Source organism: Prionailurus bengalensis, chromosome C2, assembly GCF_016509475.1.
Source record: "Prionailurus bengalensis isolate Pbe53 chromosome C2, Fcat_Pben_1.1_paternal_pri, whole genome shotgun sequence".
NCBI classification, from domain to species: Eukaryota; Metazoa; Chordata; class Mammalia; order Carnivora; family Felidae; genus Prionailurus; species Prionailurus bengalensis.
Window position 1 is genome coordinate 74,330,093 of NC_057350.1, and position 142,771 is coordinate 74,472,863.

General features: G+C 46.4%; 3 protein-coding genes across 5 annotated transcripts; 2 read left to right on the forward strand and 1 right to left on the reverse strand.

The window, feature by feature from the left end:
* Positions 1 to 12,482: 12,482 nt before the first annotated feature.
* On the reverse strand, positions 12,483 to 15,883 carry FAM43A (family with sequence similarity 43 member A). The gene has a single exon (XM_043594551.1). The coding sequence runs from the start codon at positions 14,725 to 14,727 to the stop codon at positions 13,453 to 13,455; it is 1,275 nt and encodes a 424-aa protein (XP_043450486.1). The 5' UTR covers positions 14,728 to 15,883; the 3' UTR covers positions 12,483 to 13,452.
* Positions 15,884 to 29,405: 13,522 nt separating this feature from the next.
* On the forward strand, positions 29,406 to 65,663 carry LSG1 (large 60S subunit nuclear export GTPase 1). The gene is made up of 14 exons (XM_043594552.1): positions 29,406 to 29,560; positions 31,599 to 31,725; positions 38,178 to 38,298; positions 38,475 to 38,561; positions 39,108 to 39,194; positions 46,950 to 47,010; positions 48,056 to 48,232; positions 53,111 to 53,527; positions 56,010 to 56,111; positions 56,249 to 56,392; positions 58,132 to 58,255; positions 60,558 to 60,637; positions 62,172 to 62,345; positions 65,201 to 65,663. Exons 1-14 carry the CDS (start codon positions 29,462 to 29,464, stop codon positions 65,378 to 65,380), a joined length of 1,980 nt encoding a protein of 659 aa, XP_043450487.1. The 5' UTR covers positions 29,406 to 29,461; the 3' UTR covers positions 65,381 to 65,663.
* Positions 65,664 to 77,693: 12,030 nt separating this feature from the next.
* TMEM44 (transmembrane protein 44) lies at positions 77,694 to 114,265 on the forward strand. 3 transcript variants are annotated; one of them, XM_043594554.1, is made up of 11 exons: positions 77,696 to 77,903; positions 80,971 to 81,097; positions 82,819 to 82,912; positions 83,965 to 84,131; positions 84,314 to 84,400; positions 89,006 to 89,176; positions 91,310 to 91,438; positions 93,259 to 93,363; positions 98,400 to 98,558; positions 109,355 to 109,387; positions 112,169 to 114,265. In XM_043594554.1, exons 1-11 carry the CDS (start codon positions 77,767 to 77,769, stop codon positions 112,277 to 112,279), a joined length of 1,320 nt encoding a protein of 439 aa, XP_043450489.1. In that variant the 5' UTR covers positions 77,696 to 77,766; the 3' UTR covers positions 112,280 to 114,265. The 3 variants fall into 3 exon arrangements, with proteins under 3 accessions (XP_043450491.1, XP_043450489.1, XP_043450490.1); XM_043594555.1 differs by lacking the exon at positions 109,355 to 109,387; XM_043594556.1 differs by lacking the exons at positions 89,006 to 89,176; positions 91,310 to 91,438 and having other exon boundaries at positions 77,694 to 77,903.
* Positions 114,266 to 142,771: the final 28,506 nt, after the last annotated feature.

Here is a 142,771-nt window from a genome sequence, read left to right on the forward strand (position 1 = left end):
ACTAGACCCCTAGTATCCCTTGCCCCTAATCCCTCTGTCCTGTGACATTCTGTGTTACAGCACACTCAGAATCTGGACTGCAGTCCCAGATCTGCCCATTACTTACTCCGCCCCCAGGAGATGCCTGCATTTGGAGCGCCCAGCACTTTGCCTTGCATACAGTAGGTACTAAACCCTTGTCAGCAGGCTTCCTTTCTACTCCATTCTCCTCTTTCATCCGCAGATCTCTCATCTAAAAATTGAGTTACCGATGCTTCCCTGCCTGCCTACCTGAGTCGTTATGGGCATCAGGAAAGAAAGTGGCTGAGAACGTCCTCTATAAGTTATGTAAGCACCACCGACACACAAGGGCAGGGGACAGGGTTGGATCGTGGCCAGACACGCCTCCCACGGGGACAGTTCGTGGTGGGGCCACCCCAGGCCAGGGTGTGGCCTGCTGTAGTGCAGATCCTGGGGAAATACTGGGTCTCCATCCTCAAGAAGTTAGAGGGAAACAGCCTCCCTGGAAGGAACTAGAGAAGGCCTGAGAAGACTCAGCCGCCATGTGGCCCGAAGCTGCCTCAGCCACACTCCAACTCTCCTGAGACCCAACCCAAGCCTGCCCTTCAGGTCCCTCCAAGAGGACGGCAATGAAAATTCCTCACGCTTGTATCACACTTTGCCATAAAAAGTGGCTTATAGTCACGGTGTTCTTTGAACTGCACAATACCATAAGGTAGCAGAATGATCCCTGTTTACAAACGAGGGCACTGGACCTCAGAGAATTGAACTTCTTTGTGGTGTGTCACACAGGGAGCCTTACAGAATGGGGCACAAACCCAGGAACAGGGTGCAAACCCCAAAGTGGGGTGCGAACCCAGGCCCCCGAGTTGGAATCCTGCACTTCTCCCTCGTGGTGGTTACCTCCAGAAAAGACACAACTTACTGCCTTTGTTTTCCTCTTTTCTTTTCTTCCTTCCTTCTTTTCTTTCTTCCCTTTTTTTCCCTTGCTGATAGCACATTTATTTTAACTCTTTGCAGGTTTATCCCTAAACTTGTCAAAGAATAAAAACAAAGAAAGTTATGCCATATTCCGTTAACACCTGTAACAGTAAATCTCCAGTAAAAAAAGAAACAGTAAAAATCCTGTTAGGTACCAGGAGCCTTTTTTAAAGTACTGTTTTGAGGGACAGCTGGGTGGCTCGGTCAGTTAAGCCTCCGACTTCGGCTCAAGTCATGATCTCATGGTTCGTGGGTTCGAGCCCCATGAGCTGTCAGCACAGAACCTGGAGCCTGCTTCAGATTCTGTGTCTCCCTCTCTCTCTGCCCATCCCCTGCTCCCACTCTCTCTCCCTCTCTCTCTCAAAAATAAATAAGCATTAAAAAAAAAACAATTTTAAATACCATTTTGAATTAAAATATTTCTAAACTGCATTATACGGTTCTTTATTTAAAAAAAAATTTTTTTAACGTTTATTCATTTTTTTTTGAGACAGAGAGAGACAGAGCATGAATGGGGGAAGGTCAGAGAGAGAGGGAGACACAGAATCTGAAACAGGCTCCAGGCTCTGAGTCATCAGCACAGAGCCTGACGCGGGGCTCAAACTCACAGACCGTGAGATCATGACCTGAGCAGAAGTCAGACGCCCAACCGACTGAGCCACCCAAGCGCCCCTACAGTTCTTTATTTTAAAATTAAATTAGGGTATTGTAAATGTAACATGCTAATAAACCAAATCAACAATCCCACCAGTACAGTGTAGTATAAACTATAAAGTAAAAGTTCCCCTATCCTGCCCACCCTCTGGGCCAGTATGCAGACGTGGCTGGCTGGTAAAGACGTTTCTGACAGGAGACAGTGGGACCTCTATCAGACCTCTGGCTGGGGCTCAGAATTCACTTCGGCCCTTCCCAGGACACACGGCGATCACAAGCAGAGCTGTCCTTCTCCCTGGTGTCTGGGCTCACTTGTGGGAGGAGCTGAGCCCTCGGTGGGAGAGAAGAACACAGACATCTCCCCGCAAGTGGCCAAAAGCAAGCGGAGCAGGACCCTTCTGGCAGGGCTTCTGATCTGCCCCCCTCACACTGTGGAAGACTGAGCTCTGTGCAGCCTGACAGGGCGGTGTTGCCGGGAGAGAAATCATAGAACCTTTCAAGAACCAGAGCTGCCCCTCCACCTGGGCTGTCTCTGGAGAAAGAAAGGTCTGCTCCCAAAGACAGCAGGAATTTGCAGACTCCCGAGGGAGGAGGCAGCCCACCTCAGACGTTTCATTTAGTCTTGCGCGAATGTTTGCAGCATCTGTTTCTAAAAAGTTACTTGAATTCTGGGTCCTGAGCTACGCAAAGTGGCCCTTAGGACCAGGTGCCAACTGAATGATGCATGCCTTCACTAACCCTTACAAATAACGATACCCCCTTAATCCCCCCCAAGGTCTTAGCTCAAATAAACCTGGGCCTATGGTCATAAGATGAAGAATCTGTTGCGGAGACTGTATACACGTCTTGCCCAAGCCCATTTCCCTCTGAGCACACCGCTAGACTGCATTGTCCAGCTGCTTTTGCAGTTACATGGAGCCGTGAGCTGAGCGGTGGCCAATGGAACGTGGTCAGAAGTTGTGTGTGTCACTTCTGGGCCTGCCCGTTAAAATCTCCAAAAGATCATGCACGCTCTTTCTCTATCCATTGGAGGATATTGTCTAGTAGAAGCAGAAGACCCAGAGAGAATTCTGAGGTACTGGGGTAGGGTCAGCAAACGTTTTCTGTAATGGGCCAGAGAGCAAATATTTTAGGTTTGTGGGCTATGTGGTCTTTGTTGCAACTATTCAACTGTGTTGTAATACAAACACGCCATAAACAATATGTAAATGAATGAGCGAGATTGTGTTCCAATGAAACTTCATACACAAAAACAGTCAGCAGGCCCAATTTGGGCCACAACTCCTGCTCTAGAAAATGGTGGAGCCACAATGCAGACAGAGTCTAGGCCCCTGAAAGACTGTTTAACAACCAAGGCTATTCATTCAGAACATTGCATGTGATAAACTCTTACGATGTGAAGCCAGCGAGAGTATGGGATTTGTTAAAGCAGCTAGCATTCTTTACCTTATTCAATTATACCCACCATATTCTATTACTTCTGGTTGCCAAGTTCATGGATCAGGAAATGGACAAATGAGAAAGAAAACCCAAATATTCTTCTGAATTGGCCTTTGAAGTACAGGGCTAGGGGTGCCTGGGTGGCTCAGGCAGTTGAGTGTCCGTCTCTTGATTTCAGCTCAATCAAGTTATGATCCCAGGGTCATGGGATCGAGCCCCATGTCAGGCTCTATGCTGAGCATGGTGCCTGCTTAAAATTCTCTCTCTCCCTCTGACCCTTTCCCCTCTTCCTGTGCATGCTCTCTCTGTCTCTCTGTCTCGCTCTCCCTTTCTCTCTCTAAAATAAAAATTAAAAAAAAAACAGAAGTACAGGGTTGGAGAGAGGTTGCAAGTAGGAGATTTTCAAACATATCCTCCAACCACCTCCCCCCTCCAAAAAAATATTCTAATAAACAATGCTTCTTCTAGAACCTAGATCAGGCAAGGTTTTATGATTCAGTCAGAGCTTTTGAGGAGACCACTTTGATGGTTGAAGAGGATGATCATCTCTTTTGTGAGGCCCTCTATGACTACCTCCCTCCCTTGGATGGATTGAGATGGGTTGGCTACCCCTTCTCTGTGTTTATTATACACATAAACTGTGTACATTTTTATGATGGATAGATACCACATGTTTTGGTCTTTTCCACTGGATTCCAAGCTCCATGAGGGCAAGGACTGCTCTAGTTTCAGTCCTTACTCCCTTCTTGTTTCCCTCCCCCACCCCCCACCTCATACTCCCCCACCACACCCCCACAACCAGCACAGTGCTTGGCACACAGTAGGTGCATTATAAATGCACATGGTAGATACATTATAAATGTTTCTTCAGTGAGGGTGAGAACAGGAATGAATTAATGAAGACATGTGAAGGTTAAGGTCAAAATTACCTAGGTATTAGGTTGGGAAACTATATCATTTATCATCCAAACTAGGACACCTTGAAAGTGAAAGGTGGCTCTGCTATAATTATGTGATGACCTCAGCCATAACTGGGACCATCCTGAGCAAACCAGAATCGACGGCCATCCCGGCAGTAGGCTTCTTTGGATCACGGTCTCCAGCAATATAGAGTATTCTCAAAGGAAATTGGTGATTTCTGCCAGGTTAAGGACCTTTTAAGATTAAAAACAAACAAAAAGCAAAACTCAGAGTACAATGGAAAGGAAAGGGTGATGTGATTTGAAGTTTTTCTTGGCAGAAATCTGGGAGGATCAGCATAGCTCTCTCATTGCGCTATGAGTTTTCACTGATCATTTCACACTAATGCCAACCACAACAACTCGAGTTTACAGTACAGCTCATATTCACCCTTGAGCACAGTCCCAGGCATACCCACAGGAACGAACACACACACACACACACACACACACATACACACACACGCACACACGCACACACACACACCACAGTTCTATTGGGACAAGAGGATCCTAAGTATTCCCGTGTGTACTCTAGCTATATAGAGTGCGTTCAGTAAAAACCTAGAATCTCTACATTTCTACAAAACAGTCTAAAGAATTACTTTCAGAGGACTGTGTCCATTTCAGAAACATCTGTCTGAGAGGTGAATTAAATTACGGTTGCAAATATTTGTGGGAAGGTTTTGGGAAAGGGTATGTGTGTGTGAGTACATGCATGTGCCTGAATATAAAACACTAATCACAGTAGAAATAGTGATCTGGGCTGATAATCACGTGCTGACAAAATGAACCCCATTACAAAGAACAAATACAAATCCTGCCAGAGAACACAAGAGGCTGCCATGCTCTCCTGCCACACCTGATGGAAGAGATTGGGTTGGAGACAGAGCCACATAGTACATGGGGATATCTAGAGCTTCAGACGGAAAGTTAGCCCATAATCTTTCCACATAAAGCATGCCATTTAGCTACCCACCTACTGTTTCCTATTCTTAATAGATTACTTCTCGTTTTTGCCCGTTTTCCCTCCTTGGGTCCTGGAATATGCCTCATGGAAAATGTTCCTGCCCATGACACATTCACACTATGGGGGAGCCCCACTGAGCCTCATTCATCCCAACTGTGTTATTTCAATCTGAATATTCCAGCAGCAACCACTCCTTTCCTGCACTACCCTTGACAAAGCACTCGCTCATCCAATTTTTAGATTTTCAGCCTCAAAAGAGTCGGAGAGAAAGTTTAAATATTACTGTCTCCATTTCACAGAAAGAACTGGCCCCAAAGGAGATTTGCACAAGGTCATAGAGCTACCGTGCAGGAAAACTGGCGCTGGAACTGGATCTCAAGCCCAGTTCTCTCTGAGCCACACCTTACAGCCTCACCCGCAGGAATACTGCCTGCCATCCACCCTAGGCACCCAATCCCACATCCATCAGTTAATACTGGACATTTGCTAAGACCTGGGTCAAAGGAATGGAATGGTGAAAATAACAGCGTAAGACTAAAACCTCTTTTGACTTCGGCAGTGTGAACATGTCCAAACACGTCTGACCAGCCACGGACTCTGCGAGCTTTCCTCATTGGCAACGACTGCAGGAGATATGAGGGGAAGGGCCTCTACACCTTGGCGTGTCTACGCATCTCTTTTGGACAAGCAATGTCGTTTGGTCTAAGCACAAACAGGAGCACCTAATGTTGTGGTGCTCTTTTAAAGAGATGTGCTCCTCTACTGGAAACCAGGTGGTGAACAGTTTTCCCTGGGATTCGGGGGCACTGGGGGCAGATGGGCAGGCAAAGGCTAAGATAAGTTTCTCTGCAGGGGCGCCTGGGTGGCTCAGGATGTTAAGTGGCCGACTCTTGATCTCGGCTCAGGTCACAATCTTACAGTTCATGAGTTGGAGCCCTGCATCAAGTTCCGCGCTGACAATGCAGAGTCTGCTTAGGATTCTCTCTCTGTCCCTCTCTCTCCGCTCCTCCCCCCACCCCCCTGCTTGTACACTCTCTCTCTCTCTCAAAAATAAATAAACATTTTTTTAAAAAGACAAGTTTCTCTACAGAGGATGCCGAGGGGAGGACAGACAACAGTCATAAATAAGGAACCAATGATGGTCTTGTAGATCTGTAAATGGTACCTGGGAATCATTTGCAAGCCTTGAACTGGAACACAGAACTGAGAGTGTGCTGATGCGGGACCCTGTGGCCCTATGCACCCTCCCTCCTTGAACTCACATGACCTTGGAAATACCACTTTCTCTTTCTCTGTGTAAGAGTTCAGCTGCAAGAGTGGAAACTTCAGGAATATGGCTTATGTCAGGAGGACATCTGTAACGTGAGGAGAGGTACTCCCAGCACCACAATATTTCTTCCTGCCTCCTCCCATCATGGTGCCCCAAATACCCTTATTATTTGACGTTTTACTGCTCAAAGTCTTTAAGTGTTCAAGAGTCCCATATCAAAATGTCAATTCCCTCAGAAGACCATTTAGGTAAGAGACATCCACTGTAGGCTGAGGAACAATAGCTTGAGGACGAAATTGCAAACCTTACCACTTGCAGAAGAGAAGGGAACGCTGCACTTCACAGACACACAACTGGCCCATGGTACCAAGGAAGGGGACTCCCCGTATGACTGTTGAGAGTTTCTGAAAGAGGGCAGTGTGGTGTCTTGGAAGGAGACTGGGGGAAAGTAGGAGCCTGAGTTCTAATCCTGGCTCTACTATCAGCTCCCTGTGACACGTGGACAAGTCCCTTCCCTTTCCTGGGCCCCAGTCTCCTCATCTGCAAAAGGAAGGGACTGAGCTGGAGGAGGAGTAGTGTTCTGTCTGGCTCTCAGACTCTCAGGGCTAAGGAGGGGAGGAGATCTTGGAGTGGGCCGGTGACCCCTTGAGTTGATTGTTGGCCAGTCCTGGAACAGAGGGGAGGGAGAATCCCCGAAAGGCAGCTAAGAAGAAATTGTCCTAGGAGAAGGATCTGGAATTGGGGTGGGTCCTGGAGCAGGAAGTAGCCTACCACAAGGGGGAGGTGGGGAAGCACGCCCAGGTTATCAACTCTCTCTTATTCCCAGACTTGCTGCAAGTGGGTCCTATTCTCCATTGTTAGGAGAGCAAACACTGATGCCAGGTGCCCTTATGGCTTTTGATCAGATGCCTGGGCTCTGCCAGGTTTCTCTTGACAGTGGCCGGGTTGCTTCCAAATGAACTTATCTCAACCCGAAAGACACAAGGAAAAGAGTAGAGGACTTGGATTCAGGAGACCTGAATTCTGGCCCCATCTTGCCGAGTGATCGATTTCAGGCAAGTCCTTTTATGATCCGTCACCTGGCCCTACTGGCCTTTAGATTCAATGTCAGTCCCCATTTTAGGACCCACTGTTGCCTCTAAGTTTTGGGGTAGTGAAAGGGCTGCCTCACAAGCAATCCCTGTTCTGCTTTAGCCAAGAAGACCTCCAAGTTAAACTCCAGGGGAGGGTCCAAGCCACAATGTGTCCTAAAGATGAGTCCTGTTTCCCAGAGCTCCAGATCAGGGGTCTCTTCTATTCTGTCTCACTAGGGAATGGAGGAAGGCAGAAACACACTTGATCTTAACCTTTGCTCCTTCTTCAATTCAGGACATTAATGCTGAAAGTCTTGCTATCATATAATCGAACCTATCCACTTTACTCATGAGGATCCTGAGGCTAGTGGGGGGAAGTGACTTGAGTAGGTCAATGAGAAGGGATTCCAAGTCACTTCGAGGCCTGGATCTGAGGCTCATCCTGAAGGCTTTCTGCTGTACCACACTATTTGGGCCTTCATTTGACTCAGATTAGAGGGATTGGGACCATAACCTTGGGGCTGAGATGAGCAGGAATGGGACTCCAATTCCATCCAGAGCCAATTCCAAATAAACCATCCTTCTCCAAACCAGAACCACCCCTCCCTGGGAAGATCAGGGAAGTTCTAAGGAAAATCTTGGGTCAGTTGAACCCCAAACTTCCCTTTTTATAAACATATGTCCTTCAAAGCTTGACTCCTCTATCCAGGTAATAGCGTTGAGCTTTATCAGACCTATTCTCCTAGCCTGAAGTAGAATCACTCCTTTCCTCCTTAGCATTTCCTGAGTACTAACTAGGCACAAGGCTCTGTGCTGAGTTTGGTGAATCAGAGATGCCTAAAAACACATGCCTGTCCTTGGAGTATTCACCCAACCAGGAAGGATACAGATGATTCATAATCATGATGCAATGGGAAGAGCTCCCCCCCCCCGCCCCCACCAAACTAGACCTGCTCTTCTAGGGTGAGATCTTGCCAGACCCGATCTCAGTGTAGAAGCAAGAGGAGACCAGGTTCCTCTGGGGGCCACCACCCCACCCACCAGGAGCATTGTTGCCAGGAAGACATCACCCGCCCTCTCTACCTCCAGCATCATGCAGCTAGTAGATATTCATTCACACTTGGTGGCAGAAGGAGGCATGTTGATGAGTGGCATGGCAAATACTTATCCTCAAGCCTCTACCATGGATGGAATGTAGAGGTACAAAAGAAAGGGGGAATCAAAGAAAAATTCAAAAGCCAGTTTCTGCCACCCCAAAGCCAAGACTCTGGTTATAAGCCATAAACACCAGAGGAGCATGAAAAGAGCACGGGTTTCAGAGTCTGGACCCCTGGTTCTTCATCCCTCCTGTGTAACCTTGGGCATGACTTCACCCCTCTATGGCTCAGTCTGTTCATCTGTAAGTGGGGGACAGGGCCGGAGCACGCCCAAGGACTGCAGGATTGGTGCTGACCGATGACTGTGTGTTTGATTTGTCTGTCCCTTAAAGTTTGGGCTTTCTTCCCTTTTAGCTTTGATTTAAGGTCTGAGCTTGGCTTGCGGGCAGGGGGAGAAATGAAGACAGGATCAGGTGGGGAGCTGGGCGGTAGAAGAAGCCAGAGAGAAGTGATGCATTACAGGAGGAAATGACGCATTACAGGAGAGATGAAGAGGGGAAGCATCAGAGGATGCGTCAGAAGGGCCACCCTCCATGCAGGTCAAAAACACGGACCATTGCTGGTGCCACTGCACAGACCTAGAGAAGGGAAGGAATGGGTGCCAAGCTCCGGGGCCACCCAGTCATTCAAGCCACCAAAACAGTGGTTAGTCAGGGCTGCTCAAATTGGGTCACCTCAGAGCAGATGGGGGAGTGGGGGGGGGGGGCGTTGGGGAGGGTGGCCTGGCTGGCCTCAGGCACACTGTGGCCTGTGAACACTGATGAGCCAGCAGGAGCAGCAAAAGCCCCAGCAGACAATAAAGCCAGATCCAGATGTGGCCACGCGTGGAAAAAACCTGGTGTCCAGAGTACAGAGTGCCCTGGCCCACGTGGCCTCCTGGCCCTCCTGGAGCCCTGAGTAGTCTCCCGAGTGTCAGATGTGGCTCCCAGGTGCCCGGTCCACACACACTCCCAGCTCTGTCATGCATCGCTCGCCAGCAGATGCGAGGACCACTGATGCATACCACATGGAGGAAAGAGTTCTGCTTATTAGATTACTAAATCCTCCTAGAAACGAGGGCAACTTGCTCCTAATAGAATTTTTTACATTTCTCGCGATCCTTGGTGACTCCCGTGAGGTTTTTCCATCTCCAGAGTGGTGCCAGGGGTGGATTCTACCAGCCAGTCCTCTCTCCTTTCAGGAGCAGGGCCCTTGAAAGCAACTCTGTCCCTGGGAGGGAACCGTGCTTTCTTAGTATAACAGGCCCTTCTAATTTGTTTAAAATCTGTCCTGCTGACTGTGGGGGCAGTGGGGGGGAGGTCTGCTTTCGGGGTGGGGGGGGAGGACGCATGTGTGCGTGTGGGTGTTCTCTGAAACTCTAATCGTTGAGAGGGTAGGTAATACTATTGTTTATTTTGCTGGGTCCTACCTCTCCCTCGCTCCCCATCAACACACAAAAGAAACCGTACAGATGAACAGGGGATGATGTTTTTGCAGTTGAATGTCTCCTCTGCGGACGATGCCATCCTGCAACGGAGGCTCTTGCCACCTGGAAGTCACTTTGTTTTTCTCCAGGTCAATGGTGCATTGTTGGACACCGAGGATTACTTAGGCTGGGGAAGAATGTGCCAAGTGTCTTACTGCATTTAAAGTGCCGTCAGGTGACGCAAAGGAGAAAGGCGAGCCTCGCCTTGCCAGGAGGAAAGAGGCTAAATGTGGCAAGTCAACCACACCTCAGGTGCTCCCTGGGACATGCGTTTCATCTAAGTACTTGGTTTTGCTTTGGTCACAACCCTCTTTTCTCTCCGAGTGTCAGGAGCAAATTAGTGCTCAGTTTTTGTTTTCCGCATTCAAACTTCTCTTCTTACACTAGTGATATCATCCCTGGAAGACCGAGATGTAAGAAGAGGTGAATCATGTATCACCTTCGCATCTCTTCTAGAATTACATCAGCCAGAGTGCTGTGGGGTGCAGTGGGGATAAAAGCCAAAAAGTAGAGGGGAGGAAGGAGGGAAGGGGAGGGCACCCAGAGGGAGGGAGGGAGGGAGCCAGTTCTTTTGCAGTTTTCTTATTTTCTCCTTCCTCCTTCCTCAGCCCCTAACCCCCCCTTCCCTATTTATAAATCAGACAAGTGGAAAAATTAGACTTTAAGGAGACAGTTGCCTTATATGTATTGATGGTGTTGGTTTAAAGGTCATTTCTCTGAACTTTCCTACCAGTCGCCATAGCCCCATCAATTGCAGGCAAAAGCCAGCCCTGGCATTGTCACTAGACACATAAATTGGTTAAGAATGAAAACACACAGACCCTGCCCCACCACCAAGTATCAGCCATATGGTCTTCACCCTGTTGAATGTTGCATCTGGTTCAAAGAGCAGAGGGACTTGGCAATGTGTGAAAATAATTTGAAATGTGAAATCTAGTCATGCAGGATAGTGATGGGCCACACAAGCTGCCTGCCAGTCAGGTGAGAGCTGTATGGAAGGCACACTGTGAGCATCTGGGGAGGGTGGGATCTGACTTTCCTGACCTCTCTCCACCTGGGGGTTTTAAATGTCATGCAGTGATGTGCATCTGAGGTTTGTGGGGAGAGGGGTAGGGACTCAAGCGAACAAAAATATAACAGATTCAAAGGCCTGGACCTTATCCTGATGCCCTTAAGAAGTGATTCTGAGTGTCTTTTAGTTATTTCCCATCCACCCACCCCTTTCTTTTCATTTCTAAAGCTAATCTTATGCCTGAACCACTCCTGTTAATTAATAAGAAAGTCGTTCACCCTCCCTTCCTCTATGGTTTCAACAAATTCCACCCTCCTCAGGATCTCTGGGTCTAGCTGCTCAAGACAGAGTTATGATTTGGGGCACCTGGGTGGCTCAGTCGGTTAAGCGTCCGACTTCGGTTCAGGTCATGATCTCGTGGTTCATGAGTTCAAGCCCCATGTCGGGCTCTGCGCTGACAGCATGGAGCCTGGAGCCTGCTTCGGATTCTGGGTCTCCCTCTCTCTCTGCCCCTCCCCCGCTCGTACTCTGTCTCAAAAATGAATAAAACGTTAAAAAAAAAAGAGACATAATTATGACGAAAACAAAGCAGCGGCCTCAGGACAGCAGGGAAGGCCAAGAGTGGGATCCATTTCTGCAACACAGGAAACAGAGCCCAAAGGGGCGAAGGGAAAACATAATTTGAGGAAGGCACAGTTTAGGCAGCTTCTTATTACAACTTCCAGCTGATCGGGTGTAGCCAAGCCAGAGACATCTGTTTGGAGTTTACAACAGAAACAAGCACACAGAAAGCCTGAAAAGCCGGAGACAAACACACACACAGCTCTGACAGTTCTTGTCTGCCTTGACCTCCACACCATTCCCCCTCTGGGTCACGCTGGGTTGTAGAAGGGAAGGAAATAGGTTCTTCCGCCGGCCTCCCCACCAGCCCCACCTGTGCCATGACTCATTCATGCCATGATCGGAACTTACCAACCTCCCTCCCTCTGTCCTTGATTTTCCTCCCAGGAAAAACAGTGACGGTCCCACTCCTCACAGAGCCCCATGGACACTTTCTTCAGGTCTCCAGTCGACCTTTAAAGTCCCTTGAGCTGTTTGTAAAGGAATAGGTGACCCACAGAAGAAGGTGGTAAAACCTCAGAAGACCCCGAAAGTCACTCCTCCCCTAAATAACTTCATAAGTCTGGGAGCGAGGTCCAGAACTCACCCTGCATCTCCAAGAATTAACTCAGAGAGACCAGGAAAGGCCCACGCCCCCACAACTCACTGAGTGAAGAATACGGGAGGATACACTCAAGGAGAAGGCCAGGGCTGTCACCAGCCATGGCACCCCCCATAGTGGAGGGCCACAAAGACCCCAGACTATCAAACAGTGGGTTCCCCTTCTCCAGTCACCTCCAAGCACTGCAAAGGCCAAACCCTGTCCTACCACACCATCCCAGCGATGGACAGACCCTCTATCAGCCCAAGGGCCCAGGCATTTTCAGCAGACGCTCACCTGTTCTGTTAACATTGTCCCCTTTATTCTCTCCCCGCTGGACGTGCAAACAGAACCAGAGCAGGGCTACTCTTAAAAAATAACAAAATGTTTTATACACATTTCTGTATGTACAACTGAACAACATTTTACATGTCCCTTTTGCACAGCAAAAGATATAAACATTTAGCTCTGAGAACACAGTTATGTACAAAAAAAAAATGTCAAAAATACTTCACAACAGTGCAAAATATTTTACACAGTATCATGGAGGGAGATCTTTTGAGCAGGAGTGAAGTGTGTGTTTTGAAAGGAAAACTCCTTTTTCAGGTATTAGATGTCTTTAACTGTAAACAAAATGCAACTTTCTTTCATCCCCACCCACCCCCCCACCACCCCTAAACAGTTATTTGAGGAATTTGGCAGAATTTCAAGGGTCTGAGTCTGAGGTAAACAACCCAAGCTCTCGCACCAAAAAGACTGGGGCAAGGAGGTGGCATTAGAGCCTCAAACATTGTGAGAGCAGATTTTTTTTTTTTAATGACATGTCAAGGACAGCGCTAGGCGGCTCCCAGTTACTGTTATTCCGGCGGGTCGGTGGGGTGGAGAGGAAATTAACCCCTCCTCCTCAGGCCCCAGCTGCCCCACAAACAGGAAACTGGCCGGCAGGCACCTCTTGCCTGTGGGACTGCTAACCAGCGGGCCCTTCCCTCACCCCTGCCTCTCTCTCCTTCCGTGCAGGGTTTGCCCCCTCGCATGTCTCCACCCGCAACCTCAGCCCTCTTCACCTCTTCAAACAGAGCCAAATGTGCCGAAGGAGAGGGGCAGGGTAACTCTGGGCCTCAAGTGTCCCATTTCCCCCGCTTCTGGGGAGGGGGTCGGTGGGATGGGGGAGGGGGGAGGAGAACTGCGGGTAAGGAGGTTGTCGAAAGACCCGTGGGGAGTCACGGTGGGGCGCTAGGGGCACGCGCAGGAGGCTGCTGGGATCTCAGCCCTAGTGGGGCTCCTCTGGGCCCGCGCTGTCGTCAGGGCCCGACCGGTCCCCGGCGGTGGCCGAGGAGGCGTCCAGGCCCCCACCTTCGATGGAGCTCTCGCTGCCGGTGCTCTCGCCGGACAGCAGGCGCGTCACCCGCAAGTCGGCCTGCAGGCTGCGCACGTCGTTGCCGAAGCTGAGCTCGCCAAGGTCGTTAATAAGCTGCGACAGCTCGGCCTTCACGTCAGAGGCGCTGCCCAGCAGCAGAGGCGGCGGCCCAGCCCCGGGGCCCACCGAGTCCCCGCCACCCCCTAGCGCCTCCTCGCGGCCACTCTCCAGCGTGTCCAGCAAGTCCCCGCATTCCAAGTGCATGGCCACCACCAGCGCCCGCTGCTCCTCGGCCTCTTCCGCTGCCGGGTCCTCCTCCCCAACGCGGTCCTCCTCCTCCTCCTCCTCCTCCAGGCAGCCCTCGGTGTGCTCCTCTTCCTCTTCTTCCTGCAGCTCCTGCTCCTGCTGTTCGCCGAGCAAGTCCTCGGTGATGGAGCCCAGCTTGGGCGCGCTGCGGCTGCGTTCCACCGGCGGCTTGTAGCAGCAGGGTCCGTGCAGGAGCAGCTTGCGCAGCGGCACTAGCGGGATGGTGTGCGCGCCCACCAGCTCCTGCTGCTGGTGACGCGCATCGTCCCGCCGCTTGAGCCTTTTAAATTCCGCGAGTGCGTTGGCCGACGTCTGGTAGAGCAGCAGGGCCATGGCCTGCGCTTTCTCGGGCTTGGACACCAGCACCGCGTGGCAGCGCAGCATTACCGCCTTGTGCTTGAGCTCGTGCCGGTATACCCAGGCGAAGACCTTGGGCAGCCGAGCGTCCGCCACGCAATAGGTAACGCGGTGCAGCAGGTAGAGGTGGCCCGGGCGGCGCAGTGCGCGCTCCTCGGCGTGCACCATGCGGATGCCCTGCGCACTCACAGTCAGCTTCATCTTGGTGCCCTGACGGCCCGCCTCGCTCTTGCTCCAGATCTTGCCCACCGCTAGGTCAGTGCAGCCGTCGCCGCGCGCCTGGATGGTGGTGGCATTGCCCAGGTAGAGCACGGTGTAAGTGGGGTCCTCGCTGGTGATGTGCAGTTTCTTGCGCTTGGAGCGGAACATGCTGCCCACCCGGCTGAGCGCGCCTTCGGGGCACGCCCGCGCCAGCGAGCTGAGCGCGGAGTAGTGCAGGCTCACCGCGTAGCCCTTGGGCTTGGACGCCTGCCGTGGCGGCGCCTCGGCCAGCAGCTCGAACTTGTGCTTCTTCCACGGCAGCATCTCCGGAGGGCGCCCCCGCGCAGCTGGGCGGCGGCGGCGGAGCGCCGGGTGCGAGCCCAGCTGAGCCACCCGCCCCGGCCGGGCTCGGCCCGGGCAAGACAGAAAAATAAAACTCTGCTGAGAGTGGCCCAGTGGTAGAGAAGTGGGTAGAGAGTAGAATGCTCGGGGACCCCACCGAAGAAGGTATGGGTAAAAATTTTTAATGGAAAGAAAATATTCAGCTGCGAGGGGCGGCGGGGGGGTGGGGGGGGGAGCGCGCACAGATTTACCCCAGCCCGGGCAAGGACCAGGACTAAGAGTCTTAGGCAAGCAAAAGGAAAGACGGAATGAGAGTAGAACGGGAAAAAGATGCGCGAGTGCAAAGAGAGGGGACCCCGGCCAAAGCAGCCGGGACGGGGCGAGAATATGCAGGAACTCCTGGGCGAACGTGGAACTCCCCCGCTCTCGCTCTCTCTCTCTCTCTCTCTCACACACACACACACACACACACACAATCCCCTGGGCTGAGACTAGAAGCTGCGGAAACTGGATGGCGAGTGTGCCCAGGGGCCAGTGCTCCCCAACCCCAAGGGGTGCGGAAGACCGAGAGTCCCTCGACTGGGCTGGTCCCAGAATCAGCTGCTTGCCCCAAGTGCAGTCAGACGCTGCTCCCGCTGGCCGCGGTGGGCCCGGCGCAGCACTCCGGCTGTAGCTCACTGCATCTTCGCTCCGGCCGGACGCGGGGTACTCGGGCTCGGCCGGCTCACTGTCCCGGCTGGCTCGACCGGGGCAGCACGGGGCGCCGAGGGCGGCGCGCGCGCATGGTCGGCTCTGGGGACGGTCGCTACCTCATTTCTTCCCTCCGGGGGTGTCCGACTCCGCTCCCGAGGTCCCCTCGGACTGCTGTCCGCCCGTGCGGCGTGCCTGTCCCGTGCTGCGAGCGGTGTCCGGCTGGCCAGCCTCACATCCTTGCGGTCCGGGAGGAAGATCTCGGGTAAATATAGGCCGGCGCGAACCATTCGGCGCGCGGGGACAGGGGAGGAGCTGAGAAGAGGATGCGTTTCGGGCTCGGACGCCCGGCGGGTTCCTGGTCTCTTAAAGGGACCTGGCTGCAGCCATTTGCCGAGGGAAAGGGGAAACCGGTCCAATCCCGCAATTACATCTCAAATTTTCCAACATCTCATTTATCTGCAGATATCGCCAAGACCTGGGGTTACCCCTCGGGAAAAGCAACTTGTATTCTGGCACTCCACCCCCAGGCTGAATTGCAACTCACTAAATAAACCTATGTCTACATCGAAACTTCTGGGGGAAGTGGTGGAAGGTGGAATTTAGAGTAATTTACTATGCAAAAAAGTTGGGGAAATAGTGGTTCTTTCCTTGTGTGGTAGCTCTCTGAGAATGACTGGGTGCTGTTTAATATTATATTTTTTTCACAATTTTATTTCGTTAAAGGAAATAGAGGCAAAGAAAACACTGAGACTTTTACTATTTGGAGCTCTTTCTGCACAGGCAAGCAGATAGTGAAAAATAAGATTGAACATAATGGGGTGGCTGGAGTGAACAATATGGTATATAGTGCATAAATAAAGTGCTTCCTGACCCCAATCCCTTGCAGTGGCCCCTCTTGCTCTCAGGCCTCAGAGGAGAGCAGCTTTCTGAGCTCTATACAATTTCTAAGTATGCTTATGTGTGTGGTTAGAACTCACTTTACTTTGGTAGGCCGGTCATTCAGTTTTATTACATCATTGACACAATTTGGATGAGAATTCCTAGTAAAAATTCAAATGACATTTTCTATTTCAGCATCTGATAACCAGGCACCCTCCACAAAGAATGACATTCACATTATTATGCTTTTCTCTTGTGCCACCCAAACAGTGTAGCGTTAATCATCTGACCAGCTTGACCCTTGGCTTGTAACTCATTTCTGGGCCCTCAAGAAAACCTGCTTGCCTCCATGGTCTGCTCAGTCAAAGCCAAAAAAAAACCTTTAGGCTGGAATGTGTGATAAATGTCCAGACTGGTCCTGCATCTAACTCCCAAGTTGGTCCTGGAAGAGGACAGTGGACCCTCTTACCCCACAGGCCCAATCCACTGGGGATCTCGGATGTCTCTGGCTTCCATGTCAACACTGCTGATTTCAGAGCCACTGTAGCCCCTCCTGGAAATAGTCTGGAGCTACCTTTGTTAACTTTTAACTTTTCTTTGAATTCTAACCCAATTTTCTCAGAGTCATTGGTGCTGAGTTTCAATGCAACTTTTCCGAGTACTTTTTGCTGCCAAGCCCTTAGCTGGGAGCAGACCCAGGTCCTGTCTCCAAGAAGCTCCCAGTCCAATAAAGAATGTAAAAATTCCACCCAGCTCTGGGCTTCCACTGAAACTGTGAGAGCACCCTGTATCCCCCAGTGCCTAGTACAAATAGGCACTACTTGATCGTTGACCTAATGAATGAGACATACATGTGAGCCAGAAGGCAGAGCGGGCTAAATGCCCTGAGAAAGACTCAAAGTACTAAGAGAAGCCGGAAGAAGAGAAGGTTTGTTATGAGTAGAAAAATCAGAAAAGGCTCCACAGAAGGTGGTGTTTGAAGAATGAACAGGATTGCTCCAAGCAGGGAAAAGTTGAAGGGCTTTCTGGATATAAAGGACAGTGAAATTACAGAACATGAAAATGCATGCACATGTGCAGATTGGGATGGAGTTTAATGATTATTAACAGTGAGTAAAGAAAGTTTCCTGATCCTGCTTTTGGGGCCCTCCTAGTCTCTGAGGGACGGAATGGTTTTTTCATGGCTGACTTGCCCCAGGGTGTCATTAGACCAGAGCTATGATGCCTTACTCCTCAGCTACACTAATGGGCTAAGGGAGGGATACCAGGCCTGGTGCTGGAATGAACTAGTTAGGACTATAATAAGCCATTTAAGCCAAGGTTAATTCCTCTTCTGCTCAAAGTTCTGGAATATCTTGCAGTGGCAATGAAGTACACTGTATGTGCTCCAAACCAAAAATTCCAGTAAAAACACACCAAATTAACCTGGGTTAAGTGACCTTTAGCTGGTCCATAATCTCGAAGCCTAAACTCTGAAATAGTAGATGTCATGTTCAAGCAGATAATGCTTCCAGGTTGCTCGGAGGTCCAAGGGTCAGATGGGTTTAGGGAGGACAAGGAAGGACCAGCGGTGGGGTCTAAGGCTTGTCTCAGCTCCTGCAAGGGGCCCACTGGGAGTCACATGTTAGCAGGGAGACCAGTGGGGCCCAATGAGGGGAAGGATCCCACTGGCAGGCCAGGCTTTTCAGAGGCAGCTAGAGCATCGGTTCCGGGCAGAGCTGCTCCTGCAGACTGGTCTCTGCCACATCTGGGCCTCCTTCTTAATAAGTTTGTTTTCAGCCTGGAGAGGACAGAAAGGTTCTAGGCAAACGTGAACACTCTGAGGTGTGAGTCACACTCGGTGCTGGTGCTCACAGACCCAGGAGGAGAAGGACCAGGCTGTCTCTTGCCGGTCCGGGCGTGGGCCAGCCTCTGGGGCCCGCCTCACCTTGTGAAGAAGCTGGCTACCCCCTCAGAAAGCACAGGTCACAACGGAGGCTGGGGGCTGGGTTTCTTCAGCGGGGAAAGCTGGTGGCACCATTTATGAGCCCACACCACAGTTCTGAGACACAGGGCAGTTCCAGAAGCAAACATTAGCAGAGTCGGTTGGGAAACAGGTCAGAAACTACATCAGACCACAGACTGTACTGTTTTTGTGTGATGCTGCCCCATCTACTGGTGCCAGGCAGAAGTGCCATTCGGTGGGATGGTTTCTCATAGAACCGGATAAGGCAGTGGTTGAATCAACACACGGCCAAGTCAGAGCTGGAAAGAAACCTGGCCTCTAATTTGACATCTGACAGTCAGACTTTGAGCTCATAGACAGCTTTCAGGCTGGTTTTCTCCCACCTTAATTCTTACGTAATGATCCGCCCTCTCGGTTCTCCTCCCCTAACATCCCCCTAAATGAATGCTGGCTTCAGAGACAGCAAATGACTCATCTGGGAGCCTCCAAGTCATTCAACAAACATTTGTTGACAGTCTATGGTAGATGTGATGTATTTGCTAGGGATATTGCATTAAAGAAGATAAACAAGTCTTTGCCCTTATGGGATTTATATCCTACAGGGAGGCAGATAATAAGCAAACAAATAATAAAATATCAAACAGTGATAAGTCTCAGTGCAAAAAAAAAAAAACAAAAAACAAACAAACAAACAAACAAAAACCAAGAAACCAGCAGTGTTAGGAGCAGACAGTGATTGGTTTCAGACAGCATGGCCAGGGAAGGTGTCTCTGGGCAGAGATCTCAACGAGATGGAGTCAGCTATACAGGAACATTCTAGCCTGTGTTGACCAATAAGGCAGTCCCAAGCCACATGTGGCTACTGAGCACTTGAAATGTAGTCGGTCCAAATTGAAATGTGATGCAGGTATGAAATACACACTGGGTTTTGAAGACTTAGGAAAAAAATAATATAAAATATCTCAATAATTATATAGTAATTATATATTGAATGTTAATATTTTGGCTTGGTTGAGTTAAATACAATATATAATTAAAATTAATTTTGGGGGCACCTGCGTGGCTCCGTCGGTTAAGCGTCTTGACTTCAGCTCAGGTCACGATCTCGTGGTTTGTGAGTTTGGGCCCTGCGCCGGGCTCTGTGCTGACAGCTCAGAGCCTGGAGCCTGCTTCAGATTTGTGTCTCCCTCTCTCTCTCTCTGCCCCTCTCCCGCTCGTACTTCGTCTCTCTCTCTCTCTCTCTTTCTCTCTCTCTCTCTCAAAAATAAATAAAACATCAAAAAATTTTTTAAGAAAATGAAATTAATTTTGCCTGTTTCCTTTTACCTCTTTAATGTGGGTACTAGAACACTTACAACTATATATCTGGATGGCATTGTGCTAAGCTGATGTGCAGGCCTGAAGGCGGGGATGAGCTCAGCAGGTTGAAGGATCCTCCAGTTTCAAAAATCCTACTGTGTGATTACAGCCTCTGACTCTTAAGCCCTCCTCATTTCTGACTCTTATGATATCAATTCTTTAACCTCCTTGAGACCTCCAGGATCTACAAGAGCATTCCTCACATAGTGGACTCACCCATTAGCTGCACCAGAATCCCCTGGGCCAATTTCTGGCTCCCTTAAATCAGAATCTCTGCTTAAACTCCTCTGTGATCGGATGCATACTAAAGTTTGGAGAACCCTGCCCTGGCCCACTTCATTTCTCCCACTATGAGCTCCTTCGTGGCTTCTTATCCTCCCTTTGTCCCCTTCTTTTTTTTTTTTTTTTTTTTTTTTTTTTTTTTTTTTTTTTTTTTTTTTCAACGTTTATTTAATTTTGGGACAGAGAGAGACAGAGCATGAACGGGGGAGGGGCAGAGAGAGAGGGAGACACAGAATCGGAAACAGGCTCCAGGCTCTGAGCCATCAGCCCAGAGCCCGACGCGGGGCTCGAACTCACGGACCGCGAGATCGTGACCTGGCTGAAGTCGGACGCTTAACCAACTGCGCCACCCAGGCGCCCCCCCTTTGTCCCCTTCTAAGGGTCCTTCAAAGTGAAAGCAGGGGCCTCAAAACCTTTATGCTAAGTGAAAGAAGCCAGACAGAAGAGGTGATATATTGAAGGAGTTCACTTATATGAACTATAGGGAATTAGGTGAATCCATAGTGACAGAACCCAGATTGGTGTTTGCCAGAGGCTGGGGAGAGAGAAGAATAGGGAACGACTGTTTAATGGATATGGGGCTTCCTTCTGGGGTGATGAAAATGTTTTGGAACTACATAGAGGTAGTGGTTGCACAACGTTGTGAACGCCCTAAGTATCACTTAATTGTTGACCTTAAAATGGTTAATTTTATGGTATATGCATCTCATCTCCATTTTTCTTTTTTTTTTTTTACAGCAGAGAGAGGATCAGAGTGATGTGTTGTGATGTGAGAAGGACCCACCCCTCCCTTGCTGGCTTTGAAGATGGAGGGAGGGGCCACAAGCCAAAAAGTGCAGGCAGCCTCTAGAAACTGGAAAAGGCCAGGACAAATCCTGCCCTAGAGCTTCCACAAAGGAGAGCCTATGACACCTCGGTTCCAGCCTGTTGAGACCTGCACTGGAGTTCTAGCTTGTAGAATTAGAAGTCCATGTTGATTTACACCAAGTTTATGGTTAATCTGTTACAGCGGCGATACACCTCCCAGCCAGCCATCTCCTCTCTTATCCTGATTCCGTTTCCTCCCCCGGTCTCCTCAGTGGGCACCCTCTGGCCTCACCACTCTTCCAAAGCTGCCCACTCCCCACCAGAGCCAAGCACAGCACGCACAGCTTCCTCAAGAAAACCACGGCAGTCAGGGCGATGTTAACCACGCGCCAGTCCCTACTAACCCACTCACTGAGCGCATCCACACCTTCTCCCACCCCTCTCCCCCAGGCTTGAAAGTCTCTCTTGAGACCTGTCCCCCTCAAACCCACCCTTCACCACTGACACCGAACCACACATCTGACCTGGTGACCCTTCTCATTATAACCATTCAGTGGTCCCACCAACCACACGTTGCGGCCTCAGCTTCGCAGCATAAGATGGGTATTTTCAGGTCTGGCACCTGCCCACCTCATTCGCCACTTCTCCTGGCCTCCTTATTTCTGCTCCAGCCATGGAGGAGGGCCTGTGCTTCTCACCATGCTCACGAAGACAAAACTGTTTCTTGTCTTTGTGTCATTGCTTAAGTGATTCTAACAGGAACGACCTCCTCCTGTCCCCTCCCCTGGCTGATGCCTACTCATTTCTAAAGAGCCAGCTCACCTACCATCTCATCCAGGAGAAGGGCCTGGCCTCCCTAACTCCTTCTTCACGCTCCTTATGTGTATCTCTACCTTTGCACTTGCCTTATCGTAATTTATTGTCTTTAACTCTGCTTCCTGTACTGGACCGTGAGCTCTGGGAAGGCAGCAACTATATTTGATTCATCCTCCTGTCCTCAGTTCCTAGCACAATGCCTGCCTCCAAGTCAGTATGTAGAATGAACAAACATTAACCGCGTGTTTATTTTCACAGCAATCGGACTATCATATGCACAGGCTGTCAGAGCTGGAAGGGCCCTTCAGGACGATCTAGTCAACCCCCTCCCTGGGTTTACAGATGAGGAAACTGAGGTCCTGAGAGTGCATATACATGGCTATGCTGTTATTTAGCGGTGAAGCCAAGATTAGGACCCATGTGGCCTGAATCTCAATTCAGGGCACTTTCCTTCGGCTAAACATAAAGCTGGAGACTTTAAATACACAAGTGTATAGAACACAAGTCCTGCTACTCTCCCCTTCTCTGAAGGGCTACGTTTCGGGGGCTCATGGCTTCATTTGGTAGACTGGGCAGGTGCAGCTCTCACCAACCAAACACTTCTCCCTGTGACTTGACTAAGCTGCTGCTCACTGGACCCCTTAATGGAAAGTCCCCTTGTTACTGGGTGTCACTGCCACCAAAGAGGTTAAAGTCAAGCAAGACTGTCATGGGATCTACACAGTGAGACTTTGGTCTCTCTAGCGGTCAAGATCACGCCCAGGTCCAGGAGAGTCTGGTGGCCCATTGGGCTCCTCCGCTCTGCCCAGTGGCCCTTAATCTCTCTGGGATTTTCACTTGGAAAACAATGAGAATTGTGGCAGTTCTTATTTTACAGAGAACAGCATAAAGAAGTACCGATGAAATTAAACGTGTATGTAAATGCTTGGAGGTTTTCACATTGAGAAAGGTTATTATGCAACCTGTGTTTTCCTTTGTCTCTTGTTTTTGAACTTCTCTCTGGGCATGTGGGCCTGGCACATCTTTAGCTAGGCTATGCAAATCAGCGGGCAAAGTCACAGCTATTCAGTCACAAATGTTAATGCACCGGCCTCTCCCCACTAGGTGCTGTGGAAATGCATACGGTCTCACCTTTAAGGAGCTTCTGAGTCCACTGATTCAGAAAGATACTTTTGGTATGCTGTAGGAGGTGAAACATAGGTGCAAATAAGTGTGATCTGAGCTTTGTCAACACAAAGTACTGGGGGCTCAGAGGAAAAAGTAACTTCTAGTGAAGGGGGAGGGGCGGAATGGGCTCCATGCTCCACTGAAAGACAGACAGGCAGGTTGCTTTGGGCACAGACAGGAGACAGTCCAGAGGGAGAAAATGGCCCATGCAGAGGGTGGCTACTGCTGAGCTCTGAACGACTGGGCCCAAAGCAGGGAACTCAAGCATACTGAGCACCTACTATGTGTCAGACACTGTGCTAAATGCTTTGGATCCATCCAGATGTTTCATCCTCATAAGAGTGTTGTGAGGTCCATGATACACTCTTTACTATACAGAGAAAAAGGACTGAGGCTGGGAGGAGTTAAGAAACTGGCCCAAGATCACCGAAGCCTGTGCTCTTGGTGTTCAACTTGGCTCAGGGCCGGACTCTGGAGGGCCTTGAATGGCACTGTCTCCCAAGCTGTGGTGAGTCACTGGGCAACTGAGCAGGGACTTGCTGTGATGAGAACCAGAGCTTAGACACCCACATCCCAGCCCTGAATCACGGAGGGTCCCAGGTGCTGCCCCTGTCTGGGCCCTGGCCTCCCAGTAGGTAACCTAAGCAAATTCCCTTCCAGTCCAGAGATTGCAGGAGGCTATATTGGTTTCCTAGAGCCGCCATAACAAATCGCCATATACAGGGGGGTGAAAACAACAGAAACTTTTCCTCTCACAGTTTTGGAGGCCAGAAGAAAGGAGCATCGTTCCTTGCCTCTTCTTAGCTTCAGGCAGCCACGATCCGTGCATTCCTTCACTTACAGAATCTCTGCCTCCGTCTCATATGGCGCCCTCCCTCTGTGTTTTCTCTCTATGTGCCCGAATTTGTATCTTCTTATAAAAACACATGTTACTGCATTAGGATGCACCCTAATTCAGTATGACCTCATCTCCACTTAATTACATCCGTAAAGACCCTATTTCCAAATAAGGCCACATCCACAGGTATCTAGGGTTAGGACTATAACCTATCTTTTTTTTTTTTTAATTTTTTTTAACGTTTATTTTTGAGACAGAGAGAGACAGAGCGTGAATAGGGGAGGGGCAGAGAGAGAGGGAGACACAGAATCCGAAACAGGCTCCAGGCTCTGAGCAGTCAGCACAGAGCCCGATGCAGGGCTCGAACTCACGGACCGTGAGATCATGACCTGAGCTGAAGTCGGATGCTTAACCAACCGAGCCACCCAGGCGCCACTGTAATCTATCTTTTTGAGACACACCATTCAACTGAAAACAGAGGCCATGACAGGGCATTTCAGGAGTGAGAGCGAAACAGCAGACAAGTAGATTTCTCTGAACTCTGGAGGTCCCTGTGGCACATGCTTGCCATGAAGCCCCTCCTTTCATGGACTGAGTGCTTACGATGTTCGCCACCCAGACAAAACCCAGGCAGAAAAGCAAAGGCAAGAGAAAGAGATCAAAAGAAGGGAAACCTTGAGCCTTTCTCACTGGTACCACCAGAGACAGGAACCAGATGGGTTTGTCCCCTCTGAAGGTGGAGGGAGGAGAAATCAGTAACCCCTGCATGGTTAGCTTAAAAACAGAAACCTAGGACCCTAACACTTTCCATTGTGATAATAGCATTTGTAACTGACGATGGCTGCTGAATTTAGTTGATGGTTCACAGTACCCTCACACTCACGTGACAAGGAGGGCAGGACAGAGTCTTTTGTCAGAGCTACGTGGTGAAGGCACTGCCCTGCTACTGACAGTCTAGGCACCCTTTCTTTTTTTTTTAAGTTTATGTATTCATTTGTGTGTGCGTGTGTGTGAGAGAGAATGGGGATGGAGCAGAGAGAGAGGGGGAGAGAGAGAATCCCAAGCAGGTTCCATGCCTTTAGCACAGAGCCCGACACAGGGCTCAAACTCACAAACCATGACCTGAGCCGAAATCAAGAGTCAGATGCTTAATTGACTGAGCCACCCAGTCAATTTCTGAGACCATCGCTATTGCTCTGTTATTTCAAATACCGGGGTGACATAGAGTAGTGTGAAGGGGAAGGGAAACTCTCAGGGTAAGAACTCTGTTAAGCACCTTAGTGGTCATCTATTCCAACCCCCGTTTTGAAGCATGAACCTGCTTTAGAACATCCTGACACTTGGTTATCCATCCTGTGCTCGAATACCCCTGGTAGCAGAGAGCTCACTGCCTTATAAAGCTGTCCACTCCATCTTTGAATCACCCCGATTGTCAGAAAGTTCAAACAAATTGAAACTAAAATTGCAACTTTGTATTTTCTACCCATTTGTTCTAGTTCTGCTTGCCTTGTGTCTACTCAGAGCCATCTTCTCTCCCTTCCCGATGACAGTCCTTCCCATAAACAGAAATGGCCCCCACACAGTCTTGGGGGGCCCCTTTCCTGAGGCTAGTAACACTTCCTTCACCTTTTTCTCATTCCCTCACCATCCGAGTCGACATGCCAGCACTTCTTAGTGTACTTATCAAGTGATTTAAGGGGAGCGGTCACATTTAGAAACAAAAGTAAAATCCCAGTGGTCAGAAGGCCATCCTGGTAGAGTAGGGTCTAACTGGTGGTGTGGTTCATGGCTCCACCATTGACCTGAGCAACTTAACTTTGGATGAATCCCTCTGCAGTCTGATAAACACCAAAATGTAAGCTCATGGGGGCAGGGTGTTTGTCCAGTGCTGACTCCCCAGAGCCTCACGATGAATGAATGAATGAATGAATGAATGGGGAAAACGTGGCACTTTCTATCTGCAGATTTTAGAGTTGGCTATTATTTTTTTAATTTTTTTTCAACGTTTATTTATTTTTGGGACAGAGAGAGACAGAGCATGAACGGAGGAGGGGCAGAGAGAGAGGGAGACACAGAATTGGAAGCAGGCTCCAGGCTCTGAGCCATCAGCCCAGAGCCTGACGCGGGGCTCGAACTCACGGACCGTGAGATCGTGACCTGGCTGAAGTCGGATGCTTAACCGACTGCGCCACCCAGGCGCCCCTAGAGTTGGCTATTATTAATTCTATTTCTACTCTCCTATGTTGAGGAGTGAATCACTTTGCTCTTTGCTTCACTTTATTGGGTCTTGATTTCTACAACTAAAAGTTCAGAAAAATAAAAGTTCCCTTTCTCACTTGACTGTTGTGAGGAGACAAAATAATTACAAAGTCATCTGTCACTAAAAGACCCTGGATATCCTGCATAAAACAGTTTGGTAGAAAATTCACAGGTTCAAATATAGTATATGTAGAATCTTGCAGTATTTACCACCAAAGCAAAAGGTCTTTTATACTTTTCATTCCGCGTGGAATGACTTGCACAAGCAGGCAATCAATGTTTGACTGAAGTGATTTAAGTTAATCACTAATAATGGCCACAAATAAAAGGCTGCTAGATTATTGAAACTCACTCATGTGTAAGAATCCGCCCATTTTCAATGGAGATAAATCGAGAATGGCAGACAACCGGAGGGAATTTTCCTTATTGAGTCAGTGACTGTGGAGACCGCCAGACTTCTATTTTCACAACTCTCAGCCTCATGCAAACCGCCTTCATGCCCTTCTGGAATGAGGTGCTGTAGAGAATGGGTGAGAGGGAGAAGCAGGGCAGCAAGCTTGCCTTGGAACAGGGTTTCTGCCACTGACACGTTTTTGGCCAAGGGGTGAAAATTAAAACCAGAAACCCACCCACTCTCCCTTCTCCCTCCCTGGACAGACGTGACACCCAGAGGCACAGCAGTGCAGAGATGGAGAGTGGAGAGCCACTCCAAAATTTGTTCCTTGGGTGTGGGTTTCAGGGCTCGCGACTACATTGTTTAGCCACAGTAAATCAAGTGTTATGCAACACCGTCAACGAGGAACGCTCTCTGTTGCTATTTGGAAGCTGGCTATGAATCAAAATCAATGCAACCTCCTCCAGAGGTCAGCTGTTCAGAGAATCTTGGCTTCAACGGAAGAGCTCAGCTATGCAGGGAATCAGGAGAATCTGACCAGTTTTCAGGCACAGGCCTGGTGGATGAGCATTTCCACTGTCGTGACAGAGTGATGCGAGGAGTTTGGCTGGGTCGTGTGGTTCCCTGGTGTGTGTGGGAGGAATGGCTTCTACAGTTGGCCGGCAGAGACCTGGGCTGATTCATCTTTGCAACACCCCTCCCTTGGTTTGCAGCCAGCGCCTTGCCCCACCCTCCACCACCACTATCATCACTCCCCACTTGATCTCGCTTTGTTCCTCCAAGTCTGGACCCCATACTCTTATCTCATCAGCACCCTCAATTCCCTTCCTCCTCCTTCTTCTCAATGAACTGGCCTCATCATCCCACAACATGGGTCAATTATACATGTGGACTATTACCTGCATCAACCAGTTGTTGGGGGGGGGGGGTTGGTTATTACCTGCTCAGCTTTATTACCTATTACCTGCTCAGCTGTGAAAAGTGGTACCCCACAAACTACCAGGCAATGATCTTTCAGCAGTATCTCATTTGCTGCCTCTGCAGGACCGGAATTATTATTATCCCCATTAAACACATAAGAAAACTGAGGCTCGGGTCATTCTTTTTCAGTGGTAGATTTGAGAAATGTCTTGAGGGAAATATTAGAATTATTTATGCCTTACTTATTTGTCAGCCAAGAATAGCTGCTGCTATGATAACCTTACAATGCCAGTGTCTGACTCTCTACTAGTCTTGATTAAGTGATCACTTTACTTGGTTAAGGTATTTTGGAGAAGAACGTGAGAAGAACGACAACAGGAACCCAAAGTGTTTGCTTTCACTGAATCTCTGGAGATGACAAAATCTGGAAAAGGAGACGAGGGAGAAATCCCAAGTTCCTGATTGAGTTCTAGTAATGAGATGGCAGGCTTCTTCATATCATCTACTGTTGTTATTAGAATGTAAAATCCAGGGTGCCTGGGTGGCTCAGTTGGTTAAGTGTCTGACTTCAGCTCAGGTCATGATCTCGTGGTCCATGGATTTGAGCCCCGCGTCGGGCTCCATGCTGACAGCTTGGACCCTGGAGCCTGCTTCAGATTCTGTGTCTCCCTCTCTCTCTGCCCCTCCTCCACTCACCCTCTGTCTCTCTCTTAAAAATAAATAAACATTAAAAAATTTAAAAAAAAGAATGTAAAATCCATGTAATCCTGCTTTATGAGTTAGTTTTATCTTTCACCACTCAGCTTCAAGAGAATTCCAGGAACTGTCTGCTAATTCTCCTCCATGGATCTTTCCCATAACTTACTTCTAGAGATTATGTTCAAGTTCTTTAAAGATATACCGTTTCTACCCTAGGAAATGGGAGAAACCATGTTCTGATGCATTCATTCACTGATCTGTGGGCACTGACTTCCTGAAGTCAACTACTACATGGCTTTTCAGCGATCCTTTGGTTGTTTCCCAAAGTTCACTTCAATTCAGTATGGGTCAGCAGTGAGGTGTAGCACACGTGGGCTGGGAATCCAAAGATGGGTGGGTGGTATGGTCCCAGTTTACATGCCCCTAACTTGCTGTGATTGACTTTTTAGACGGTTCAGCGCTTTCATGTGAACAGAAAGGGAGTGGACTTCTCTTGGTACTCAAAGTGTGGCCAATGGACCAGAACGTTAGCATCAGTGCCACCCCTAAGCTTGTTAGAAGTACAGAGCACTGGGCCCAGTCCCAGACCTTAGTAATTAGAACTGCTTGCTAACAAGATTCCTGGGAGGATCCACAGGTATGTTGAAGTTTGAGAAGCACTGGGTTCTGAAATGCCCTCTCACAACCCTCATTCTTCCCTCTCCCCAAGAACATATAAGGTAGTTGATGACATGTGGGTTTGACTCCTGACACCATATAAATTCCACCTATGACTTGAGCAAGCTGCTTCCTCTCTGAGCATGGTAACACTGAGGTGGTTCTCACAATTAATTAAATGCAGGTAAAACGCCCAGCGCCCACACAACTCAACCCAGCATTCTACATTCCCAGCTTTGGGAAATTAACGATGAAGTGAGGATCAAAAGCCCAGGCCGCAAAGAGTGGAGCCGGCACTGTTTTCACTTTAATTATAGGAAATTTTAATGCAATTCTAAGTGGAAACTTTTTTTTTTTAACTCATTAAAGTCAGATCCTGTGGGCTCTCCATGCAACCTTGCCAAATTCTGGAAACAGTCATCCTTCCATTCCGAACTCCCATCGAGGCAAGGACTTTTCTCCCCAGTTCGCAGCTAGGAAAGACTAAGTAAACAAAAACTACTTAGATTCCGGACTTGAAGGTGTCAGTCAGACCATACCTCCAGACGCAGGCCGAAAACCAGCGCCAGGAAACAGCGCCTCTTCGCGCGGCTGTAAGTCTCCACCTCTTCAATGACAAAAAACAGCTGGGAGGCGGAGTTAGGACCCAGAATACGCGCGGCCATTTTTTCAGGTCTCCTAGTTCCTCGCCGGACGCTAAAGATCAACGCACGAATCTGGAAAGTACCATTCTTTTAATTCAAACATTTTATCCAAATTTGAGATATTCGCAGATATAGTCATAGAAATTCAATTATGAGGCCATTTTCACATTTATATTTTATAATAGTGGCAACTCGAGATGTACAAAGGGCAGTCTGGAGCAAGTTATTCCGTTTTCTCTTCAACTCGGGCCTCCACCACTTGGGCTCGCTTATACGTCACTTCCGGGGGTCGAGCTCTTGAATACCGGAAAACGCGCGTGCCGGGCGGAGAGGCCTGGCGCGAGTGCTGTGCCGCTATGGGTCGCAGAAGAGCGCCCGATGCCGGGACTCTCGGCCGGGCCCTTATCCGCCAGAAGACTCAGCGGAGCCGTAACCACCGTCACGCCGATTCCTGGGTAACACAGAGCTTTTCCTCTCTCTAAGCCTTTCTTGTCAGGAGATCCGCCTGGGGTCAAAGGTCACAGGAACATTTTCTAGGGAAAGTGACGCCGAAGTAGGGTTTTGAAAGATGAGTTGGTGCATCGCTTCTCGGCCTTTTGGCTAAGATCAAGTGTGAAAGATGAGTTGGTGGAAGTTACTGTCAGACCGATAAGTAGTCCTTCTAGCAAGGCGCAGAGGTAGAGGCTTGAAGGGAGGGCTACTGTGATGGTGAAGCTATTGTGAGAACTTGAAGGATCTCGAATGCCAGGGACGTTGAGAGTTTCTGAGTAGGAAAGACAGAAAAGCTACTAATTTTGGTGTTGTTCAAAGAATGCAACAACCCCAGGAGCGGCTGCTTGCCACCAGAAATAACAAAATAACGCAGATGCTTGCTGCATCCTTATTATTCCCTAAGGGTTTCGCTTTGGAAGATGAATCTCCAAAATGTGGCGAACTGGCCTAACATTTCCCAGGGCCTGGGGATGAACATAATTTTAAGATCCTTGAAAAATGGATGAGGTAATTTGACTTGTTTGGTCTACTCATACTCCCAGGTATTTGAGATTCACTTGGTTTTCCGTAAGAACCTACGCTAAAATAAAAAATATCCCTAGTGCTAACTCCCTGCGAGCCACTCTCACGCCGTCTGATTCCCATCCGTTCCCTGGGCAGAGTAAACGCATACGGGGCTCTGCAACAGTCAGCAGGTCCAAGTTACTCCGTAGATTACTGATAACTTTTCATTGATTTTGAAGGAATTTGTTGTATATCCTTTAGGAAGTGGTAAGAAGATTGAATATGAATTCTAAACGGGATTCTAATCCTTACTCTGATTTTTTTTTTTTTTTGCTGGCCTGTGGCCTTAGACTACCTAATCTTTTAACCTTCAACTTTGCAATTTATTTGTACCTGTGCTGAGCATGTGGCTAGAACAATGTTTATCAAACCCTGTATTGCTCCTGGAAATTAGTTATGTAAGTCCCATCTACTGGTTTTTTTTTTTTTTTTATTTTTTTTTTCAACGTTTATTTATTTTTGGGACAGAGAGAGACAGAGCATGAACGGGGGAGGGGCAGAGAGAGAGGGAGACACAGAATCAGAAACAGGTTCCAGGCTCTGAGCCATCAGCCCAGAGCCTGACGCGGGGCTCGAACTCCCGGACCGCGAGATCGTGACCTGGCTGAAGTCGGACGCTCAACCGACTGCGCCACCCAGGCGCCCCCCATCTACTGGTTTTTTAACCCAACAGGATAGAATTCAAAATATCAGTGTATTACATGTGATGAGGTAACTCTGCTTCAGGATTCTGTCGTTTCTATTTTGCCCTACTGAATGGCACAGAATTGTATCACTCTGAGGATCACAGCATTTGGAGGACTTTGTAACATGTTAAAAAAAATTTTTTTTTAATGTTTGTGTATTTTTGAGAGAGAGAAAGAGAGACAGCATGAGCAGGGGAGGGGCAGAGAGAGAGGGAGACACAGAATCAGAAGCAGGCTCCAGGCTCTGAGCTGTCAGCACAGACAGAGCCCGACATGGAGCTCGAACTCACAAACTGCTAGATCATGACCTGAGCCAAAGTCGGACGCTTAACCAGCTGAGCCACCCAGGCGCCCCTAAACATGTATTTTTTACTGTGGGTCTCCATCAAAAATTTTCTACGACATCTGCCAGGATCAGACAGTCTGGATTCAAATCCTACCTCTACCACTTATTAGCAGCAACTCTGGGCAAGTTATTTTTATTTATTCAAGACTGTTTCCTCATCAGTAAAATAGAGTTAATAAAATTTAGTTCAAAAGGTTTTGAAAATTAAATGAAATAGTGGATGGAAAGTGCCTGTTAAGAGGTAAACAAGTGCTCTTTTAAGTGTTAACCAGTATTAATATTGACTCTAAAGGGCCTGACACCACTCTCAAGACCACAGAATAGTTCCTTGGGAGTGTAAAGTTTCTTCAAGCGTCAGAGGCAGAAGAGAGCAGCTGTCTTATTTACCCTGTGTTTTATTCATAGTTGCACACAAGTGAGCTCAATGATGGCTACGATTGGGGTCGTCTTAATCTTCAGTCAGTAACTGAACAGAGTTCCCTCGATGACTTCCTTGCAACTGCAGAACTTGCAGGGACAGAGTTCGTAGCTGGTAAGTGGCTTATTTCTGAGTACATGGGACACTGGTCACCTTTCCATCTTTGCTGACTAGGTACAAATTTGTCTGCTTGGAAGTGTTCTGTAGACTCTAGTAAACTCATAAACAGGGACGCCTGGGTGGCTCAGTCGGTTAAGTGTCCGACTTTAGCTCAGACCATGATCTCATGGTTTGTGAGTTCAAGCCCTGCATCGGGCTCTGTGCTAATAGCTCTTCTGTCTCCATCTCTCTGCCCCTCCCCTACTGGTTCTCTCTCCCTGCCCCCCACCTCTCGAATAAATAAACCTTTAAAAATAAAATAAATTCATAAATGAGCTGTCTTTAAGCAGAGGCACATATCCCAGAAGAACGTGGGAATTTCTACTCAAGTAGAATCAAGCTGTGAGGTTCAGGATGTGCCACAGTTTTAAAATTAAGTCTAGGGGCGCCTGGGTGGCTCAGTCGGTTGAACGACCGACTTCGGCTCAGGTCATGATCTCGTGGTCCATGAGTTCAAGCCCCGCGTTGGGCTCTGTGCTGACAGCTCAGAGCCTGGAGCCTGTTTCAGATTCTGTGTCTCCCTCTCTCTGACCCTCCCCCGTTCATGCTCTGTCTCTCTCTGTCTCAAAAATAAATAAACGTTAAAAAATAAATAAATAAATAAATAAATAAATAAATAAATAAATAATAAAAAATAAAAAATAAAAAATAAAATAAAATTAAGTCTAAAAACACCTTCAGATTATGTACCTCATTATATCAAAAAACTCAATCTCTTGTGGGATAAAGACCAGTCAACATTATGGTGGACAATACCAGCACTTTCCAGAAAATTTTTTTTTTTTAAAGTTTGGTTATTTTTGAGAAAGAGAGAGAGAGAGATGCAGAGTGCAAGCGGGGGAGAGTCAAAGAACAAGGGTTTTTTTAAATGTTTATTCGTTTTTGAGAGACTGAGTGTGAGTGGGGGAGGGCAGATCCCAGGCAGGCTCCAGGCTCTGAGCTGTCAGTACAAAGCCTGACTCGAACCCACAAACCACGAGATAATGACCTGAGCCCAAGTCAGATGCTTAACCGATAGCTACCCGGGCACCCCCAGAAAATGTTTTCTGATACCATAGTTAGAAGCAAAATCCTGGACCTGGTGCTGTTACTTAGGCAGTTTGATTTGTGTTTTTTTTTTTTTTTTTTTAATTTTTTTTTTTTTTTTAATGCTTATTTATTTTTGAGACAGAGACAGAGCATGAACGGGGGAGGGTTAGAGAGAGGGAGACACAGAATCCGAAACAGGCTCCGAGCTGTCAGCACAGGGCCCAGTGCGGGGCTCGAACTCACGGACTGCGAGATCGTGACCTGAGCCGAAGTTGGCCGCTCAACCGACTGAGCCACCCAGGCGCCCCTGAATTGTGTTTTAAAGTACTTGTTGACACAGGGTTGTGAATTATCCATGCACATAATCTGTTTTAGTCACTGCTGTCCTCTTTTTTTTTTTTTTTATGTGTCTTCTAAGCACAGAGGTAGCATTATAAACTATTTCTATTGCTCTTTCATTATGATAAGTGTTATTGTGTTGTTTAGCAAATTCATTGATTTGTTTAGATGCTTTTATTGGGCTTCAGCTACTATCAGGGATTGTCTTGGCTATTGAGAGTACAATGTTGAATACAATGATTTTATTTCTGCAAACTTTTGTTTTAGGTGTTGTGAAAGAAGTCTGTAGCAAACAATGGGATCACAAAAGATGTAGTTAGTATTCATTCTGTCTGAAAGAGGACTGGGGCCACTCAAGAAAAGCTCTATGCTTGGGCTGAGTCTCAAAGGGTGACACAGGTGAGATGACACAGGACAGTATACATGAGCAGGCAGAGGACTCCAGCTAAGATGTGAGCAGCAGCTTACTTTGTTCAGAAAATGGCTAGAAGTTGGCCTTGCAGGTGCTTGAAGTACACAGACACAGGATGTGATGAGCAAACACAAGGGAGGTGGGCAAGGGTTTTATCTTATTTTATTTTTTAATGTGTATTTATCTTGAGAGAGAGGAAGTGGGGGAAAAGGAGAGAAAATCCCAAGCGGGCTCTGCACTGTCAACAGAGAGCCCGATGCAGGGTTCAAACTCAACGAATTGGGAGATCATGACCTGAGCTGAAATCAGGAGTCAGACACTTAACTGACCCAGGCGCCCCAGCAAAGGCTTTAAATATTAAAAATATTGAAAAGTAGGGCTTTTAAAGGAGTCTTTATAGAGGCTTAAGCAGGTATGAAACATGATTTTAGATTTCATTGTTTTGAAAGGTCACTGATGGATTTTGAAGAGGAATGACTGTCCAGCAAGAAAAGCAGGCCAGACAGAAATAGTAGTAGAAGAATGGCACAAAAAATTGGAACAAGATTACTAGGGAGATGTGATAAACCAGACTTTGTGGAAGGGAGTGGAGTGAGTGAAGAAGAGTGAGGAGAGGTAGAGCCATCATTGGAGGAGAGAGAAAAAGGAGTAGAAAAAGAGGGAGGTGGGTGGGGCGCCTGGGTGGCTCAGTCAGTTGAGCATCCAGTTTTGGCTCAGGTCATGATCTCATGGCCTATGAGTTCGAGTCCCGCATCAGACTCTGTGCTGACAACCTGGAGCCTGCTTCGGTTTCTGTGTCTGTCTCCCTCTCTCTCTTCCCCTCCCCCACTCATGCTCTGTCTCTCTCACTCTCAAAAATAAAATAAAAACATTTTAAAAACTAAAAAAAAAGGAAGGTAAAGTTAATCGAGTTAATGAGCGTGTTGTATTCTTTTGAGATACTTGACTATGGCAGAGAGGTTGTGTGTGTGTGTGTGTGTAAAAGTTACCAAGGTTAATAAACCTATGCATAGGTTATAGGGTGAGAGTGAGCAGAGAGGGAGAGGTTGAATATACATTTGGTTTGACAGGATCAAAAATTTAAAGTACATATTTCATGACCTGGTGTTTCCACTTTTCAATACTTGTCCTAGAGCAGTGGTTCTCAGATTTTAGTGAGCATCACAGTTACCTAGGAAACAGATTCCTGGACCCCTCCTCTGGAGATTCAGTAGGTGTGAGTTGAGCCTGAGAATTTGCATTTCTGAAAAGTTCCCAGATGATGCTGTATTTTAGCAATGAACACTTGGAAACAACCTAAATGTTCAATAGGTGGGAAAATGGCTAAACTGTGGTATAAACACACTGAAATACTCTGTGGCAGTTAAAAAGAATGAGGTAAGTTTCTGGATACTAAAGTGAAGGATCTCCATGACCTGTTACACTAAAAGACCCAAGATGGGGCACCTGGGTGGCTCAGTCAGTTAAGTGTCCTGACTCTTGATTTTGACTCAGGTCGTGATCTCGTAGTTCATGAGTTCGAGCCTATATAGTGTGGTACCATTTACATTAAGAAAATAATATGACCAATCTATATATGTATGTGTGTATTAGGAAAAAACTTGGACGCCCACACATTTAATGGATAATCTCAAGGGAGGGAACCAAGTTTGTAGGGGTGGGCAGAAGGTTGGGAGTTGCTTATAGAGAATGTTTGCCTTACTTTATTGTTGAATGTTTTTACAAGGAAAGTTTATGTATTGTGTAATTAAAATTTTTAATTTTTTTTTTTTTTTTTACTGTTTTATTTTTGAGAGCAAGCAGGGGAGGGGCAGAGAGACAGACACAGAATCTGAAGCAGGCTGCAGGCTCTGAGCTGTCAGCACAGAGCCCGACATGGGGCTCACCTTTGGGGGAGGGGAGAGGGACTGGAGATGAAGCCAATCATAAAGGCCAGTGATTTAATCAAGTGTGCCTACATAGTGAGCCTCCATAAACCTTTCAAATTCCATTAAAATTTCTCATTAAAATTTATTTCGTACATTTTTCTCTCTCTCCCTCTGGCCCTCTCCCCTGCTTACACTCTCTCTCTCTCTACAATAAAAAAATAATTTATTTTATACTTTTTCTTCCTTTCCCTTAATAATGAATGTGGAGGTGATAGAATTTTGTTTCAATTCTCTGTAGCCTGCAGACACTGCTGGACACACAGGGATAGGGATTCTTAACCAGGAAACTACATATTTCACCTGTGTGTGAACCCTGCAGATTGCATGCTAAATTTACGTGTGTGTGTGTGCATGCACGCGTATGTTTTTGGATTGGTTGATGATCAGTGATTTTTAAGTACATTTTCATGTGAGTTCCTGACCTAACAGAGGATTGCAGAATAATGACAAATGCTAAATGTTCTTTGGGAACTCTTTACTTTTAAAAGATGGCACAGGTAGTGCTCACTCCTTGTTTTCAGCAAATAAGGAGAAAATGTGATGTTGTGGTAACATATATTTTGTCTTCACCCCCTGATTCCTGATACAAGAGCTTCTAAAACCCTTGTTGGTAACTTCCTGAGTCAGGGGTGAGAGGAGTGTTTTTTGTTACTCATAATAATCCCCTTACAATTTATTAACTTCTGAGTTTATGCTAATGAGGAACTTGTGGGTCCCTAGGTAGCTTCTACGCAGGGCTGGTTGCAGTAGGAACCAACCCTGTGATTATGGGTTGCAATTTTCAGGACCTCAGAAGAGGTGCTAGAGATTAGGCTAAACACCAGTAACCAGTGATTTAATCAATTGTACCTGTGCAATAAAACCTCCATAAAAGCCCATTCAGAGACTTGGCATCTGAAGTGGAACAGTCTTGTGGGACTGAGCCTTTAAACCTGTAGAGTGTGACACTAACTCTTGATAGTGTCAGAATATGATGGAATTGTAGGACATCGAGTTGTTGTCAGAGTTGGAGAGCTGGTTGCTGGTGTGGAAAAATGCACCCATTTGGTGTCAGAAGTGTTGTAAGTAAAAACAGTTCAGAGACAAGTGGCTGTATTGTGTTACTTGCAGCAACCCTGAGAGCATTGCTACTGAAATCAGAAGGGATACTTGGCTTTTTTAAAGTTAGGAGGTTTGGTAGCGGGTGCAGTAGAGTAAGGAATTTTAATGTTGAGTTGGAGGGTGGTTGTACCATATGGTTTTAGTCAAATAAGGAAGGAAATGAAGCTTTGAGCTGGATGTGGGACTGGGAAAAGAGGAAAGAATCAAGAGGGTAGAGGCATGGACAGAGGTTAGACACAGCAAAGTGGGAACGTCAGGTGGGGGATCACCATTGGAAGGAGAAAGAATTACCAAATATGGGGCTAAAGGGGTGTGTGTTTTGACTTGGTTGAAGATGGCATGAATGACAGTAATGGTTGGGTGGACCGTACTCTATGTTACTGGAGTGTGCAGACCAAGGTCATAGATGGTGTTGTTAGTCTGATGGGTAGCAGGTAGCACTCTGCTTGAAGGTCAAGAGGAACACTCCTAAAGGTGTTCTGTTGTGTTTGAATAGGACCTTCCCTTAGCAATTAGGTAAGAAGTTTAACTGGCTTCTCTCAATGGAATCCTCTGCCCATGGAGACTAGGTGGCTATGTGTGGTGAAATAGAGAGGCCGAGAGCAGCTTGGGGGGATAGGGCCCTAGAGCAGGGCTCTCCGTAGTTTATACATGAACTTGACATTTATTTATTCCTTTCAGTTGTTATACAGCATTAATTGTGGGCATTCATCATAAATATCTTACATAAATTGTAGCTGTGTAGTAGTTGACCGGTGTTAACTGGAGTGAGTCTTTTTGCTGAATCTTTGCTTCCCCACCCACTCTTATTGTCTTTAATTATTCTCTATGTGTAAAATGAGATTGGTTGTGCTGAATCTTTGTAGTCCCTTCCCACTCTTACGGTTTGCTTCCTTGAAACGCATTCAGTATATGGAGTTTTATAAAATTAGTACTTGAAAAGATGGTTGACCTTTTGAAAGCTTTAGTAAAGGTTTTTTTGTTTTTTGTTTTATTTATTTATTTATTTATTTATTTATTTTGAGAGAGAGAGAGAGATCAAGCAAGCAAGCACACACACAAAGGAGGCTGGCAGAGGGAGAGGGGAAGGATCTTAAGCAGGCTCCATGCCTAATATCATGCCCAACATGGGGCTCAATCTCAAGACCGTGAGATTGACCTGAGTCGGATGCTTAACTGACTGAGCCACCCAGGTGCCCCAAGATTTTTTTCTTTCATTCCTTTTTTGGAAATTATTTATCCAAGGCTGGAGGTATCTAAATCAAGAAAGCTTAAAGGGGCACCTGGGTGGTTCAGTCGGTTAAGTGTCCGACTTCAGCTTAGGTCATGATCTCACGGTTTGTAGGTTCGAGCCCTGAGTCAGGCTCTGTGCTGGCAGCTCAGAGCCTGGAGCCTGCCTCAGATTCTGTGTCTCCGCCCCCTCCCCTGCGTATGCTCTCTCTCTCTCTGTCTCTCTCTCTCTCAAAAATAAACATTTTTTTTTTTTAATCAAGCTTAAATTCTGTTTTAGGTACTGTATTTTTAGTTTTGCAGGTAGTGATCAGTATTCACTATCTATGTTGTCACTTCAGTAACAGTACTTTCTTTTCTCTAAACAGAGAAGCTGAATATTAAGTTTGTGCATCCAGAGGCTAGAACTGGACTGCTGTCTTTTGAGGAGAACCAGAGAATTAAGAAACTCCATGAAAAAAACAAACAATTCCTGAGTGTACCACGGAGGTGAGTTGAACAAGAATGTGGGACATTATAAGGCATAACAAGACCCCTGAGTATAAAATTTTTAATTTGGTGTTCTCTTTTTGCCTGTTTCCTTTTCTCAGCTGTCATTATTAAATCCAAACCCCATTTTATTTTGGTAACTCGTGGATTGTTTTTTCCCTCTGTAATTGTTTCAGACCAAAGTGGGACAAAAACACTAGTCCTGAAGAACTCAAACAGGCAGAGAAAGATAACTTTCTAGAATGGAGACGTCAGCTTGTCCGGTGAGTATTAGAAGATAGGAAGATTTGTCTTGAAATTCTGAGTCTGACATTTTGGTGTGTTTGCACTATTTGCATTTTGAAGGCTTGATTCTTTTAGAAGGGAAATGGTAGATTTCTTCTTATAAGTGCGGTTTCTTTGTGCAACCAGCATTGCTGGGTACTCATGCATCTTTGCCCAGAGATGGTAAATTGATTACTCTGCTCCATTCCTGGCCTTCTCTCTTTTTCATACCCTTCTGTAGCCATTAGTCATCCTGGAGTTGATCACCGCTCTCTTGAGCATTCCTCCAGAAAGAGGTGCGTGGGAGAAATGTCATTTTGTGTGCTAAACTTCCAGGGGTTAAATAGATTAAGTATACAGTTTCAAATTTGATTTTCATATTGACTCAGTAGAAAGTATATAAAAACAATTTGATAGTATTTGTGTGCGTGTGTGGGGGTGTGTGTGTGAGCTTATTTTTTAATGCAGTTAATTTGAGTGTTTATACTACTGGAAACCATCAGTTATAATCTGGCAAAGATATAAACTTTTCATTCTAAAGCCAGGCTAGAAGAGGAACAAAAGTTACTATTGACTCCATTTGAAAGAAATTTGGACTTTTGGCGCCAGCTGTGGAGGGTGATTGAGAGAAGGTAAGTTACCATTTTCTTTTTGTGTAACCAAGACATTAGTAGTATTACATTAATCATATCTGGATGTTGATGAATGCTCATAGGCTCACGGGGCGGGGTGCTCAGGGCTTAAAATATGCAAAAAGCTATTGATAATTATTATAAAAACTGAAAATAAGATGCTGTATTTCTTTTAAAATACTGATTTTTTTTTTTTTTTTAGTGAACACTTTGATAGCATGTAGGAATGGTAAATGTTTTCTGTAAGACGAGTTCTAAAGTACCTACAGTTATTTCAGCAAATGTCTGTTGAATTCTATTGGAAATATGGAAAATATGGGTGTGAACAGGAGTAGGTATCTGACCACAAAGAGAAAATATGTTGGGCAGTGGGCATCAGGGGCACACAAAGGAATGAAATGCAGTCTTGTCAGATGATTCAATACCCAGTAAATCCAAAGTGCTTATGATTCTTGCTGTGTTACAGATAGAAAGGCAGTGGGCTGTGTTCTTACAGAGGAAGGAGCAGCTGATAAGGATTGGGTGGAATCAAGGAGTGGTTTATTTTAATTGGAATTAGAAGGGTTAATTTTGAAAGGGTTAATTTTACCTCAATTATAGGTAAAAGGTGGATTATACCTCAATTTTTTTTTTTTTTTTTTAAGTCATTTACATGCCTTCCCCATCCTGCTCCCTCAGGGGCAGAGACAGGGCTATTGGGCTGGAATATGGGGAAGTCTCAGTAACAAGGCAAATCTCTAAGTCTGAAAAAAAGTAGAAGCTTGCTGCTGGTTCCCAGGGTCTGTGCAGGCCCCTTTGATTCAGTTAGGCTTCAGTGAGGTTTGGGAAGACCCACTATGATTCTTCTGGGAACTTCTTTGGAGCAGAGTGGATCTCTCCTTCAGTGCCTCATTAGCAGTTGAAGATGTGGACTGCTGAAATGCCTGTTTTCTTATTTCCAAAGAGAAATAATAAGCTTTAAAGTAATGAAACCTCACCTTGGAATACTCCCATCTGCACATTTACAGTATTGTTTTTTCTGTTTGTTTTTTTTTATTTTAGATTTTCTATTTATTATATTGTCTGTCTTTCCTCTCTGTTCCTTTTTTTTTCCATTTATTCTGGTTTCTGACTTTTATGTAAGAGGCCTTTCTCACATGTCAAGCGATGTTTATTGTGTTTGTATCTAAGAATGAAGCATTACAAAGGGGATTGACAAGACCACCTGTTTGGATGGAATTTGCCAACTGGTGACTTCACTGTATAGGACTGAACAGGGATCAGTTTTATTTTGTTGAAATACCCCAAAATGTTAGGCTCTATGGGTGTTTTCCCTAGATCCAGTCAGTTTCTTAAAGATAAAAATTCTCTCCTACTGAGAACGTCGCTAAAGGTGGGAGTATAATACAAGGTGTGTGGGCATGTTCACCATTGGGTATGTAGGCTTGTTTAATCCACCCTTTTTCAGTATAGCATCTCTTTCCCGTCTTCTCCTGTTGCTTGAGGTTCCAATTCTGGAGACTCTTGGGTTCATTTTCTCTATAAGAAACCCTAGCCATCTGCTATTGGAATAGAAGAATCAGACGGCATAACTGCCAAACTGAACGGAACAGAAGAGAGCTCCTCACCAGATTGATGTCAGTCCCATTCTTCACCCTTGCCTCAAGGCCTTCATCTGATGCCTCTAGTCCTGAGCTCCCTCAGGGCTCTGAGGCGTGAACAGGCTTCTTGATTGCGCTACCATGTCTCAGTTGCTGCTGTTCTTTCATTCTCTTTATCCTAACGAGCATCAGAGTTTGCTTTTGTTTTTGTAGGTTTTAAGAGGGAACAGAGGTAACCATATGTGTTCCTTCTTCCACATTTGAGAGACTTTTTATGTCCCTAAATAAGCTACTGGTTTCCCCAGAGTGAGCCTGTAGCTTCAATAGATTTACAATATTACTTGTTCTGTTAGTTTCATTATGTTGTATTTTTCTGTTTATAAGAGAGAGCGTATTTCTAGCTCAGTATAGTTTAGATCACATGGAAGTGGATCTGAATTACATAGAAATTTTTTTTTTTTTAACGTGTATTTATTTTTGAGACAGGGAGAGACAGAGCATGAACAGGGGAGGGCCAGAGAGAGGGAGACACAGAATATGAAGCAGGCTCCAGGCTCTGAGCTGTCAGCACAGAGCCCGACGCGGGGCTAGAACTCAACGGACTGCAAGATCATGACCTGAGCCGAAGTCGGCTGCCTAACCGACTGAGCCACCCAGGCGCCCCACATAGAAATATTATTAATAAAGGGACTACTGCCACATTTTTTAACAGGAAATATTGATGTGTTTTGCATAGCAGATGTCTCCTGTTTGGTAATAGGCTAGCTAAGCCATCTGGCTCTTTAATTTCGAGAGTCATTACTGGAAAAGATTCGATGTATACCCTGTCATTGAAATGCAGGAAGCTGCTGGGGCACTGAGGGCAGAACACTGTATTCCAGTAAGATAAGGCATTATTGTGCTGCATGAGCCTTTTCTGGTATACAGCACTTTGCATGTGCTAATTCAGCACATGAAGCAACTGCCTTTTTTTTTTTTTTTTGATGTTTAGTTTATTTTTGAGAGCAAGTGTGAGTGGGGGAGGGGCAGAGAGAGAGGGAGACACAGAATCTGAAACAGGCTCCAGGCTCTGAGGTGTCAGCACAGAGCCCGACGCGGGGCTTAAGCCCATGAACCATGAGATCCACCGGAGCCAAAGTTGGACACTTAACCAACTGAGTCACCCAAGATCCCCAAAGCAAGTGGTCTCAAGTTTGTCTTTTCTTCCTAGCGTTTCTGAGCTCATTATTGTTTCTCCATGTTTGCTGGGTAGACCTAATGTTTGTGGACCTTGCAATTTTAGTTTATTAGGTTTTGTCCATGTTTTGCAGTCATTGTTCCATTTACTGTTAAATCCTCCCTTTGAAAGTGGTAGCTATTACCTTAAGAAATACTGGGACCCACTTAATACAGAACTTAACAATGTGTCTTAAATTAGCAAGTCTGTGAATTCCTTTGAATCACATTATGAAGCTGGAAATTGAACTAGTCTGAAAGAAAATGAACTGTGAGGGGCACCTGGGTGGCTCAGTCCTTTAAGCATCTGATTCCTGATTTCGACTCAGGTCATGATTTCTCACTGTTCGTGAGTTCGAGCCCTGCATTGGGCTATGAGTGCAGAGCCTGTTTGGGATTCTCTCTCTCTCTCTCTCTCTCTCTCTCTCTCTCTCTCTTTCTCAAATAAACTTGGAAGGAGGGAGGGAGGGAGGGAGGGAGGAAGGAAGGAAGGAAGGAAGGAAGACACACTTTGATTGTCAAAGCCCTGCCTTATATGATAAGCTTGACTTAATACATTTCCTCAATGTCCAGCCTAGTTGCATAAGCATTACCTCAGAACAGGCCAACCAGGCATGGATTTTTAGGAGACTGCCATAAGTATGTCTGCAGCTTATTTCCTTCCTTCCTTTCTTCCTTCCTTCCTTCCTTTAAATCCAAGTTAACATATAGTGTAATAATGGTTTCAGGAGTAGAATTTAGTGATTCATCACTTACTTATAACACCCAGTGTTCATCCCAAACAGTGCCCCCTTCAGTGCCCATCACCCATTTAGGCCATCCCCCTGCCCAACACCCCTCCAGCAACCTTCCGTTTGTTTTCTGTATTTTAAGAGTCCCATATGGTTTGCCTCCCTGTTATTTTTCCTTCCCTTCCCCTATGTTCATCTGTTTTGTTTCATAAATTCCACATCTGAGTGAAATCATATGATAGCTATCTTTCCTGTGACTTAGTTCGCTTAGCATAATACATTCTAGTTCTGTCCACGTTGTTGCAAATAGCAAGATTTCGTTCTTTTTGATCACTGAGTAATATTCCAGTGTGTGTCACACACATAGGTATACCGCATCTTTTTTCATTCATCAGTCATGGACATTTGGGCTCTTTCCATAATTTGGCTATGGTTGATAGCAGTGTTATAAACATTGGAAGGGGGGTGCATGTGCCCCTTCAAATATGCATTTTTATATCCTTTGGATAAATACCTAGTAGTGCAATAGGGGAGCTCTGTTTTTAATTTTTTGAGGAACCTCTCCCTACGGTTCTCCAGAGTGGTTGCACCAGTTTGCATTCCCACCATCAGTGCAAAAGTGTTTCCCTTCTCCGCAGCCTCACCAACATCTGTTGTTTCCTGAGTTGTTCATTTTAGCCATTCTGACAGGTGTGAGGTGGTATCTCAGTGTGGTTTTGATTTGTATTTCCCTGATAATGAGTGATGTTGAGCATTTGTTTCATGTGTCTGTTAGCCATCCAGATGTCTTCTTTGGAAAATTGTTTGTGTCTTTGGTCCATTTCTTCCCTAGGTTATTTGCTTTTTGGGTGTTGAGTTTGATAAGTTCTTTATAGATTTTAGATACTAACCCTTTATCTGATATGTCATTTGCACCTATCTTCTCCCTTTCTGTCAGTTGCCTTTTAGTTTTGTTGATTGTTTCCTTTGCTGTGCAGAAGCTTTTTATCTTAATGAGGTCCCAATAGCTCGTTTTCATTTTTGCTTTTGTTTCCCTTGCCTCTGGAGACCTGTCTAGTAAGAAGTTGCTGTGGTCGAGATTAAAGAGGCTTTTGCCTGCTTTCTCCTCTACGATTTTGATGGCTTCCTGTCATATGTTTTGGTCTTTCATCCATTTTGAGTTTGTTTTTGTGTATGGTGTAAGAAAGTGGTCCAGGTTCGTTTTTCTGCATGTCGCTGTCCAGTTTTCCCAGCCCCATTTGCTGAAGAGACTGTCTTTATTCTGTTGGATATTCTTTCCTGCTTGGTAGAAGATTAGTTGGCCATACATTTGTGGGTCCATTTCTGGGTTCTCTATTCTGTTCCATTGATTTGTGTCTGTTTTGTGACAGCACCATAGTGTCTTTGATGATTGCCGTTTTGGTACACAACCTAACCTTACACCTAAGAGGTGGAAAAAGAACAGCAAATAACGCCCAAAAACAGCACAAGAAGGGAAATAATAAAGATTAAAGCAGAAATTAATGATAATGAAATTAAAAGAAAAAATAAACAGATCAACGAAACTAGGAGCTGGGTCTTTGAAAGAATTAACAAAATTGATAAACCTCTAGCCAGATTGATCAAAAAGAAAAAGGAAAGGAGCCAAATAAATAAAATCACGATTGAAAGAGGAGAGATCACAACCAACACCGCAGAAATACAAACAATAATAAGAGAATATTATGAGCAATTATATGCCAACAAGTTGGGCAATCTGGAAGAAATGGATAAATTCCTAGAAACATATAAACTACCAGAACTGGAACAGGAAGAAATAGAAAATTGGAACAGACCCATAACCAGTAAAGAAATTGAATCAGTAATAAAAAATCTCCCACAAACAAGAGTCCAGGGCCAGATGGCTTTCCAGGGGAATTCTACCAAACATGTAAAGGATAGTTACTACCTATTCTTTTGAAGCTGTTCCAAACAATAGAAGTGGAAGGAAAACTTCCAAATTCATTCTGTGAGACCATCATTACCTTGATTCCAAAACCAGACAAAGACCCCACTAAAAAGGAGAACTATGGACCCAATTTCCCTGATGAACATGGATGCAAAAATTCTCAACAAGATACTAGCAAATCAAATCCAACAATACACTAAAAAAAAAAAAATTACCATGATCAAGTGGGATTTATTTCTGGGCTATAGGGGTGGTTCAGTATTCCCAAATCAATCAGTGTGATACATCACATTAATAAAAGAAAGGATAAGAACCACATGATCCTCTCAGTAGATGCAGAAAAAGAATTTGACGAAATACAGCATCCTTTCTTGATAAAAAATTTCAAGAAAGTAGGTATAGAAGGAACATACGTCAACATCATAAAGGCCGTATATGAAAGACCACAGCTGATATCATCCTTAATGGGAAAAAACTGAGAGCTTTCCCCCCAAGGTCAGGAACATGACCGGGATATCCAATCTCATCACTGCTGTTCAACACAGGACTGAAAATTCTGGCCTCAGCAATCAGACAACAAAAAGAAAAGGCATTCATATTGACAAAAAAGAAGTTAAACTTTAACTCTTTGCAAACAACATGATACTCCACTTTTGGAAAACCCAAAAGACTCCACAAAAAAACTGCTAGAACTGATTGATAAATTCTGCAAAGTCACAGGATGTAAGCTCAATGTACACAAATTGGTTGCATGTCTTCTATACTCTAATAATGAAGCAGCAGAAAGTGAAATCAAGGAATCAGTCCATTTACAGTTGCACCAAAAAGACCTAGGAATGAAATACGTAGGAATAAACCTAACCAAAGAGGTAAAAGATCTGTACGCTGAAAACAAAGAAAGCTTATGAAAGAAATTGAAGAGGACACAAAGAAATGGAAAAACATTTCATATGCTCATGGATTAGAGGAACAAATGTTGTTAAAATGTCTATACTAACCAAAGCAATCGACACATTCAGTGCAATCCCTATCAAAATACCACCAGCATTCTTCACAGAGCTAGAACAAACAATTCTAAAATTTGTATGGAACCATCTATCTCTTCCTCCCCCGCTTGCACTCTGTCTCTCTCTCAAAAATAAATGAAGATTAAAAATAAATGGGGCGCCTGGGTGGCTGAGTCAGTTGAGCATCTAACTTCGGCTCGGGTCATGATCTCACAGTTTGTGGGCTCAAGCCCTGTGTCAGGCTCTGTGCTGACAGCTTGGAGGCTGGAGCCTACTTCAGATTCTGTGTCTCCCTCTCTCTCTGTTCGTCCCCCACTTGCACTCTGTCTCTCTCTCTCTCTCAAAAATAAATAAAGTTTAAAAAAAAAAAATGTAAATTTGTATGGAACCAGAAGAGATCCCGAATAGCCAAAGTAATGTTGAAAAAGAAAACCAAAGCTGGAAGGATCACAATTCCAGACTTATTTCCTTCCAGTGGCAGTTGCGGCTGCCCCTTAGAGCATCTTTCCTAGCCACAGAGGCAGGATGGGAAGGGTGATCCTCCCAGGGAAGTGAGATACTTGCTCTTGCAGTGCTAGGGTGCTGTAGTCCCCACTACATTTGTGAGGGCTTTAAGGAGCTTGTATCAGCTACAGAAGGTTCTCTTACTCCTGCATCTTCTATGTGACAGAAGTTGGACTCATCATTCCTGCTTCAGTGTGGCATCTTAAGTTGATATTTTCCTGTTTTGTATTTGTGCCATTTAAACACATTGTTGGAACTGATGGATGATGATTTGCTGGATGTATGCTTTCTCTTGTCAGCCCTGGGTTTAAAAAACGTACAGGCTTTGATAGTGGCTGCTGTCAGCAAGTGATTTATTAGTTTTCTTTTGAGGTCTTAACCCCAGTGTGGATTAGGTACTGAGTATGCAGTAGACCTCATCTTGGATTAAAGTATTTGGAATACTCTTTTGCCTCACCAGGAGAGTTTACTAGAAGATCCAGTTGAAGTTTTAGCAATGAAACATCATCAGGGTCCTCTCGGACATAAAACAGCAAGAGAATGTTATGATTACAGGCATGTCCTCTGGTCCAGACAGAGCTCCCTTCGAGCTCCATCAGGAGTAGCTGGTGACCTTAGACAAGTTACTTAACTGTCCTAAGCTTCAGTTTCCTCATACATAAACTGGGGATAATTATACCTTAAAACGATTCATGTGCCAAGTGCTAATATATGGACAGTGTTTGCTATTATTATTATGTGGTCAGTGTTTCACTTCACAATGATTGGAGTATCTCATATTTCTTTTTCAGTGATATCGTGGTCCAAATAGTGGATGCTCGAAACCCACTCCTGTTTAGATGTGAGGACTTGGTAAGTAAAGTGTAACAAAATTCAAATGTGCAGTCCTCGGAGCTGTGGTGGGAGGACGGCCTCACTGACAGCAGTAACTGTAGGCAAGCGTTCTGTTCCCTCCTCTAGCTTCAAGTAGGCCCCCTCTCCTCCCAGGGTCGGGCGCTTACACACTGCTGCTGTTTAGACAGGTGTTTTCCTTCTAAAACAATCATTTTCATCTGCAGGAAGGGACAAACACATGAACTCTCTAGCTTCTAGTTTAGAAGCGAATTTGTTAATAGATATTTGCCAGTGTTTCTCATTTTTTAAGAGACATCGGTTTAAATAACATTGTACTTTTTAGTCCCGTCTTACCCATCCTGTCATGTTCTCTCTCCTCACACCTTACTTACTACCTGCTGTGATATTTTACAGTGAACTGTTTGTAAAACACCACAGGTAGTAATAATTAAGGAGTGAAGATTACATGAAAGAATGTAATACAGGCTTTGAATTAGTACAACACTGTACACATGTGAAGTATTCCTATTTGTGTTTGAGGACCATGATAGTACGATATTTTTAAATCCATTGGTGAGAGACAAAAATCTCATTTGTGAAACTCTTGTGAAGTCACACTCTGGTGTGTTCCCTAATGAAGAGCTGTGTTTGGGAATTAATATCAATTAATCGAGTCTTGTTTTTCTTTTAGTCCCTGCTGGCTGACAAATCTAGCTCTGCATTTCTTTAACTGTGTAAAAGAAACACTTCGGCAGTATCAGAGAGAGGAACAACAGTATTTAAAGTGGAAAGATCTATTACCCTTCAGCAGGACAGGAGAGCATTTCATTTTACCCTTTCCAATTTTTTATGTTGAGGGTACTTCTAAATGTATGTGACCTACCTTTCTCAGAGCTTACTGGAAGGATCATTAGAATGTAGCAGGATGAAAACTCTTTAAATTAGGGTTGACTTAAAACTAGGGGCAGTAAAAATTTTTAGTCATACTTGGGGGTCTTCAGTATAATTTGCCCAATATTTACTTGTTTGAAGAGGCCTTTCTAAATACCTTTGTCTTGCCCAGGAATGTTACGTGAAAGAAATAGATGACAGTAAGGAAAATGTCATTCTGATAAATAAGGCAGACTTGCTGACTGCTGAGCAGCGGAGTGCCTGGGCCACATACTTTGAAAAAGAAAATGTGAAGATTATCTTCTGGTCGGCTTTGGCTGAAGCCATTCAACTGATTGGGGACTCTGAGGTAACCTGAGGGCTTTTTCAGGTTGGGTTTCTGGGAGGAAGATTTCAGTTTCTGATTAGTAAGCTTTGGGTTGGTTGGTTGGTTGGTTGGTTGGTTGGTTGGTTTGAAGTTTTGTGGGAATTCAGGGATTTTTGTTGGTTCCCTAAATGCTCTGATAGTAGGATGATCTATACTATAGAAAAATGAGTCACAAGGTTGCTTTCTCTGGTTGTCAAATAGTCTGACATCTCTGGGGCTCTGTGTTACACACTGACACTAGCTAAAATTTTTAATTCTTTTAGATTTTCGGCAGGAAGTTGAATAGGAAGTTTCATAATGACTTTAATAATAGTTTTTAATAGGAGGCAGCGACAACCAAAGCCTGTACCTCTACTTCTCAGGACTTGAGTAGAATCTCTTTTGACATTGTTTTCAAAACGAAATGAAGTAATCCTAAAGCTATACCATGTTCTCTTTTAACCCAAATTTTACAGAAACAATTTGGGGGTGGGGTGGGGTGGTGGCGTGAATGTGTGTGTGTTTTAAGTTTATTTATTTTGAGAGAGAGAGCAAGCGTGCACAAGCAGGGTAGAGGCAGAGAGAGAGGATCCCAAGCACAGAGCCCGAGGTGAGACTCGAACCCACAAACTGCGAGGTTATAACCTGAGCTGAAGGCAGATGCTTAACTCACTGAGCTTCAGGCGCCCTGTGTGCTTGTTTTAAGTAATCTCTACCCCCAATCTCCACCCATCGTAGGGCTTGAACTCACAGATCGAGTCACATGCTCCACCAACTGAGCCAGCCAGGTGCCCCTGGGGTTTGTTTTTTAGTAAAAAATATAACTAATAACTAATAATAACTATGAAATGAAATTAGTAGTAGAATCTTAGATCTGGAAGAGACCTAAAGTAATACTTTTTTTCCTAGCCTTCTCCTTTTATCTCTGTCAACCATGTATTGACTTGTGTGTTGAGCTGGGTATCAGTGAATATAATACCCTCTCCTGATGAGTTTATAGGTTAGCTCACCTCCATGGCAAACAGATAATCTCTCTGTGACTACATTAAATGACAGAGACCTGGTAGCTCACTGTTCCTGTCTTCATTTAGAAAGTTCTTCAGGGGTGTCAGCGTGGCTCAGTTGGTCCAGCTCTTGATTTCAGCTCAGGTCATGATCCCAGGGTCATGGGTCTAGCCCCCTGTTGAGCTCCATGCTGAGAGTGGAGCCTGCTTAAGATTCTGTCTCTCCTGCCTCTCTCCCCTCCCCCACTCCCCTATCCACCCCCACACCCCGCTTGCTCGCGCATGCACACACACAATCTCTCTCAATAAAAAAAAAAAAAAAATGTTAGAGAAAGAAAGTTTTTCAGTTTAGTGAAGCTAAGTTGGCCTCCCTAACCCTTGATCTAAGGACTCTTCCTTTGTCCCCTTAGTTCTCTCTTCTGCAAACTGTATGTATTTTCTGCCTTTCTATTCATATTCATTCAATATCTGGGGCACTCTTCATCTCAAGTGCCTGTTTGCCTGTGTCAGGATAACATTAAAATTGGTGGCACCTAATTGAATATGTTATTCTAGATATGGTTTGCCCAGGATGTATACAGAGAGACTATTAACTTCTTGTAATCAGGATACTCCTAGTAATTCAGAGTTTTTGTTAATTCACCCCATTTCAAAGGAGCTATATTATGGTCTTGGCTAATTTAACCTGTGAACAACCAAATCCCTCAAATATCTTTTAAAAATGAGAAGACTTAATGCAAATCTCGCCCCATATTTACATATGGAAAAAGTTTTTGTGTTTGTGGTTGGTTTTTGTTTGTTTTTGAGAGAGAGAGCGCGCACGAGCGCACGCACAAAAGAGCGCAAGTGAGGGAGGGGCAGAGAGAGGGGGTGGACAGAGGATCCAAATTGGGCCCTACACTGACAGCAGCAAGCCCAGTGCGGGGCTCGAACTCACAAACCATGAGATCATGACCTGAGCTTAATTCAGATGTTCAACCAAGTGAGCCACTCAGGCTCAACTTAGGACAGTATTGTTCCTCTGAAATATTGTTAGTGTTTGGGGCTAAGGTAGAGAATTCATTTTGGTTGTGCAATTTGCTTTTCTCTCCTTCTAGCTTTGAATCTGCAGATGTTGTGTGTTTGTGCTTCTGTATATTCTTTCCAGTCATTGATGTTAAACAGGTCAGAACCAAGGGGAGAGCTCTGTAACCTTTTGTGAACTTACTAAGCACTTGGTACTAATAAGCATTCTGATGTGATGAGTACAGATGTGTTTGCAAGGATAGAACAGTAAGGATCATTCTGTTGTTACTATTGTTAATAAAAACTAACCCATAAAAAGTTTATTCTGTGCCAGGCACCACTATCCTAAGCACTTTGTATATTTTATTCATTTAATCTTCTCAACAGTAAATGTAAGTGCTTATTATCCTCAGGTAGTCTGGCTTCCTAGTTTGTCCTCTTAACCATTATTTCTGTTTCACCTCTTTCCTGGAAGCCAGCATCTTACTGAAGGCTTTTGTTGTTGTATTTTTAAATTATCAAAAATGAAAAAAGGATTAGTTTCTACATCTGTAGTCTTCCCTGAACTGTTACCAAGTAGTACGTTCCACTTTTTTACATAATCTGTTCTCAGGAAACCCTTGTTGCCTCCTGTTGACGACTATCTTTTTAGGGCTCACCAGCTGCCTTGTGGACTTACTCCCATATCCAACTCCGAGTTAACAGTGTGTGGTTATGGAAGATATTCTTTCTTCCTTCTTAGCCATCATTTACTCCTCCCAAGTCTTCTGAAGTCTCTGATGTTTTTTATGATTTCTCAAGACCAATAACTAACTACTGTTGTGATGTATCAGTAATCACATCTGTCATTTGAGTATCAAACATGAACTTACGGGGCGCCTGGTGGCTCAGTCGGTTGAGCGTCCGACTTCAGCTCAGGTCACGATCTCGCGGTCCGTGAGTTCGAGCCCCGCGTCGGGCTCTGGGCTGATGGCTCAGAGCCTGGAGCCTGCTTCCGATTCTGTGTCTCCCCCTCTCTCTGCCCCTCCCCCATTCATGCTCTGTCTCTCTCTGTCTCAAAAATAAATAAAACGTTAAAAAAAAAATTAAAAAAAAAAAAACATGAACTTACTAGAAATAGTTTGATAATCACTGTACTCGCCTATCTGAAGCTTGGTTCTTCCTTTACAGTTGTTTAACCCCTTCTTATTTGAAAGAGCATGACAGTTTTCAAGCCGAGTACCTTAGTTTTTTCTTGGCCATCTGTTAAATTGCACTGTTTTCCTAAGAAATTGGCTTTCCCCTTATTTTTATTTTACTATAACTGCCACAAAGTCCTTCTGTTGTCCTTCTCATTTTTCCTGAACCTAAACTGCTTCTAGTTTTAGGTGGGGTCTTTTTTAAAAGTCTTTATTTATTTATTTTGAGAGAGAGAGAGTGCACGTGCATTGGGCGGGGCAGAGAGAGAAATTCCCAAGCAGGCTCTGCACTGTCATCGCAGAGCCCCATATACAAACCCACAAACCAACTGAGCCTTCGAGGTGTCCCTGGTTCACATTATTGTTACCTGTTTCTTTCATATTTTGAAATGATCCAGAAGAGTTCACGGTGAAGACACACCATCTTCTTTGCACTCATTGTTCATTTCTCATAGAAATTGCTCCTAGTTCTGTAGTTCTGTTATAAGCCATACTGTTTTGTTGTGGGTTGTTTTTTTTTTTTAAGGTTTTTTTTTTTTTTGTTTTGTTTTGTTTTTGAGAGAGAGAGAGAACATGAGCAGGGGAGGGCCAAAGAGCGAGAGCGAGAGCGAGAGCGAGAGCGAGAGAGAGAGAGAGAATCCCAAGCAGACCCTGCACTGTCAGCACAGAACCCAACGTGGGGCTCAAACCCACGAATCATGAGATCGTAGAGTTGAATGCTTAACCAACTGAGCCACATAGGCACCCTCATGCTGTTTCTTTTTGACTCACCAGGCTTGACTGTGAAATCGTGCCTATTTTCTGTGATGGTTTATGTCACTACTTTCCTAAAATTTAGGATACCTGTTTAACTCCCTGTGTCCTCTTCTGTGACGATTACTCATTCTAACATTAGGTAATTTAGAAATGATACCAGGTTTGTATCACTTCTAAATCCAGACCAATTCACTCCTGTTGATACAAATCAATATAGTAATACTATAAATTGTCTTAGTTTTGCTTTAATATCAGTAGGAATTCAGAAGAATTTACACATCCCTAAAGAGTAAATGATTTTTATCTTTTTTTTCTTTTTTGCATATGTGAATAATTTTCGCATGTGGAGTTGAGTTTTGTTTATTTCATCCTGAGGGAGCTGTGCTGCACAGCACTTTGATTGATTAAAGGCAATTATAAAGGAATAGCAGTTTCCTTAAATATGCAAACCAGAGTCTTTAAAAATGCAAATGTAAAAAATTCAAATTATAAATTCTGCCCTTCTTGCTTTGTGCAGAGAAGAGAATGTTAAATGTTTTATTGTTAACGAGAAATGCTTTGTTCTATAGGCCGTTGTAAAATGGCATACTGACAAAGAATTCAGCTTGACATGGGCTTTTCTAAGCTCTTGCTTTCTTTAAAGATGTATCTATTACAGAAGTAACGCATGTTTTTTGTACAGACTTCAAATAATACAGGAATGCATAAAGTGACAGTCCACTGTTCCTCCCGTCCCCAGAGGGCACCACTGTTGATAGTTTGGTTGTGTCCTTGCACTGAAAGACTTACATTGTCTCCCTGTTTTCACCTTTTCTGGTCTCCTTCATGGCTTTTCTTGTCCTCTGTTCTTCAATAACCAGATCTGAATACTTTCATTAGAATGAAAGATGCCATTGTTCTACCCTTCTGAACTTTTGTGGTTTCTGTTATTTCATCAGGAACATGTGAACGAGGGTGCTGGAGAAGCCAATACAACCGAGTCCGAAAACTCCAGTTGTGATGAGGCTGAAAATCCTCACAGTGAGACCGAACAGCTCCTGGACGGGGGATCCCCGCCACTTGATGAAGTTGCCAGTAGCGATGAAGACAACAGTGAGTACGAGGACTGTCAGGAGGAGGAGGAGGAAGTTTGGCAGACGTGTTCGGAAGAGGACAGCAACCCTGACGAAGAGCCCTGTGGCTGGGACAGGAAGGAAAGCTGTACTGTGGATTCTGAGGCTCAGGGCAGGAACACCCTGGAGAAGAGGCACACACGCAATTTCAGCCACCTGGTATCAAGGCAGGAGTTATTGGAGATCTTTAAGCAGCTACACACCGGGAAGAAAGTGAAAGACGGACAGCTTACCGTTGGACTGGTAAGGTGAAATAGGTCCTGAGATTGTTACCACATGGGTATCTTTATATCCAGTCCATTGGTAGCTACACTGGAATCCAAGGGACTACTAACCAGGCTTCTGGCATCATTGGGAACGTTATTGCCCTCTTGTTGCCCACTGGCATTGTGGGAGTAGGCAGTGTGACAGGAAAAGTCAAAAGTGTACTCTTTCAAGGCTTACATTGGCTATACCTCTTTTCATAGTAATTATCTTCTCCCACCTTCCAGTTCAGCGCTACCAGCCATGTGACTTCCCAAGAAGTACTTGGAAGAGAGCACTTTTAAGACCATTTTCACTCTTCCAGGTCAATATTCTTACCTTCTGGAGGCTTATGGTGTCATGTGATCCTTGCGAATTTGTACGGTAAATGTTCCAGATGCATTCTAGGGAGAATCCCAACATCTTTGGGCCAGGTACAACAAGATTGGTGCTTTGGTTGCATAAGAATAGGGGAAAGGAGGGGCGACTGGGTGGCTCAGTTGGTTGATCCTCCGACTTCGGCTCAAGTCATGATCTCACAGTTCGTGAGTTCCAGCCCCATACCTGGCTCATGGCTTACAGTGTGGAGCCTGCTTCGGATCCTCTGTCCCCCTCTCTCTGCCCCTTTCCCGCTCGTGCACATGTGTGCACACTCTCTCAAAAATAAACAAAAAACGGGAAAGGAGATCACGTCCCTAGCTACATATACACTAATTCTAGAGGTGGCTGTGAGAAGTACCCAAACCTCAGGGGTGTACAGCAGAGCTCCAGACAGCCCCATCTTTAGCTAAGGAAGTGTAAGATGTTAGAGATGGTATCTTATAGATCTTCCATCCAAGCAAGAAAACAAAACAGTGAATGAAAGTAGATCATGGCAGCCTTAAAATCTTCTAGCATTTAAGTTACGTGCTGAGTAGAGCAATCCTAATTGCTTTGAAGCACTGTCCCCCTCCCAAAGCGTACTTAAAATGATTATAGCAGATTGACATTTTATTTTAGAACACTAGTTAAAGGAATTGTCCCTGGAGCCAGGCAGACCTAGTGTAATTCCCAGTTCTACAGTGGAACAGATTTACTTGCTATAAACTTTGGGAAATGTAGCTAATTTCTCTTAGCTTTACAACTCCACTTCTGTATATTATTGCTAAAAATTCATTTTCTATATGCCACCAGAAAGCCCAGCTTCCCTAAAAGCTAGTTTATTTCTCACATTTACGGACATGCTAAGCAGCCTCGCCACTTTCTGAATGTCTTCCTCTAGAAATCTTGAAAATAGGTTAATTTACTCATTCCGTGAACATTTATTGATCACTGGCCACATGCCAGGTGTCCTGCTGGGCCATGACAGTCAGTGTATCTCCACCCTCCCAGAACTTCTAATTCCAAGTGTAGGGAGTGGTAGAGAGGACATCCAGCGCCCTATAGGAGTTGTATAATGAGGAACCTGGTCTGCAGGAGGTGGGGGAGATGACAGCAACAGAAGTCCCCTGCCCCCAACAAAGGACATGTAAACAAATGGTAACATGTTATGTAATCAAGATATAAATAAACACAAAACATGAGAATATTGAAATTAATGAGCAGTTGTCTGACATATTTATGTAAGAGGTTGCACCTTAAAGTACAATGTGACAATGGAAGGAAGAAGGGCCTTCAGACAAACAAGGTAAAGGTTTAAACCAAGCCCCAGGAATGGAAGTATGTCCATGGACCAGTAGGTGGCAGTATGGCTAAGCATGGAGAGGGGCAAGAGCAAAGCTGAGCAATGGAAGTGATGTGTTACGAGGCCTGTACTGGGGGTGGAAGGTTTGGGGTTTTATGTTCCATGGGGTCAGTATTTGTAATCTTCCAGTCATGCTGACGGAGGATTGTTTGAACCAGGTAAGAAGGAATTGGATTTAGAGGTACAGGGAAAAAAACCTAAGAAAAAGCCTGGAGCAAGACTGGCATGATTTGAGCATTTATTTGAGAATCTTTATATGATTCTGCTAAGACTCACTGAAGAGTTTTAATAGCTTGTTAACCCACAGCAAGTCCATGTGCCATTTACCATTGTTAACCAATAAGATAGAAGCTTGCTGGTAAGTTACTAAAAATTAAAAGTGATTGTATGTTGTGATGATTAAAATACCTATCTGATGCTTGACTTCACCCACAGTGTGGAAAATACAAGAGAAACTGAAATGCCTGTAAGATGGGACATCGTGGGTAGAGCTGAGAACAAGGGGCTGAGGTTTACTGTAATATCTGCTGTTACAGCAAGACCTCTACAAATAAAATGTACTTAGCTTGACTGTGCATCACTGGAGACCTGTCTGAATAAATACATCCACACTGCAGGGGAACAAATTGTCCACAAACAGCACCTATTTCAAATAATCTTTTGAAGCAACCAGACACGCTGGAGTTGCACTATTTATGTATTATCTTTGGGTTTGATACACGTACTGTCAGACGCTAGTAACTTAGGTGTCTCTTGCAGGTGGGCTACCCGAATGTTGGCAAGAGTTCCACAATCAACACCATCATGGGCAACAAGAAAGTGTCTGTGTCTACCACACCTGGTCACACCAAGCATTTTCAGGTATTTCTGCAGCATCAGCCTGTTTCCTCCTTAGCCAGTTCCTCCGGCTGGGTTTTCTGAGTTCTTCACCACTCACATGGTGGTCTTTTCCCTTCCTCTGCTGTGTGCCCAGCGTAAACCTCTCACTTGTCTTTCAGACTCTCTATGTGGAACCTGGCCTCTGCTTATGTGACTGCCCGGGCCTGGTGATGCCATCCTTCGTCTCTACCAAGGCAGAAATGACTTGCAATGGAATCCTCCCTATTGACCAAATGAGAGACCACGTTCCCCCTGTGTCACTAATATCCTTTCTGTTTTACAAAGACTGGTTGTTACGTGTACACTAGGGCTTCAAGTTTGTTTTGGACTTGGCTTTGCATTGGATGTATTGAAAAACCTGAAACACTTAACAGTAACTTGCCCAAGTTTATATGTGAGGTAGCATCAGGATTGCAGAACCTCACGTCCTGAGTGCAGCAGTGTCGCCTGGAATCAGTGGAAGAGCCCAGTCTTGGATCTCAGCCCCGAGTTGCAAACCTGAATCCTGACACTGCCATTTGACTATTTGTGTGATAAGCTTGCTTCACCTTCCAGAAACTCTCTTTTCTGAAAAGTGCCAGTAATAACAGCTCCTTCACAGTTGATAAGACCTGAATGAAGAGATATACGTGTTTATGGTTTGAAAGACTTCATACTCTTAAAATGTCAATTTTTCTCAAATTGATACATCAGTGCAATGCAATGCAATCCCAATCAAAATCCCAGCATGCTTTTAAAGTATGCAAATAGGCCTACCAAAAAAAAAAGGAACTCTGCTGCTTCCCAGCATAATGAGTCAACTTATGTGAAGCACCTAGGATAATGTGTGACATGAAAAAAATATTGTTAAGAACCACAGTGTCTTAAGATCTTACCCTACTTACAAGCCAACAGGTTAGTCTGTTACTGTTCCGTGGATGCTGGAGGAAGATAGGAAGGAGACTCCGTGAAACTGACATGCCAATTTGTTAATTTATAAGTAGCATGAAGTTTCTGGCCCTGTACAGTTCTTGACAAGATTCTTCATGACTGCCCTGAAGGCCACCACATTTTATTTACCCCAATTTGATTTCTCTTCCTGTAAGAAACAACGAGAAAGAATTCATCTGCCAGGATTGATAAAATACAGTGTATCGATAAAATAGAATAGTATATAGTTGTTAAAAATACTGCACTAAGTCTGCCTGTGGTAACCTAGGTAGATCTCAAAAGATCACATATACGGTGTGACACCCATTTCTGTAAAAATTGTCACCTCACAGAACAGTACTTTGCATTAATAGATACATGTGAGTGTAAAAGTGGGAGAAGCAGACCAGCGGAGGTTTGCATTTGTAATACAATTTAAAAAAAAAATTTTTTTTTAACATTTATTTATTTTTGAGACAGAGACAGAGCATGAATGGGGGAGGGTCAGAGAGAGAGGGAGACACAGAATCTGAAACAGGCTCCAGGTTCTGAGCTGTTAGCACAGAGCCCAACGTGGGGCTCGAACTCACAGACTGAGATCATGACCTGAGCCAAAGTCGACGCTTAACTGACTGAGCCACCCAGGGGCCCCTGTAATACAATTTTTAATAGACGAAATTGTTACCACTTCTTGATAGTTGGGAACACAGTTGTTACATTATTTATGCTTTTCTGTATATTTTCCGTTTCTGTTTGAATTAATAATCGGATGTGTATTGAGCATTCATTACAAGCCAGATAAGGTTGGGTTCTGTGGAAGCTATGAGCATGAATCAGCCATGGATCCTGCCCTTTCTGGATTCGGCCTCGGGGGCATATGGGGCATGTGCATGAATAGCCGGTACAAGGTAGAATGGTATTTAAAGAGAAAGCATTTGAAAATTCCTGAATAACTGTACTTCTTTTTTGGAGACATAAAAAGGCTTCGGTCATAGGAGTGCTAAAGTACCATGGTCTCAGAATTAGAGGCATGTGTCAGAAGCCGTGGTGGGGAGGGGTCAGTTCAAGGTAATGGATTCCTTGACAAGCTTATGTTTGCCAGAATATTCCAAGATATGTTTTAGAAGCTACCTATGGCATTAATATCATAAAGCCTAGAGAGGATGAAGATCCCCATCGACCTCCGACATCAGAAGAACTGTTGACAGCTTACGGATGTGAGTTGTGATTTATTTTAAAACATGAACAATTAAATGAACAAAAAGTAACAACATAGTTAATGAGAGCAACTACTCCTGCAGAGATAGAAATTTACATTTTTCCTTAGTATTTGTCATGTCATCTTCCAAGGTTTGTGCCTTCGTTGTCTCTGTTGGCCTTGCCTCCAGCTACCTGGTCTCCAGGTAGCTGCCTTGGTGGTGGGTTCAGAGAGCAGCAGTAAGGGAGGGGAGCTGACTGCTCCGTGAGTAGCATTTTACTTCAGTGTGGTAAGTGCTTTCTGGAGTTAGAGGAGGAGATGCTTTGAATCCCTTGCCTCTCCTCAGGTCTGCCCTTTGCTTTCACTATAGCAGTCAGGCCCCTCCCTGTTGAGTGCCTAGATGCAGACTGTTGAAAGCTCCCACAGAGAGCACCAGCAAGAGCCAGCAGTTGTCACATGCCTCTAAGAAAAGGCCTTGAGGGCATTCACTGTTTAGAAGATAACCAGGTGTAGATACGATTCAGATTGAGGCTGTGCTGGCTTTTTCTGGAGTCTTCTCCCAAACAGGAAAGAAAAGGGATGTTGGGAAGAAAATGAATATGCTGTCAGAGCAGGTAGGAGAGTTGTGAGGGCAGCATTGGAAGGGAAAGCCCTCAGATTGGGACGTTGCTGAATGTGGTCAGGGTAGGGACACAAAACAGCCTCCCTCCCCTTCCATCAGTCCCTTGGAAACCTTGTTTGACATTAACTTGACCTTAGCTTAGTTGAGAGACTTTAAAGAGGATAAATATTAAGCCATTTGTGATGAGACCGGTGTAGTCACAAAACCACGTAAGAGACCTTAAAGATCACTCCACCTCTCACCTCTTTTTTTTTTAAGACGAGTAATCTGAAATCAGAGCATGAAATGACTTGCCTACAGTGGTGTCTGATCAGTGGCGCATAGCCTGAGTTTCATATTCCAGACCTCTTTCCAGTAGTGGGCTTCCACCAGACTTTCCATTTGATTGGACTTCCAGATAAAACTAAAAGTAATCGTTGTTTAAGATTTTTCACCTAATGCTGATAAAATCAGAGTAAGGAAAATGCCAGTTTGTAAAGATGGATGACCACATACGTATAGTTTCTAAGATCATTTTGCAGGTCTGTAAAGAATAGTCTCTGACAGGGGCACCTGGGTGGCTCAGTCGGTTGAACGTCCAACTTCGGCTCAGGTCATGATCTCACAGCTCGTGAGTTCGAGCCCCACGTCAGGCTCTGTGCTGACAGCTCGGAGCCTGGAGCCTGCTTTCGGTTCTGTGTCTCCGCCTCCCTCTGCCCCTAACCCACTCACTTTCTGTCTCTGTCTCTCTCAAAAGTAAATAAACATTTAAAAAAAAAATTTTTTTTTTAAGAATAGTCTCTGATGGTTCATAAGACATTGCTAAATAACTTTAATTTGCGTATCTTTACTGATGAAAGGGAACATCTGTGCATATGCTGGCCATTTCTGTTTCTTCTGGGAATCACCTTTTTCTATGCATCTTTTGTTCTTTTAAGGATTTGTAGGACTTCTTTGTGGTGTCTTTAGCCCTATATATGTTAACAATTTTAACAGACTTTTTCCTTTTTTGCTTGATGGTGTTTGGTGTTTTACTTGGAAGGGCCTTCCCTATCTTAAAAGGATAAAACTATTTTCCTGTAATGTCTTTTTTTTATGTACCTTTAGATTTTTAATCTGCCTACGTGTTTTTTTATGTATTGTGCGATCTAAGGTTCTAACTATTTTCTTCTGAACTGAAAGAGCCAGTACACAGCTACTAAGTGAAGGAGCTATTTTTAACCCAACCCATCTGCCAAAGGCCATATTCTTAACCACTAGGCTCTGCTACCCCCTCTAGTTGAGTTACTATTAGAGGGATCTTTGTTGTATGTTTGGGAAATTGGGGAAAAAGCATAGATACATTATTAAACAAGAAGACTTACTGTATTGCTTTTGGTTTTGCTAATTGTAGTGACGGCATAGCATTCTACAGGTGGCCTCCGTATGTAAATGTTTAAAATCAAGAGATGAAAGAAATAACTGGAGTGGAGAGAGATTGAATGTGTGTGTCAGCCCTTGGTGCTAGGCTATCAGAACAGTGTGGTCTGTTCACCCAGATTGTCGGAGGTCTTTATAATGCTACCAGAATGTCTTCTACCATGACAGTTGCTTTTTAAAGCTAGAGAGTAAGGATGCGTAGTTGGTGTGGTAATGGACTAAACTTCCTTCACCTCAGTTGTCTTCGTTGTGATTTGCCGTCTTCTAACTTCAGTTTTGCACAACCCATCTCTCCTCACAGATATGCGAGGATTCATGACTGCGCACGGGCAGCCAGACCAGCCTCGGTCTGCTCGCTATATCCTGAAGGACTACGTCAGTGTAAGTGAGCCCAGCTCCTCGATGCTCTTGAGTGAGCAGGCCTCCTCTCTCACGGCGCCTAGACGCCAGCAACCTGTTGCGTCACAAAGGAGGGATTTTCTCCTTGAGGGTGTATTGTAATTGGCAAGATCCAGTGTTGGCAAGGTTGGCGCGGGTCTTCTGCGGGAGGAGATCCGCAGCCTCGGCATGGCTTTCTTGATCCGGGGGAGTTGGCGTCATGTGAGCCAGAGATGGAACCAACAGCACGATTAACGAGAGAGAAAGCTCTCTGCACGTTGTCAGCGAAAGTGATAAATGCGTGCCTCTGGCTTTGCCATCGCCTGCAGCTCCTTTTGCAGCTGTGTCACAGTCCTCCTGGGAGCGGAGCGTCCGTATGCCGTTCTCCCTGCGCTCGCCCGGTAACGGTACTCACAGCCCTGCCGAGAATAGTGCTGTTTTCGGTGCGTCGTCTCATTAAAGATACATAACGAGTCTGTCCACATCACAGATGAGGACGTGCTAAGTTTTGGGTTTTCCTCATCAGTAAAATAGGAACAAATAGTAGCTGTCTCACGAGATTATTACAGGAAGTAAATGAGAATAATGTGTGTGTGGAGACACACACACCACTAAGCTCAGTGCCTGGCGCATAATTAGCCCCCAGTACTTGTTATGTATTAAGCTTAATTCTTTCTGCAAACAAGCATCTTGGGTCTCCTGTAATAACTGGTTGTGAGGATTCCCTCTTCTGAATGCCACATCAGCAGAGCTCTTGGAAGCATAGGAGTAAAATTGAACATCCATACTCTCTTGCCTTCAGTTCAGGAAGAAAGTAGTTAATCAGTAGAGTATTTGTATGGATAAATTATTTATTCATTTGCCATTTATAAAACTATAGATGAGTTACAAACCACAGTTTATAGAGTGTTTATGGTGGGAAGCAGGAAATTTGCATCCAGTGAGCGACCGCCCAACATCTGCATTAGTATAATCCTGTGCAGTTGTGTCCTGATTTTCATTTTGGAAAACGCTTAGCCTAAGTATAGTCACATAAGTACACCGAAGAACACGAGTAGAAATCCAAACAAGGTAAAAAGGAGCACAGAGGAGAAAGATTTCCTCCTGGTCTGCGGGCTGTGGGCAGGCTAGGCCTTCAGAACACTTTAAAGGTAAGTCATTGTATTCATTAGGACTCTCCATTTGCAGGTGACCAGAAGTCAGCTTGGTTAATCGAAAAGCAGGAAGGGGTGCCTGGGTGGCTCTGTTGGTTAAGCGTCCGACTTCGGCTTAGGTCGTGATCTCACGGTTCGTGGTTTGAGCCCCGCGTCAGGCTCTGCTGACAGCTCAGAGCCTGCTTTGGATTCTGTGTCTCTCTGTGTCCCTCCTCTGTTCACACTCTTACTCTCTCTAAATAAAAAAAATTTTTTTTTTTTAATTGAAAAAAGGAAGCTGGTCAGAGGGTGCTTGGCGGAGATGTCTTCTTTGAGGATTTTTCTTTCTCCTGGGAGAACACAGACAACACATGATGTGCTGTTAACGCTTCTTGTCTTCGTAGGGTAAACTTCTGTACTGTCATCCTCCTCCTGGAAGAGACCCTGTGACCTTTCAGCATCAACACCAGCGACTCCTAGAGAACAAAACGAATGGTGGTGAACTAAAAATACATCCAGGCGGAAATAAAAAAGCAAAACAGATTGAAAATGTAGTTGACAAAAGTTTTTTCCATCAAGTAAGTTTTAAAGTTTTTCTTTAACTTCTGATCAGCATATATTATATAGCAGTTCTATTGAAATAACCATTCACATAGTGTAAAATCCACCCTTTGCAAGTATAGTTCAGTAGTTTATAGTATATTCAGAGTTGTGTAGCCATCACCATAATTTCAGAACGTTTTCATCGCTCCAGAAAGAAACGTTGTACCCATTATCAGTCACTCACCGTTCCCCACTCTCCCCAGCCTTTTCCAACTACTGATCAGCTTTCTCCTATATAGATTTGCCTATTCTGAACATTTCATATAGATGAAATCACCCACTATGTAGTCTTTTCTGACTGGCTTCTTTAACTTGGCATAATGACTTCAAGGTTCATCCATTTATCAGTACTTTATTCCTTTTTACTGCCAAATAATATTTCATTGAGTGGATATGTCACATTTTGTTTATTTCTCAGAGATGGAATTTGGGTTGTTTCCCCTTTCTATTATAAGATAAATGATTTTTTTTTTTTTTTTTAGTTTTTTTTTTTTAATGTGTATTCATTTTTGAGAGAGAGACAGAGACAGAGTGTGAGCCAGGGAGAGGCAGAGAGAGGGGGAGACCTAGAATCTGAAGCAGGTCCCAGGCTCTGAGCTCTCGGCACAGAGCCCGACGTAGGGCTCTAACTCATGAACCATGAGATCGTGACCTGAAGTCAGATGCTTGACCGACTGAGCCACCCGAGCATCCCCCCTTTTCTATTATAAATAATGCTATGAACATTCATGCACAAGCTTTTGTGTGAACATAGATTTTCAGTTCTCTTGGGCATATAATTAGGGGTGGGATTGCCGGGTCATGTGTTAACCACATGTTTAACATTTGAGGTACTGCCAGACTTTCCAAAGTGTCTGTGCCATTTTACATTCCCACCGTCAGGGTATGAGGGCTCTAATTTCCTTATATCCTTACTGGTATTTATTTTCCGTCTTTTTTTACTTTAGTCATCCTACTATATGAAGTGGTGTCTCATGATTTTGATTTTGATTTCCCTAAGGATGTTGGTAATCTTGTGTGCTCATTGGCACATGTAGATCTTCTTTGGAGAATTACCTATTGTTGAGTTATAAGAGTTCTTTATAAATTCTGATAAAAACCTTTATCATATTTATAATTTGCAAATATTTTCTACTGTTTAGTGGTCTTTCTGAGCCAGTACATTTTAGTAACTTTCATTGTTTACATCACAGCTACAGTTTATATGCTGCACTTTAAACAACAAATTTAGGAGCACCTGTGTGGCTCGGTCATTTAATTGTCCACCTTCAGCTCAGGTCATGATCTCACGGTTCATGAGTTCAAGCCCTACATCGAGCTCTCTGCTGTCGGCGAGCAGCCTGCTTCAGATCCTCTGTCTCCCTCACTGTCTGCCCCTCCCCCACTCACATGCACTCTCTATCTCTCCTCCCAAAAATAAACATTTAAAAAAGATTTTTTAACATAAGAAAATAAAGAAAACTTATATGCAGAACAGTTAAATCCTATAACTGTACTTAATATATTTTTTAAATCCTTTTGTGACTACTACAGCCATAAAAGGGTGGTAGGGGGAGGGGGTGTCATCTGTATCCAGAGTGATTTCTTTCTGTATTTATATGATGCTTTATTTGTGTGCCTCACACAGGCTAAGCAGATAGTGCTGTCCACCACTGGGGCCATTGATTGAGGCTTAAGGAGGCAAAGTGACTTATTCAAGGATACTTGTCTTAAATGGCAAGGCTGGGCTAGAACTTGATTATTGTGGCTCCTGGTTTGAATTATTTCCAAGTCTGCCAATATTTAGGAGGAAATTTACTGATAGGCAGAAAGATCATAGGTTCTTCCTTGGACCTACTTCTATTAAGACAATCATGAAATACTGCTTTGCACTTGCAGAATCATATGGGATTAATTTTATTTTTACTAAGTAAACTTAATTGTTCAGTTTTTTGTTTCATTTTGCTCTACTTAAATAAAATCACAAGTTTACAGAAACTTTTTTGAGCACTATTACATGTGGATACTACACTAGGACCTAGGATATCAAAAGGAAGAAAACATAATTACTGTTTTCAGGGAGATCACATTCTAGCTAAGGGGAGATGGGCAAGTTAACAAGTAACGTGACACGTTAGGTCTAGGGCAGAAGTATAAGTCAGGTACTTTGTGAACCCAGATTGGGGAGCAGTTCCCCCTTGGGGCCGGGAGGAGAGTAGGTGAGTGAACGCCACAGAGAGGAGGTGATATCTAAGCTGGACTCTAAGGGCAAATATAAACGTACTGGTTGGAAGGAGTGGTGAGGGCGATTCTCCAGGCAGAGGGAGTAGCGTGAACAAAGGCATAAAAAGATGGGAGTGTGGATTCTGTCAATAAGGAGCCCATGTTGTAAGTGGTCTTGTGTACCCGCTGAGGGAATACGAACTTGGTTCCCCAGGCTACAGGGAGCCATCAGAGGTTTGTGAGGAAAGAGAGATACGTGATTGTTAAACTCTAGAAGTGGGGAGTGTGGCAGTGTTCCAGTGAAAGCTAATGAATACCAGGGCTAGAACAGGGTGGTGGAGAACAGTGGATAGGTACACCAAATGCTAGAGCCTGGAGCCCACAGAACTTGCTGGCTGTATGAGGTAGATGAGGAAGGCAAAGGGAGTGCTTGCTCAGTGGCTAGTTACAGATGGTATTTGAAGCAAAGTGAAGGACAAAGAGAATGCACTCAAGACAGAATGTGGAGAAACTTACTTAAGAATGGGGAGAGAGAGGAGCAGTGAAGGGGGTGGAAGTCCTCTGTCTTGGAGTTCTCCATAAATAATACTGTGCTTACATCTCCCATACTGCTATCTTCACTTCCTAGGAAAACGTGAGAGCTTTGACCAAAGGAGTCCAGGCTGTGATGGGCTACAAGCCAGGGAGTGGCCTGGTGACTACAGCTGCTGTGAGCTCTGAGAGCAGGGCTGGGAAGGCCTGGAAAAAACATGGCAACAGAAATAAAAAAGAGAAAACTCGTAGACTCTATAAGCACCTGGATACGTGAACTTGGGCTGCAGTGGAAATGGCATCTGCGTTGTGCACCTGGAGAAGAAACAGAAGCTGCTCTTGGCCGTGATGCTGTGAAATGGACCCTGCTTCTTGTGGCACGCAGCCACACCAGACAGCCAGTATCAAGACGCAGGGGCTCCGTGGAGCACCGAGTCTAACACAGTCATCTTGGAGCCCCAGAAACTGTCCTGTAGAAGGCTGAATTTGAGATGAGGGAATAAATGATTGAATGTTTGTGTAAACAAATACACATGCATACTAATTTGTAAGTTGGGTTTTTAAAAAAATAAAATTAAATGGTCACTAACAGACGTTTTATTGGTTTATGTAGATACACTGCCATTTGGACATTTCGCATTCTTTAAACAGTTGCAATTTGCCAAAGCATGACTGGGATTTTAGATGGATTCTTTTGAGAACATTATATAGGTTACTGATTCTCAACCTCACATGCATACCCAGCAGTCCCCTGGTATTGCAGAAGGCACATGAGGTCTTGGAATGAGGGGGCTAGCAGATGTAGTTTTTAAAAGCCTCAGAGAGCCCACCCTTCTATTGAAGATCCCTGTCAACATGAGCCACTACTATAGAAGGTAGTGTGTGTTTTTCTACAGCTCACCACAGGCATGAGGAAATGGGCAGATGATCAGCTAGTTTTTGTTTTAGGTATAGATGCCTGATCTCCTTAGTACTTAGGACCATCAAGAGTGAGACAAGGACAGTTTACCTTTTATAGTACCATTCCTGTTTTAGCCTCTCACTTTACTTTTGTCTCCCTTTTTCTATGAGCCTCATTATTCCCTTAACTCAGATCCTTTCCTTGTGTTGTGTGATAGATGTTTTTGGAAATCTAACAGACATTATGGATGCCTTCTCCAGAAAAATGCACATGCCCGTGAACAGTCTTGTGAAATGTATCAGAAGATGACAGACCCGCGGTTCGTCCACAGTTTTGCAGTTAAGCCTTGCCCGATGTAGCCAGAGTATCTTTAAGATATATTTGAAAATGTGTTCCACCTGGGGAATAAAAAATATATACTTGTTTATTCAACAGATAGCACCTTCTGTGTGGCAGGAAAGGCACTGGAAACCGGGGACAGCAGGAGTAGGGCCCTGATGCAGGAAGTTAGCAAGAGCCATCACACGGCCTTAGAGCCTGTGAGGGGATTCTGGAGGTTTGCTCAAAAGCGGTGGGTAAGCCAAGGAAGACTTTATAAACAGGTAAGGAGTTAGTGTTCTAGTTCTTCATTTGAATATCGGGTGAAAGGTTATTCCAGATCAAGCCTGAGGCAGAGCTAGAGAGTTCCGCAGTTGTGTTCATCCATCTGCAACAATATACTTCTAGTTCTTCCCTTTGATCTGAGGAAAGGGACAGTCTGAAAAGCCCATGGAAGAAGAGGAACATGCATCAGCATGTTAAAGCCTACTTTGTTCCATTCACTGAAGAACAGGCACGGTTGTCTGGGAGAAACTTCCATGCTGAATGGACAGAGCATGTACTGATTTTGAATAAGTTTTGCTTTAATGATAGTATAATAGCTAAAACATGAGACTTCTTAGAAAAAGTAATTACATACGCTTCACGTTCCTGATTATTTTTGTAACAGTTTTATTGAGATACTCACATACCATGCAAGTTCACCAGTTTTAAAGGATACAATTCAGCGGTTCTTAGTATATTCAGAGTTATATAACCATCACCACAACCAGTTCTACATTACTGCCACAAAAAACCCAGGACCCTTTAGCCAGTGGCCCCCAATCCTCCCAATCCCCCCCCCCCCCAGCCATAAGCAAACCCTCATCTACTTTATATATGGATTTGCCCATTCTGTATGTTCATAATAAAGGAATCATAAGCTATGTGACCTTTCGTGACTGGCTTTCACTTAGCCTGATGCCTTCAAGGTTCATCCATGCTCTAACATCTCTCAGTATTTCATTGCTTTTTGTTGCCAAATAATACATTCCACTGAATGGGTATACCACATTTTGTTTATTCATTCATCAGTTAAAAGGCATTTGGTTTCCACTTGCTGTCTATCATGAATACAGTGCTGCTGTGAACGTTTGTGTACAGGTTTTTGTGTGGTTTTTAATTCTTAAGTATATATCTAGGAGTGGAATTGCAATATATTTAACCTTTGAGTAGCTACCATACTGATTTTCAGAATGGGTGTACCATTTAACATTTTCCATCAACGGTGTATAAAGGTTCTAGTTTCTCCATAGTTCTGTCAACACACGTTACTGTCTTACTGTCTTTTTATGTTTTGGCCATCCTAGTGGATATAAAGCGATATGTCATGGTTTTGATTTACATTCCCTTGATGCCAAATGACGTTGAGCATCTTCTCATGTGCTTATTGCCCACTTGTAGATCTTTGGGAAAATGTCTATTCAGATCTTTTGTCCATTCTTTTTTTTTTATGAGGATTTCTTTTATTTTTTAATTTTTTTTAATGTTTATTTATTTTTGAGAGCGAGACAGAGCACAAGCAGGGGAGAGGCAGAGAGAGGGAGACACAGAATCCAAAGCAGGGTCCAGGCTCTGAGCTGTCAGTGCACAGCCCAACGCGGGGCTCGAACTCATGGACCATGAGATCATGACCTGAGCCAAAGTTGGACGCTTAACCGACTGAGCCACCCAGGCGTCCCCTCTGTCCATTCTTTAATGGAGTTATTTATCTTGTTACTGAGTTATAAAAGTTGTTTGTACATTCTAGGCACAGGTCCCTTAGCAGATGTGTAATTTGCAAATGTTTTCTGCCATTCAGTGGGTTGTCTTTTCATTTTCTGACAGTGCCTTTGAAGCACAGTTTTAATTCTGGTGAAGTCCATATGGATCCCTTTTTTCTTTGGTTGCTTGTGCTTTTGGTGTTAAATTTAAGAAACTATTGAAAGATCCAAGGTTATTAAGATTTACTCCCGTGTTTCCTTCCAAGAGTTTCAGAGTTTTAGCTCTTACGTTTAGGTCTCTGGGCTATTTTAAGTTTTCATATCTGGGTGAGGTAGAAGATGGACCAACTTCATTCTTTTGCATGTGGCATCCGGTAGCCCCAGAGCAGTTTGTTGAAAAGACTAGTGTTTACCCACTGAATTGTTTCAGCACCTTTGTCGAGAATTGAACATAAATGTGAGGGCTTATTTCTGGATGTATGCCTTTGGTATTTAACCTTCATGAATGTGCAACAGTTGTGAAGAGCATCCGACTCCATCTTCTAGCAAATATTCCTGGTAAGAGACGTCTCTCTGTGTAGATGCTCCACACCCCTCCATCCCTTAGCCACTTTGAGTTCACCTGCAGCCCCAGGGGACGGTTCCTTTGCGAGCCCTTCCTCTGCAAACCCTGTATTTCCTGCGTTCCTTTCTCCTGCACCACAGGAGCCTGCTCGCCGCGCACACAGGGCAATCTAGACGGGCTGGGGATTTAACAACCCCCGGAGAAACCCCCAACTGGTCAAGAATGGGGGCTGGGTGCTAAGTGCCCCAGCTTCCCTGTCACTTGGTGCATACACTGTACATTTTCCACACTAGATCCTCCATGGAAATCATCTCACTAACTCGCCCGCTGCCCTCCTCCCTTCCCTCACTGTCCACTCCCTCACTTCTGCTTCAGGGGGTTGCCTCCCAGATTAACTAAATCTAAGTCCTCTGCTTAGAGTCTGAAGAACCCAAACTAGGACACATCGGAAGGTGTCTGTTTTTAAGTATCCTCACCCTTGTAGCGAGGAGTACGGTAGACTTACAAGTTCCAGCCATTAGCATGATCACTTTATTGTTTTGAAATTTTTTCCCCAGCATTTTATTACAAGAAATATACTGCCCTTTTAAAGTAGAACCTGCTATACATCTGTCCTCCGTTTCCTTTTCAGGAAGTTAGGAGGAAGTGGAGGTTTCTGTCAAGACATCAATAGCAATATAGGTTTTCTTGGCAGGCAAACTGGGAAATGTGGCCACAAGCCAGAAATCGACCTAATGCCACCCCTCTAAAGTCCTTGTGGAGCAGTGAGGAAAATCATTCAGAATGTCCACGCCTAACAGTTTGTTGTCTGTTCTGTTCAACACACCATAGACCAACTGAGGGTGAAGAGAGGGCCACACAGGAAAGAACTTGCTATCAAAGGCTCCAATATGAAGGGAAAACAACAATTCTGAGCAATCCAAAAGTGAAGGGCATTATGTAAGTGAAGAGTGCCCAGTGCACTGAACACTGAATACATAAGTGTTCTGTTGAAGTGTGACACGTATACAGAAAGAACACAACTGTGAGAGTATAGATAGCTGACTTTCACCAACATACTGATGCAACCGGTACCTTGACTGAGAACACGGTTAGCACTTCGTACCTCCTTTCAGCAAAGACTGACCACCCCAAGGGCTACCGCTGTTCTCACCTTTTCACCATGTTTTGTATGATACGTAAGCAGAATCTACCGGGGTACCTGGCTGGCTCGGTCGGTGGGGGGTACAACTCTTGATCTCGGGGTTTGAGTTCAAGCCCCACGTTGAGTGCCGCGATTACTAAAAAAAAAAAAAAAAAAAAAAATCTTAAAAAAAATTGTTTAAAAAAATCTACAGCGTGTACTCATGTATCTGGCTTCTTTAATCTAATGTGGTGAGGTCCGTCCACAGTCTTGCATTTGATAAATAAATCATTGTCACCGCTGTAGGGTATTCTGTGGTGTGAATATGTCACCATTTATCTGTTCTATTATTGATGGACATGTAGACGTTTTGCAAGTTTGTGGTTTCTTAAATTTTTAACAAACCGTATTTTGTAGAACAGTTTTAAGTTCGCAGCAAAATTGAGCAGAAAGCATAGAGAGTTCCCATATTCCCCAGTCCCCACGTATGCACAGCCTCCCCTACCCCCAGCATCCCCCACACAGCGGTGCATTTGTTAACATGAACCTACACCGGGGCGTCTGGGTGGCTCAGTGGGTCAAGCGTCCGACTTCGGCTCAGGTCACGATCTCACAGTTTGTGAGTTGGAGCCCCACACTGGGCTCAGTGCTGACAGCTCAGAGCCTGGAGCCTGCTTCGGATTCTGTGTCTCCCTCTCTCTCTCTGCCCTTCCCCCGCCTCCCCCAAATGAATAGACTTCAAAAAAAATGTAAAAACAAAACAATGAACCTACACTGACAACATTACTCTCCAAGGGTTTTGATTTTTAAAAATAGCGCTGCCATGGATACCATAATAGTGTTGTCAAATAGAACTTACTACTACAATGCAAATAAATCTATAATCTGTGCTATCCTGTAGTTAACTACAACCAAGCACTTAAAATGTGGCTAGTGACAACTTCAGAAGTTCACTGCTAACAGTCATGACTTTTAACTCCTGCCTGACCCAACAAAGGTCAGAATGGTGGGAGTTTTTCAGGAGAGTGGGGGAAGAAGGGTAGATTTCATATTTATAACTTCTACATCTTGGCTACTTCTAAAGCAGGTTACTAAAAGTATTAAAACACCATCTTTCGTGTGAATTGTAAGGCACTGAGTTTTTTTGTTTTTTTTTTAAAGGATTCTTGAATCCATAGTAGTACTCTAAATAAGGCGAGGCAGGGCAACTTTTAAACAAAAGCACCTCAATGAAACAACGTAGAAGGGATGACGGAATCACCATTTTGGAACCATCAACAAAATCATGGATTCCAGCAAAGTGCTGAGACCACTGACGGAAAGGTCCCTGGGGGGTGGGATAATGGCCCCCTTTTAAAGTATCACCCGCCGCTTTATTCAATGCCAAGGGAAAGTGCCTTTTACAATGGAGTGATCCAACAGACACTACCTTAAACAAGTCACCAAACTCTGTCACCAGTGCTATGCCAGTATGTTCTGCACCTCCTGATGTGGTGCAACAGGAAGTCCACAGGATAACCCTGTGCTGCTTTTGCAGAAAAGTTTCGGCTCAATCTAATCATAAGAAACCAATTAGACAATTCCAGATTTGGAACATTCCAGAACACAAGGGACCGGGACTAAAGAGACACAACCAAATGAATGAATCCTGAACCAGAAACACACATTCACACTCTGTATATTTGACATTCTTGGAGCGGCTGAGTAAATTTTACCATGGATTACACAGGCAATAGCATTGTATCAGTGTAACAGAAGTGTGGTGAGGTCGCGAACACTGCTGGAGATACATGCTGAGGCACTGGGGGTAAGGTGTCACAGCTGCCACCTCCAATGGTTCCACCGGAGCAAGGGACAAAACAAATGTGGCAAAATGTCTGCAGCTGGTGTTAGGTGGGTAGGTAGGTAGGTCCTAGGTGGTTTTCACCTTTTTGTAGTTTTGAAAATTTTCAAAATAAACAGTGGGGAGTGGGGAGGGGTCATAGAAGTAGACAGTTAAATTCCAGAAGGGCTCAGGAGCCATTCAGGAGAACAGACAGAACTGTACTGGGAGATTAGAATCAAATAGGGACCACAAGCTCCTGTCTTTACTCTGTCTTGGCTGGCTTTGGGGAAGCAGGTTAATCCAGCTCCCTTACTGGCCCGCATGGAACTTGGCAGGATGCCGATTTCCTTGTGAATTGTAAACTGCGGTGAGAACACACATTTCTTTTAACTAATTATTTCAATGCAAGTATTCAAGTACTGAATTCTATTTAATTGGCTTTTTAAAAGGTGAGTAGCCTGGTCCGCCTGGCTGGCTCAGTCAGGAGAGCATGCAACTATGTGTCCCAAGTTCCAGCCCCACGTTGGGGGTAAAGATCATGTGGGAAAAAAAAAAAATAGGGCTTTCCTTGATGTAACATTTCAACATCTGTGCGTTCCATTAGCCCTCGCCCAACTTCTAGCATCGTGAAGTAAGTTGCTTTCAGCAATAGGATGTTATTAATGAAACATTCGAGGGTGAAAAAGGTAAAGAAACTCTCACAAGATCAAACAGTAAGCTTGATGATAGAGTTTTAAATAGAACCCAGGACCTCTGTGCTGACAGCAGGGAGCCTGCTTGGGATTCTCTCTGCCCCTTGTGTGTGTGCTCGCTCTGGCTTTCTCTCTCTCTCTAAATAAACTTAGATGATGGATGGGTGGGTGGATGGATGGATAGATAGATGATTAACTAGGTGGGTAGATAGATAGATAGGTAGATAGAAGATAGATAGAACGAACCCAGGACCCCACCAGTCCTACCACCTGCTTCTCTCATGATAATCCAACATGTCCACAATGGGATTGACTCAGATTTAGAAATGCCATTATTTCAAAATGCATTCTCAAAGAATTGATTTCTCTATACTTACAGCAGGTAAATCAAACTGGCATAGAGCCTTTTTTAATGTTACCAGTTGAGTAGTAGCCACAAACCCTTCCTCTAAATAACACATTTTATAAGAACATTGGCAGGAGGTAGCATGTCCTCAGAAGCAAAGGCTGTTGAGTTGCTGGTCTGTGGCCCCAGGTGACTGGGACCTAGGGCCATGATTGGCCGGCAGGCTCCCACAAGGACAGGCCAGGCTGATCAGCCCTTCCTTCTTCAGGACAATGCCTGTGGGCTCAGTGCCTCTGCCAACAGGAAATGCCTACGAGCTGTGGCCCTCCTGTTAGCTTTTCTTCTTGGCAAACTCTGAACCATGGCCAAAGAAACTTTAGCTTTAGCTTCGGGGTGGGGCAGCCACCAAGCCTCAGAGGAGCCTGCTAAAGGAACTGATTCACTTCCCGAGGGCCGACCACGGAAAAAGCCCTTTGGAAGGTCCTGGCAGAATTTGGGAGGGGTCCTAACTCCAGGAGGGAGGGGAGTAGATTAGCACATACAATCCTGAGTGTTCCCCACCGGATGAAGAGCTGGTGGGTGCCGGCAGCCTGCCTCTCTCACCCCACATCCTCCCTCGCTGCAGGACCTCTGCCATTTGCAGGCATCCACCAGCCAGCGTCTTCCTGCCGCCAGGACAGCTTTCCAAGATTGCTGCCGCACTAATTGCCAAAAGCAAACTTGTTCTCCAAAGCCCAGCTCGTGGGTTTCTTGAAAGCCCTCCCAACACTCCCCCTACAGACACACACAATAGTAGGGGCCACCAAAGCTTTGTAAACATACTCTCACTACAGAAGGGCACTGTACCTTTTTACAGCCTATCTAAAAATCAATTCATTCGGTAACTATGTTCCTTATTACGTGCCAGGCAGTGAGTCAGGTGCTGGGGTACAGATCTGAGCTCAGCAGCCCCGGCTGAAGACTCTCACAGCGGGTTGAAAGACAACACCTGCCACACTGTAAGGGGTGCCCTGGTCGAGGAGGAGCACAGGCCCAGGGGCTTGTGCCTGTCCCCTATAGGACCAGGACACAGAGGCAGCCTGGGCAGGGAGGACAGCAGGTGGAGGCGCCTCGGGAGGGAAAATCGCGAGTCTGGTTGTAGACGTGTTCAATCGGACAAGCGAGTGGAGATGTCAAATAGGCAGCTGCGTATATGAATCTAAAGTCTGGGAAGGAGGTCTGATCTGGAGACAGATATTCAGGAGGCACAGGCACAGGGGCGGTATTTAAAGCTAGAAGTTCAGATGTTTCAGGCGTCCGGTAAAGAGAAGAGAACCAAGACCCGAGCTCTGTGTCTCCACGCCATTAGCTATTCATATTTTCTTTGAACCATTATTATTATTATTATTATTTTTTAGTGGATCAGAGGTTCTTCCCAGGAAAGACAACAGCAATAATAACTTCCAGATGCTTCACCGCCAGGGTTTCTACTAATCCCAGTTGCCCTGACGGAGGCACTATCATCCCCACTTGACAGGTAAGAATACACAGTTGCAGAGGACCCATGCTTTGCCCCAAGTCACAGCTGCGAGGAGGCAGAGTGAGAACTGCAGTCCGACTTGCGGGCTCCGAAGCGCCCATTCTTCCCATTGCATTTTTCTCTGAGCCAATGTGTCCAGTGACTGGCAACGGCTCCCCACACTTGTCCAAGCCCCCAAGGGCCATCTCCACAAGCCCATGTTCCTCGTATGAATCTCACAGGAAGCTTGCGGGAAGGTAGTTTAGTAGGCTGAATGATGGCCCCCCAAAATACAAGGTCTTAATCCCTGGAACCTATAAATGTCACCTTCTGTGACATCTGAACTCTTCACAGACGTGATTAAGGATCTTGAGATGGGGTGTGTAACATAAATTACCCGAGCAGGTCACAAGGGCCATCTTTATAGGAAAGAGACAGAGGGAGATTTCACACACACAAGACAAGAGGGAAATGTGACCACGAGAGGAAGAGATTAAGTGATGCGGCTGCCAGGCAGGTAGTGCTGGAAGCCACCAGACGCTGGATAAAGAGAGACAATGAAGAGATTCCCCTTCTAGGGTCCCCGGAAGGGAGGCAGCCCTGCGGCCTTGACCGTGGTCCAGCGAACCTGATTTCAGAATAGGGAGAGAATACATTTCTGTTATTTTAAGCTGCTAAGTTTGTGGTAATTTGTTAGAGCAGCCACAAGAAATGAATCCATGCAGATTCCAAGGACACACGCCCAGAGAGTTGGATTTCGCCGGGCTGGTTTTTGACAGGCAGTCAGAGTGATCCTGAAACCACACCCCTTCCAACTGCTTTGGGAGGGGGCTCAGGATTTAAATGCTTAAACTAGGGGGTTTAGTCTGGGGTCTAGCCCTCCACGAAATCCACAGTTGAATTTCAGAGACTATAAATTCCTTAAGATTGTATGAACACTGTGTGGAGGTGCATAGATGTTCATATTTTTCAGGGACGAGAGGTCTTCATCAAATTCTCTGAGTTCACTGCAAAGGCTGAGAACTAACCACTCTGAGAAAAAGCTGTCGAGGTGCATAAACCTGGTCCAGGGTGTGGTGGGAGGAATGAAGCAATTTTTCATTTATTTTGTTTTTTGATGTTTATTTTTGAGGGAAAGAGAGAGCATGAGAGGCAGAGAGAGAGGGACCGAGGATTCAAAGTGGGCTCCACACTGACAGCACAGAGCCTGACGTGGGGCCTGAACTCACGAACCACGAGATCATGACCTGAGCCAAAGTTGGACACTTGACCGACTGAGCCACCCAGGCGCCCCAGAATGAAGCCATTTTTAAGTTGGGTCCAACCTCCAAGGGCTTATACTGAGCCTGAGGGAGAGGAAAGTCATCATAAGTGAATCAAATTAAATAGCGGTATCTTCAAGTCTCAACAAAACAGAGCATAAGGTAGCCCTGCCTAGGGCCTGGGGAGAGGGTGACATGAGACGGGGAAGGTGTGTCCTCATTTCAGCGAGATAGTTAGTGCGATGGATTATCTTTCCAGAATAGTAAGTAGGCAACGTCACTAGAGAAACTGGGGAGCTGGGCAGTCACAGGTCAGTATCCACAGGTCGGCTAGAAGAACCCACAAAGAATCAGCAGGCAAGGACTTCGGGGTACTTAGTTATCATCTATGAGACACTTGGCTACTGTATTTTTCCCCTTTTTAAAAAAAAAAAATTTTTTTTTTAACTTTTATTTATTTTTGAGACAGAGAGAGACAGAGCATGAATGGGGGAGGGGCAGAGAGAGAGGGAGACACAGGATGGGAAGCAGGCTCCAGGCTCTGAGCCATCAGCCCAGAGCCTGATGCGGGGCTCAAACCCACGGACCGCGAGATCTTGACCTGAGTCGAAGTCGGACGCTCAACCGACTGAGTCACCCAGGCGCCCCTGTATTTTTCCGCTTTTATTGTAACCTTTCAATCTTGTCTTCGCTGGTATTCATTTTGTATTACTTTATCTTATCATCATTTTTATATTTTAATTTTGGCCCCTTTTGTCGAATAACCTATTTTAATTTTACCTTTAGTCGCTCTTTTGCTTGTTTAGTGTCACTCTCTCTCCTACTGGACTGTTAGCTCAATGAAGGCAGGGAGTTGTCTGTTTTTCTCAAAAACGTGTCCCCAGCTCCTCGTCTGACAATGTCTGACAAATTATGTTTCATGACCAAAAGCGGTCATAACTTTAAAAATAAATGAAACAGTAAAATAATGTAGCCCCTTTAGAAGAACAGTCTGGGGGCACCTGGGTGGCTCAGTCGGTTAAGCAGCCGACTTCAGCCAGGTCACGATCTCGCGGTCCGTGAGTTCGAGCCCTGCGTGGGGCTCTGGGCTGATGGCTCAGAGCCTGGAGCCTGCTTCCCATCCTGTGTCTCCCTCTCTCTCTGCCCCTCCCCCATTCATGCTCTGTCTCTCTCTGTCTCAAAAATAAATAAAAACATTTAAAAAAAAAACCATTATGCTAGGTGAAAAAAGCTCGTCACAAAAAGTTCACCTATTGGATGGGATTGCATTAATAAGGAATTTTCCACAACAGGCAAGTCCGTAGAATCCTAAGGTAGATTTGTGGTTGCCTAGGGCTGGGAGTGTGGAGAAGAAAGTTAACCGCTAATGAGTACTTGCTTTTTTAACAAGTGATGAAAATGTTGTAAAATTAGATAGCGGTGGTGGTAGCACAACTCTGGATACACTAAAACACTGTACACGTTAACAGGGTGAATTTTATGGTATATGAATGAGATCTCAAGAAAACTGCTGTTTTTAACAACGAAAATAGCGAAATGACGGGGTCACCTTCTTTAAGCAAACTTACTAAAATCAACAAGGACATTTTAAAATTATAATAGCTTGTTTTCAAGAACAGCTCTGCCTGCCAGGACTGTGTGGCAACGTGGCTGGATGGGACAGTATGATGGCCAAGACCACCGGCCTCCTGGGGCATCTTCTAGGGTGACTTCAGGAAGTCCGTCTTGGGCGACTAGAGTGGGGGTGGAGGGTGCCGTCGACGCCTTCAGACCAGAGAGTGGGAGAAGATGCGTTGGGGGGGGGGGGGGAGCTGTATCCTTCTGCCGACGCCTCCCCCCCCCCCCCCCCGCCCCCTTTCTTTTGTACCTTTTGAAGGATCAGACCAGCCGCTCACGCCCGGGATCCCCAGCACCCAAGAGCTGCGTCAGGCGCGAAGCATGTGTACTGTTCGGCTCAGAAAATGGGGCGCACTAATGGGCGGACAAAGCGCCTTACCGTGGCCGGGCAGGTCACGGTATTCGGCCCTGGCCGCCGGGAGACCGCAAGGGGTCTGCGAGCGGCGCCGCCACCGCTGTCGGGGAGCTGGGGCTGGGGCCGCAGCCTTTGTGCCGAGGCCGCTCCCAGCTCCCGCCGCTGGGGGGCGGCCTCCGGCCCGCCGACCCCCGACAATAGCGCGCCGGGTGGGGAGCCGCGCGGTCCCGGAAACTTTTCCCTCGCGCCTCCGCCGCTGCCGCCAGCGCCCGTCTCCCGGCCGCGGACGTGCGCTGGGCCGGGGCCGCCGCCGCCGCCGCCGCGGGGGCACCGGGCCGGGGAAAGGGGGCGTGCGGAGGCTGCGCCCCGGCGGGGCCACGCGGGAGGTTGGGGCCCGGGCCGGGCGGAGCCAGCGAGCCATGGGGGAGGCGGCCAGCCCCGCGCCCGCGCTCTGGGACTGGGACTACCTGGACCGCTGCTTCGCCCGCCACCGCGTCTGCATCTCCTTCGGCCTGTGGATCTGCGCCTCCTCCTGCTGGATCGCCGCCCACGCGCTGTAATGGGGACCGGGACCGGGCGGCGCGGGGGAGGGGGCCGGGTCTGCGGCGGGGAACGCGGGGCGACGCCTCCCGCCAACTCCCTCCTGGAAACCTGGAGGGAAGGGGGCATAAAGCGGGGAGGCAGGAGGCGGCGCGGTGCCAGGATCGAAACGACCCTTCCGCTGTGGACTGAAGTCGGATAGGACTTCTTTCCGGATTCCGTGCACAGGGAGGGGGAGGCCGGGCTGTGGGCCAGTAGGAAGAGGCCGGGTCGCGCGGTGCGTGGAGCCCTCGAAGGGCAGCGAGTCCTGGGTTCTATTGTCACCCTTTCCCCATCGACCGGAGGTGTGAGCTGGGCAAGCTGTAAAGCCTCAGAGCCTCATTTTCCTCACCTAAACGGGGTTAATAACTGATGGGACGGATGGCAGGATTAAATGAGTTAGTTTCCGTAAAGCTCTTAGTATGTGCTCATTAAACATCCTTATTATTGCTCCTGTCCTGCCACCAACCTTTGGCAGAGGGCAAGGACCTTGGACAAGGCTCTTGGCATTTCTGGTCTCCCTTTACCCCAGGCCCTCTGATCTGGGGAGGGGGGACTGGCTGTGATCTGACTCTGGCCAGTACCTGGAGCCATCTGGCCAGGTGGTCACCATAACCTGGGTTCTATGAAGTCTGGCTAAAGAGGGCCTCCAGATCTTCGGGCACCCTGTCCCAAGCTGGTGCAACCCAAGTATTCCCTGGCAGAGGAGAAAGGATCAGCACCCCGGGGGAGGTTGGCACCTGCTCATCTTAGGCACTCTTAAGATGATATTTGATATTGTTGCAGAGATCTGGCAACCCCCCTACCCAGTCATTGGAACGCAAATGAAAAGACACTTGGAACATTTAACGTGGGCCTAGTGTTGCATTTATTAGCTCATGTCTTCCCTGCCACAACCCCACGAGGGAGGGACCGTTATTACTCCCATTTACCGCCCGAGGAAGCTGGAGGTTCTGACAGCTTTACTAACTTGCCCTAGCAAATGGAAAGAACTGGACCGCCAGACCCTTTTAGGAAGGGGCACACTTGTGAGGATTAAATTGTCCAGATCAGAGGTGGACACCAACGAGCCACTCTCTGTGCGTTATCTCATTTGGTCCTCACAGCCGCCCTGAAGTCAGCAGTATTAGACATTTCCTGAGCTGGAAACTAAAGGTGGGAGAGGTTAGGTAACTCCGTTGAGAATGCCCAGCCAGTCAGTCTGATGAGAGCCGAATCTGCTTTTTCAGCCTGCCTCAGTCTGGACACACCCATCTGTTGTCAGGACTTTGCCATCCCTGAGCCTCCTCTTGTCCTTGGGGAATGTGTATGGGGAATGTGTATCCTCCGAGCTGTGTGTGGCCTGGGGTAGGGTCAGCCTGGATCCCTGACCCGAGGGCTGGGGAAATGGCTAAAGAACAGCAGGGTACAGAGAAAGCCTCCACATGTGAAGCCAGAGGGTCGGCCATTAACTCAGCTGGTCACCATCGGCCTCACTTTTCTCCACTCTCTAATGGGAGGGTTGAAATAAACTATTTCTTTTCTTTTTCTTTCTTTCTTTCTTTTCTTTTTTTTTTTTTTTTTTTTGAGCCTTTGTTTTTTTGAGAGACAGAGACAGAGCATGAGCAGGGGAGGGGCAGAGAGAAAGGGAGTCACAGAATCTGACGCAGGCTCCAGGCTCTGAGCTGTCAGCACAGAGCCTGGCGCGGGGCTCGAACTCATGAGCCGTGAGAGCATGACCTGAACTGAAGTCGAACACTTAACTGACAGAGCCACCTAGGCGCCCTGAAATAAACTATTTCTAATCTGAATCCAACTCAGAGAGTCTCTAGAGCCTTCACTCTTAGGCTTTGAATTGGTGCCAGGAGCCCAGGGCCTAGATGAAAGGTTGCTATTCTCACTGTGAGCTCTGGGCTTCGTCTGGCAGATCAGGAAATGTTCTGGAACCCAGCAGCCTTCCATCCCCATCCCCTGCTCCCAAGGGCCGACCCTCAGAACCAGGCAAACAGTCTAACCGTGAGGAGTGAGTACCACCCTGTGGTTGATGGAAATAAAACAAGAAGTGCAGTTATCCCGGCCCAGATATTTAACATGGAAACATCTAGAACAAAGTGTTTCTGAGATCCAATCAGGTGTTTCTGAGCGACCTCTGACTCCTTCCATCCTGTTATGCCTTTCTGTGCTTGTTCTAGGGGAGTGGGGTGGGGCAGGAAGAGGGGAATAAGGGAGAGAGACCAGCAGTGGGCGACTCTAGGGAGAAGTCAGCCCAAAGTGCCATGGCATCTTCGAGGGGTTTTGCTCTCCGTGTATGTTAAGAACATGCTCAGGGCACCTGGGTGGCTCAGTCGGTTAAGCGGCCGACTTCGGCTCAGGTCATGATCTCGCGGTCCGTGAGTTCAAGCCCCGCGTCAGGCTCTGTGCTGACAGCTCAGAGCCTGGAGCCTGTTTCAGATTCTGTGTCTCCCTCTCTCTGACCCTCCCCCGTTCATGCTTTGTCTCTCTCTGTCTCAAAAGTAAATAAACGTTAAAAAAAATTAGAAAAAAAAAAAAAAAAAAAAAAGAACATGCTCAACTTGACAAGGGCCAGCAAAAGCCCAGCCGCCCCACTGCACACATGAACTCCTTCGCAGGATTTCACTTGAATTGAAAAGAAACAAGTTGCCTTTTTAATTTAGGCAATTAACTGTACTCTGCAGTTAACCACAGTGATTGGGTTACTTTTATAACCCACATGCTTCCTTTCAAAAAATAAAACCCCATAGCTAGTTTGTTAGCACTGAGTGGTGGGTCATGAACTTGAGTTGGCCAGATTTGTAGGAGGAAAGAAATGCCTCTTCGTTAGAGAGGCAGGTCTGGCTCCTGCCACGGGCTGGTTCTGGAGTCTTTGATCCTTTATTTTCCCATCTGTAAACTAAGTTCAGAAATACCTGCTGAATATCTGGGGGAGAGAGTGCCTCATGAGGACACAAAATCACAGTTGCCCTTTGCAGACACCTGCATTGGGAACCCACTCGTGGCTCCCGCGTTCCGTCCATACCCATCCACACCCCTGTCTGTCACCACAGGCTTCTCTATCTGAGGTGTACAAAGAAATCTGGACGGGACCAGTCAGCGCTGTGCGCGGCATGCTGCCTCCTGACCAGCCTGTGTGACACCATCGGAGCGATTCTGGCCAGACAGCTCACGATCCAGGTGCGTACGGCCCACAGGGTGACAGTAGCTTCTGTCTAGTTCCCTCACCATTGAGGTACGGTCTCACCTCATGCCCGCGCCCCTGTTGGTCTGTCTGCCCCTGCCCAGTGCCCCTGCCCTGATAGCCACAGGGCTCACTGCTCACCTCCTTCAAGTCTTTGCTCAAAAGTCACCTTCTCGATGAGGCCTAACCAGAGCACTCGTGTAGACTTGTGCCCTCCCTCTATCGCAGGTGCTCCGGACTCCTTCGTCCTGCTCCGTTTTTTCCCAAAGCGGACCACCCCCCCCCCCCAATACACCATCTTTTTTACTGAGTGTGTCTGTTGCTCATTGAACTACTAGTGTGCCAGTTCTCCGGGGGCAAAACTTTATATTCACTACCGTATCCCCATCCCTTAAAACAGCAGCTGGCACATCGTAGATGCTCCACAAGTAGCGATTGTTGTGGTCATTGTTTTTAGAGCCTGGAGCCCAGCCTCAGTTCAAACAGGGGTGGCTGAGTGCTTTCCCAAGTGGTAATGCAGGCCTTGGGGCAAGTGAGAAACAGTTTCAAGCTCTTCTGAAGTCTAGGCCCTCAAACCTATGTAGATGGGGCCTATCCCAAAACACATATCCCAAAGGAATATGCCCTGGAGAGGCACCTCATGGGGCTGGCACCCACCCAGGTAGACATGGAGGAAGGCGGCCTCATGGCCGGGACACACACCTGGGAGTTCTAGACCCTGCTTCAAACAGTATTGTCTCACAAACAAACCACCTTTCATTCTGGGTGCCCATTCTCATTGGCTGCTGGAACCCAATGATGCTCAGCCCGAGTCCAAGAATAGTAGCTGATGTTTATTAAATCCTTCGCTGCGGGGGCGCCTGGGTGGCGCAGTGGGTTGAGCGTCTGACTTCGGCTCAGGTCATGATCTCACAGTTCGTGAGTTCAAGCCCCACGTCAGGCTCTGTGCTGACAGCTCAGAACCTGGAGCCTGCTTCGGATTCTGTGTCTCCTCCCTAACTTGTGCTCTGTCTCTGTTGCTCTCAAAAATAAATACATGTAAAGAGAAAAAAAAAAAATCCTTCGCTATGTGCTTGGCAATGAGGGCTTGTCACGCATTCACTCATTTAATCCTCGAATTATCTTAGGACGTAGGCTCTCTCCTTATCCCTGTTTTACACATGTGGACACTCAGACTTAGCGGCTGAACAACTTTGGGAAGGATCCAGTAAGCAGCAGTGGCAAGATCCAGACTCCAGAGTTTGCTCCTCACCACTGTTACACTGGCATAGTAGCTGGTGCGTTTGTGGGTAGGAGCCTTGTGCTTTCCTGCTTGCCGGTGCTGGTCTAAGCACTTTCCCTGTGGTGCTTCATGTAATCTGCTTAGCACTGAGAGAGGCACCATGACTACCCCTGTTTTACAGACGATGAAACAGAGGCCCAGAGAAGTCCAGCGGTTGGGCCAGAGTCACACAGCAAAGAGTAACCGTGCACCGGAAAGAGCACGGCATGGGAAATGGAGGGCGGGTTCTGCCGACGGGCCTCCACTTAAGGGATTGCTCGTTTCAGCGCCCCGTTCTCCTCGTCAGGCAAATAGAGGTGATGACCAGCCTTTCCTGGGGTTGGCAGGCGGCTTCGGTGGAAGTACCTCATCAGGGGCAGAGGAGATCCAGGATGACAGGTGCTGTGATTGCTGGAGTATGTTTGGACGCCATGACTCTATTTCCTTTGCCCCCAGGTTTTCACGGGTGCCTACCTAGCAGCTGTTGACTTGGTGAACTTTGTGTTCATCCTCTTCCCGGTCTGCGGCTCCAAGTTGAAGTCTAATTTGGGTGAGTGTGTGGCCATCTGTTCCTGTCTTCATTCATCAGTGCGCCAAGCGCCTACCCCCTGTCAGGCTTCAGCTGGGCCCCTGCCAGGCACGGACACATGAATGAGCTCGGAGACCCCACCCAGGGCCGAGAGACGGGGCCCTAAACGGTCATTAACGCTGCTTGCGAGGAGGTGCGTGCACACCGTGGGCAACCAGAGGGAAGGATGTGACGTTAGATCAGGGGCCGCAGGGAAGGGTATTCCAGGTGAAAAGAACAGCATGAGCGAAGGCCAGGAGGATGGGTGTGCATGACTGGGGGGATGAACAGTGATATCTCAGTTTGTGAACCCGGGTTGGCCAAACACAGCCCCGTAACTTCCAGAAATGGATGCCAGGAATGGGCGCAGGCCACCTCAGGCAGAGTGGGGGCTGGAAGTTACTGAGGTAGGATGGGTTGCCCTGAGTATGCCGGACTGGGCGTTCTGAGAAGGGGCAGCCGTGTGCCCCCGCCGTGGTGCAAAAGGGGAGTGCTTGCATCAGTGGGGTAACATAAGATCCCCAAGCTGCTCAGCGCTGCCCAGAGGAGACGTGTTCCTACTACAGTTCTCGGAGGACTGTCTGTCTCATATTTTAAGGAGACTTCCAAGACCGTGCTCCTTTTTGGCTCACAGCTTCAGGCCCTGGCACAAACACCGTGATGCATTCTCCAAAGCTGTGCCGCTTCAGCTCTGTGCCAGGCTCTGTGGAGATTACAGAAACTGCCGGCCCTCAGGGGGTTCCAGTCTCGCAGAGGCAACTCTGTGTGCACAGACACGTGTGAAAAGAAAATGCTTTGAGGGCCGAGGAAGGAGAAGAGCGCCAGTCGTGCGAGTGGGTGGGATGAGGTGGTGGGGAGGAAAGATTCCTCCAACGGGGTGGCAGAGCTACGGGGCCTTGAAGGGTGGAGAGGATCTGGCCTGTCGAGCAACGTGGGAACCTGCTCTGGCATCGGAGATGGGTGCACACCGGAGATGCAGCTCTCCGTTGAGTTCTAGACCCCAGGGGCCTGTGGGATTTTGGCGTTTGTTGCAGGTCGGGGCTCCCGGGAGAGGAAGAGGAGGCAGCGGCTCAGGGCCAGTGTCTTTGCTCTGGCCCTGCCGCTGAGCCTGGGGCCAGGCTGGGCTCTCTGGGCCGCCGTCCGGAAGGCGTCAGGCCCTGTCCGAGGGCCCCAGCGGAGGCTACTGGAGAGCCTGCTGCAGGTGAGGCCGAGCCTGCCCAGGAGGGCGTGGGGATATGCATTCCCTTCCCTCTTCACGGCCCCAACAAATGCCCTGGGCAGGGGCAGGGGCAGGGGCAGGGGCAGCCCTAGCCAGAAAGTACTAAAAGCGGGAGAGGATGGGCTGTCTCCTCAGGGCGCTGAGTGTATCACCTGTTCCCTCAGGACAACACTGAAATCTTCGGCTACCTGCTGGGTGCCATCGCTGCCTTCGGCTCCTGGGCTTCCCGAATCCCCCCGCTCTCCAGAATCGTGAGGCTGGGTCGGGGCTGGGGCTGTGGGTCGCCATGGCAGGTCTTAGGGCATCTGGGAGCGTCTTCCGAGCTCCTGAGTCCTGGGGTGGAGGGGTTGTGTCGTGTGTGTGCATGTGTGCACGTGCAGGGGGTGGGCCGCCCACCCAGGGGAGGTCCTGAGGTCTGCGAGAGCCTCTCACAGGGGAGCCCAGTGAGGTCTCTCCAGAGCAAAGGAAAGGCAGGCTGTCAGGAAGAAGGCATTGGGGTCCGATAAACAAACATTCCACTAGGAAACGAGAAGGTTTTAGAGGAGAGAATCCTGCAGGTATTGGGGTTCCATCTGGGAGCATTTTGCTGCAGATACTGTCCAGGCATCCAGGGTGAGGAAAGCCCTGTGTTGGCCAGTTCTGTAGGGGACTTGAGATGTGACTGGAGATGTGACTGGAGATGTGACGGGAGATGCTGTGCTTACCCTTGGGAAGCTCCCAGTCTCATGGAAGACATGGAAATGCAAAGCAGAATATTTTAAATGTTTATTTATTCATTTTGAGAGAGAGAGAGGGAGAGAGAGAATTCCAGCAGGTTCCACACTGCCAGCACAGAGCCCTACTCAGGGCTTGATCTCAAGAACCATGAGATCATGACCTGAGCTGAGATCAGGAGTTGGATGCTCAACCGGCTGAGCCACCCAGTCGCCCCAAAAGCAGGTTATTTTAATGCTCGAAGAAAGATAGAATCAGGTGTTAGGGGGTTCGCAAGAGGGAGAGAAGGCTCCTATGCTATTTCTATGAGTGAGGGTGAAAACTTCACACTGCCTGGTGGACGGGGCCAGAGATGCTTCCCGTTGGCTCCGAAGGGAAGGCGAGATTGGAGGAGGCAGAGGTGAGGGAGGGAAAGTGAAGAGCACGCGGGAAAAGCCACTGAGGCAGGAAGAGCAAGATATCGTGGGTGTGCAGAACTGCTCCGCTGTGCCGGGAGGGCCTCCCTGACAGGAATAATGGCCACCGGAAACGTGATGGGCCATCACTAGGTCTAAAGAAACCGCTTGCCCCAGAGCATCATTTAACAGCAGTTCCAGGATTTGGGGTGTGGGGGGGCAGGTGCTTAGTTGATCATTGGTAGGAAGCTGATGCCTGTGCTGTCATGGCCACAAACCTCATGGGTGACGGGGCCTCCCAGCAAAGGCGCTGCCTCCAGATCAAGGGAGGGGAGAGTGGGGAGCCCCTAGGACGGTGGGGCTTGAAGCTGCGTCACGCGAACACCTTCAGAGGGGCTGGTACAGTGCCTGGCTGTATTAGTTTCCTGGGGCTGCCATTAGAAAGTATCACAGACTTTGAATAGCAGAAACGTATTGTCTCAAAGTACTAGAGGCCAGAAGTCCAGTATCAAGGTGTCCGCAGGGCCATGCTCCCTCTGAAGGTGCTAGGGAAGGATCTCTTCCAGGCCTCTTTCTAAATTTCTGGAAGTTCCTTGGCTAATGGCTGCATAACTGCGCAACTCCAGTGTTCGCATGGCGTTCTTTCTTCCTGTGTGTGTCCTCATATGGCCTTCCCTCTGGTCGTTTCTGTGCCCAAGCTTCCCTTTCATAAGGACACGGTCATATTGGATGAGGGTGCACTCTAATGACCTCATCTTTAACGTGATCATCTGCAGGGATCCTATTGCCAAAGAAGGCCACATTCACAGGCTCTGGAGGTTGGGACTTCAACATCTTTTGAGAGAGGGGAACGCGGTTCAACCCCTGACACCACCCACCTAACATAGCCCCAGGCCAGCCCCACCACTGACCTTCACTCCGCTACATTTTATTCACGGCCTTGGTCACAACCTGAAATTAGCTCCTTCAGTTATTTACCAAGTTGGTCCCAGGTAGGACATCAGCGCCATGAGAGCAGTGGTCTTGTCTGTTTTATTTCCCCTGTATTCCAGGTGCTGGGAGCCTGCTCATGGTAGGTGCCAGCACACTCTCAAATGAGTTACCTAAGGGGTACCTGGATGGGTGGCTCAGTCGTTTGGGAGACCGACTCTTGATTTTGGCTCAGGTCATGAGCTCATGGTTTGTGAGATGGATCCCTGAGTCGGAGTCTGGGCTGACGGCATAGAGCCTGCGTGGGATTCTCTCTCTCTCTCTCTCTCTCTCTCTCTCTCTCTCTCTGCCCCTCCTCCACTTGTGTGCACATGCATGTGTGTTCCCTCTCTTTCAAAAGAAATAAATGAACATTTAAATAATAATAATGATGATAGCGAGTGACATAATCTGGTCTGGAAAAAAAGAAGCTTATGGATGCAGGAACCAGAAGAGCCGTTTGGGGGCAGAAAGAGCAGCTTTGTTCTCTGTGGTCTTGGGAAATAGAAGCAAAACCAAGAGTGGAGAGAAGTTATGGGGGGTCCACATCCCACTTATGGGTTAGATGCTTTGCATGGCTTCTGGCATATTGAGAGCAATTAGTATTGTTATTCTTGCCTTAGGAGCTAGTGGAGTCCCCATCACTAAAGGCATTCAAGCCTGATGGCCCCTTGGCAGGAAGATAGAGTTAGATTGTATTAAGGATAAAGTTGGGCAATCTCTGAGGCACTGCCAGCCTTGACTATCTCTGGTTCCATAAAGAAGAACCCAGAGCTAGGGTCCCCTTATTAGGGAGAAACTCAGCAGGGTTTGGGGTGTTCTAGGCAGCCTAGCCAGCATGGCCTTGAACCCTAGATCCCCCAGAAGCTGCTTCTAATTTACCCCTGCTGGGGGTGCTGAGGAGCAGAAGGCTGGGTGGCTTTGGTGGAAGAAGTTTCCATTCTTTCAGGAGTGCTTGAACAGAGCAAGGGGCATGAGCCACCCGCTGACCAGTATGGGGTAGTGCTGGCAGCACTGGGACCTGTCGCTGCTGCAGGAGCTGACGCACGTCCTGCTTTGAGCGCCCCGCGATGGTTTCGCCGGGTAGCCACCCTGAGTTCTGTGTGACCAGCCAGACGAAGCCCACATGTGCTGGACAAAGACCTGCCGTATCTCCAGTCGGCAAGCCAGTCCCAGTCTTCAGCAGCTGCTAAGCACCTACAGAGTGTCCAGCGTGTAGGCAGACAGAACCCAACAGGCCCCAGGACTGACCAGGAAGAGAGATGGGAGTTTTGAAATCAGTGAACTCTGTGCGCGGGTTGGCACATGAATGACAGCAGAGAGCCCACGCAGAGCGGCAGCAAGTGCGAGTCAAGAGGCAGAAGGCAGTTCCCAGCCCTGACCCTGCAAGTCACTGGCCATCAGTGTCCTCTGTAAATGGGGGTCAGTAGCCTGGGGGACCCCTGAGGGTTTCTCACCACAACAGTGCTGTCTGGGACAGAGCCACTTCCTGGGCTGAGTCAGGTGGAAGGGGACAGGGCTGCTTTCCGGGCTGTGTCAGGTGGGAAGGGCCTCTGGGGCCGGCAAGTCAGGGGCCACCCTCCCCAGCCTGGCTGCTGTCTCTGTTAACCAGTCTTCAGGGCAAGGCTAAAAACAAAATAACCAAAACCAGGAAACCCTGGGAACCAAACCTGAAGAAATGCAAAGGAAAGTGTAACACTCCCAAGGAATCTTTTTGAGAGTTAAAGTAAAAATGGGGAAAATCAGCCAAACCTTGCTTTTTCCTCTGAAAGTTTTTCAATCTCTAGCCAATACCTGTATGTCTCTAGATACAGTTATTTAATGAGTAAAATAAATTACATATAATTTATATTTCTATAGATTTAAATATACTATGTTATTATATATAATTGAAAATATACAGTATTTGTGTATATACAGATAAATGTATATATAAGGTGACTTCATACCTGTAAAAGGTATTTAACATATAAATATTGAATATGTTTCTTTTTTTTTTTTTAACCAATATTTCCATCACTCTTTCTCCAAAAATATTCCCTTGGCTTCAAAACTTCCAGAATGTCACCTCTAATTTTCCTGACTTTTTCCAGCTGGCCAGGTTGAGGATTGGTGGTCCCAGGAAGAGAAGTCAATCCTTAGCTGTTCATACTTCATCATAAGTCCCTCCCGTTCTCCCAGGTGACACTCGTGAGCCACTACCCAGTGCCAGGGGTTAGGGGTGCCGAGATGGGCAGGACCCTGCTCTGCTCTCAGGAGCCCTCTGTCTGTTGAGATGTATCATGTGTAATGGAGCCTAGAATGGGAGTTATTCACCCCTGTTAGGGTGGAGGTGTATGGAAGACTTCTTTTTTTTTTTTTTTAAGTTTATTTATTTATTTCGAGAGACAGAGAGCGAGCGAGCACAAGTGGGGGAAGGGCAGAGCCCAACGTGGGGCTCGAACTCACCAACTTTGAGATCACAACCTGAGCTGAAACCAAGAGTTGGACACTTAGCCGACTATGCCACCTAAGTGTGGGGGGGTGGGGGGTGGGTTTGTTAGAGTTGAGTTTACACCAGGTTTTGAGGCATGAATAGGAGTTCACCAGGTAAAGGAAGCAGCTTGAGCAGAAGCTGGAAACCTAATAGAAGCAGCACCTTTGGGGACTGGCCATGGGCAGAAGGCTTGCGCTCCAACCTGCCAAGGGCAGGACCAAAGGCCTAGATCTTAGAATCCTGCTCCGAGGGGGCTGGAGGACAGCAGTGTTCCTGCACAGCTCCCTCCTCTCTCTGTCCAGTGCCAGGGTAAGGCATTTCCCTCCATCCACCTGTGGACCCGGCTCCTGTCGGCCCTGGCGGGCCTCCTCTATGCCTCGGCCATTGTGGCCCATGACCGGCGGCCTGAGTACCTGCTTCGGGCCACACCCTGGTTCCTGACCTCCCTCGGCCGTGCTGCACTGGACCTCTCTGTATCCACGCTGGGCCTAGGGGGCTTGACTGCCGGTGTCTCATCTCCCCCTATCCCTGCGGTGCCCTCCTTCCCTATGGCTAGATGGCACTCTCTCCCAGGGGGGCCAGGGAGGAGGTTTGAAGCCTGGGGCAGACAGATGCAATGGCAATCAGTTGCAATTTTGTTCCCTTTATATATACTATATGAAGCAATTATCTCTTGGCTGGAGCTCTGAGAAGCCTCAAGCGGGGGTGTGCAGGCCCCAGGAGCAGACCCAGGTTCCAGTCTCAGTGCTGCTCCTCATGCGGGCCGGTCCCCACCCTCCTGTGAACCCGTTTTCCTCATCTTTGCCCTGTCCTTCTCACAAGGCTAGGAAGGGGCTTTGCAAGCTGACCTGCCACGCAGGGGTGATCATCCCGTTCTGTTGTCTTTGGCACTGGAACCTTGGGTTGGGGAAGCAGAGATCAAAGCTGACAAGGGCCGCCCTTTGTCAATGACTGCTTTCTGGTTCCCCAGGGGTTGTCGCCTGATGTGATGACACCCCAGTGATCTTGACGTGAGAACCTCAAGGGCAAGCTAAGCTCAGACATTGGGCAGAGAGAGAGGTGGACAGCGGGTAATTTGTGTATGAAGCACCTGTGGATTTATCATAAATAGTTTAGAAATTGTTAGAAACTGTGATTTTCTCCTGTGCTGTACTAGTTTTCTGGGGCTGCCCTATTAAGTTACCCAACGTTGGTGGCTTGTCACAACAGAAATGTGTTCTCACGGTTCCAGAGGCTACAAGGCCGAAGTCCAGGCAGGGCCACACTCTCCCGGAGGCCCTGGGAGAGAATCTTCCCTTGTTTGTTCCAGCGTCTGATGGCTCCTGGTGCTCCTGGGCTTGGGGTAGTGTAATTTCATTTTTTACCTCAGTCATCACACGTTCTTCTTCCCTTCACGTAGCTCTGTGGGTCCACCCTAATCCACTGTGACCTCATCTTAATTATATCAGCAAACACCCCCCCTTTTTTTTTAAAGATTTTATTTTGTTTTAAGGGGGAGATGCCTATTTTCTTTTAAATGTTTATTTTTGAGGGCAAGTGAGAGCAAGTGGCAGAGAGATGGGGACAGAGGACCTGAAGCAGGCTCTGCGCTGACGGCCCAAAGTGGGGCTTGAACTCATGAGCTGTGAGATCATGACCTGAGCTGAAGTCGGACGCTCAACTGACTGAGCCACCGGGGTGCCCTTTAAAAGATTTTATTTTTAAGTAATCTCTACACCCAGTGTGGGGCTCAAACTCACAATCCTGAGAGTTGCATGCTTTTCTGAGCCAGCCAGTTGCCCCAAGACCCTATTTTTTTTTTAATTTTTTTTAATGTTTTATTTATTTTTGAGACAGAGAGAGACAGAGCATGAACAGGGGAGGGGCAGAGAGAGAGGGAGACACAGAATCTGAAACAGGCTCCAGGCTCTGAGCTGTCAGCACATAGCCCGACGCGGGGCTTGAACTCACCAACTGTGAGATAGATCATGACCTGAGCCGAAGTAGGATGCTTAACCGACTGAGCCACCCAGGCGCCCCCTATTTTTTTTTTTAAAGTTTATTTATTTATTTTGAGAGAGACAGAGACAGAATGAGTGGGGGAGGAGCAGAGAGAGGGAGAGAGAGAGGATCCCAAGCAGGCTCTGTGCTGCCAGAACTCACAAAACTGAGACCGTAACCTTAGCTGAAACCAAGAGTCGGACGCTTAACTGACTGAGCCACCCAGGCGCCCCTCCCCCGGACCCTATTTTTAAATGAAGTCACTTTTGGAGTTTCCAGATGGATATGAATTTGGGCAGGGGAGGAACACTATTCAACCCACTCCATGTACTGTCCCTTCAAGGGACAAGCCAAGCCCTTCAAGGAAGGTGTTTTTCAAAATGCTTTTGATTAACAAGTATTTACTGAGTGCTTGTTGGGGGGCAAGGTGTTGCTGGCTGCTGAGTCCTCGTGGGGGAAATGTGGAGAAAGTCAGACCTGCTCTGTTCTTAAATGAGCTCATGTCTGTTTTGGGGCCCACCCAGGCAGGATCATCTGGGGAGAGAGAGCCCTTGGGGTGCAGAGGCGAAGGTAGCCCTGGGTGGCTGAAATGCTGTGCTTTGTTGCACCTTAACTCTACCTCTCAGATCATTTTCCTTTCCTGGGTGATGAAGAGCAAGATGAGACGGGCCTTGGGGTTTGCCCCTGAAGCCAGAGAGAGCCCCGACACCCAGGCCCTTTTGACCTGCACAGACAAAGAGGAAGAAAGCCAGGAGGCAAGGTCTCGCCGGTTGGAAAACTGCTGGGCCCACCGGGGTCTGTGCGCAGGATGCTGGGCGTTTCTCGAGCTAGGACAGTTGGTCACTTTAAAAAACTACTACAATTTTTTATGAAAAAAAAAAAAAAACCCAAAACGCTACTGTTTATGCCCAGTGCTAAGGATGCCCTGAATAAATAGGATCTTCCACTTTCCCAACTACAACATATTTTTAAATGGGTTTTTGAGATCATTTAATAAACTTTAATGTATTTTGAGCAATGTAGATGAGATTGTTAAATGTCCGCTTAAGCTAGTTAGTAACTTCCTCATATATATAAGTTCACATACTACATAAATTAATAGGTTAATTTAGAAATAATATGATTTTACCCTATTTCATAAAAACACGTATTCCTAGTTGCACATGCGTCTCTGACGTATACATCGTCACCATCACTAACACAGCCCTTTTTTTTTTTCAGTTGATCTTGCCAAAAAGCTGATCTTTAAAGGTGCTGTTTACAGTAACATCCCCCATATACATCGTACCAGAAAATGTGTTTGTCTCCTTACCGATTTTAACAGGTGACCTAAGTAGGCAGAACTTACTCTAACTCTCAGTTTGTCTTTGCCAAAAGTCCTTGGTTCCAAAAAGCTGAGAAATTGCTTCATGATACAAGAGTGCTTGTAAGGACTTGAACATAAGGCAGCTCCCTCTTTTCTAAGATAATTTCTTGAGGAAAAAATCTCACCTGTTACCTAGGCTCCTCACTGTCCTTGTTTTTCTTCCAGAGAAGGTGAGTGAGTGAACTGGGTCCATCCCTTCGAATATTCTAGGTTTAACAATGTAATCTGACTGAGTTAACAAAACAGAAGATAGTGGTGGGCGCGGCCAAGGTAAAGGGGTTTATGTAAGAGCTTGGACCAAAGCTCCACATTCCCGTGGAGGCTCTAATGGGAGGTTATTTTCATTCCATTCTAGAAACTTGACGAAATTCTATCCCCAAAGGGAGCTAAAGTATTTAAAGAGAGAGAGCCCTGTGTGGCTTGGCATTCTGAAGGGATGACACAGAGCCTTTGCAATGGCTTCCACGGTTCTTTACGAGCGATGGTTTTCAACGTGAGGTCCCCACATTCTAGGGCTCCATCAGCTCTACCCAATCTTAAACTGAGGGTGTTTTATTTATTTTTTTTTAATTTTATTTTATTTACTTTGAGAGAGAGAGAGAGAGAGCAAGGGAGGGGAGAGAGAGGGGGAAAGAGAGAATCCCAAGCAGGCTCAGCTCAGATCCTGACAAGGGGCTCAGTCCTAAGACTGAGATGATGACCTGAGCTGAAATCAAGAGTTGGACACTCAACCGACTGAGCCATCCAGGCGCCCCAGACTGAGGGTGTTTTAATGAGTGCACTGGGTGCTTCTGATGCACACTAATGTTTGAGAACCACTGCTTTACAAAAGCATTTAGCCCCTACTGCAGTGATTCCCAAACTTGGCCCAAACTTTAGAATCATCTGCAGGGGAGTGAGGGGCTTTGAAACTCTCCAGGTCACGTCCATACCAATTAATCAGAACGTCTGCTGGGAGAGCTAAACATCAGTTGTTTTGTTTTCTAAGATGCCCAGGTGACTCCACTGTGCAGCCAAGTTTGGGAACCCCTGACCTACTGTGACATCAAAGACGGAGATAAGATATAGCTTATAGGAAGCAGAAAGGGAGATGGGCCATGAAAAAACAGAAATAATATTTTAGAGATGCTTTTGAAGGAACGGGGTCTTGTTTTTAGAAAAAGTCTCCTGACTGAGAATTCTTTTTACCTCCCCGTCTCCACTTGAAAGAATTCAGACTGGGTGCCTCTCACCACATTACCACCCTGCAAATCACTGAGGACAATGGCAGCCATCAGTCGCTACATGGAGCTGACCATCGAGCCCGTGCAGCAGGTAAGCGGCCGGAGTCCAGAGGGGTGGGGAGTGGTCATGGAAGGCTTCCCGGAGGAGGTGACACTTTAGCTGCAGGATGGGCACGATGAGACAAGAAAGCATGTAAAAGGAGGCAGGAGGTCTCCAAGGCCTCGGTGGGGGACAGATGAAAGGGTGGAGAGGAGGCAAGCGAGAGATCCTCGTACCGTGCCACCTGACTGTCATCCTGAGGGACAGGAGTCCAGGAGGCATCAGGACTAGAGACTCAGGGTCAGATGCGCCTGTTAGAGGTGTCTCTCAGGCAAGAGTCAGTGAGGGGCGCCGATAAGTCTAGGTGAGAGGTGGTGTGACCTGAAGCAGGGGCAAGGCTGGGGCAGGTGGAGAGGCAGAGACCAAGTGGGGGGTTGGCGGGCAGAGTGCTGGGGGCGTGAGGGTGTAGGGTGAGAGAGGCTGAGGGCTCCCGATGACTCCCGGGGTTCCGGCCTGCACACAGGGCTTCCCAGGAGCAAGAACGTTAGAGAAGTGAGGGAAAGAGCTGACAGGAAGTCCGCCCCGTCATCCCACACCCACTGCGACTTCTCGTGGAGGTTTCCAGTGGCCTCAGGGTCACTAAATCCTGGGTTAGCTCTGTCTTTGTTGAGATTCAACACGCTCGGCCACCGGCTGCTTCTGGCTTATGGGGCGCTCGTGCTCCCAGCTCCCCATGCTTTCCTCCCCTCAGTGTTCAGTCTGGGCACCCGTCCCCACGTGGCACCTCACACTTGCGGTGTCCAAACAGAACGTGGGATTTCTGTGCCCTCCCTCTTCCTCCCCCATCCTCCCATCCTAGGAAATGAATTCCTCTCTCCCCCTCAGTGCATGCCTACGCCCGTCCAGTCCGTGTGTGAGTCTCCTGTTTACTTGGTGTAAAATAGATCCCACAGCCTCCTACCTCGTTTCCGTCTCCACTGTTAATCTTGTCCCACCCCCGCCACCTGCACCCTGCAGCCAGGAGGGGCGATTCCTTGTGTTCCTCCTTGGCTTGAAACCCTCTGGCTTCCCATTTCATACAGAAGAAACTCTAAAGTTACACAGACTTGCAAGGCCCCACGAGCCGAGCATTCCCTCTCTCTCTGACTGTGCCCACGTCTCTTCTCTCTTCGTTCACTCCTCCTAGCTGCCTGGGATTTCCCTCCGTTCCTGTGCCTCCAGTGCCCTTCCTCCCCATTTTTTTTTTATACGGCTGCCTCCTTCCTTTCCTTCAACCTAAATGTCACCTTCTCCAAAAGCCACCCCCGACTGCACACTCAAAAGTAGCCCGCACCCCTCTGTGCTATTTCTCTATGTTAAATGTGCCTTTTTAAATGCTCTGCAAAGTACTTCTCGCTGTCTTTTACTTTTGTTTGTTGTCTGTCTCCTGCTGGGATAGAAACTTTGCCTCTGTCTGTCTAGTTTGCCGAGACCCTGGTGCCTCGGGCCACAGGCCCTCAGTAAAGGATGTTTGGAGCGTGGCATGAAGTTCAGTGGTAGCAGCCGCCGCTCAGCTACCACTGAGGGTAGGTAGCTCATACGGGGCTCAGTAGGAGCTGGGACATACGGGTGCTCGGAGAGTTTGGGCCTGAGAGATAGGTTTCAGTCTTTGCTGTGGTTCCTTGGAAAGTGGGTGCAAGTAACGCTATGTGACATAAGTGTGTTCAGGGAGATTCAGCGCCTGCTTTCACAGGCCCACAGGTTTGAGAGCCCATTTCGGCCATTAAACGCCTCTTAGATGGGAAGTCTGGGGAAGGCACAGGGAACCCCGGCAGCATCTGGCCAGTGTTTTGCACTAGAAATGTTTAAATCCTCAAACCTCGGAAACACAATAGTGCAAAACTTGCATTCACTCTAACGCAATACCTGAAGCTTGAGTGGATTCTTCCTGCAGAACCGACTCCATTAAAGAAGAGTGTGTCCCTCTTTCTCATTCTCTTCCACTGAGGCCTCTGGCACGTTTTTTTTTGAGCAAATACTCGCACTTGGCCTCTTCCTTCCGTGTCCGCCAGAGGGCGAGTGGTGTCCCTGAGACAGCTCCCAGCAGGGAGTCTGCAGCCTGGCCGTCCAGGGCCAGGGGCACCCCTTCTACAGTAGCCTGTTTATTGAGGGTTATTTGCCAGTCTCTGAGAAAATAATAACAGGCAACACTTCTGTGATGCTTCTTGTGCTGGGCATAGTGCTTAGAGTACTGGTCTACGTGCTCTGTATACTCACGTAAACCTCACCGCCAACCCCTGAGGTATTAACCTCATTTTACAGATAAGGCAAATGAGGCACAGAGACATTAAGCAAGTTGCCCAAGGTCACACAGCTTGTCAGTGGCAGAACCAGGATTCAGAGTCTGTGCCCTTGACCACTATGCAACACTGCCTCTTACTTGGCATAATGTCTGACACCAAGGAAGCACTTGATAAATGGTTGGGTTTTTAAAAATTATTATTACTGCAAATTCTCATTAAGTATTATTATTTATATTATTTTATTGTCTAATAATTAATCATTGTATTAGGATTTTAAATTGAGGCACAGAGAGGGTGAAGTAACTTGCCCAAGATCTCATAGTTAGAGAAGCACAGGAATGGGTTTCAGATAAAGCCCATCTGATTCATAAAGAGAGCATGTTCAGGACGCCTGGGTGGCTCAGCTGGTAAAGCATCCGACTTCAGCTCAGGTCACAATCTTGTGGTTCGTAAGTTCGAGCCCCGCATCAGGCTTTGCTGCCAGCTCAAAGCCTGGAGCCTGCTTTGGCTTCTGTGTCTCCCTCTCTCCCTGCCCCTCCCCTGCTCATGCTGTCTCTCTCTCTCTCTCTCTCTCTCTCTCTCTCTCTCTCTCTTGAAAATAAAATAAACATTAAACATTTTTTTAAAAAATAAAGAGAACAAGTTCTCTGTGCTCATTTCATGCCTTCTCAGTTGGCAAAATTTTCCTTTTTTTTTCATGAGAAAAAAACCTTGCCCAGTGGGCAAGGTTGTGGTGAAATAGGTCCCCTGTTGGCAAGTGCATTGATGTATGTCCCATCTGCACAGCCACCTGGAAGTGGACAACAAGGACCGCAGGGGCACTTATTGTCTGCTCAGCAGGCCCCCCTGGGCACTGGGCACTGTCCTAAGGAAGGGTATTCTAGAAGATGCAGCTGGGTTCAGCTGAGCTGAGGGGCTAAGGACCTTGGGGTCCTGGGGATCAATGGCTTGGAGCATCTGAAAACTCCATTTTCCCTCTTGATTCAGACTTGGTCGGGCCCTGAGGAATTTATAGAATCTATCGTTGATGGGGGCGCCTGGGTGGCTCAGTTGGTTAAGCGTCCGACTTCAGCTCAGGTCACGATCTCGCAGTCTGTGAGTTTCAGCCCCGCATCGGGCTCTGTGCTAACAGCTCAGAGCCTGGAGCCTGCTTCTGATTCTGTGTCTCCCTCTCTCTCTGACCCTCCCCCATTCATGCTCTGTCTCTCTCTGTTTCAAAAATAAATAAACTTAAAAAAAAATTAAAAAAAAAAAAAGAATCTATCGTTGATGTTGCCTGGGAGGCCCATGCCCCCCACCCCCTAGCCTGTCTAGCCAACTCTCGTGTGAAACTGTGTACTTAACCCATCCAGGGCTAGAGCCCCATGTGGTTTGGGGCCCAGTACGAGTAGCCATTCTCATGTGTCCAGGGCATTACATCTGAGCCCTGTGACACCCCTTCAAATGAGGCAAGGCAGGGATTACCACCCCCTTCGCTAGATACATACCTTGGCATGTGCTTCATTGTGGAAGATGTGGATCCAGAAGGCAGGCTGTTGCCCTGTGATGTGTCAGTGGAACGACCCAAATCCTGCCCACTCTGAAACCCTGGCCAACAGAGCTTCCAGGAGCTCTGACAGCCCCCAGGAGCTCTGTGGGGGAAGTTCTCTCTGAGATGGATGGATGGATGGATGGATGGACAGATGGATGGTGGAGGGATGGGCAGATGGATGGATGGATGGATGGATAGACAGACAGATAGATAGGTGATAGATACAAATCTTGTAAATCTCTTCCTCCCTTTAACCTCCCCACCTGTTGGTGGGTATGAACCCATGCAGTGCATTTTGGCAGTTGCTATCCAAATTACAAATGCACGTATCCTCTGATCCAGCAATTCCACTTCTAGAAATTGGTCCTTTAAAAACCCTGAAACCTTGGGTGTACGGTATAATTTATTGCAGTCAGTGTTGTAAAAGCAAGAGATTGGAGGGCTCCTGGGTGGCTCAGTTGCTTAAGCATCCAACTTCTGCTCAGGTCATTAACTCACGGTCTGTGGGTTGGAACCCTGCGTCGGGCTCTGTGCTGACAGCTCAGAGCCTGGAGTCTGCTTCAGATTCTATGTCTCCCTCTCTCTCTGCCCCTACCTCACTTGCACTCTGTCTCTCTCGGAAAAAAAAAAAAAAACAGCCAAGCAAACAAGCATGAGACTGGAAATGCCTTCAATGTCCATCAGTTTGAGGACAGGTTAAACAGATTGTGAACACTTACATGATGCCACAAAAGAAACAAAAAGAAAAACAAAAGCCTCTGCTCTAGAGCTATCTCTAGGACACATTGTTAAGTGAGAAAAAGAAAGGTGCATAGGAGAGTGTAGATGTGCTGGCAGCCTTTGTAGAACTAGGGAAGTCATATATCTGCATTCGATAGGTTATGTATGGACTATCTGGACAGATACACAAGAAACTGAGCGTTGGTTGCCCCTGGGGAGAACTGGGTGCCTGGGGAATTCAGGTGGGAGCGGACCTCGCATTCTACACCCTTTTGTACCTTTAAAAAAACATAAATGTTCATTTATTTATTTTGAGAGAGAGGGGGGAGAGAGAGAATCCCAAGCAGGCTCTGCACTGCCAGCACAGAGCCAGATGCAGGGCTCGATCCCATGAACCAGGATATCATGACCTGAGCCCAAATCAAGAGTCTGAGCTCATCCGACTCAGCCACCCTTTGGTACCTTCTAAACACCAGTGTATGTGAATGCTTCGACAGTTCAGAAATAAAGTAGACTAAGTCTCCCTGCCTGCCCTTTGCCCACACACCCTGCAGGCAGGCTGCAGCACCACCCGGCTGCCTGGCGATGGACAGATGAACCCTGGAGACGCGAACCTGCAGGAGCCGCCCTCTTACCCTCCCGTTCAGGTCATCCGGGCCCGCGTGTCTTCCAGCAGCTCCTGCGAAGTCTCCTCCATCAACTCCGACCTTGAGGTACTCACACGCTGCTGCCCGCCAGGTGCATGGCTTGTCCTTCACTGACACTTGCCGGGGCTTCCACGGTGCTCGAGCTGCTGTGCCCTAATCCGCCCACGCTGGCCTCCCACCTGCCAAACAGTGAAGGGGCGTGCATGGGGCAGCGCCCACGCGGGGTGTGTTGAGAAGAGGTTTCCACGGTCAAATGAGTCAGGGAAGCACTGCATGTCACGGTCCCATCTTATTTTTTTTTTTTAATATTTTTTTTTAACATTTATTTATTTTTGAGACAGAGAGAGACAGAGCATGAACGGGGGGGGGTCAGAGAGAGAGGGAGACACAGAATCGGAAGCAGGCTCCAGGCTCTGGGCCATCATCAGCCCAGAGCCCGACGCGGGGCTCGAACTCACGGACCGTGAGATCGTGACCTGAGCTGAAGTCGGACGCTTAACCAACTGAGCCACCCAGGCGCCCCTCACGGTCCCATCTTAAAGAGTCACCCGCACGTTCAGGTCTTACAGAAATAAACACACACGTAATTAACGTTTATTAGAGTCTGGGTGTTCCCCAAACCCATTTGACCGTGGAGCATCCCTTCCAGAGAGGAGCAGCAGCTACACCTGCGGTGTCCTCAGGGTCATACACAGGAGCCCTGTGGTGGACACCATGCCTGGCACTGTCATCATTTTGAGTTTTTGGATCTGTGAGCAAGACACATGTCATATTTTGGATGCCAGCGACAGGTGTAACTCCCTGGTCCGAGCTCTTGGGTCACTGCCTGTCCCCCAGCTGTGGCTCCCAGCTCTGTTCTGTGAGGAAGTTTCGTGTTGTGGAAAATGAGAGCAAGGACAGGGTAGTAGGCACATGATGTCAACAGGAGAGTGTCTGCTGTCTTTTGGCAGGGGTTGGGTGGGGGAAGGAGGACAGCCCTTCACCCTGGGTTTGCTTTCTACTATTTTGGAGTTCAAATGCCCTTTTATAAAATGATGATAATACTAAGGGGGGGTTGGTGTTAGTTTTAATAGCTTTATTTTGCAAAACAGCCGCTTCGCCATCTTGGATAAGCCCCCAAACTTCTTGAACTCGTTGTGAAACCCCAAATCCAAAAGACTCAGAGCCACTGATCTGTGGGATAAAGTCCCGATTGGTTAATGTGAGGTTCTAGACCTTTCACAACTACCCCAGCCTTATGTGCCTTGCCCACCCACCCCTCCCCACTGCCCTAGCTGTCCACCTTGGCCATGGACTGTTCCCTGTACCCAGGCCTCTGGGCCTTTCTTCCTGGGGTTTTCCCTGGCCCGTGTGTCAGTTTCTCTTTCCATATGTCAGAATCCTACTCAGATGCCACCTGCTGTGTGAAGTTACTTCCATCCCGCCAAACTCTGTCTCTCTCTCTCTCTCTCTCTCTCTCTCTCTCTCACACACACACACACACACACACACACACACACACAAGATTAATGGCTCTTTCCCTTGGGTGCCAGAGCACACACGACTCTCTTACACAACTTCCATTGTTCGCCGTGTCATCTGGTGAGCTGTAGCGGCTTGTCCCCCGGCCAGGCTGGGCATGAGCTTTTTAGGAGTGGGGCCTGAGCCACCTTCACCTTCCTCTGCCCCTCGATTCCAGAACACAGTGAGCCATTAAGAGCTGGGTTTTGAGGGAGCAATTCTGCACCAGACTGAGGACCCTTTGGGGTCCGTGTATCCCCATGTCACTCGGTGTTGTTTATTTCTTGGATCCAGTCTCAGAATCTGTAGGACACCCAGCGCACGTGGCTTGGCAGCCTGGATCCAGCGGCCTTGGCAGAAATCCAAGGTTCAAGGGGAAAGAATGAGCCTGAGGGCAAAGTGTGTTCAGTGAGAAGAAAGGACAGTTAAGTCAGTGAGTCAGGGAGGGGCTGGGGAGACCCAGAGGCAGTATTTGCTCTGTGGAAACCAGGGCAGCAAAAGCTGAGGTAAGGATTAGACAGTGACCTTGAACCGTTGGGAAGTTGGTCTTGGCGGCAGGTTTATGCCCTTCTGTGATTTGTGGTCCTTGTCCTTCTCCCTTCTGGTATCTCTATCTTTTTAGACATCCATGTTTTTCAAACTAAATAAGTTCCAAGGGGACAGGGTCACACTTTTAAATTAGGCAAATGGGGGACTCCTGGGTGGCTCAGTCAGATGAGCATCTTACTCTTGGTCTTGGCTCAGGTCATGGTCTCATGGTTCGTGGGATTGAGCCCTATGCTGGGCTCTGTGCCAACAGCACAGAGCCTGCTTGGGATTCTCTCTCCCTCTCTCCCTGCTCCCCCCACCCCAAATAAATAAATACACATTAACAAGATAAATTAGGCAAATGGAAATGAAGGCTTTTGCCCATGCTAAAAAGAATGTATGTTTATAAAGTCACCTGCCCCAGCTCAGCCCGCAGAACAGCCCTCCAGCCCCACTCAGGGCTTTCCAGAGTGGCCTTCTCGCTTTCCGGGACAGCCAGCACCTGTGTGCTGAGCGCCGGGTGGACTTTCTTCCAGCGTTGAAACCGTTCCTGTGCTTTTTAAAGGCTTTTTCTTTTTCTTTCTGCCTCTGGGATGCAAGCAAAGATTTGAGTCCAGCTTTGTGATGCGAGAGTGCTTAGTCATTTCTCCCTGCTGTGCTTCCTAGCAATGCCATAGACCTGGTGGAAGAAGCTTTGTAGAAATTTTGCAAGAAGGCTGTTTCTGTCTATGGAACAAAGTCTGTGTTGTGTGTACATGTGTGGAGGATGAGAAGAGGGCCAAACACAGACTGCTGTCTCTGAAGAAGGTCAGGTCCTTGTGTGTTCCTGCTAATTCTGTGCCTAAGTCTCTTGACAACCAAGATTGCTCGTTCCCTCTCCAAACCCTGCCTTTGCACCAGGAACGAGGACACATTCCTTTGGATGTTTGCCATTTTTAAATCCAAGTCATTCTTTTAAGGAAAAAGATTATCTATCTATCTATCTATCTATATATACATATATATATATGACATATAGTTATATATGTAATAGAATATACTTAAATAAAGATTTTAAATATATATTTATTATATATACATTTATATTTGTGTACACATTTATTACATATATTTTTATAAATATATATTTATGTAGGCTAGAAAAGTGCTAACTTTAGAAGAAAATACATACAAATATGAAAGACGCCAGAAATAGGTACCAAAGGTCAAAATCAAGTCCAGGAGGGGGCACCTGGGTGGCTCAGTCGGTTAAGCTTCTGACTTCGGCCCAGGTCATGATCTCACGATTTGTGAGTTCAAGCCCCACGTCGGGCTCTCTGCTGACAGCTCAGAGCCTGGAGCCTGCTTCGGATTCTGTGTCTCCCTTTCTCTCTGCCCCTCCCCTGCTCATACTCTGTGTGTGTCTCTCTCTCTCAAAAATAAATAAACATTAAAAAAATAATAATAAAAAAAAATCAAGTCCAGGATGTGGTTTTACACCCTCCATGCATCTGGGTCTTTCCCAGAGGGGGGCGCCACCTGCAGTGAGGCAGTGAGAAACAATACTTCCTGAAATGTGTGGTCAGTTACCTGGTTTCCCCGGGGTGAGCAGAGAGGCTCCCCGGAAGGCCCCCAAAGGGAGACAGGCTGTGGAGGAGACCCAGCCCTGACCCAGGAACCACACAGGCTCGGGGGCTTTTGACCTGCAGCCTTGGGCCTGCACCGGACCTCCTGAGTTTTAGCTTCTCCTGTACATAGGTATCCTGAGACTTGCCCTACCTGTGTTGCAGGGTGATTGGGAAGATCAAATGGGTGCAACTGGTGCTTTGCAAGACTTCCAGAGGTGCTCCACATAGCGTCGTGGGAAGCAGGCTGGGGGTGGGCTCGGATATGCACTCTTAAGGCCGTGGAATTGGGCAGCACTCCTTCATTCCTCTGGCCCTTCTCTGAAGGTGGAGATAATGACTGCAGGGAGGGTGGTAAGGCTCCGACAAGGTTGTGAGGTGAAGAGCACCGTTCCCATAGATGCTCACCCTGCAACCCCAGCTTTGGACCGGTCCGTCTTGAAGGTGCCACTTAGCACCATGCCCTTAAGTGTAAGAGTGTCTTTGTGGAGGGGACGCAAGTAGAGGCTAGCAGTGCCGAGTCACTTCCTGGAAGTAGGAAGGCTTCCATCGGGAAAACAAGAGTCAAACCTGTTAAAAGTATCATGATAGCACAGCCGCTCGGGCTGCTGGGTCTGCCTCGCTGCCGCCCTCGGAAAACTTCCTCTGGCCCCGAAGTCCAGGAAAGAGCCTTCCACTTCCACCGGGACCAGCGCAGGCACTCCTAACTGCCTCCTGTCTCCATTCTCCTCCTTCCATTGCTGTCCTGCCGGGATCCTTGCAACACTGGACCCCCGCCCCATGCCCGCCCTGCCCTAAGGCCTTTGTGGCTTCTTCCTGCTTATAGTGTAAGTCCGGCACACTTCACCTGCTGGCCTGGGCCAGCTCCCAAGTTCTTCTCTGCGTTCCTCTGCTTCTCCTCCCGCCTTTCAAGGCCCTGGCTAAATCCCGCTCCCTCCAGGAAGCCTTTCCTGTATTCCTGAGTACAGTTGCTAGATTTAGCAGACAAAAAACACAAGATGTACAGTGAAGTTTGAATTTCAGATAGACACACTTATTCTAAAACATTATTTGTGATCTGAAATTCACGTTTACTGGGTATCCTGTGTTTTGGGGGTTTTGTTGTTTTTATTATTTTATTTTTAATTTTTTTTAACGTTTATTTATTTTTGAGAGAAAGAGACAGAGTGTGAGCGGGAGAGGGGCAGACAGAGAGGGGGAGACATAGAATCAGAAGCAGGCTCTAGGCTCTGAGCTGTCAGCACAGAGCCTGACGCGGGGCTCGAACTCATGAGCAGTGAGATCATGACCTGAGCTGAAGTCAGACGCTTAACCGACTGAGCCACACCGTCGCCCCTGTTGTTGTTGTTGTTGTGAGATCATGGCCTGAGCCGAAGTCAGACACTTGACCAACTGAGCCACTCAGGCACCTCTCGGTGTCCTGTGCTCCTGAATCAGCCTTGATCATGCCCACTCTGGCCCTTCCCTAGACCACTTCGGTTTTTCAGGGAAGCATCTGAACAACATTTACTGCAAACAGTGAGGAACACACTGTTTGTCACATGTGTCAATTCTATCTCAATAAAACTGGAAAAAAATGGTTAAAAAAAAAATCAGGAATAGAAGCCAAGGCTGCCAAGGCCTTCCCACTGGGAATTGACCTAAATACAGTGTTTGTCTCTCCTTGTGGCTGGAGTTTGGAGGTGCACCTGCCTAACCCTGCAGCCCACTGTTTTAATACACAGGACTTCTCTGTCTCGGCCCCTTTGTCCCAGCCTCAGAATGTCCCTGACGTGAAGCTGTCTGTCGTCTTTGTAAAAGAAACCAGCCCGCTGTAGGTCAGAATTCTCTCGCTGATCCAGTTTATAATGGGCCCGTTCAGCCCCCAACAAGGAGAGGTTGAGCGGTTAAACGACCCAGAGCCACCAGTAACAAGGGGGGTGTTGGGGGGGGGGACACTTTCTATAGAAGCCCAGCTCTTGCATACAGACTTCATGGCCTGTGAAGCATTTTCCCATCCCCCATTCCATCTTCCCCACAACAGCTGGGAAAGAAGGGCAGGCAGAGAGGGCAGGTAGAGAGGAGGAAAGAACACGTGGGGAAGTGAATCCCTGCTCGATCTGGGGTAAGTGCTATGGAACTGCTTAATGAACTAGAGAAATAGGAAGGGTGCAATTTTGAAGCATACAGTAATTGTTTTTTTTTTTTTAATTTTTTTTTTCAACGTTTATTTATTTTTGGGACAGAGAGAGACAGAGCATGAACGGGGGAGGGGCAGAGAGAGAGGGAGACACAGAATCGGAAACAGGCTCCAGGCTCTGAGCCATCAGCCCAGAGCCTGACACGGGGCTCGAACTCACGGACCATGAGATCGTGACCTGGCTGAAGTCGGACGCTTAACCGACTGCGCCACCCAGGCGCCCCCAGTAATTGTTTTAAAGTCTGTAAAGGCTCCAGGTCAAAAGGAAATCCACTTAGTGAATTCTGGGAGAGAATCGTAGCTGGTGTGTGCCTGGCCAGTTTTAACATTGTATAGTCAGAGGAAGCAAAAAATTTTATGATCTGTCCTGAGTCCAACACCATGTCACCTCCCCAGTCTTGGGAAAAGTCGCTTCTCCCTAAATGTAAGATGACACGGTCTAAAATGTAATCCTGGAAAGTGACCCTGTTTCCTCAATGGTTTCCTAAAAGCCTTCAGGAGCAAAGGAAAATATACTGCGTGCTTGGTAAACAGGGGCTACAGGTTGCCTCTTGGTTTCAGAAGCAGAAAGAAGTGTGCCTTTAGAAATGAGCTGAGTTGAAATATTACGTGCTGTGTGGTTCATGGAGGTGATAGAATCATGGTCCTAAAGACAATTTAAAGATCTGTGGTAATACTCAAGGGAGAAAAGCCATTGGCACATTTTGGTTTGTGTGTGTATGTGTTTGTATTTCAGAGGGCTAATCAAGAACTGTTCATGGATGGAGGCTTTTTCTTGGGGTAAAATTCATGGGCGAGAATCATTCTGTTTTTGAAGAAAAATCTGTACAAAAATTAACACATTTTGCTCTTGAAATTAAGAAAGGATTAAAAAAATGTTATTTTATTTTTACTTTTACGGGCATGGAGAGAGATCTCAGTTACCAAGATTTGGGTTAATTGCACTCCTTAGGCACGTTATCATCGTTGGCTTAAAAAAGGAACTTCTCCTACTTCCACTAGAGGGCAGGGTTCTTAAATTTTAGATTATGATGCTGAAGATTTGGAAAGGAAGTTTCAAGGTTTCTTATCCATTTGAGGGACACGTAAGCCTGTTTAGTTGTTTGCTTATTTATTTGCTTGACTTTAAATAAAGTTTTTTTATTTTGAAATAATTTTATATTTACAGAAAAGTTGCAAAGGTAGTACAGAAAGTTCCTGTGTGCCTTCACCTGTTTTCTTATAACGTTAATATCAAAACTGAGTAATTAACACTAGTACATTACTATCATCTAAACTAGAGACTTTATTTGGATGTCACCAGTTTTTCAATTAATATTCTTATTCTCTTTCAGTGTAGCACATTGCATTTAATAATTTTTTTAACAAACAAAACAGCTACTCACTGTGGTAACATCAGATTACTGTTGCTGTTTTTGCATGAACGTCTGTATTTTCTAAAGAAAGGTGAAAGTTAGCATCTTTTCTTTTGTCTCTTTAGTTCGGTTGCATTTGTAAAAGTTACTTCACTTTTCAACCACTACATTCTCACCAACATTTCTGTCGTTTGCAGTGTGTGTAGAACTGTCATTTTTTTTGTGATTTCATATCTTTTCCAATTAGTCCTGTAGTTTTTTTTTTTTTCAGTTTATGTCTCCCTCCCCCAGCAGGATGTCATTAAAAGATGAATACTATGGAATTATCACTAATTTTGTTAAGTCTAATAATGGCACTGTTCTTAGGATTTTTTTAAAAATGTCCATGCGGCACGTAGGTGGCTCAGTCAGTTGAGTTGCCAACTCTTGATTTCAGCTCAGGTCATGATCTCACAGTTCATGAGTTCGAGCCCCGCATCCGGCTCTGCTGTGCAGAGTCTGCTTGGGATTCTCTCTCTCTCCCTCTCTCTCTGCCCCTATCCTACTTGCACACTCTCTCTCCCTCAAAATAAATAAATAAACACTTTTTTAAAATGTCCTTATCTATGAGAGACATACTAAAATATTTACAGATTAAATCATTTATTTAAAAATATTTACACAAATAAAAAAATTGGGGAGCTAGAGCAAATAAGGTATGTCCATGGGTGTTCATCGGACATTCTTTTGTTGATGTATGACTGAAAAATGTACAATTAAAAATTTGTATGTATACTTTTTTTAATGTTTATCTTTTAGAGAGAGACAGAGACAGAGAATGAGCAGGGAAGGGCAGAGAGAGAGGGAGACACAGAATCCGAAGCAGGCTCCAGGCTCTGAGCTGTCAGCACAAGGCCCAACACAGGGCTCGAACCTGCAAACCGTGAGATCATGACCTGAGCCCAAGTAGGTTGCTCAACTGACTGAGCCACCCAGGTGCCCTTTTAATGTTTATTTATTCTGAGAGAGAGAGAGAGAGAGAGAATGAGCAGAAGGGGGGCAGAGAGAGAGAAGGAGAGAGAATCCCAAGCAGGCTCCATGCTGTCAGTGCAGAGCTATATGAGGGGCTCAGTCCCTCGAACCATGAAATGATGACCCGAGCTAAAATCAAGAGTCCGATGCTCAACCAACTGAGCCACCCAGGTGCCCCTAAAAACTTGTTTGAAATGGAGATTTAAGGGGCACCTGGCTGGCTCAGTAGGTAAAGCATGCAAACTCTTGATCTCGGGGTTGTGAGTTTGAGCCCCACATTGGACACACAGATTACTTTTTTTTAAAGTGTTGGGTCTGGGGTACCTGGGTGGCTCAGTCGGTTAAGTGTCCGACTTCGGCTCAGGTCATGATCCCATGGTTCGTGAGTTTGAGCCCCACGTCTGTGCTGACAGCTCAGAGCCTGGATTCTGCTTCAGATTCTGTCTCTCTCTCTCTCTCGCTCTCTGCCCTTCCCCCATTCATGCTCTGTCTCCCTCTCAAAAATGAATAAACATTAAAAAAAATGTTTTAAAAAGTGTTGGATTTTTAATTAAAAATAATTCTTAAAAATATTTTACATTTAAAACAAATCTTTTAAACGGAAATTTAAAATAATTGAACAGTAGAGGCTTTTTAAAAATTTTTTAAAATTTACATCCAAATTAGCATATAGTGCAACAATGATTTCAGGAGTAGATTCCTTAATGCCCCTTACCCATTTAGCCCATCCTCCCTCCCACAACCCCTCTGGTAATCCTCTGTTCTCCATATTTAAGAGTCTCTTATGTTTTGTCCCCCTCCCAGTTTTTATATTATTTTTGCTTCCCTTCCCTTGTGTTCATCTGTTCTGTGTCTTAAAGTCCTCATATGAGTGAAGTCATATGATATTTGTCTTTCTCTAACTAATTTCGCTTCACATAATACCCTCTAGTTCCATCCGCATAGTAGCAAATGGCAAGATTTCATTCTTTTTGATTGCCAGGTAATACTCCATTGTATATAAATACCACATCTTCTTTATCCATTCATCCATCGATGGACATTGGGCTCTTTCCATACTTTGGCTATTGTTGATAGTGCTGCTATAAACATGGGGGTGCATGTGTCCCTTCAAAATAGCACAACTGTGTCTCTTGGATAAATACCTAGTAGTGCAATTGCTGGGTCATAGGGTAGTTCTATTTTTAATTTTTTTGAGGAACCTCTATACTGTTTTCCAGAGTGGCTGCATTGGTTTGCATTCCCACCAGCAGTGCAAAAGAGATCCTCTCTCCCCGCATCCTTACCAACATCTGTTGTTGCCTGAGTTATTAATGTTAGCCATTCATGGTATCTCATTGTGGTTTTGATTTGTGCTTCCTGGATGATGAGTGATGTTGAGCATTTTTTCATGTGTCAGTTTGCCGTCTGGATGTCTTCTTTGGAGAAGTGTCTATTCATGTCTTTTGCCCATTTATTCACTGGATTTTTTGTGTTTTGTGTGTTGAGTTTGATAAGTTCTTTATAGATTTTGGATACTAACCCTTTATCTGATATGTCATTTGCAAATATCTTCTCCCATTCCGTCAGTTGCCTTTTAGTTTTGCTGTTTCCTTCGCTGTGCAGAAGCTTTTTATTTTGATGAGGTCCCAGTAGTTCATTTTTGCTTTTGTTTCCCTTGCCTCTGGAGACGTGTTGAGTAAGAAGTTGCTGCCGCCAAGATCAAAGAGGTTTTAGCCTGCTCTCTCCTCGAGGATTTTGATGGCTTCCTGTCTTACATTGAGGTCTTTCATCCATTTTGAGTTTATTTTTGTGTCTGGTGTAAGCAAGTGGCCCGGGTTCATTCTTCTGCATGTCGCTGTCCAGTTTTCCCAGCACCACTTGCTGAAGAGACTGTCTTTATTCCATTGGATATTCTTTCCTGCTTTGTCAAACATTAGTTCGCCATGTTTGTGGGTCCATTTCTGGGTTCTCTCCTCTGTTCCATTGATCTGAGTGTCTGTTTTTGTGCCGGAGGATTTGTCTTAATGTGAGACAACAATGGCAAGTCCTGTGGACTGTGCAGGTTGGCAGCTATTCAATTTGACAGACATTGACAGATCGGTACGACAGACGTCTGTAGGTTCATAAGCGCTCTATGTCAGAAACACACGTCTCCCAGGCACTGCGTGAGGTGCCAGACAAACCAGAGCGGACGGTCACACCACCCTTCAAGAACCCGAGTCAGGCATGTTTGAGCCTTGGGGTGGAACCACCCATGCAGTAAAGGCTGATTAAAAGTGAATCTTGGCTGGTAGCAAATGTCCTGTATTTTTGAGGTGGGGATTTTATTTGCATCTCTTTTAGTTTTATGGGTTTGAGTTGACTCATCTCAGCCATGTGGTTAATAAATGGAAGATTTATTATTATGCCTGATAATAATTCCTAATAATAGTAATTTTTAAATCTGTATAATTTTTCCAAGGACCTGCAGCCCTTCCTAATTATCACAATTATCCTGTTGATCATTTAGCTAAATTGTAGCCACCATAGCTGCTGCCTTTCTGCTTGCTGAAGTCAGCTTTTCCTCTGCCTCCAGATCACTGAAGGGCCTGCCTCCTCGCTCACCAAGCAGACAGTGCTGGTGCTGAGCTCTGCTCTGCTCTGTGATGCTGGCAAAATCCTTCCAACACTTTTTTTTTCCATCTCTTTTTTTTTATTCTGCAGCAGAAGTATTGGGAAGCCTTAAACTTGGAGCAGGTATGGACAATCATACTCTATTCCAGAAGGGACATCCTGTGGCTTGATTCCATTTCCTGTTTTTGTTATCTCCCCCCCCTTGGATGGCCGGGCCCATGCCACATTCCTTTAGTTAAAGAAAGAATGAAAACGGAGGCAAGTCAGAGGATCAGGGGATTTTCCAGGCTCTCTCAGTTCAGAGTTCTTTCTGCTGTGCCCAAACCATCTGGTAGGGACTCCGAAGATGTGTAACCCAAGGAGAAGCATGGTTTGGAACAAAGGTCCATGGACAAGTGGAGTAGCTGTAGGTTACCATTGGTGGCGGTGCTGGGGGTGGCTGCAGGGGTGGAGATAACCATTCCCCAACACTGTCACCTTGGGCAGCTGGCAGCCGTCTCCCTGCCACCCTTGCCTGCGAGGGACAGATAAGCACATGTTTTTATGACAAACACCTGTGCATGTCGTCTCCCAGGATTATTTCTGGTAAGATCATCTTTTGCTCAAATTTTCTTTATGCCTGGATTCCAGCAATGTTTTTTTATTGCTTAAAGTGAGATTTTGAAACACGTTATTCTGGGGATTCAGAAGAAAGAGATTTAAAATGCTTTCAAAGGCTTAACCCACTTCAAAGAGTGCACTTGATCAAAGTGGCTCTGTTTTCCCGAAGCTGAATTGGTCAGGAGTAAGTAGCAAGAACAACTCTTAAGACGCCATTTCAGGAGCTGGAGCCAGGGTCTGAAATATCAGGGCAGCTAAAAATCATGCAAGGAGCTTGGTAAAATGTTAAACCTTAGTTCCCAAACCAGATAGGGTCTAGGATGCCTGGCATCACCCTTTCTAATGAGCATCCTGGCTGCTTCTGGTAAGGTTGATCCATAGCACACTCAGAGAACTGTGATCTAGAACATGGGCCTCAGCTTGGAAACAGCATATATTGAAAAGCATACTATCCATCCTCAAAGAATGGAACAGGCCCCTATTTCCACTGCTCGGCACCTGTACCACAGAGGCTGAAGGGCCAGGGGGGCTCTTTAACTTGGGATTTGCTTGCTGTCCCCCCAAGTCTGCAACCACAAGTAAATAAGAAGTTAGCACTGGAAGGGCTGGCAGAGCCCCAAACAGGTACTGGGGGTCGAGCAGCACCAACCCGATCAGCTTAGTCCCTGGCCTGCAGGCTCACTGGGGATGAGGTGGCTGTTTTAACATGATGCTATTTTTCAAATTATTATTATTTTTTTTAATGTTTATTTATTTTTGAGAGAGGGAAAGAGTCAGAGTGAGCGGGGGAGGGGCAGAGAGAGGGAGACACAGGCTCCAGGCTCTGAGCTGTCAGCACAGAGCCCAACGCTGGGTTTGAACTCACAAACCATGAGATCATGACCTGAGCCGAAGTTAGACGCTTAACTGACTGAGCCACCCAGGTGCCCCAACGTGATACTATTTTTACTCAGCAAGTAGTAGAACTCAGTTATCAGTAAATCACTAATTGAATTGGGCTCTTCCTTTCTATTCAAAACAAAGCCACATTTTGTATTTTACAACTGGCATGGTGGGGGCATTTCTCTCAGTGATGCCCAGAGTGGCTCAGGGAGCCTTGCAGACCTTATCCAGGACCCCTAAGGACTGGGCTGTTTTATTCAGCTTAAGTTTGACCTGCTGGTGGAGTGTTTTTCGTGGAGTGCATGTCCACGACTGGCTATGTTTTCTTGTCCAAACAGATAGTCAGGTCTAGGCTAACACATCCTTTCCTATATTATTTCCTGGGTCTTTTAATAATGTCAAATGTAACCTTGCCATTCAGAATCATTAGTCATAGAAACTCAGAAACTAAAGAGATCATATGTAGTTACTGATCCAACACTCCAGGTTACCCGTGGAGAAACTGAGGCCCAAGAAAGAGAAAGCAAGTTAGTGGCAGAAAGAGGATTTGAGTCCAACCCCCACTTGCCCCCATGGCTAGACTCACCAAGGATTCCCTGCTCTTGGCCATGTGCAAAGTTCTGTCATTTGTCACATGAGAACAATAGGAGGACTTTGCAAACAGTGTCCTCAATGCTATGACTGCTTCTCTGTTTTTAACCTTTTATTCCTAACCTTTCCCATACTTGTCTGAATCAGAGTAATGAAATATTCTCTGCCAGTGACCACCATTCTGAATCAAGCTTTAAGTGTTTTGGACAAGTCTCCTGAGCCTCAAGTTAACAGGAAATGCATGGTGGGAGGAGGGGCAGGTAGCAAGCGCAAACTGGTGCCCTGCTCTTAAGAAGTTCATCATTTCCCTGGAAGGACAAGGTGGTGCCCAGAGAAAGGGCAGGGCTGTGCATGTTCAGCTGCAAATGAAGGGTATGGGCAGTACAAAGACAGAAGGGGGTGAGCTCAATGGGTGAAAGCAGTCAGGGTAAGCTTCCTGGAAGAGGAGGTACTTACCTGGGCCATAAAGAAAGGGTTGAATTTGCCTGGTCTATTCCAGGAATGAGTTAGGCATGGTCTATTCCAGGAATGAGTTAGGCATGGAGGTGGGAAGTCTCAGGATAAAAGGAACATAACTCAGTCTCACTAGAGTAAAGATGGAAAAGGGGGGTAGGAAGGGAAGTGGGGCTGGTCTGTTCAGGGTGGCTGTCCATTAATTCCTTGATTTAAACTTATACTTGTCCCGTTAGGCCTGATTAACCTGTCCTTATTTCTCCTTGTCTGTGCCTGGGTCATGAGAACCAGGACTGGAGCTATTGTTTGGGGTGGGGCATTGTAAGAGATGGGAAGAGTCTGTTCCACCAAGGTACCATTTGTGTCTTTTCTCCACAGTGGGACCCTGAAGATGTAAATCTTGAAGGGAACAAAGACAACGTGGAGATGCTCAGATCCCAGGTGCACAGGTGCTCCATGGGGCCAGTGGTCTTGACATCTGATGAGTAACACCAGGAGCAAGCCCATCAGCTCAGAGCCCTTAGTCAAGCCTGTGTCAGGAACTGAGCAGGGATCAACCTGCAGTGACACCCATGGCGGGAATTTAAGCTTCCGCAGAGGCCGCCCGTGAAAGCGAAGAACCAGGAGCTGTCACTGAGCTTGGCTGGTCTGCATCACAGCTCAGAATGGAGCTAAGACCTTGGGTCCTGTGGACAGACCCAGGCATGTGGTTTGTTTTGAAGATCAGAAGTTCACAGACCACTCTTGCTTCAAAGTAGAAACCTTCATCTAAAGGGCATTGGACCTGCTCTTCCCTTTCCTTTCAGATTCAGCCATACTCTCAATATCTGCTAGGTGACAGGAACATCTAACAAATAGCTAATGTGTTTGGATCTCAGTACAGCCTCATTCTGCAAGACCTGGCTAAGCCCAGGAGACGAGAGGGGTGGGAACATGTGCTGGAGATCTGAGACATGATCCCTGGTATTAATGGGACCTGGCTCCTGCCCTTCCAGTCACCCACTTGGGTTTTCTTCTGGAAGCTAGAGGTAGGACTGCTTGGTCAACCAGAAGTTTATAAGATCGGTGGTGTTGTAAGGGCAAGCAAAACAAATTGCCTTAGATACCAGCACTTGCTCCAACTTGGCAAGGTGTGTGCTGGGCAGGGTTTGCAGGTGAGGGGGACTGTCTGCTTCAGGAGCTAACATGAAAGCATGTGGAGGGTGGGAGGCATGGTGGGAGGTGTCAAATTCAAGCACAGCAATCCCGTTTTAGGATTATTTTGATACTGTGATCATGGGAGGGGGAAAAGAGGGAGGGAATGGGGCCAAGGTGGGAGGAACACTGGAGTGAATAAATCCTGATTGAGTGAGTTGAGGCATCTCACTGTGTAGTACAGAGATGTCTGAATCCCAGCACGGCCACAAAAGCCAGCCACAAGGGGGAACTGGGAGACATGCTGAGAAACACAGCTCTGCTCCAGGATGGCCCCTGGCAGCCTGTGTGACTCAGTCACACAGCTGCCCAGTTTCTCCGAAGGAGTAGTGCAGATCCCAGCACAACGAAGAGAGTGCCTCAGGGAAACAGATTGGTTCCATAGATCTCTGTGGAGATACTAATCCTCTGAGTGCCTTCTAAGCTGGAAGTGAACTCTATCCCCTTTATCCAACTGCTTTGATCCCTGGGTGTCTTGTAATGGAGTTTGCTAAAGCCAGTTTTGCTTTGTGATCTTAACCACAGAAGCTGTTCTTTGAGAGAAGATGAAGATTTGAGTGGGGGATGGGGTGGGGAGAGCATTCCAGATGAAATCCTACAGAGGACTGGACACCAGGAAGGATGGAATCTCGTCAAGGAAGGATGAGTCTGATGTGGCCAGAATGGGTGGTGCAACAGTGGCTAAAAGGTGAAGAGGCTGGCAAGGAACCAGGCCGTGGAGCCTAGGGAGCTGGCACTTAAAACTGTGGCTAATTGGTAGCCATGACTGATACCAGAGTAGGAAGGTGACGGACATGCCTCAGGTAGGCCACACCTGGTTGGTGAGGCTTTTCTATCTATGGCCACAACTTTTCAGGAAGCAGAAATGTAGTCATGGATACAGTAGGAACATGGAGAACATTTAATCTGAGTGATAACAGCAGGGCAGGAGGAGGGCTCAGCTTTAGAAAGATAAGGCACAGGGGCAGGATATCTTCTCTGGAGTCTGCCTGTAGCACAGCCTCCCTCTCTCAAGGGGAGACTGGCCCGTGCTCCCTGGAGCATCAGAAACTGGCTGGATCCTGATGGAAGTGGCCATTTACCCAAGAACGTCAAAACAGCCTTGCTGATTGAGCAGCACAAACTACTTGAGTCCCAGATGCCGTCTGTCTCCCTAGATCCCATCGTCCAGGCTTCCTTCACAAACCAGTTCCTATGGCTGTGGTCCAATCCTGCCTCAAAGCTGAATCCCAGGTCTCTTCACCCAGAGTGAACTATTAAACTGAAAATGTTGGAAGCAAAGTTTGGTCTCATTGTTCAACGAGAACGTGCCTGTTATGCAAAGGTCTGGAACCCTGGAGCCTCTGTGAAGAGGCGCCAGCCAAAATGCCTTTCTCCTAGTAGGAGTGTCCCTGCCCCAGGCCTCCACTGTAGCTTCATCCGCACTGTTAGTCACACCGGAAGGATATGGGAATTCCTTGCTCTGAAGACTCACCAAGGGGTAACCTACACAGGGGACAAACTGCCCACTCATCCGGATATGAGAGATGGTGTAGTATGGTCTCAGTGGTGCTGCCTGTTATCTGCGTGGCTTGGAGCAGGTCACCTAACCTTCGTGACCTGAGGTAGACTGAGAATAATACCTATCTACAAAGCTTGTTGTGAACACTAAGTAAATCAACATATATGAAATGCATAACACAATACCTGACTCAAAGGAAGACCTTGAAGAGGGATTGGTTCCCTTCCTCCCTATACTTCCTGGCCAGTTATGTGGTGAAAGGCAGTGAGTAACCCAAAATAGCAGCTCCACAGACAGAAGGGACTTCAGCAGTTTGAATCCCTTTGACAATCCTAAGAATTGACTAGCTAGCCCTTACTTAAGCTCCTCCCCGTCCAAAAAAGATTTCACCATTTTATATTCCAAAGAAGTCTGTATCCTTTAGGGAGAGTTCTGATCACTAAGACTTTCTTAAAGTCCTGTCTAGACCCTGAAGAACCACTGTCTCCTTATCTCCTGCCAGTACTTTAGCATGAGGAAGAGATCTTTGAACAACATCTGATGCCACACTCACGTCATGTTTGTCACAATGGGGTATGAGCTCCTCCTACAGAGTAAGGAGAGGCACTCAGCCAAGGAGCATGGCTGGGCTCTAGCTCCCAAATCTGATTAAGTGTGATCCTGGTCATTTTCCTTTCTGGGTCACAGTTTCCTCATTTGTAAAACGGAAGTTAGGCCAGATTTCTTTCCTGTATTCCCTTTTATGAATATGCCAGTGAGTTTGTTTCCCACAGAAGATTGGCATTTTTATAAACTCTCAAAAAGATATTAAAACATAAAGACAAATTTCAGATTTACTGTGAAAATAGATTTCATTATATAATATATACTTTTGTTTGAGTTTTGCTATCCAATTAAGATAAAATCTGTCTATGCTATAACACGAAGAGATCACAGCATTTGACATTTAAAAATTTTGCAGATTCCACGGTACCTGGATGGCTCCGTTGAGCACTTGATCCTTGATTTCGGCTAAAGTCATGATCCCAGGGTCATGGGATCGAGCCCCGCATCAAGCTCAACACTGAGCATGGTGACTGCTTAATATTCTGTGTGTGTGTGTGTGTGTGTGTGTGTGTGTGTGTGTCCCCCTCTGCTCCTATCCCCCGCTCATGCACTCTCTAAAAATTAAAAAAAAAAAAAAAATTATTATTTGCAGGTTCCTTCCAGTACTGAAAACCAAAAACTATTAACACCTTGTTTCCAAACTTGGGGATTCTGGTGACTTCATTTAGTTTATTAATACTAAGAGCCTCTATTATTGGCAGGCTCAAGGCTCACTCTTGCTAAACCATCTCTCATATTGAAGGATATATGAAAAATATTTTCCACAGTGCAAGAAAAGGGATCTGTATCAATCACTGAGGAAAAGGCTAGAGATGTCTTAGGAGTGTCTCAAGACTGACTTCTAAATATTTCCAAGATTCTGTCCACTTCTTTTTCAGTGCCTACTTGATCATCCTCCACATTTTTCAATCATGAGGGCATTGCTCCACTCTCTCCGACTTTACACTGTTCATTGTTCCCCTTCCCCCCAAGTTCAGGGTGATGCTTTAGCAGAGACGGCTCTGCCTTGAAACAAGCCAAGCTATAATGCAATGTTGACAAAGATCTTTTTCAAGTTTACACATCCTGTGCGATATTACCCCAAAGGTCACCATCAGGTGAGAGGGACGACCTTAAACAAGAAAGAAGTTCAAGAAACGGTGCGAAATCAAATGACTTAGAGAACATCTTATCTGCTTTTTCCTTACCAAACTCTGAAAGCTAAACAAGCACCAGGCATCCAGGACTGCTCCTTTGGGGCTGGACACTTCAACAGCGCGTTCACTTGAAGTGCCTTCAGATTCACTTCAAATTAATCCATTGCTTGGAGAACTCATCATACCCTCCACCCCCATTCCGTTGGAAATTTTCCACCAGCTGCCGGCATTGACGACAGAGGTTTTCCCGGCTCTTCCTTTCCGGGTCCTCAGGGTCTGCAGCTGTGACTGCAGCAGGGCTTAGTCCCTATGGGGTTCAGGTGCGCTGGCCCCTCTTCAAGCAACGTAGGACTACGAGGGGAGGTGCGGGACCGCTGCTGGCCCTGCCAGAACTTAACCCCGGTTCCTATCGGCGGACCTCTTTACCGGAGAAGCCGCCAACCCCTCGGCGTCCAGCGGACCACTCAAACCACCCGCGGGGCACTTCCGGGAGGAGAGGAACTGGGCGGTCTGGCGCATGCGCACTCTACACCCACCGCACGGCGCGCAGGTTCCCGCCTCGCGGGCTGGTTGCGGTCGGGACAGTCGGCCTGAGCGGCGGCTGGTGTGCGAGTCGCCCGGCTTGCGTTTTAAAGGGATGGTTCTAAGATTATTCTACCGTACCTAGCGTAGTTGAGGCCACTCGACATCCTTTATGGTGTACTGTAAGTCACTCTCATCTTTGTTTTTAAATACACACATTTTTTGAAAGAAAGGTAGTGCGGATACACAGTTTTTTAAAAAAGAAGCAGGTTGTAACAAAAAGTTTATGAAGAAAAGTAACAGTGCCCTGCTCATCCCCTCCACCTTTCTTCCATTTTCAATTCCTCCCTCCCGTCCTTCCTACCAGTTTTACCTTTTTTTTTTTTTTAAATGCTTATTTATTTATTTTGAGAGAGAGAGCGTGGCCTATGTGCAAGCAAGGAGAGGGGCAGGGACAAAGGAGAGAGAGAGAGAATCCTACAGGGCTCAGTCTCACAGTGAGATCATGACCTGAGACAAAACCAAGAGCTGGATGCTTAACCAGCTGAGCCACCCAGGTGCCCCAAGGATTCCCAGTTCTAACACGGTTAAGATAAAAGCTTAACAAAAGACAATTTCAAGTAACAAAAGTAGTAGAACACAGGAGAGTGTGCCACTGTTAGGAGCTATTTTGTTTTTTTTTTTTTTTTAGCAATTAAAAAAGTTTTAGGTTTATTTATTTTGAGAGAGAGAGGGAGAGAGTGAATCCCAAGCAGGCTCTGCACCATCAGCATGGAGCCCAATAGGGCTCAAACTTAACAAACCGTGAGATCATGACCTGAGTGAAAAACCAAGAGTCAGGTGCCTAACCGACTAAGCCACACAGGTGCCCCCCTTTTTAGCAATTATTTTAAGAACATCATTCACTAGTAAGATCAGAAGAGCCTTATCAGTCATTCTTAGTCTTTCCATTGCAAAGGGATGATGTGAATTCTTGTAGTAGTGGCTTCTCCACTGTGGAAGCAGTTAAATACACCCCCAACTAAAAAATATCTCCCCCTAAATTCCCTGTCCTTTAAAGTTTGCAGCATAAACATCCTTGTTTCAAGAGAAACCCTGTGGCTCAAGCAGATGCTGTTGTTCCCATCCAGCTCATTGCCAAGTATGTCCCCCAAGACCAGATAAAGGTAATGTAATGGGAGACCAGATAGTAAGTACTCCCAAACTGAGGAAAGTAAGCAGGAGAGAGCCCCTGGGAAAATATGACAGCCTAGTTGCTATTTAAAGGCAGGGCAGGAAAGTTAAAAGGACAGAACTTTTTCAGAGTTCTTAGTATAAATAAGAAAAGAGGCATATGGAAAAGAAAATGTATGTGTAACTTTGCCCGGGATATGTTAATGAATTTTATAATTTGTAATGCTTTTTTGTTCTTTACAGACTTTTTCAATTAGTATATATCTATTATATAATTAGACAAAATAAACTAAAGAAAGTTGTAAATGAATGTATGCTACCCCCCCAAATCTGCATAAACATTAGGAAAAGGGGAAATTCATGTGTAACTGTACTGTGTGTTGTGCATGCATTTTTATCTTGTTCTGTCTGTGTATGTAGAAATTATATTTCCCTTATACTTTTTGGTATTTTACACCTTTTCTATAGTGAGTATGTATTTTTTTTTAATTAGGTAAAGACAAAGTGATCCACCATAATAATAATTGATAGGCAAGGATCTCAATAAATGCTAAAAGCATCAGGTGGAAGGTTATTGGGAATATTCACAGGGTCTCAAATATCACCCCACAAATTATGAATTACAAGCAGAAATGGGTTTCTTTACAATGGTAAAATCTGGAGGATGTTACTTTGACCGAGTAATCACATTCACATCACCAAAATGAGACAATTTGGCATCATTTCCCTCCTGGTGCAATATCCTGAACAGGATACAACATCACCTGTGAAATAGTCTTGTCCAGTATTTTGATTGGAACCTATATATACTTTTGAGGAAACAATCAGACAAATCCAAATTGTGGGACATTCTGCAAAACAATTACTTTGGGTTTTTTTAAATGTCATGAAGGACAAAAACATAACAAAACAAAAAATAACCAAACAAAAGAACTAGAAAGCTGTACTGGTATAAAGGAGTCTAAAGGGAGGGATGGGACACTATATGGCATTATTGGGGCAATTGAGGAAATTTCAATACGTACAGTATATTAGCTAACATTGTTTCTTTTTTTTTGAGAGTGACAATAGTGTTAGGTTGTATAGGAGAACACCCTATTCTTTTTTTTTTAATTATTTATTTTTTAATTTATATCCAAGTTAGCATATAGTGCAACAATGATTCCAGGAGTAGATTCCTTAATGCCCCTTACCCATTTAGCCCATCCCCCCTCCGATAACACCTCGGGTAACCAACCCTCAGTTTGTTCTCCATATTTATGAGTCTGTTATGCTTTGTCCCATCTCCCTGTTTTTATGTTATTTTTGCTTCCCTTCCATTATGTTCATCTGTTTTGTCCTCATATGAGTGAAGTCATATGATATTTGTCTTTCTCTGACTAATTTCACTTAGCATAATACCCTCCAGTTCCATCCACGTAGTTGCAAATGAGAATGCCCTATTCTTAGGATACACATGCCACACTACTTAGGAGAGAAGCATTATGACTCAGCAACTTTTCAGTGGCTTGAGGCAGGTGAGGAATATATATTTTTCAGGTGTGTATGTATATGGAAAGAAAGAGATAAAGTGAATGAGATGAAATGAACAGCTAGTGAATCTCGGTGAACAGTAGGTATGTTCGTTAGAGGATTCTTTCAACTTTGCTGTAGGTTTGAAGTTTTCCCAAGTAAAAAGTTGGGGAGAAGGTACAGGAGTAAAGACGCTCACAGTCAGCTCCACCAGGAGACGGCTTTTCATCATACTCGCCAGTGGAGGACCCTGAAACCTTAGGGCTTTGCGAAGGAACCAACCAGATTACTGCAGGCTGCTTTTCAAGCAGCTTTCCAGTGTGGCTGGATTCAGAGCAGACTAATTGTGGGATGATGTCAGGACACAAAAGATGGACAGATTCCAGTTTGTCTGGTACTGAATAAAAAATAGGTCCTATATCTTAGACAGCCCTGATAAGGCGCCTCCAGGGATATGAGTAATGGTCAGACCCAGGGGATGAACCAGGGCTAAGAAAGCTGGACAATGGAGAGCCCAGAGCACCGTGACAAGGAAATTCTTCCCCTGAATTGCCTTTTCCTATTGAGATAAGATAGGTCACAATAAAGCGCTGCATCAAACCCAGCGAGAGCAGTCGCCACTCAGGCCTGGGAGCCACAGGACTGCGTGCCTGGCGCTGTGGGCACCTGGATGGTCTCCAGAGGGCCTCAGGGGGGGCGGGGGGGGGAGTCATTGACCTTGGACCCAGAAGGCCTGGTGGTGAATCCCAGTCTCACCACTCCCCAGCTGTGAGACTGATTCTTGCTATTCTTGTTCACAAGAAAGTTCATTCCTCTCCTATCTGCCTTATCAGTGGGCCACAAAACCTGAAACCATGAAAACCATGAAAGGCCTTTTCAACTCCTAAAGGCCAGTAAAATATTGGTCATCATCATTACCTTATAGGAATGAAGTAGTTTGTTTTATAGCTTCTCTCCCCGCCCCCCCCCCCCCCCCGCCGCCTTAGGGGTCCAAAGTGAGTTGGGCCTTGAGTACATTTGTATTGTGAAATTGTGTGAGTAAAGCCCCTTTGAACCTCTGAGGAGGCAGGATTGAGATACTTTGAGATGCTCACTTTCTCCTGGGCAAAGAAAGAGTAGCAGAAGATGTCACTGCTTTGGAATACCTTACCCAGGAAATAGATCCCCCCCATAGACAAGTGGTGACTCATCCACGCTGTCCTGAGCTAGTGAGTAGCTGAGCGAACACTGGGAGTACGGGTCATTGTGCTGCACTGGAGGGGAAGCGGGGCCTCCTCCTTAGTCCGAGCTGTGGACCTTGGCGTCTCATGTGAGGTAGAGCAGAACTGGGAGAGTGGAATGGGAGCAATGCCTTTGACCTTCAGGAGGAGAGGACTGAGCTGCTACAGAGAAGAGTGTAACTTAGTGCAAGCGAGAACAGTCACGTGGGCCTGCCCCAGCTGCTGTGGTTGCACGGAGCTCCCCGACACTAGAGTTATTCCAACCCAACTCCATCACCCCTCCTTGAATAGGTTTTGGGAAAGATGCACCATTGCCCAGAGAGTTGGATCAGATGATATGCCACGGCTCTTCCAAACTTAAGAATCTGAACTCCTTTTGTCTAGCCAAGAATTTGGATGAATCTGTCCTCTGCTCACTAGCCACATGACCTTGGACATGTTTATTAGCTTTCCGAGCCTTCATTTTCTCAGCTGTAAAATGAGGTTGTTATCTCAAAAAATTGTTATAAGCATCAACAGAGATAAGGAATGATTCCTGGTGAAATCATAAACGTCTTCTCCTGTCTCTGTACCTTACCCAGTTCTGGGGTGACCAGGTGAGTGCCTGGAGTGGCTGTCCCATGGGTCAGAGCAAAGGTCACATGTGCTTGAGGAATCAGCACTAAATCAGATTTCACTAGCCTTCCTCCCTCCAGGGTGTTCCCTTTGGCTCTTTTGGTCTTCCCTATCTCCTGTCTTTAATCTCCCCTTCTTCCTTTCCCTTGTGTTCACTCAGCTAGCACTTTCTGAGAGGTTCTCTGTCCCAGATACCCTGCTGGCTGGGGCAGTGCATGAATCACATGCAGTTGAGAATGTGAGCAGTGTCTTGCCTGGTGCTGACAGAGAACGGAAGAGGAGGGCCGTGCTCTAAGGGAGGCCTGTGCTGTGGGCTTACAGAGGGGCTGTCCTTTGGCAGGGGCAAGGCTAGAGGAGTAGTGGCCAGACAGGGGAAGTTTACACTAGGAATAAGATGTTTGAGCCTGTCTTTGAAGAACAGATAATGACTTTCTACACAGAGAAGATGAGGGGTGAGTATAAACAAGCATACGGGTCTGTCTTGAGCCCCATGGCCTTTGGTTCTCTGCCCCAGTCCTTAACCAGCTCCTTCCCTCTGGTCAGCTTCTACAAGCAGCTTCCTTTTTTTTTTTTCTTTTTTTTTTTTTTTTTTGAGGTAGGCAGAGGGAGAGGAAGAATCTTTCTTTTTTTAATTTTTATCTATTTTTGAGAGAGAGCGAGTGAGCATGCTGGAGTGGGGGAGGGGCGGAGAGAGAGAAGGAGACAGAATCTGAAGCAGACTCCAGGCTCTGAGCTGTCAGCACAGAGCCTGACGTGATGCGGGGCTCGAACTCACAAACTGTGAGATCATGACCTGAGCCGAAGTTGGACACTTAATTGACTGAGCCACGCAGGCACCCCAGGCGGCTTCTTTCTAAGCAAGATGATGTGAAAGCTAGCCACAGTTCCTGGAATCACTGCTGCCTGCTCACTGGGGGCTGTAAAACATCACTGTGAAATAAAGGGAGTAATTCTTAACCCTGGCTGTGCCCTAGAATCACCTGTGGTTTGTTTTCGTTGTTTTAATTCAGGTTTCCTGGCTCCACCCTTTATATATTCTGATTCAGTGTATCTTGAACATTCCCTCCCCCCCCCCCCCGTTATTGGTATGGCCTGCTCTCACAAATCCAAGGTAGAAATATTGTCACACCCACTTTGTTTCTACAGTCTCTCACTAAAGACTGCCCATGGTTTACCTCAGGAAGCTCAGCATCCCCTCGTAAAGATCTCCAACTCGTGCTCAGTTCGCTGAGAACCCAAAAGACTTAGATAGTCCAAAAAGTGAGGGTGCTGCGATGGGGTTAGGTGGCATTCTTCCAGCCTCCATTCCCAGAGGAGAGAGGACGGATGATGAACGGTCCACTACTTATCTATCTTCCCCATGCCCCACTTTCCCCATCTGCAAAATGGGAATAAAAACAGTCCTTCATAAGATGGCAGTGAAGACTAAGGGAGCACGGAGCACACAAGAGCACACAGTGAGCACTCAGTAAATGATGGCTGTGGCTGTAGAGGCAGCCGGGCCAGCCTGTTGTTAGGGGGGTGGGCTCTGGAGCCAGACTCTCTGGTTCACAGCCTAGCAGCTGCTCTCGGTATAACCTCCATGCCTGGGTTTCCTTCTCCGCGCAATAGAAGTGGTCATGACTCCCTCCCAGAACTGATACTGAATGTTATTAAATCAATGAATAAGTGCAAGGCACTGAATTCAATGCTGGGCAAACAACACTTAAGAAAGGTTAGCAGTTACCATTACTTCTGCTGTGATCTCTCGCTGCCTCATGGTGTCACTGTTGGACACCGATCCCCTCGGTTCTCAGCTGGTGCGCGCCCCACAGCCTTTCAGGCCCAGCTGGGGCCCTTGGAACAAGGGACAGCAGCCTCCCCCTTTCCTAATCATGGCCAAGGGTACCCTGACTTGGTCTCCTAAAATAGCAGTTCACCTACACAGCCTCCTCCCTGGGAGACCAGCTAGCTGAGCAAGGCTGAGTCAGACTGGTTCCAGCCCCTCCAGCTGGCGAAACCTGAATCTTCACTCTCTTCCCCACAGAGACCCACCCTGCGCCCCGCAGCTTTTCTGTCACCGTCTTGGAGTCTAAGGATCTGAGCGTATCCCTTACCCCAGTGAGGCTACTCTTTGAAGGAAGTTACCAGGGTGAGTCCTGGGGCCCCACACCCCATTTTCTTCAGAAGGCTGTCTGTCCTCTGTGGTGCCAAGTGACTGACCCTCATTAGGAAGATTCCCCAAGAGATTAATTACCACGTGCCAGCACGTGCCCTTGTGGTGGAACCACGGCCAGGGATCCTCAGGCACTTTTTTGTTTCCTAGAGAAGAGGGCAAAACCCCACACATCTACTGTCTGCTTCGAAATCACGTCATGTGCAATTTTTACAAACCACACGTGTGATTCTAATAAGCAGCCAAGGCAGAGAATCACTGAAATAAGAAGACTGACACCTAATGGTTATTAATACTCACCTGTGCAAATGGCTGTGCTCTTATTCCCCAGAGGCTGCCATCCCCAGAACATTTTGATCCTAAAATATTGGAGCTAAATCCGTCCTTTGAGATCAGCTGACTCGATGATTACCAGACTCTGTGCACAGCCGAATCATCAGGTTGGTCTGTTTATCATATAGATTCTCACGTATTGCTGATGCACTGGGTCTGGGAGTGGAGAGAGCGGGGACCCCAAATCCTACTGAGATGCAACAAGGATGGTACCTGTGAGGAGGGTGTGGACAAAGTGGATGGAAGTCTGCCCACACAGTCGTGCCCCGGCAGGGAGTTGTTAGAGGCAAGGGCAGCATCCCAGGTAGAATCAGACAGCGGAAGGGCAGAGAGAGAGAGAGTGCGGGCCTCGAACACAAGAACCATGAGATCATGACCTGAGCTGAAGTCAGTGGCTCAACCAACTGAGCCACCCAGATGCTCCCTCAATGTTAAATCTTAAATCTCTTGCCAATTAATATATCCCCTGTCTGGCTATTGGAGCATAATTTCAGATGGAAGAAAAATGTATTTCTAAAGCAGGAATCCCAATATCAAAACCCTCTGTGAGAGTGGAGGTGAGCCCTGGGAATGCAAGCTAGGAAACCATTGCTGCCAATGGTCAGTGAGGAAAGCCTTGGGCTCCGATGACCTCATGGCTCTTTTCTGTCGCTGGTGACTGGACACTCCCTTCCCTTTGCCCCCCTCCACCCACAGGCATATCAGACAGATGACCACAGGAGCACAGGGGAAAAGTGCTCCCCATCGATAACACACATTCTCATGTGCTGCTGTGGCCTCATCTCCTGAATGTCCTGTGATGTCAGGCTGAGCAAGCCTGAGTGAGGTCAGCGGGAACTCTCTCCCTGGAGACCCAGGAATTTTTTGAAAAGTCGTACAAGGACAAATGCCTGGTCATGCCTTGAATTCTCTGTGTGAAACCTTTAGCTCTGACAGCTCAAGTCCCATTTGCTCCTTGGCTTACTGTGCATGGTTTTGTTTTTCTGAGCAGTGTTCGCTGTGAGAGGTGAAAAAGTATTTTCATCTGGCTCCAGAGGAGTCAGCAAGGCAGGCTATGCAGCCAAGAAGGAGGTAATTACTGAACCAAACTAGGCTCAAATGCTACTGCCTCCAGAGCCTTTTACCTCAGAAGGGGTCTCTCCCACTCCTCTGCATTCAGGCAGTGACCCTAAGTGACCTTTCCTGAGCTCCAAAGAACTCAGTTAGTGATAAGGAACTCAACGTGCGGGGACCAGAGCCTCCTGGGTGTCACCATTCCCAACATAATGCCAGAGCCTCACCAAAGTCCTTTCCCCACGTTCTCATGCTCTCAAACCTCTGACCGCTCCCCAACCTTCCCCGCCTCCTACTTAGCTAAATATTTGGGAGCTGAAACAATAGCCTTACTGAGGCAGTGGTGGGCAATTACTGGAAAGCCATGTGATTGTCCAAATTGAACCAATTTGTCAAAGACCGTTTTCCTTTCACTCATCACCTCCCCCACACCCCATGATAAGATAGGGTCCCCAGAGCACAATAATCCTTTCCTGAGATACAATGTAGAGGCTCCTGAGAAAAGGAACAAAAGTGAGGCTAATTTTGGCTTTTCTGGGACTAAAGGAAAGGAGGCAGGCCAGCCCCATCCAGCTCCAGGAAGCCAGGGTGGGCCTTGTTTCGTTGCTCCAGGGTATCTGCTCAGACCACCAGGGGATTTGGAGAACAATGCCAGGAGGGTGGGGAGGAGGGGAGCAGAGTCCTGGCCCTGGCTGCAGTGTGGGAAGCCTGGTCCCAGCTCTGAAGAGGTCTCTAAAATGACAATCTGTGACTTCAGATTTGAAATTGGTTTTAACTGTAAACTCCTCACCACTGCTCCCCAACTAAATCAGTAATGAATTAAGATTTGGGGATCCTGGGGCGCCTGGGTGGCTCAGTTGGTTAAGTGTCCAACTTCGGTTCAGGTCGTGATCTGGTGGTTCATGAGTTCAAGCCCTGCATTGGGCTTTGTTGACAGCTCGGGGAGCCTGGAGCCTGCTTTGGATTCTGTGTCTCCCTCTCCTTCCCCTCCCGCTTGTGCTCTGTCTGCCTGTCTCCTTCTCTCTCTCTCTCTCTCTCTCTCTCTCTCTCTCCCTCCCTCCAAAAAATAAATAAATATTAAAAAAAAAGATTTGGGGGTCCCTACAGACAAGCAGTGGTCTTCATGCTCTTCAGGGCTCCGTGATGCCCCTAAAGTTGTAAGCTACTATTGGTATGCATCAGCACTTTTTTCCAGGGTGAGGGTCCTTGACTTTCCTCTGATTCTCAAAGGGATCCACCGTCCCCAAAAGTTGTGTACCTCTAGGAGGAGTGCGACACCCAGGCAGAGCTCCTGTCCTTTATGGCAACGCTGGACAGATTTCAATGTGCATTAGAATTGGCTGGGTATCAGGTTAAAACGTAGACTATGATTCAGTAGGTCTGGACAGGGCTCAGAGTGTGCATTTCTGACAAGCTCTAGGTGACTCAGAGTCGGCTGGTCCACAAACCACATGCTTGAGTAGCAAGGCTTGAGGGCTTGCCGTGGGTTTCTTACTCCAAGTCTGGATCAGGGCCATAGCCTCCTAACCCAACTCTCGACTACCTCCCGATGGCCACTGGAAGTGACATAATTCTAATCCCATTCTTCCTCCTTCCCCCCACCCGCACCCCAGCCTCTATGTTAAACAATGGCACTGAAGAATCCATAAACAAAATGTTTCATGATTTGTCTTCATCCTATCTTTTCTCCCATTGTTTCGCTCCACGATTAATTCTGTTCATGCTGGATTACATAAGGACAAGGACTTGGGGGAGCTGGACCAGGGTCTGAATCCTGTTGCTGTCATTTACTAGTTTTGTGACCATCTGAATTCCAGTTCCTTCATACGTACAATGGGAAGAAAAATATCTACCTCATGGAGTTACCATGAGCAGCAAATGAGATAGTGTGTGTAGAGCATTTAGCACAGCGCTTGCATGTAGCAAATGCTCAATAAGCAGAAGCTGTTGTGACTTAATCACCTATGCCCTAGAGTTTCCATTTGTCACATAATGCCCAGCTTGGATTGTTCTCCCAATCCTGCCTGCATCAACTGCCATCTCCTCCTCCCCCTCCCCACCCCCAGGTACCATCCTGTCTTTCACCCAACTGTAACACTATAGGTGATTTCTTTCTCTAGCCTGCCTATAGACGTGGCTAACATAGTTTGGGGCACATATTTTTTTTTTTATTAAAAAATTTTTTTGTTAATGTTTATTTATTTATTATTTTTTAATTTTTTTTTAAATTTATTTATGTTTGAGAGACAGAGAGAGACAGCGTGAGCAGGGGAGGGGCAGAGAGAGAGGGAGACACAGAATCAGAAGCAGGCTCCAGGCTCTGAGCCGTCAGCCCAGAGCCCGACGCGGGCCTCGAGCCCACAAACCACGAGATCATGACCTGAGCTGAAGTCGGACACTTAACCGACTGAACCTCCCAGGCGCTCCCTGAATTCAGTGCTTTAGATTGAGGGGTTAAAAGGTCTCTACAGTTTGGTTCGTTGGCTAAACCATGGATCTAAAGGTGGCCTACACAAAATGAAGTTAAATGCCAGAACAGCTTTGGCATATTGTAGAGGAAGGTAGCCAAAAGCTTAGGGAGACTGGTATGTTAAAGTCAATTTATCATGTAAGACCTACTCACCGACATCAGCAGGGCCAGGAGTACACACCTTTTGCTATGACTGTGAAAATAAGTTTGTGAAGGGAGCCTCAGCTTCCTTGTGGTCACTCTTGTCTATAGGTCAAACTTTCCAATAGGAACTGCAACCACCAAACTTATATCCCTCATGCAAGGGGATAATGGGACCTCGGAGCGGCAGGTACCAAGTGATAATCACTTAATCACCAAAGACAAGCTGTGTGTGGTTACCATCATGGACAATTGAGCCCAAGCAATGATCACAATATTATGACTCATAGAGACCTATGGTGTTTAGCTGGTGGATCACGGTCCCTTTGGGGAAGACTGAAAGAAAGATTAACAATGTTAGTAGAGTTCTTCCTCAAGGGAACCTGGTCTCTACTTCATTCAAGAGGTTCTAGGTCTGCAGACTGGTTCAAGTCTAGGAATTGATTGAAGGGCCATCATGACTCTGTTTTTGGTGATCCAAGATATACTACTTTTCACTCAACTCAGAACTCTTATGCTCATACATAGGCAAGATTCTATGCTAATTCATGGGCTGTGGTCAGTGGTTTGGCTGGATGGTCAGGGACTTGAAAGGAACATTATTGGAAAGTTAGTGACAAGGAGGTCTGGGAAGGAGGTAAGTGTATAGACCTCTCTGAATGGGCAAAAGATGTGAATGTATTTGTATTCCATGTGAATGTTCACCAAAGGGTAGCCTTAGCAGGGGGAAAATTTAATCAAGTGGATAAGACACCCTATTTTATGGATACCTGTCACCTTATTTCCTCAGTCCTATCATTGCCTACTGGGTTCATGAACAAAGTGGGAATGGTGGCAGAGATGGAGGTCATGCTATGGGCTCAGCAACATGGACTTCCACTCATCAGTGCTGACCTGGCTATTGCCACTGCTGAGTGCCCAATGTGCCAGCAGCAGAGACCAACACTGAGATCATCTGGGGTGATCAGCTAGCTACCTGGTGGCAAATTGATTACATTGGACCATTTCCATCATGGAAACTTTGTTCCATCATGGCACTTTGTTCTTATTGGAATAGCCACTTAGTCTGGGTGTAGATTTGCCTTGTCTGCACACAATGATTCTGCCAAAACTACCATAGGTGCACTTACAGAATACCTTATCTGTCATCATATTATTCCATACAGCACTGCTTCTGATCAAGGGACTTAACTTTATTGCCAGTGAAATGTAGCAATGGGCCTATGCTTGTGGAATTCACTAGTCTTACCACGTTCCCCCATCATCCTGAATCAGCTGACTTGATAGAATGGTGGGATGGCCTTTTGAAGACACAGTTACAGTACCAGCTAGGTGACAATATCTTGTGGGGCTGGGGTAATGTCCTTTTGAATGCTGTATATTCTTTAAACCAGTATTCAATATCTAATGCTATTTCTCCCATAGACAGGATTCATGGTTCAGGAATCAAGGGGTGGAAATGGGAGTCCCTCCACTCACTATTATTCTTAATGATCCACTAGAAAAATTCCTGCTTTCTTTCCTCGTGCTCTTAGGCTCCACTGGTCTAGAAATCTTAGTTCCAAAAAGAGGAATGCTTACACTGGGAAACACAATGATTCCATTGAACTAGAATTTGAGACTGACACCCAGCCACTTTGGGTTCCATACGCCTCTTTATTAACATGCAAAGGAGGGGGTTATGACTGGCCTAAGCAAAGGAGGTAAACATTTTTAAAGAAACTTGATACATGCAGGCACATTTTCTATCAATTCTTCCTTTCCTTATAGAAAAAGGAAATAAGCACATATATAGAACAAGTCACTTCCAAAGTTCCAAGATAGGTATTTGAGGGATGTGTTGGGTCTCTTTTACATGTCCACTTGGCTAGATCACAGTCCCCAGTTATTCAGCCAAATGTTAATCTAAATGTGGTGTGGAGGTAATTTGTAGATAAGATTAAAGTTCTTAATTGACTTATGTAAGAGACATTATCCTAGATAATCAGTTGGTTCAATGAGTTCAAAGGTCTTAAGAGGGTAGCTGAGGCTTGCCTGGAGAAGAAAGTCACTTGAGAGTTCCAGCTTACCTTTCTTGAAGGTCTGCCCCATAATTTCAGGCTTATCTAGTCAGCCCCCAGAAATACATAAACCAATTCCTTGCAATAAATGTCTTAATGTATTCGTATATATCTCCTACTTGTTCTTCTCTAGTTGAATCTTGACTGATAGAGACGTTAGAAATGCCTGTCTCTAAAGTCCCTCCTATTTCCCACCTTCTCATCCAGCAGAGAAACCCAAGAGTTAGGGAGCATGAAGGCATGATTTTCTGAAGTAAATGGAAGAGTACCTTGTATTGAAACTCTAGGATTGGGAAAGCAGAGGGACCTTTGTTCCTCTACAAAATGGAAGATTAAAATTATGTTGACAAAAGGAACATGAAGTACTAACATAGACTCATTGAAGGATTAATTAATCCTTTTTAATATATTTTTTTAAATTTATTTTGGGAGAAAGAGAGAACACAACTAGGGGAGGGCCAGAGAGAGAGAGGGAGAGAGAGAATCCCAAGCAGGCTCCTCACTCTCAGCACAGAGCCTGATGAGGGGCTCAAACCCACAAACTGCAAGATCATGACCTGAGCTAAAAAAATAAGAACCAGACATTCAATGAACCGAGTCACCCAGGCACCCCTTTATCTTGTTCTTTTTAAACTGAGATATAGGGGCGCCTGGGTGGCGCAGTCGGTTAAGTGTCCGACTTCAGCCAGGTCATGATCTCGCGGTCCGTGAGTTCGAGCCCCACGTCAGGCTCTGGGCTGATGGCTCAGAGCCTGGAGCCTGTTTCCAATTCTGTGTCTCCCTCTCTCTCTGCCCCTCCCCCGTTCATTCTCTGTCTCTCTCTGTCCCAAAAATAACTAAACGTTGAAAAAAAATTTAAAAAAAATTAAAAAAAATAAACTGAGATATAATGGACATGAACATTATGTAAGTTTTAGGTATATAAGGTATTGATTTGATACATTTATATATTGCAATATGATTACCATGGTAGTTTTAGCTAACATCTCCATCAGGCATGCACATAACATAATTATTATTTCTTTTTTGTGGTGAAAACCCTGAAGATCTAGTCTCTTAGCAACTTTGAAGTCTATAATACAGTATTGACCATAATCACTATCCTGTGCATTATTAGCTCTCCGTGTTGTATTCATCCACTAGTTGCAAGTTTGTAATCCATTTTTTAGTCTAACATTTTTGGGGGAAAGCAAGCTGCATTCTGAAGTGGAAGTCCCCTTTATTCTAGATGTCCTTTATTTTCATTGTTGGGTCTCAGAACCACCTCTCCTCTGTACCCAGTGGCAGAAAGTGGAGAGAGGAGAGTGAGATGCCGGAGGCTGAGTAATTTACAAGCACTAGAAGGGACTTAGACCCGGAGATTTCTGGTGAGAGTGTTGGTAACTCAGAAAAATGGGGTGGGGTGATGCAGGGACTCCGAGGACAGGGGCTATGAAAAGGAAAGAGAGACTATGAGAAGGGAGAGAAAGGCTAGTATTAGAAAAGGAAGGGACAACCACAAGGTATAGGTCAGGGCAGTGAGGCTTCAGACTTACGCTCAGGGCAAAAGAACAAAGCAAAGGGATTCAATATTTGACTTTCCACACTCCTTATTCTATATAGTTCGCATTTATCACTGCAGCTTTGAGTAAAGAAGTGCTCACCCTTTTCCAGGTTCTGAGGTCTCAAAGAGGAAGGGGGAGACTCCCTCCCCCAAGACCAGTGTCTTCAAAAAAAAAAAAAACAAAAAAAAAAATCCGTGTCAGGAATTGGAAGCGCTTTCATTGAGGCTGCCCAGGGGGCACTGAAGGGAACAAGAGAGTAGTGCCTTTTACATGCCCTTTGCAAAGTGACTCAGAGCGTGGAACTCTGGGTGGAAGTTACAGGGTGACAGATTTCACTTCTGTGAAGAAATGTCTTTTAAATGCTCTTTTTGACTAAAGGGAAATGGGCTGCTTTGGGAGGCTTCTTGTCTCTGAGGTGTTAGTAGGTACTGGGTGACTACCTAGTGGGGGTAGTGCAGGAGGAATTCAGGCGGTAGACTCTGAGGTATTATTCAACGATAAAATTTTCCAGTTATACTGAGATAACTTAAAACAGTTTTTTAACGTTTATTTTTGAGAGACAGAGACAGAATGTGAGCAGGGAAGGGGCAGAGAGAGACACAGAATCCAAAGCAGGCTCCAGGTTTTGAGCTGTCAGCACAGAGCCCAATGTGGGGCTTGAACTCATGAACTGTGAGATCATGACCTGAGCCAAAGTCGGACACTTAAGTGACTGAGCCACTCAGGTGCCCCTATACTGAGATAACTTTAAGAATATCTGGGACCAGGGGGCATTCACTTTCAGATGCCCCCTCTCTGTAAAGAGAACTTTCATACTATTCTTCCTTTCTGATCTTATATTCTAATAAACTTTTGCCTGCTGCCCCCCCCCCTCCAAAAAAAGAATATTTGGGACCAAAACCTGAGATATTCTATTATAATCTCAGGGTTAAAACTCATCATAGAGAGGCAGAGATGGACAGGATCTTTAAAATCATCTCATCTAACCTCCTTCCTTCTCCCCTTTTATGTAAGTGAAAAAAGGTAAGGCTCAGAGAGAGGTGACTAACTCAAGGTCATATAGCCAAAAAGTGGAAGATCTGGACTAGAACCTGGAACTTGGAGGCAGATCTGTTCTCTCAATATCTTTGCCGGCCTCAGGATCAAATCTACCCAGCAATGATCTGGAAACGTACCAAGAAAAAAAATAACAGAGACAATTAAACCTTGACAAATGACAGCTTCTTCAGATATCATTTAAACACAAAGAAATATAAGGAACTCAACTGCTGAAGCGCCCTGATAACATCAAGGAAAAGGAGTCATTTCACATAAATCTCAGAGATGATGTCATCTAAACACAAGCAGTTAGTGGAAGTTCCAACTCATTATGAAGGAAATGATTCTTATAAATAGTTTTGATCTAGAGATACTGTTTGGCGTCTTCAAGCCATAGATTCTTGAAATAGGAAGACCTACCATAGAGGTCATCTGACCGGGGCACGTTGGTCCTGCACACACCGGGCAGGGTGAATGCCACTCTCAACTCTGTGTTTCCAGGGTACCTCATACCGGCCACTGCTCTGGCATTTTGAACATTATAGTATGCCAAATTGAATGGAAGCTTTTTCTTTCAAACTGAAAGTCCTTTTTTCCTAATTATAAAATAAACATGCTCATTGTAAAATGTCAAGCAATACAGAGAAGAATAAAAAAGACTTACCAGAAATCTCACCACCCAGAGATAACCATTGTTAGCATTTTGATGAGTATCATTCAATTATTTCTCCATGCACGTGTGCTTATACTTGCACATCCATAGTTTTGTAAAATCGGGACCAGAGTAAAAGAATGGGCGGTTTTGTCACATTCTTTTTTTCACTTTTAGTATAGATCTGTATTTTCACTTTAATGGCTTTATGATAAACCTTAATATGCTATATGAATAAACCTTAACATAGTGAGCCAGACCCCGACTGATGGATCAGTTGTTCCCAGGCTTTTGCTAACTTGGGGGTTATTTCCTGCTTCAGGGAGAGAGGTCATGTTGGTCACCCTTGGGAGGATGAATCATCTCTGGAGACTAAAAGTAGCTTGCTTCCTCTCAACTGGTGAGGGGAGTGATTGTGGGGCTAAGGCTCCCTGGAGAATGAGGGGGTCAGGGGAGGCTCCCTGAGAAAGGGAGTATAAGGGGCCTTTGGTTGGCTGGAGAAGCTGCATGCTCCAGATGGAAGCCTCAAGGAGAGGGTGGAGACTGGAGCCCATCTGACGTTGGCTGACTTCTAGGTCAACTTGCAAACCTGCCCCCAGAATGCCCAGAGCAATCGCCAGAACAGACGACTGGGCCACCTCCTGGTCCAGGACTCAGCCCACCCAGGCCAGCCATTGCTCTGGAATCAGGACTCCACTCCTGGCCCCAGCAATAAATGTGGCTCCCTAATTCCTTGGTCACTAAATGAGACCAAAGCTTCATTCACTTCTGGGTTTTTGGGTACCGATTACTTAAACCATTGCTACTCTGTTTCCCCTCACAACTATAGTAAGAGGCACCACCATCAGCTAATTTGCCACTCCACCCCCCACTCCCAGGTGCTATATGAGGCAGGGCCTGGGGGGCTCTAGCACCCACCCACACTCTGGGGATACAGAGCATCTGTATCTGTGTCTGCATGGGATACAAAATTACCACCACCACCTTTAGCTGAGGAAGAGGGCAGACGACTTCAATCATGAGCACCTTTCTGCATACGTCTTTACATACTTAGCCAATCCTTTCCTTAGTACAAACTTCTCTAGGTGGAATTGCTGGGTCTGTGGCAAAATGCTAAACAAAGCTTGCAGTAATGCTGGGAGAGCCCAGGAAAGACCAGCAGGCCAACTGCTGACTGCCTTCACAGGGTAGTCACATATTGTAGACGTAGCCGCTGTCCAGGGTCTGGCCTTGAAGGTTCAGAAACTTGATCTCCTCAGGGCCCCAAAGTTAATGGGACTCAGAAAGCTGACTCACTCAGAGGAGACTGGAGGGGATAAAGCAGAATGCCAAATGATTAATTTATAATGAGATGTATAAACGCCTGGTGAAGCGGGCATTTGGGTCAGCCTGACCAGCCTGTTCTTTCTCACTGTGGGAGGTTGCTTGCAAAGCCAAGTCATAATCAAGAGGCTAATGATGGCCCTAGAATGGAGTGAGGGGAGTTAGTTCAGTGATCTGAATGGTGACCTGATGCAGTCACTCTCCAACCAGGGAGATATACACCTCTCAGGTGACAGTGGTAGCAAAGGGAAGTCAAGTGAGTCATAAGTACAGAACTACTCTGTGGCTAGGGTGAACCCCACGCCATTCTCCCTGCAGACTTCTTTTTTCTGGCAGTCTTTAGGAGTTAGGAGACTCACAGGTTTTCTTGGAAACAGAGAGGGTGCAGATGGGTCAAATGACAGCAGAGGACCCTGTGTGTGTGTGTGTGTGTGTGTGTGTGTGTGTGTTTAAGTTTATTTATTTATTTTGACAGAGACATGAGTGGGAGAGGGGCAGAGAGAGAGGGAGGAGAGAATCCTAAGCAGGCTCAACGCTGTCAGTGCCGAGGACCCCAGGACCCTCCCCCCTTTTTTAAAATGGTCTATCCAGGGGTGCCTGGGTGATTCAGTCGGTTAAACATTCGACTCTTGATTTGGGCTCATGTCATGACCTCACAGTTTGTGAGTTTGAGCTCCACATTGGGCTCTGCACTGTGTCAGTGCGGAGCCTGCTTGGAATTCTCCCTCCCTCTCTGCCCGTACCCTACTCATGTTCTCTCTCTCTTCTTCTCTCTCTCATAATAAATAAACTTAAAAAAATTTTAATAGCCTATCCATATCTCACTTTCTCTATTCATTTATTCCTTTACTCACTCGCTTAACAAGCGATGGTTGGGTGCTGTTCAGGTCTTGAGGGGAAAGCAGTGAACAAAATAGATAAAATTCCTGCTCTTGTGGAGCTTACATTCTGGTGGGGGAGAGAAACAATAGACATAGAGTCTAATAAACACACAAATATTAAAGCAAACACACCAATAAATAAAACAATTACTAACTGCAAAACTTACGTGCAAGATGCCAGATGGCAATATTTGCTATGAATGAAAATTAAATGAGGAATTAAAGAGTGATAGGGTGGTAGTGGAGAACAATTTTTTTTAATGTTAACTTATTTTTGAGAGAGAGAGTGTGCAAGCAGGGGAGGGACAGGGAGTGGGGGGGCAGAGGATCCAAAGCAGGCTCCTCACTGACAGCAGTGAGCCCGATCTGGGGCTTGATCTCATGAACCATGAGATCATAACCTGAGCCGAAGTCAGATGCTTAACCAACTGAGCCACCCAGGCACCCCATGGGGAACAATTTTTATAGGGTGATCAGGGAAGTTCTTTCTGGTAAGACATTTGAGCAAAGACCAAATTACACAGATATCTAAGGAACAGGTATTTCAGGTGGAGGGAACAGCACATGCAAAGGCTCTGAGTCTAGAGCATGCCTGGAACAGCAAAGAGCCCACCTTGGCAGGAATATATCTATAAACAAGGGGAATACATGGTAGGAAATGGGGTTAGGAAAGTAACGGAGAGGGGGAATCAGATCGTATTGGGCTGTATAGGCCCATATGGCAAAATTTGGATTTCATTCTGAATTATATGGGAAGAAACCAATGGATCAAACAAATGTATCTTTTATAAGGAGTTCAGCTGCTGAATAGCAAATAAACTGATTATTCTCATGTGTCAAAAACAGAGCCGTTGAACATTAGGAAAGGGACCTTTCCTGTTGAAACCTCTGCTTCTCAAAGTGTGGCTCCCAGACCAGAAGAACTAGCATCACCAAGAGCTTGTTAGAAATGAAGAAACTTGGACCTCACCCCAGACCTCCTGAGTCAGGACCTGCATTTAAAACAAGATCCCGGGTGATCTGTGTCCACACAGAAGTGTGAGAAGCACTGGTCTAGTCCGACTTCCTTATTTTACAAGGGATAAAACCAACTATCAGTCTGCATTAGTGACTTGCTCATGATCACACGGTTGAGCTCATAACAGGGCTAAGGCCGAGGCCCAGGTCTCTTGACTCTGGCAAGCCTGCTTTCCACGGCCTTCACATGACCGTGAGGCTAGTGGATTATAATATCCATTCACTCAGTCAATAATTCACTCTCTCCAGCATCACTAAGTCACCATCCAATAATCATATACAATCATTTCACTAAAGATTTTTTACCCTTTGATCAACTCAAGAGCAAGTGAAGAGGAACCAATAAAAGACTAGGTTAATCTACCTTAATTGAACACCTACGATGATTGGGGGGAAAAAAATCTGCATTATAGGTTTCAACTGCCATATTTTTCCCACCACATCTCATCATCTGCTGAGATTTGCTGGAAATGCCCAGGATGTTTAGGTGTGGTGCCCCCTGAAATGTTTCTTCCTCCAGAAGGGTGGGAAAAAGCACAAATTGCATTGTCTTCTCAGCACAAAATTCCCCTATGGCCTGAAGCAATTGAAAAAAAAAATCTCTATGTGGGTACCACCCTAGGATCTTAGAGATTAGACACAGAAACCCAGGTCATGTCCCAAAAGGGAAGAGTGGAGATAGGAAGGACTATTTTAAGGGATTGATAGGGTGAATGGCTGGAAGTTTCTACAATGGAAAAAAAAAGGCGGGGTTATCATCTCTGTCATTGCTATTATTGTTGTTGTTATCAAAAACTTGTAAATAGTGCTCTTAAATTATTGTCCCTTTAAAACAATAAAGGACATAATGGAGATTTCTGCATGCATTTGCAAAGAGAATATTGCTATTCACCAACAGCTTTAAGAAAAGCGGCCCAGAGATGACTGTTGGGATCCAGGCAATTCTCAGGGTAACACTAGGTGTGTTGTTGGAGGGCTGAAGAGGGTCCGAGGGCCCCATAAAGAAATGGTTCCGGCAGCGTGGAAGGGTGCTTCCAAGAGAAGCAAGCCACCCTCTAGAAGGCCATTTGAGCCATCCAGGTGGTAGCAGCAGGGGAGAGGGGAAGGGAAGAGAGGAGAGGTGGGAAGGAGACACTGTGGAATGAGACTTCCATGAAGGGGCAGACAGGGAGGCTCGAAGTTGTCTCTGAAAGATCAAGCCTGAGGGACTGAGGGGTGTGTGGGTTACCAGGAAAGTTACTCGATTTCTGTATTAGCTGGGACTGTTGGCACTAGCTGCTGGTCACCCTCCTCCACCTCTCATCTCAGTGTTCAGCACGACAAAAGCTTATTGCGTCCCCCTCATTGCAGGAAGATGTGGGTGGCACTGGTGGGGCAGGGCTGTCACACAGCTGTCTCCCAGAGACATTGGCATCTTGGCTGGACCCCTCTGGTAACTTTGCCGTCTTGGAGTCCTTCGCTTCCAGCCACATGGACAGAAGAGAAAGTGAAGCTTTTTCTTTGCCACCACCAACTGGCAGTGACCCACACCTTTCACTTGCTTCCGTTGGTAAGGATTGGTTACATGACCCCATCTAAGCCCCAGGGGCTGGGAAACCTAGGTTAGGTGTAGACCTGGAAGTGAGCCTGGGTAGGGAACCTAGCCAGCACTGGCCGACTCACACGAAGCAGGGAAGGTTGTGCTACCTACACCCTGAGCGGCTGCTCCGTAGGCTGGCAGGGAGCTTGCCCTGCTAGGAGAGGGGAGGTGGCAGGTGTCTGCTCACGCCACATTACACCCTGGTGCGCTGTCTGGACCATCCTTGGTTAGGTTAGGTTTGGAGGTTTCCAGGGGCCACTGTGGCTTTGGCAGTCCCCCCCTTATAAATGGCAGAGCCGTGAACTTTGTTGTTTATCGTGGCAGGGCTGTACAACCTTTAATGCTCCTTCCAGCGCTGAGATTTGATGACATATTCAGGAGCTTTGGATTCTCACGCTGTCTCTCTCAAGAGAGTCTCCTCTTCCTGGGTCTTACTTTCCCAGCTGCAGAGGGAGTGGATTGGCCCAGATGACCTTTAATGTTCTTCCCAGACCTGAGAATCTACTTCCCTTGGGGGGCTAGCTTGAACTGGCACATTTCCACCTCTCCTGAGCCCTTGGAAAGGAAGTAGGCCTGAAAAACCTGGAGTTACCACCATGAGCTTCAGCCCTACCCGATCCTGCCCAATGTCATGTAACAAATTCAAGAGATTCCTTCAACGACCCAGCTGCTGGCATTCAGTTATCCAAAAAAAGCGGGATCTAAATGGATAGAGGGGGAAAGCCATGGGCCTGTGCCAGGGCTAGAGGTCAGATTTCAGGGCAGCAAATTGTTCTGCCTTCCTGGACCTCTGTGAGGTGCAGGGCATGAGCAAGGCCTAGAGCATCCATGGATGTGAGAGCAAGTCCATCATTCAGGGTCCCATCAGGCAGCAGGTGCATACTCAAAAGTGTTTAACTGGAGGGAGGGAAAGAATAAGAGCTTCATGAAGGAACTGTTTACAAAGGTATGGCTAGAGTTAAGAAACCAACACAGAATGGCAAGAAACTAGGACCAGACCTGAAGGGCCCGGGGAACAAATGGTGTGCCAGGAGGCCTTGAGAGCTTCAGCCATGAGAGAAGGGCTTCCCCTTCCAGAGCCGCAGAGGACATGACCACTGCTGGAACTGTAGTCAAGTGGGTGGGATGGAATGGAGTGGGGAAGCAATGCGTCAACCTGGAATGTTTTGCCAGTGCCTCCCATTGGCTGAACCCAACAGGAAGCCAGAGGAACTGGGAGATTAGTGTTACAGTTATAGGAAACAGAGGGCACAGAGCAGGGCAGGGAATAGAAGGGAGGAGGGATATGTGGAGAATAACCAGGACACTGGTCTCGGGTGCCACCCAGTCTTTCTCCCCAACAATGTGAGAAGAGTCTGAACGGCTTGGACCCGGTGGCACACTCCCGATAAAATTCCTTGCCACCTGGGTGATGACAGTGATAATAATGAAGGTGGTGACTTTATCTTAAATGTATCTAACCATGTTCTCCTGAAATAATATCCCATGACATGGAGCAGCTTTCACAGCATGTGAAGGAATCATGTCAAATCTTCTCCATCTTTCATTTGAGATTTCTTTTAGACACACATTTGGACCCCATTCTGCCTTTTTCCTGAGCAGTGACACTGGCTGCTGTCAGTCCGGTGAGAGCTGGAGGAGGGGGGATAAATTTAGACCAGAGGGTTATTATTCTGGAGCCAGTATTTTAGATACTTGATTTTTAACATGACCTTGACCTGTATGCCTTGCATAACTGCACATTCCCTGTCCTCAGCTTGATCAGCTTCTCAGTCTTTTGCCCCCACACTCCTGTGTATCTCCCGCCCCCGGTGGCTATGAATAAATAGTTGGTGTGTACAATGTGACTTGGTCGGGCTGAAATCAGTTCCCACTCTGTCAGATACCATCACTGTCAAAACAAAGTCAGCTATGTGAAAACCCTCACCATTCTGCCTGCCTCCTTTTGGAATGCACTGTTCTGACTGCAAGTACAAAGCAGCAATTTATAAGCATGAGCTGGTGCAGAAAACAAGACACAAAACCAAGAAAATGAATATGACACGGCATAGCATGAAATTCAGAACTGTAAACAGGGAGACAAGGATGGAATCAGGAATAAGATGACATTTTGAGATTAATATACATGAGATAGGAGAGCCAAGAAACCAGACCTTAGGGATTTCTTTTATTTCTTTTCATGGCTACCTTCACTACGGAATTACTTTCAGTAGATTGTTTCCTATGGCATTTTAAACGTTTTAAAACAGATATGTCTGTGCATCAGCCATGGTTTTTAGTACTATAACAGTGGAAAAAGGTATAGAAAGTTTGTTTGTTTGTTTTTTCCTTCCCCTGTAGCATAGCATATTATTTGCAAACTCTGGGTCACAACCCATGAATAGCTCCTGAAGTTAATTAATTTAATGGAGTATGGTCAGCTTTTTTCACAAAATGAAATTGAGTTAGGATGGGATATGAACATCAGAGTGTATTACACAGTAAAGTTAACTAGTGGATAATACACACGGACAAATGTGTGTGTTGGTGTTAACGTAAGAACGCCTCTTGGCTGCGGGCCTCAGTTTAATAGAGTTGGCTGGTTGTCAGGGCACTTGGGTCCTTGTTTCAACAGAGCCATTAATCTTCTAAGTGGCCTCCTCTGGACAGTTGTCCTCTGGCCTTGGTATCTTCGTGTGTCAACTGACATGTTTGGACTGAATGAACCCTGAGAGCCTATCAGTCCCCCTTTTAAAACACACTTATTGAGCACCTACTAAGTGCCAAGCTCTGGGGATTTAGCAGCAAAGACCTTGCTCTCACTGAGTTTATATCCTGAGGGGTGGGGGCGGGGGGGGGGGCAAGCAACTGACAAACAATAAACAAACAAACCAACAGGTAAAATGCTGAGGGGTGATCCGTGTGATGAAAAAAAACAAAGCAGGATAAGGAACTAGAGAACACTGGAGAGCGTGGGTGCTGTTTTATTTTATTTTATTTTATTTTTATTTTTTTTTTTCAACGTTTATTTATTTTTGGGACAGAGAGAGACAGAGCATGAGCGGGGGAGGGGCAGAGAGAGAGGGAGACACAGAATCGGAAACAGGCTCCAGGCTCCGAGCCATCAGCCCAGAGCCCGACGCGGGGCTCGAACTCCCGGACCGCGAGATCGTGACCTGGCTGAAGTCGGATGCTTAACCGACTGCGCCACCCAGGCGCCCCAAACGTGGGTGCTGTTTTAAAAGGAACGGCCCTAGGAGGCCTCTCTGGTAAGGTGATATTTCAGTGAAGACTTTAAGAAAGAAAGTGAAAGGATCAAGCCCCAAAGATATCTGCTGAGTCTGGAAAGTGTTTGCCTTTTATGAGGAAGAGGCCAGAGCAGCTGGAGCAGAACCAAGGCTGGCTGGGCCGAGGGAGAAGGGCAGGGCCAGAACCAGTGAGGTAGTCTGACCCGATCTGACTCAAGTTGCAAAAAGATCCCTATAGACTTTAGGAAGTGAGCTCTGAGGCTCTTGGCATACTCCAGAAGCAGGATAATGATGTCTGGCTCTCGGATGGTAGAAAGAGGAGGTGAGAAGGATTCTGAATATATTTTGGAAATAGAGCAAGTAAGATATACTGATGGTTTATATATGAAGTGAAGGAGAAAGAGGAATGTGGGATGAATTCAAGGCTTGAGGCCTGAACAGCTGGAAATACAGAGTTCTCATTTATGGAGGCAATGAAGAAGATGAGAGAGAGGAGAAGCTTTGAGAAAGGGAGGGCAAGTGATCGGGGGAGGGCAGACTTACTTACTGGACACGCACGAGGTGATGGATGTCAATGGCACTTGGAAGTCTGGATCTGGAGAGCGGCATTTATTTAAGAGTAACCAGCAGGGGATGATACAGAAAGCCAGAGTGCTGGATCAGCTGACCTAGGGAGGGGCTATCCAGTGATCAGAAAAGGCCCCGCGGCTGATCCCGCCTAGGCCCCTCCAACAGAGGCCTGGAAAATGAGAAAGAACCAACCAATGTCACTTGACTCTGATTCTTTTTAGAAGAGGTTGCTGAATAAGAAGAGGAAAATCTGAAAAATGTGGGTTTTGTTTTGAAATAATTAGCATGGCTTTGCTACCAATCATTGCTAAAATTATCATTCCTGATTACAACGAAGATAGCTTCTTGTGTAAAGCTAGGCAGAAGATTGCTGGTGGGTTAAATGGAAATGCATATGGATTGACTCCCAGTTTTTTCTAGTTTCTTGATGTTGTGAAAAAAAAGGGCGGGGGGCGGGGAGTAAAATTGCAGCTTATTGGCTTTCAGCGACCCTTTCAGACCAGAGCAAACTGACCCCCAGGGCTGCCCCGTGCTTTAAAGGCACCTGTAGACTGGATTCCCCAACTCTGCTCCAGTCCACATCATCTCCATCTCAAAGTATGATTGGAGTGACCAGGTCCTGAGCTCTCTGGGGTCCTGAGCTCCTTTCATTCCATGAAGGCAAGACAGCCCAGCCGTGTGATGAAGCCCTCAGCACATGCTTTCCAGTGGTTTCCTCAGGCTTCAGCACTAGCTCTCCAAGCGAGCAGAAGAATTTTCAAGTGGAGGAGGATTGAATACGAGCCTCAGCTTATTAAAACTTGTCTGAAAAAGGATTCCAAACTGCAGTGTTCAGCAAAACATGCAGGGTTGCGGGGCGTGTCTTTCTGTTGGTGCTTAATTTCAACTGCAATTCCTATTGGCCACTTGGACACAGCAGCTGGAAGGCTGTGGTAGCCACACCGAGATTAGAGGGGAGAGAGGATTGCTATATTAGGAGCAGCCACAATGGGAACTAGCAATTTTTGCACCCCAGGAAAACTTCCTAAACTGCCCCCCGCCAACCATTGTCCTCTGCCCGATGGGCCTCTTTCCTCCCTCTAGCAAACCAATTCTCTGATTCCATTGTGACATCTCTGGGCACTCAAGCCAGGACCCGACGCATTCCAGAAACTGTTCCCTGAGCCTTCACCCTCCTCTCTTCACCCCCTTTGCCCTTAGAGCACCAGACCCCTGAAATAATTACCCCTGGCCTGCAAGACAAGTTGAATTTGGAGGCTCACCACTCAATAGACTCAATGTAGTTAAATATTGTCAGAATCAAAAGGGAAGATGTGTTGAATATTTTTCAGCCTTTTGAAAATGTACTTGTCAGGTTGAGGGAAGAGCAGGCAGCTTCCTTCTCCTAACCACCAGGGTGGAGGGAGAAGAGGGGAGGGGAACAACACTGGGGCCAGTGTATAACCTCACAGAAAGTCTG

Coding starts and splice junctions, on each gene's coding strand:
- LSG1 (XM_043594552.1), top strand. CDS start 29,462: ATGGGTCGCAGAAGAGCGCCCGATGCCGGGACTCTCGGCCGGGCCCTT. Junction 38,299..38,474: donor TTCCTGAGTGTACCACGGAG/GTGAGTTGAACA, acceptor TAATTGTTTCAG/ACCAAAGTGGGACAAAAACA. Junction 39,195..46,949: donor TGGAGGGTGATTGAGAGAAG/GTAAGTTACCAT, acceptor TTTCTTTTTCAG/TGATATCGTGGTCCAAATAG.
- TMEM44 (XM_043594554.1), top strand. CDS start 77,767: ATGGGGGAGGCGGCCAGCCCCGCGCCCGCGCTCTGGGACTGGGACTAC. Junction 82,913..83,964: donor CAAGTTGAAGTCTAATTTGG/GTGAGTGTGTGG, acceptor CGTTTGTTGCAG/GTCGGGGCTCCCGGGAGAGG. Junction 98,559..109,354: donor CCATCAACTCCGACCTTGAG/GTACTCACACGC, acceptor TTTATTCTGCAG/CAGAAGTATTGGGAAGCCTT.
- FAM43A (XM_043594551.1), bottom strand. CDS start 14,727: ATGCTGCCGTGGAAGAAGCACAAGTTCGAGCTGCTGGCCGAGGCGCCG.